At 40.4% G+C, this 117,550-nt stretch overlaps 4 protein-coding genes across 11 annotated transcripts; 3 read left to right on the plus strand and 1 right to left on the minus strand.

Annotated features, from left to right (window-relative positions):
- Positions 1-11,314: 11,314 nt before the first annotated feature.
- LOC111252126 (F-box only protein 42-like) lies at positions 11,315-12,499 on the plus strand. Its single transcript, XM_022809602.2, has one exon. The coding sequence runs from the start codon at positions 11,315-11,317 to the stop codon at positions 12,497-12,499; it is 1,185 nt and encodes a 394-aa protein (XP_022665337.1).
- A 1,661-nt stretch (positions 12,500-14,160) lies between these two features.
- On the plus strand, positions 14,161-17,950 carry LOC111244130 (uncharacterized). Of its 4 annotated transcripts, none has more exons than XM_022790856.2 (3): positions 14,161-14,889; positions 15,801-16,516; positions 16,884-17,950. In XM_022790856.2, exons 1-3 carry the CDS (start codon positions 14,757-14,759, stop codon positions 17,145-17,147), a joined length of 1,113 nt encoding a protein of 370 aa, XP_022646591.1. In that variant the 5' UTR covers positions 14,161-14,756; the 3' UTR covers positions 17,148-17,950. The 4 variants fall into 4 exon arrangements, with proteins under 4 accessions (XP_022646591.1, XP_022646583.1, XP_022646598.1 ...); XM_022790848.2 differs by having other exon boundaries at positions 14,165-14,889; positions 15,798-16,516; XM_022790863.2 differs by lacking the exon at positions 14,161-14,889 and adding an exon at positions 14,901-15,138 and having other exon boundaries at positions 15,798-16,516.
- A 1,266-nt stretch (positions 17,951-19,216) lies between these two features.
- On the minus strand, positions 19,217-26,993 carry LOC111244109 (engulfment and cell motility protein 1-like). Of its 4 annotated transcripts, none has more exons than XM_022790804.2 (11): positions 26,840-26,993; positions 24,677-24,814; positions 24,215-24,421; positions 23,612-23,869; positions 23,123-23,344; positions 22,559-22,723; positions 22,037-22,254; positions 21,525-21,814; positions 20,674-20,991; positions 20,106-20,284; positions 19,217-19,712 (listed from the first exon to the last, which is right to left on the minus strand). In XM_022790804.2, the coding sequence occupies exons 2-11, from the start codon at positions 24,776-24,778 to the stop codon at positions 19,482-19,484; spliced, it is 2,190 nt and encodes a 729-aa protein (XP_022646539.1). In that variant the 5' UTR covers positions 24,779-24,814; positions 26,840-26,993; the 3' UTR covers positions 19,217-19,481. The 4 variants fall into 4 exon arrangements, with proteins under 4 accessions (XP_022646539.1, XP_022646511.1, XP_022646521.1 ...); XM_022790776.2 differs by having other exon boundaries at positions 26,804-26,993; XM_022790786.2 differs by lacking the exon at positions 26,840-26,993 and adding an exon at positions 26,500-26,693.
- Positions 26,994-27,146: 153 nt separating this feature from the next.
- Positions 27,147-110,267, plus strand: Wdr37 (WD repeat domain 37). Of its 2 annotated transcripts, none has more exons than XM_022790813.2 (11): positions 27,147-28,933; positions 63,169-63,679; positions 79,857-79,927; positions 85,922-86,107; positions 92,753-92,950; positions 98,247-98,437; positions 101,948-102,103; positions 102,537-102,751; positions 103,021-103,093; positions 103,323-103,499; positions 103,965-110,267. In XM_022790813.2, exons 2-11 carry the CDS (start codon positions 63,258-63,260, stop codon positions 104,154-104,156), a joined length of 1,881 nt encoding a protein of 626 aa, XP_022646548.1. In that variant the 5' UTR covers positions 27,147-28,933; positions 63,169-63,257; the 3' UTR covers positions 104,157-110,267. The 2 variants fall into 2 exon arrangements, with proteins under 2 accessions (XP_022646548.1, XP_022646558.1); XM_022790823.2 differs by having other exon boundaries at positions 27,147-28,908.
- Positions 110,268-117,550: the final 7,283 nt, after the last annotated feature.

The raw sequence follows: 117,550 nt of genomic DNA on the forward strand, positions 1-117,550 counted from the left end.
AGTAATAGGCAAGTTTAATTATTTTATCGTCTATGAATCACGTACCCTTCTAAATTCGTTGTTTGTTGTAAGGATAACAGAGAAAAAAACACGTCACCTAGCAACGACAAATAAAAACGAATGGTTTATCTCCTAGAGAGCAATTCTATTTACCCTAACATTGTGACTTGAATATTTACATAGATATCCGTAAATAAATGTGGTTTGTTATTAAAAATCGAACAAAAAATGTACAGTATTTATGTTGTACCTACACACTGAACTGAATAGACACTTGCTAGTACATTAATGGGGATGGACTATAAAATGGACAACCATATGCAAGGGGCTAGGTATGGTATTGATAAGAGATACTATAAAATTAATATATATATATATATATCTTAATTAAATATAGTGTGAAAAGGCCCTTACACACCCTCAGTTGAAGCCTATGTAGAAGATGAACTTGAATACTCTCCAAATAAAGTAACAAGGCGTATTTAATTATACTTCTCATATGAGTTACTATTATACGTGTGTATGCTGTAAACCAGGAGCGATAAACTCTGTCATCTGTTCATCATCTAACTTTAACAACACTTCCCTTCATTGGACAACGTATGTTTTAGGTCGTACTTACCGCTATTGATAATCTAACCCTAACACACGTTCGATTAAATTATATATATATATGTGTATATATAGTATGGTGAGACCTTACAATTTAGAGCCAGCCACGCCGCTAGGCATCGGCCCAGATTTCTACATACTACATTGTTTTCACTAGGACGATTTTATCTAACAATAAGATTTCATCCCAAAACAGCATAAAACCGCATTGAAGTTTTACTTAGCTAGGTGAGCAATTTCTTGGCTTATTTCGGAGATTTGGGTGTCAGAAAAGAAGCAGCTAAATCTTTAGGTGAGCTTTAATTTAAGTTTCTTACAGGAGATTTTAGCTATTTAGCCGTACTACTGTAGCGTCTCTGTCGCATGATTTTCTCCCATAGTCTTCACCCGTAGATACCCGAGGACCAGCCTCTCCAGTCAGTCCCTCTCCAGATGAAACGATCCGCGTTAACTGAATACAACTAGTGTATTTTACGTATTGAACATTGTTCGTTTCATGGACGCCTTCATCCTATCCGAATCTGAATGAGAAATTACTATTAAATAAAAAATTACATTTTTTAAAAAGATACAGGGCCACTTAAGTTGTGTGACGGAATCGCACAAAAGTAGCTAGACAAATCGTTAAGCGGTCAGAATACTCTAGTTGGACTTTGATACGTCCAGCTTCAATTAGTGCCGTCAGTTAAATGCGCGTAGATTTTATGTCACAGTTGCATGTTTAGTGAGCGCAATGAAATGAGTTGATTGTCGCGTACCTTGTCCCTAAAAAATGCATAATGACTCTGCAAGCTCTTAATCTCGATTCGAATCTCTGTTGTGAACATAAAAAGCCCTTTAGGCTGAAAACGTTTGAAAGGGCACGATGCGAGACCAGAGACCTCTGGTGTGCGTACGAAGCTCCTCAAAAGTAGTGACCTCTTGCGACGAGGCTCAGTTCTAGGACGAAGCTCACCCGCCCTGCGCGTCTGTTTCCTTCAGCATCAGTACGACATTTTCAGGCTGACCAACAGTTTAGTGATATTGATCTATTCATAAGTAATATCTATAACTGACAAACAATTAACAATAGCTACAATAGCAAAAAGCGACAAATTGGCGCGTAACTTGAATTAGTGGCAGTTGGCTCTTCAATTCTACATAACAAAAAAATATTAGGAGACATGTTGAAAACTTAGTCGCTTTATGATACGCTCACATAGTGTAGTACGGCTCAGTTTTTTTCTATTGGCCTTGAGCGCCTTTTATCTATGAGTCGACAGCTCAACTTATAACACACTATTTGCGCTAAGAATTAGATAAGCTACAGTAGGAATGGCTTTCTTACCTACGACTCTGACTGACGAGCAGTCAAGTAGGCTTGTCACATATCTGACAAGTGGTCATGTATACCTTTATAGGGTACGTCTGTACTTGCATTCGCTACATACAAACGGAAATAGACCAAAAGTGACATTATACGGCACAGCCCACTATTACGAGTGGTAACAGCAGTAACAAATCGACATTGTTGTAACTTGTTGTAGCAGTCAACGGATTGGCCCGTGGCTGGTGGAGGTCGTTGACGCGACGCAAAGGAGATAGAATATTTAATCCTATTAAAAATATCTTTCTAAAGGTTTCAGGAAGCACCAAATGATCTCGCAAATACGTGATTGGCTCACTGTTCAGTTAGAGTGTATAAATCGTTGGCAGATTTGATGATAATAATCATATCACTAACATCACACACATCGCATCTTTATGACATGGGGATTCTATCGTAGTGCACCTGTATCTTCGCCGTTAGCGGTGTCGGTGGCAGTTATTTAAGAATAACAGGGATCGTCCTGTAGCTCGGTGAGGGACAATATAAACGCTTGCATATCTCTCACAATCACTGACGATTCTGTTTCGAAAAAGAATAAAACGAGCATCAAAGGCGCCCCGAGCAAGGTGAAGAGTTTTCCTGGGTCAATGCTTTCAACAGTCTCGTGGCTGCTCCTCTCGTCACGATGTGTTCGAGCTTCCATATTCAAAATTAACTGGGAGCTAGGTTCAAAGGACACATCCCTGTAACCACGTTTACTATAGAAGGCGAACTTCGAAGGGTACGCATGTGAGCATCATAAAAATGAATTGAGGCTAACGGCTCATAATGTAAATAGTTCCAGACAACCGGTGCTGCTATTCGAACATTTTCCATGCATCTGTATATTGACAAAGATGCATGGAAATTGATTGATCTAACAAGTAAAAATTCCTTCGGGCTATTCAGATACTCTCAGATCAGCTGACTTGAACAGTTGGCCGCTTCTTTGAATCAAGCTGCTTTTAGCTCCAACTGTTAATGCTTTTGCAGGAAAAATCATTTGTGCCTACCAACTAACTGCTTTTTTATAATCGAAGCGCGATGGCTGGTCCTCATTTCGTTCGAGCAGTTTCTTCGTCTGACACCCTGTGACTTTTTATAGGTCGATTCAATCGGGGCAAAACGTCCATATATGTCCTTAGAGAAGTTACACCAGTTATACTAAGGCTCGTCTGTTCCTCATTTGGAGTACAGCTAAATTTAGAAAATTATTAAAACAGGCGGATGTAACCTTCACAGTTCAGGGATGGCACAAATCGGATCAAATTAAATGTATTTTTTTTCTAGTTTTACATATTATCTGTAGTTTGTAGAAAAGTACAACAATGATTAGTGTAAGCAACTGCCATAATTTTTTGTTGCTGACGATGCTCGAAAAAAAGCTTGTGCCTTTAGCCAGATATTAAAGTTTCCGCAAAGGTTTTTTTTAATGTTAAAGAAGCCTATGTTATTTTTGGTCAGAAATTTATTAAAAAAAAAAAAAAAATTTTCTTTTAGGTATTGGACAACATGAAAGTTCGGTAGCCTCCTATTGTGCCACGTAATTTTGTGCTTACTGTATAAATCGTTTTCGATATGCAAGTTATTTCTTGTAAAATCGCAATGTAGGACTTCTATCAGAAGCAACTCAAATACCTGCACGCTTGCAATAGTTGCATGTCATGAATATCAACTAGTGAGCGGTGACTTTGATTCTTTTCGTCAGAAGCTGAAATGGCTTAGGCAAAAGCACGGTTGATTTATTTTAAAAAAACATACATAAAAAACCCCGGGCACCGACCGCGCTGTTCAAACACTTCTAACCCAACGTTATTCTGTCGAAATATCTACCACGAATAAATAATTTAGCCCAAAAAGACTACTAGCCAACTAAGAGGTATCCTCAAGTATTTTGAGTGATTTTAATGTCCGAATATGTGATTTTGTCAAGTATCCTAAAATCTATTAAAACTAGAGCTTGAGCGTCCTTTATTTAAAATAAAGCCTTTTAATATTTTCCAAAAAAAAAAAAGGTGTTTTTCACTGATACCGAATTTCAGAGAAAAGAATCACAAAAGTAATTTACGAAGAGGGACAGATGAACGTACGTTTTCTTAGATAAGTTTACATTCATTCTAAGTAATGTAATTAATATAAAAATAATCGTTTTTAAACTCATCTCAAAAGTATAGCTATCAGCTCAAAATCTATTTAAAAATATCGCTTAATTGCTGTCATATTGAATGAATTAATACACTGAGTCACATTTCTTGCTGTCACTTGGTGTATGATAAGCATCAGTACGCTTAATTCGTGTATACTTTAAGGACCCTACTCAATAACTACTACTTGAATACTTCTAAGCCTAATGCGAAAACGGTAAAAATCAAACGAGGTTTGCAAAAATTCAACCGAAAGCTCGTAGAGCACCAGAATAAATAGTATGAGCTCTTCAGGAGCTGCAAGTTTTCTAACCCCCGGCTGATGTACAAGTGACAACAGCCATACGACACAGCTTTGTTCGTTTATAACTATACGTAATAGTCGTCATTGTACTCAACAATCTCAGCGTCAAGTGTTGCTACTGTTAGAGGCTTTGTACCAACCACAGCGTCTGTCTCAACTGCGGCCAATTTACTTTTTGCTTTTGAGTTGCCTCTAAGAGGGCAAAGTACCAAAACGGAGATTAACTGACTGAGCAAACTATTTGTTCTTCGAATATCAGCATACATCATTGCTCAACCTCAGCAGCCGGTGCCCAATAAAATAATAGACTCAAACAAGCCCATAATAAAATAGTCAGGTCAGTTGCCAAGTCCTACGGCGAGATGGTTTCGAATAATTTTTCGGTTTCTAAAAGTGTTCTTTGAGGTGACTGTTCAAATGTGGCGCGATATAAATAACAGGCTTGCCGTATCTCAGCATTCGCACGCGTAATATTCTACGAGTCACACTTCGTGCTGGTATACCGTACTATGCACGGCCGGCGCGTCAGGATAACGCTACTGTTGTTATCGCTGAACAGCTAGATAGAGATGTTTGAGTGATCTCGATTTGTTTAGACGTTGTCTGGTGATTTTGCATGTTTTCCTAGGTAAAATATTGAACTGGGCAGAGAAACAGATGTCCCGGATGATTTGTGTCTGACAAGTCTGAGCACTATATTTCGTCCGGTTTGATCTTAAGGAGCTGACACGGGAAAACACAATACAATGATGTCTAAGCGTATGTCAGGAACATAGGTAAGATATTATTTAAGGAAATCTTCAAACCATTCACCATCAACGGATTCGCACCCAACTGACTTGTTTTTTAGAGTTAGGCATTAAAACAAATATTAAACAGTGTTTTTGTTTACATAATACTTCTTCCTCCTAAATTTATGAACTATTCATAAGATAATCTGATAATTCATACACCGATACAAACGTGAGGGCTCACTGCCAAGTTTGCGCAAGCGCAAGATGCATCCAGAGCGGTTAAAAGCAGCTGGCTTTAAGCCTATTCTCAGTTTGCTGTTAGAAACTGCTCTCGATCAGCTCACACATATTGTAAAAATAAATATTGTTACTCAACTAATCAAGAACAAAAAGCTATCTGACAGTGTAATAGCATTATTATTTTCATCTATTTACGTTCATAAGTGATTTTGCCGAATTCCCGTTGACATTTACTATGTAATTTCGCCGAGACGGGGGGATGTCATGACATCGTATGGTAAGATGATCCTGCAGATCAACTTCAGAAGCCCCGAGTAGCTGCATGCGTTATCTGTACCAACGTGGCTGGGAAGGCTGGTATGTTTCCAGCTAGAAACGACTTTTTCGGCCTTGTAAAGAAATTATAACAACGTGTGTGGCTAGCAAGTTATACTTTGGAACGGTGAATTGAAAAGCCACAGATTAATGGGCAATTTGCCTGGAAGGGTGGCAGTAAGAGGATGGATTAGATGATCACACGTCTTCTTTATTATTCTATGGTAACGTATGTAGTTCAGCTCGATGGTAACGTTTCGCCCAACTATTCCTTCACAGGAGTGGGCCCATATCATGATGATGGTCACTATTCGGATCATTATTAGTGCTAGTATTATTGCTGCGGCAATGAGCCAATAACTCGTTGCTGATACTGCTTAAATGTCTTTTACGTATTTGGCCGTCATAGACGCACAGCCACGAGAATCGATCTATATATATATATATATACGTGCGTATGTTTGAATGCCCGTGCCACATGTCCGGTCATATTCAGTCACTTGAAGGACTTCAATATGCGACATATGCATGTCACGGGGTAGTCGGTGATGACGACCTCTACCATATGAATATGATCAGACTTGGCGAAATCCTTAATTGTTGATTCGAAGCACTCGCCCTGATTTCGCATTATGTGCAAAACAAAGCATATAGCCATTTAAATCTTAGTTATATATCCGTGCATATGGTCCATTTATATGAAATGATCAACTGCGATCAGAAGAAGATAAATCTTATGTAACTTTGGGATATCATTGCTTGTTTTAAGAATGCCTTCATTTTATAGACAACGAAACCGGGCCAACAGGACGTAGTAGGATACTAGTAAAGCTGTCCTCACCAGTAAATGCGCATAACTTTATGAGGGTAAATGGCTACCATCAATCGATTTTTTCGTGCTGCAGCAAGACAAGCAATAGGTGAACGAGTTCGTTGGAAAATTAAAGTTTTATGAGTAATTAAAGGACAAATTGTGGTAAGATTCGTATTAATTCTATGATGGTCATGGCTATATGCTGCACTACAGATTTTGTCTACTCTTTGTTACTTTCCATTTTAATATTAGTATTATATATATGGGAATATAATCATGTTGCGATCTAAAATTCAAGGATATTCAAGAGATCAGGGAAATAAACTATAGTTCTGTAAAGAAAAAATTCACAAGAAATTGGCGTGGGAAACATTAAACTCTAGCTAGAGTCGTAGCGATTTTTTTTTTTTAGGCTTAGATATCCTTTTAAAACGAGAAGCAACGCCTGCTATCTACATGATTCTTGCTATAATTTTGCTATTAAATATTATTAACTGATACAAATTTACTTCCATAGACATAGAATTATAGATGAGGGTATGAAGGCTCTGTATTAATGAAACTTAAGCGTATTAAGAGATAACCATACTTGAATAAGTAGAAGTTCGGCGCAGGGTTGGTTGGCCTTACGCACTTCTGGCGTAAATATCTTTATCAGTATCAAATTGTATGAACCTAAAAGGCTGTTTAAGTTAGAACCAAACAAAGTGTGCATACATGTAGAAAGCACCAAAGTTCGGGCAACATCCCCATAGACAACACGAATTGTACTGTACTTATTCAGTTGAATCTTTTATTATAACATACACACATCGTCCAGAACGCTACCGAAATGGTAAACGAGCACTCGTTGGGTAAGCCTATCTAATTCTAGAACACAGAAAAATAAACATAACAAAATATGAGTGTTCTCACATAATGGGTTGGGCGTACGAATGCTCACGTAATGCGGAGCTAACACTAGAGTGTTAGAAAGGTCGCTGGTTTTTTTTTTGTAAACTAATACTCATATCGTTTGCTTTTTCATTTACCAGATTTATACTCTTCCATAATTATATTAGACTCAGGTGTCGTTTTTTGTAGCTGCTGTTTATTATGTAGTTGGGATTAAGCTAGAGGTCACTGGTTCCACATAATATACTACACAACCAGTGCGAAAAAACCAAGAAATAAAGTTAGAAACAAGCAAACTAGGCGTATATGATGATACGTATTTTATTTTTAAACGTATCGTTATCGACGTATTTAGATGCTGTTCCTTTTTTCGGACAATTGAAAAATCTACATTAAAGGACTCTGTTGCACGCAGTGGCAAAAAAGGTAAGTCGTTATAAGAGATCGCTACTTGACATAAGTTCAAAAGTTCAATGTATCTCCGAATGTATTTTTGATGTCTTTTTCTGAATGATAGTGAAGCTTCTTGAGCTTCACTGAACGTGCCGGAATCGCCCTAGAAAGAACTTTTAGGTGTACCTTCGACTTAATTTTTTAATGCGAAAATAAACAATAATACCTGTTAATATCTGTTATTAGTAAGCATTTCTCTCACATAAAATCCAATAACCATTTTAATTAATCTATAAATCACTAGGTTGTATTCACTTACTGGTATTTTAGCCATAGTTTTTGGAAAAAAACTAAATGTTCAACTTCGAACACAACCTGTACTTCGCTACTTATTGTATAAACTACTCTATTCCATTTCCCTTTCTCGCGCCTTTAATTTACAGCAACGTAGTCTGAAAAGTTTCTAGCCTCAACGAAAAGATGGTCTTACTCGTCGAAAATATTTCCGTAGTATAACTGTGCATTCATTAAGAAATATTTATAAAAATTTCAGTCACGTTGGATGCTCAGTGGTTGTTTAATAGCTGTTTGTATCACTCGATATACCTGTAAACATAGAAAAATTATATGCCGAGCCCCCCTTTTTGAAAATTAACGCGCCTATATGAACTGAACTGGGATGGGCACGAGAAATGCAGGCAGCTAAATTTAGACCTGGCTTAACGAGCATGCTTAATGATGCGTATGTGGAACGACCAAAAACTGCAACAAAATAGCAAAAGTTTCTGAACAAGGCTAAAGAGATAGCGGCGGCAGTAAACATCTCATGTCTGTCATGTATTAACTGAAGGTTTAAGCATTAGCAATCTACCTGCGTATTGAGCGTCGCGTTTGTCCGCAGCAGTAATTGCCACGAAAAAAATCCACGAATCGGGGTTTGGGTGGGTTGGTTGTTCATCCGCCGTATTCACCAGATATGGCCACCAGCGACTTTCTTCTGTTCTGCTTCGCTTGGAGAACAGCGATTGTCGTCAAACGTGTTCCTTACAAACCAACCACGTCTTAACTACTATTTGGACAATAAATTAAAGAGATGGGGGCGTCGCTGAGAACACAGAGAGAAAATAAAACGGTTTTTGCCACAAAGGGTACTTTTTTCTGTGATAAACTAGACACTTCTCAGTCAGCCTATGTACAGCTTTTCAATCATTTTACGATGAGATATGCACGCGTCTCGTTGCTTGCCAAAAAAGTAATTAAGGTACCACTCATTTTTTCAAAACATATCAAAATAGCTTTACTACGAAAAAATTGCACTCACATACGAAAGTTAAATCTTAAAAAGCAACAGACTTAAAGCCTTATAGATTTCTTGTGAAACATGTGCTCTTTTTATTTCTCTAGAAGCATATACAGTAGTTTTTCCGGCCTGTTTTTCTGGTTTCAAGCCAACTACTAAAGCTTGAAAAACACTTACTTGACCATGTATGGCCTGAAATTCAATGCATTTCAAGTATTTTTTGGTACTTTGCCTACCCCTTTCCTTAACGTCGCCCTCAAGACAAATAGACGAATTATAAAGAAGCCTCATAAGATTGGGGCATTTCGTACCCAGTTGCCGATAGGTACTCCCATGGGGATCTGCGGCACACAGCGGCTAAAGGGCATAGCAGAAAGGGTGCATGCCGACACGACTCGCAAATAGCAAGACCCCATCAATTAGCATCTAGTTTTATAACACTGAGTTGATCTTAACGGACAATTTACAGGGCATCGAATCTGTAAAATTATTGGCGTTTTTCAGGACTAAAGAGATATGCTTATAGTGATGCACGTAAGGATAAGTATACTCGCATCTGAGTTAAATAATCCATTATTTTTTTGAGTGCGATGTTTACAAAAACCAGTAAGGAACGAGTTTGGTATTCTTTTTGATTTTTTTAAAATTTTGATTTTTACTTTTAAATCGTTAGTGTTCAGTGAGAAGTGTTTTAACTTTGCGAGTAACGGGAGGACAGCTTTTCGTTAATCTATCTATTAAATTGATGACGCTTCATCCTAGCGATGCTATTTAGCTTGTAAATGCAAGAACCCTTGAAAAATGCCTTCGACGAGGCTTTCAGCAATTCACGAGCACCTGTCAATAATGTCCGCTAGACTTACCTCGTGAAATCTTGCAGAGAGATATGACACAATATCTGGCTACAATACCATTGTTACAGGTTAGCACAGTTCTTGACTGCGTTTGGATACTGAAGTTAATACATAATAATTTATAGGAACAGGTTTTTTCATTATACCTTGAATTTAGATTATCTCTACAGCTCTCAAATATTACTAGTACATAACTGAACATGCTAGGAACATATGTACCGCAACGCTAGTATCGAACAGATGAAATTCCATGCTGGCTGGCTTTCTTTCAAAACGACCGAAACCTTTATCTTCAACGGCTAATTAATAATCAAGAAAGCGATAAGTCATCCCAGACAGGGCCGGAACAATTCTACGTTGATCATTGTATTAGACTAGTTCAAAATACTGCTAGATAGTGTGGTAAGGAACATTATATCGACGATTCGAGGAGAAAAATGTGTTTATCAGTAGTAACATTTTCGATTTTCTAAATAACGCGGTCACTAAAATTGGACTTCACGTTTATCGCATCTCTCATAAGGGAATCGCTTCGGCTCGTTTGCCACGTCCACATGCTAAGTGCCCCCTCTCACACGTGAACTGAAAATCTGGACGAGACTACTATATTGGCAGTTTATCGTTGCTTACTAGCAAAGAGACTTCTCAGCCGCTAATACTACTTTGTTGCATGCTATACTGAAGTTAGTGTAACATAGATCTGATTCGACCTCACCACAGATGCGAACATCCGATTGACAAAGCTGCTGATACATTGAGAATTCAGTTCACTTCAGTCGTCTTATTATACTTGACCGTTTACTGTCTTCTGAATAGCAAGCTAGCTGCTGGCAAGGGTCAGGCCACAGCCCACGTACATTTTGGCCGACTCGGTGACTCCAGTCATCGCTATTGGGCCATCGGCCACAGTGAGAATCGGACCAGTCGGAGATAAAGTTCGTACACATCGAAGTGGCTACAACTACACTGGCTGTGCCAGCTATGTTGGAGTAGAAAAAAATCCAATAAGGCTGCGTCGTCGTCGTTGTTCCAGTTCAATGTTCATATCGACATAACGTCACTCGATGCTCACTATGCTTCGCTCGAAACACAGGTCGTTCGTATACTTGACGTGAACGTACGGTCTTCGACAAGAATAGAGAACATTCTAACATCGAATTGAACTCTACCGTAGCGAAGCACCTGTGGCAAGATAATCAGGCGCTAGAGCTTAACCAGTGCCACACTGCTGTGTGAATTTTTTGTGTATGTAGGCTACACAAAGTGAAGGCATTGGTGCGAAAAGAAAGTCTCTTCTTTCCAAAGCACGAAACACAAATAACTGAGTAGTTTGTGCAAAAATCTGTATTTAGTGGATAAGCCATGGATAAGCTGCCGCTGGAAATTATTGAGAAAATTCTTTTCTACTTGAATCCTTATGAGGACTATCCTCATACAATTTATGTTTCTAAAAAGTTCTGCCAAGCTACCCGTAATATAATCAAGTACAGAAGTCGCAATTTCGAGGTTTCATTTCGCAATGATCGCATCAATTTTTGGAAATATAGGCGATTTTCAGAGCAACTTGTCCCACCGAGCTGTGCGCATCATCGAGGAGCAATCTGTGGCCAACGAATGTTCATCGTATCAAATCAAATTTTCTGGAGCTTTGACCTCGTCGAGCGCAAATGGACAAAACTGTCGTTCGCGCCCCAGGAGCTTTACGCAAAGGCGCTCTTCAAGTTCGAAAACAAAATTGTTGTCTTTCTTGGACCTAGTTGGGACCATGAAAGTGATCAGGATCAAGACAAATCAGACAGCTCCGTGTTACTTTATGATACAGAGAAAAACCAGGTGACATGCATCACCGAGAAAGCGAAACCACCGTGCAGATTCCTCACAAATCCTACAGTAATGGGGACCCAGGCAGTTCTCGTCCACTACAATCCGAAGAAGTCATCGTCGGGTATGTCTGATATCCATTGCCTCGACCTTGAGTCTTTGACATGGACTTCGGAAACTGCTATCTGCCGAGATCAACCGATTGAACTCGAAACACTGTGCCAGATTAAGATCTCGGAAAATCAACTTGTTTACATTGGGGCGACCTGGCATGGAGAAGAAGCCTGGCTTCTGGAGATAGGTGTTTTCTTTAAATGGACCCGGCTTTCGGTGTTCAACGAGGAACATGCGCCAAAAAAAGCTGAACATTTATCAAAACTCGTTAGAATGGGCAGGCTTGCAGTATGCCTGGCACCAGCGGAAAATGCTTCCTGTCAGGTTGGAAACCGTTGTTGCCGTCACAGAGATGGCCGCAAGAAATTTTCAAGCCTCCATATGCTTGATCTTAGCCAAGCGGTTGATCATAGGCAACTGACATGGCTAAGGCCAAGCCGTGCCTGTGCGATTCGTGGCGTTCTCACTGGATACACTCTCCTAGCAACTCCGTACGAAATACTTGTTTTCGGAGGACTTCGTGAAGATTCCAAGGGACGGAAAACAGAAAGTAATTCCCTGTACACAACTTACATGGCAACCGACGATACTTCCTCAGCAAAGTCAATATAAAGCACACACAGCTCAACACATGAAAGCTACGTGACTCGACAGCTAATGGTAAATCGGCCTCTAAGGACGAAAATCAGAAAGCGCGAACTAAATAGTTCGAGTTCGTAAACAGTGAGATTGATTTTTTTATGTACATAGCTAATGTAACAAAATTGCACTAAGTTATTCAATTCTGCATCGAAAAAAGAGAACTCTATCTGATCAGAGTGCGTTGATGGGGCGACCATGCCGAAAGTCGAGCTTTAAAGCACGTGCTGTTACACCAAAATAATTTTATAACTAAAGGGACCATGGTAGATTCAAAGAAAACTTTTCTAATGTAGTATCAACTGAAATGTGTTCTCGAAATGTGGTAAATTAAAAAATAACAGTACGCAAAAGTCAACCAAAATCTACGGCGATTGTATACTAGTAGTTGGATAGCGACCTCCCTGAAGCTGTTAAACAGTAAGTAGGATAAAAACAAGTTATCATGTTGGGAACATGATGCTTTACTGTTTTAAAGAAAATAATGAACTAATTTTAAATTAAAACCGACGCCTTAGCAAATGTTTACTTTGAAGCCTCTACTAAAAAATCAACTGAGGGTTAATAGTTAAAAGCACTTCTTATCTACAGTGTTCTTCGACAATAAGTGAGTTTTATTATTATACACACACATATATTATATATATATATATATATATATGTGTGTGTGTGTACGTGTATAACCATGTGAACCCCAGCCAACTATTGTGCGTAAGTGCAAAATGAGACCATATAGAAATTATATGAAAAATCTCACTTGTGTAAAAGAGAAAAGTATCTCAGGTAGCATAACCGCAGAAACACTTTCCACCTCGTATCTTAAAGCGTTGTTGACCTAAAGCGTTGCTGACTCTGCGTGAGAACTAAATGTTGTCCATACCGAAAGAAATTGATGTTGTTTCAGCATGAAAAGTATCTATTGTATGAATATTCTAATCTCAAGTGGATTTAATTAAGAGTAAATATTGGCATGCACTAATTTTATCTTTGATAATATGTAGCACTTGGGTGTGTTACCTATGTAATAAAAAAAAAACGATTGTTGATTGTAATACATAAAAACTCATCATTTCACAGCATTAAATAATAGCCCACGTTATATCATTAGCCTAACATGTTATACGACTAAGCAACTAAAAACTAAAGTGATTAACTAAGCATATCCACAAGTGAAACCCGATAATAAAACACGAATTCCCCGCCTCCGGGACGTTGGTTGCAGCATTTGCCCCACCCAAAGAGAAGTATATATGTATTTTTGTTCCACAGTACTCTCACTCCGCAGACTAAATCTCTTACTCGATGGAAGGGTAGATGCAGACTTTCATCAAGCGGGGACAAACACAGATGCAACGTGCCAAGCGTCTGCTCAACATCAGCTGAAAATAAACATTAGGAAGTACGTCTAGCAGCTCGATGGCCATCAAATGGCTCATTTAGTCTCTGTGCGATTTTTGCTGTGAATCCTTACTATAGCCGACGGACATAGACACGCACATACAGTTGAACAAGTGAACAGGTATATACAAACAGGCTATTTTTAGACACCGTAACTGAGACACAATAGACAGCAGGCGGGCAATGCAGATATATACAAAAATACAGTGAGCGCAAGGGACTGACGTCATTTGTCTATATTGTGTTCTACTGCGATGTGAGTTCGACGGCCGCTCCCCATCCCGAAAAACGTTCTGTCATTGCGCTGCTTTTAACGTATTTTACCGTATGTCCGCTTGCCTGCTACATCTACGACTTGGTCTGCCCAGTGAATGACTGTAGCGCTGCCGAATCTATTTAAAAAGACATCATTACTATCATTGATGGATGATAGCGGAAACATACCGAGCTTAGATGTGCACTTTCGATCTCGCTAAGAACGACTAATTTGTTAGTGAAGCAATGTTCCTAAAGTGAAGTGTACATCGAATCGTGGCTACAGAAGGAGGGAATGTTATATTAAATGTTTTAATTCGGTGCGGAACACAAGGAAACGACGGCAGCAAGATGGATTCTTATTCAAAATTACTCAACTAACGAAAGATTAAGGAGCTGCATCTTTCCGTTAAACAAGCTCAAACAATTCTTTCTGCGGTACGAACCCTGAATTGTGATCTGGCGACGGCCATATCTCGTATTTGGTCAATACTTATTGAGTTAGCTGCTGACATTGCAGCATTATATTACTGATATTAAAGGCTGCACTATTACTATTCGTTTAGTTGTATTGTTTATGGTGCAAGCGCAAAATCATAAGCTGCCACCAACGCCGATGGCTGACGAAGCGGCAAGACGGCGCGAACTGCGCCGCCAACGAATTCTCGCCAATTCAGAGAGTCGTCTCCAGCTTATACTCAGTAATGGAGGTGAGTGATCAGAAGAACAACGCGAACCGGCGAAGTATCGTACAATATGTCTCACAAAACTATCGCGGGTATCTTATAGTTTGTTTCGCCAGTGTCCACTAGTCGTTTAGAACACTTCACTTCGCGTTTCGATCATCTCTGATCGCGCCGAACAACTCCATTCAGAGCTATCATAAACTACCAGCAGCATATATGAAGTATGCACATGCGATTTAGGTTAAAACCGGATGAACATGTGGCATGTGAATGGTATGTGTAGCACGAGATATTTATAGACTGAGTTATGTTCAATTGAAACGGCTTTATTTTAAACAACTAAGTAATGTAAAGATCCTTTAATTCAAAAAATCCAAAGCCTACAAGCTCTGTTATGTTAGTAAATTTTGCTAGTTTACATTAGGTTGTGGCACCTCCGTTAAGGTTATCGAGTAACTCTCGCTGTTGGATTTACAGTGGAAGCAAATTTCAGCACTGTGAGAGCAAGCATTGAACATTAAATATTAAACCTGGTTATTTCCGGACATGTAAAAATCAAAGATCGTCGTATATACTGGCATTTCGGCAATCGAGACTCACAAGGCTTGTAATGAATCGATACTAGAAGACCGTTTGGAATACAAAGTCTTAACAGACTTTATATAAATTGCCGCGTGCTCTTAGGATATAGTTTATACTATCCAGTGTTTCTTTTAAGGCTGTGATATCATAATCTAAATTCAGTTTGCGGATTTTAGCAAAAAAGCAAGAGCAATTCTATTGGTTTAGATGGCCGAGGGGCGTTCTCTGTCGTCTTGTTCGTCGCAACGCGCTCTGTGTCGCGTGATGCGTAGAGCAAACATATCGTATACAAACGCTTACCTTTACAGGATGAATAACGTCCTTACTTTTTTTGTACGCTTGAATTCTAGAAGATCGGGTTTCCCATGACAAACCTTTTCTGGCGCCAGATCAACCTGAACAGCCTCCAATCGCGATTGTTGCGAATGTTACATCTACCGATGCCGACAATCTACTAAACCCACAGTTGAACGCTATTAGTCGAAAGTCGTCTAACACCATTGAGACCTCCGAAGTCAGTCCTGGGCATAACGGAAGAATTTATCAACTGCCAGGAAAAACAATCGAACAAACTTTGATTATCGGTTCTCCCCCAGCCAACGATCGCGTCGATCGTGTTCAGTCAAATTACAGTCCGATCACGAACATGGACTTTACAGACATACCGTCAGACGAGCGACAACTATTTGGAGGAGATATCTACGGAACAGCAGACATTCTAGCTGCGGAACAGGTTCAAACAGGTGCAAATTTCAGATTACCACCGGATGGAGAATTTGAAAATACTCCTTTAGCACAACTACTTTCTAATCTGACGGATAACGATGAGGCTCCTCTCGTTACGTTAGCGAACCTAGCGGGTCGGTTGGGTCTTCCAGAAGCCGATCAAAATATGAACAGGGCTATAGGGGGTCGTGGTACAGCAACAGATCGACAGAGTGCCGGTGAGATTGCTCGCAGACGTTATCAAGTTCTGTGGGATCCTTGCCATCTTCGTAGGACTTTGTTCATTTCAGTTTTGGCTGTTCTGGCAAGATTCGTGTTACCTGTTTTACCAGCAGACTATGCGGTAAGTATCTTGATTGTAGCGGAAAACATCCCCGCGCAACAGGGATGTCAGTTAACAAAATCGTTGTTTTTAAAAGAATACATTCGTGGGCTAAAAGATACAACAGGTGTGGCATTCATGACTAAAGAAATTCGATGATGGTGAAGGTGGTGTAATATTCTAGCTGGTAAAATTTTGACAAAACTTCAAGTTCGAAAAATCTATAGAAATCAGATGTTGAGTATAGTTAATAAACAAGAGTAGGTTAAAACAAAATCTTGTCGTGTGTAAGGGAGGAACCAGCTTGAGGTTCATAAATTGTGTGTAGTAATATATTGTCGGGCAGCAGTAGCATTAATAAGAAAATTTGTCCGTTTTGCTTTTACAGATCATGTTTGCACCTCTCTACCTTTTGGAACTTCTGTCGATTTCATTGTGTATTTTTTATTCTGTGCCGCTTAACAGGTCCCGAATGTCAATTGCTTTTAGTATTCTTTTATTCATGGGCGCATCACGGAAATCAGTGCAGTTTGGTCAAACATTAACAGCATGTTTCGAGATCTTCTTACGTGATCTGTCCATTTATACGTTTAGTTTCTTTATGGCTCACGCCTTCTGTCAGCATGCGGACTTACTAGCAGTTACGACTTAATAATTCTCGCAACGTCGCTCAGTTTCAATACAGCTGCAACGGCTGTAAAGAAAACATACTTACGGATGGAGTGAGATTAAACCATTGCAATTTAAGACTGCCACGGGAAAGGCTCGACCGTAGCGAATGGACCAGTAATCAATGCATCATAATAACATTTGTTAAGTCCAAATGCATCAGTAGTATTACATTGGGGAAACGTGGAGAATAAGCCGAGAAAAGTACTTGCACTAGGCATGACAGGGTGGAAAACAATTGTTGTTAATATAGAAGAGACAAATCGATGCCTCTTGGAAAGCAGTTTTATTAATAAAATTTAAGCAACACATCTATGAAGTTCCCATCTTTTTGGAATGCTGTTGTGTGTCGTAGGCAAGAGGGCCTCATAATGATACGCTTTGTTACTAGGTATCCTTAACGTTGTAATAGGGGGAACGACTCGCGTACTGTTGTACAACAAGCGGCCACTTTGTTGTGTATAATCAGTATATAGGCTATACAGCCGCATAGCTAATAAAATATGTTTGCAAATTCTTGCATCCATCTATGTAAATGTGCAGCACACACCTACCAAGGGAAAAACTGCAATATAATTATCAAAATAGTAATGATACTTAAAAGACAAATCATCTACCATGCAACACTCCAGTTGTTTAGTGCCCTAACAACTGATTCAAAAGTCGATCAGCAAATTAAATTGCAAATTGGCTACTTCCCTGTTATGAAAGCAGTTGAAAGTAGTTATATATACTCAAAAGGTAGCAGGAGAGTCTCGCAATAAATAACTGTTTTTGTTGTTCGCATTTTCGTGTTATATTTTTTATTTTCTGTTGGAATAAATAATAGCAATACTAGCATGTTGGCTTAGCGAAGCGATTCTTTGTTTTACTTATAAATAAAAATATATAATACTGTTGACAAAAGGTGACGTACATGCCCAGCATATGTCAAGCTCACTATAGCTTAAATATATTTTTTAAGATATCCATTTTCGTTATATGTCAACATCGGCTCCTATGTAAGCGAATTAGCTCCTCCGATAAGCTAGGTAATCTGATCAATTGGGTGTCTACTTAAACCTCGACAGTAAACAAAATATGTGTCTTCATATATAAGGACAAGATAATGATATAAATTGATATTATTACGACTGGCCTTCATAAAATTTTCTCAAAATGTATAATTAAAGTTTTATACAAGCATCTGCTTCACTGATAAAATCACTGAATGCCTAAACACCTATGTGCAAATAAATGAAATAACTTTCGTAATTTAAAATAAACACATATGTAATTTCTTCATGTTATTTGAACTAAATTGAACGGTGAGCATCAATATATTTACCTCCAGCTAAAACGCTAGAATCGATCATTCTTGAAATTTCTCGTAGATTTTGGCGTGTTTTTTTCTTATTTGAAGCTTTAGACCCTGGGGTAGTGTTACATAGCTATTTACTCTGCAGTAGTTTTGCGTCTGCGTTCGTTTTGTAGGCCTCAACAAAAAAACCTAGTACATTGCCTTAAAAATCTCAATCGTATATACATAACTGCCAGCAACCATGCATCCATGTGAACCACTTTACCGTGTAAACGCCCATCCAATATGGTTGCCTTAAGCTAACTCACCGTTATAAGCTACAATATGGTTTGATCTCGATCGCGCAATGGAAATAAGCCGCGTGGAAAATAAATCTAACGAATGGGTATTGTTTACTGTCTGGCGTCCAAATAATGTCCACTTCACAAGAACCTTACTTGCATATGGATCTAGTAAATTTATTTAAATTGTATTCGCCTTGTTATAATTTGGTATCACTAGCCAACACAGACTTATAATGTTAAAGGCTTTTTTACTTAGTTCTACCACACCGAACTTGTACACCCATAAAGTGTAATTTTTGTGTTGTTTTATATTGTGATTTTGTTCATTGGTTTAAACCTAACTAATAACTAAATCAGGTCAATTCCTTTCCTACTCCTTCCTAACGGCCTGTTGAACACAGATTGATAACCTAAATTATGTTGTGAACACCACGAAATGCATAGATTAGGAAATCACTTAACGCAGGATAACTATTCTGTTCTATATTTGGAAAATATTTTTAGTAACAAAATCTAAATAATTATATATTTGATAATTGATCATAATATAATTCTTGGCAGAAGCCTGTTTTGTCAAATGGTTCTTACAAGTTGCCTGCTTTCGCTTTATCGGCAGTAGAAGACGGCACAATTCACTGTGGCGTCTGTTCTAGCACGACTGTTCATTCTCCCAGGCGCAACCCTTTGGTCGTGATTAGCACTCAGTGATAGAAAACGTGGCGTCCGACAGTTACTACAACTGCCACTTGGGTTGGGTTTGGTAAATAATGGGCGCGTTAAAATCATAATTGGGAGGATCTACTGGCAGCGGCGGTGGCTTGTCAGGAATCTGAACGCCCTCCGTGTCTAACAGATGAAGTTTCATTTCGACGTGGAGAAGCATTTCGAGGTCCTGCACACTTTCGCGAGAGGTCATGCTTTCACCTAATAATGCGAGGATACCGTCCGTCCAGTAGTGAAACAGCTGTACGGTGACACATGGAAGGAATATAATTGAAAATGTTTACCACGTTAGAACGCGTCCTTAGCCAGCGCGTTAATTAACGCTGTAAAACTCAAGTTCAAACGTTTATTTAGTAATTTACAATCCGCCTAAGGTTTCATATAAATTAATGAGAGAAATGAGAAAATCCTTAAGGAAGATAACCTACAAAAGCAAAAAAACTACTGACGAATAACTATGACACGAAGACTTCACGAATGTACAATGAGACAGGGTTATTATTCTTACTCTATTTACTGTTTCTTCTCATGCAATATTTGCGTGTGTGTTCTTTAATCGCTGTACTCCTAAATCGATAGTTTGTTAAGACATATTGATATCGAACAAGCTATTATTGGCATAAGTTATTTTCACCTTTTCTGTAGGCGCAACGAAATTGAGCGACTCTTGTTCGGTCTGTTGGGGGACAAGTGAAAAGGCCAGTGGTGCAGCAGTTTTTGTTTTGCGAGAGTCCTTCATGTGCGGACAATCTCGACCGGTCTTCAAGCATCCGATATCAGCGACCAGCAATTTGTGGGGTAGCTCATCCACACCTGACAAACATCGCAAAGGTAGTAATTTTGTTGATATACCTCGCTCAATTGAACGCACGAATTTTTCACCTTAGAAACTTACAGGACTACTTATTAATCGTATTACCCATGAAATAATGACAATCACAACCTGTCAATGTAAGTAAGGGGCACTGATTCGCACTGGAATAAGACGTTCCAATAATGTCCAAAAAAGAATACTCCGATTTACATTCCTAGGTACGGTGTAAGAATACCCTTTCCAACAATGATAAAAAAGTTTTTAATATCTGTGGGTAAGAAAAACTAACTTCTTATAGACGTACCTTTATGGACAAAAGAAAACATAATATTAATATTGGGTTAAATCCAATCCATAATTTGATTTGTGTTAGCTTGGATCTACTCACTTGGCGGTGCAGACTTTTCATCCCAGTCGCCATAATGAAATACTTTGAAATTTGGCGAGAGTCGACAATACCAGAACTTGTCCTTAATGCGTTGCCCTTTGGCAGCATATTTGGTGAACAAAGTCCCGTCTGTAAGCTGTTGTAGTCGGTGTTGCTGAATTAGGCTAACCAACTCCGGAATAAGCATCTCCCGAAGCTGCACTATTGGAATCGCTTTAGTTTCACATTCTTCTTTGTTACTCCTTTCTTCGTTCCATATATTCATTATTTCCGAGTAGGGAAGTGTTGCTAGTTTTGATTTTAATTTCTCAAAATCATCTGTAACAAAAAAGGCAAATATACACAGCCATAGCCATACAATGTGATTAGTTTGGGCCGTATATGAAACAAAAACGGGAACTTCCCCTAAAGATTCTTTCATTGGGCTTGCTTGGTTTGGAGTTCTGTAACGTGAAGTTCAACAATATAGGAAGAAGCACGGTTTCAATCCTATATCTTATTATATATATATATATATATATATATATATATATATATATATATATATATCGTTGATTAAAATCAAGACCGATTCATATAGTAAATGTCCAGTGCAGCTTTCCGCAGCCAAAAGTGACGCTGGAACGTTTGCTCAAAACGGACTACACAAGAATCCGTTCAGTATTTACCGATGGTAATAGAAACCACTATAGAGAAGCAGCTATTTATGAAGCTGGCCCGTCCTTCACCAAATGTTTTCTCCATAGATCAGACGGGTTCGGGAATATCACTTATAGTCATTTTGGGGGATAAAACTTTGTTGTATTAAGGATTTTAAGTGAATACTGATCAAGTGTGTCACTAATACTAACTTGGTGTCGTGCCATCTGGTGCCTCCATCGCGCGTTCGATTTGATCTTGAACCACTTGCATCACTTTGGCAAAATCTTCAGCTGTAGCTCGCATCTCCTTCCACGTTTTGTTCAGCAGCTGAATACAGACACAGAAAAATTCCTCAAACGCATGGGCGTGCGAGAAGAACATGGCATGAAAAGAGCCTCCTTGATCTCGAGGCGGATCACCTATGTGTAATATGTCGTCGGCCAAAAGTCTCACGAGCCGCACCGATGCGCGAGCGAATGGGACTTCATGTTCATCGCCTCTGCTCAAACAAGAACAATAGACTATTAAGATATATGAAAGATTGATGCATGAATAGGCAGGGAACATTCGTAGCCCTAATGAAAACGCACATATCCCGCGAACTCAAAATATATGTGTAAAATATTATGCATAACGGCGATTTAGGAAACAGACTGTTTTTTGCTAAATGTACCATAGAGAACCTTCAAATTAAAGAGCAGTATCGGGTACCGACTCTTACCTGATTGAATTTTCAAGGACAAACTTTATATACTGATCGGTGTGGTACTTAGCGAAGTAAACCATGTTGTCGAGCGCAAGCGCTCCCGGTGCCGGTAATAGATCTTCGATAGGATTCGATGCTGATTGAAATCCTAACTTTCGGAAGCATTTGGCAGCTGAGCTCTTGTTAGATCCGGAGCCTTCCGTGGGGCCGAATGCAATTCGGCGGAGCTCCTCCTGCAAGGATAAACAAGCATGGTAGCAAAATGAAACTAACAGTTCTATTTGCGAACTGCTCAAACTAAAGATTTAATTCTTCATATTGACTCAAAATATTGAAGACGACACAAAATTAGTGTGTCTTACAACACTATTTTGGCTCACCTCAATGGAGAAGACCGTTTAGATCAGCAACAAATTACCAAAAGTGGACCGAACACGGAAATCATTTTGTCAAAAACCATCCGTCAAATTTTATGATTTTATTATTTAAAAACCTTTGGACTGCCTTATTTCATTGAACCTTCGATAAAATATTTACCAATTTTAGTCTGGCGTCAGAGTCGTTTGGGTCTAGGTCGTGCCTCTTCCGCTCGTCCTGAGTATTGAACAACAACGTTTGTAGAACATAGAGCTGATGAACCATCTCACGACCTTCCTTGCTGATCACATGCTGTCCTTTCGATAGAATATTTGCTTGGATCACCTGGGGAACGTAAAGCAATGATATCGCAAAAATGCTAAGAAATACTATAGTTCATAATAACAATGAATTAATTTCATGGAATATGATCTGTTCTGTTTTGACAAAACGATTATTACTTTTGTAGTTGTACACAATAGCTAAAGATAAAAGCTGAAAATAATTAATACTGTAACTAATATAGGAGCACGATAAAGGTTAGAAGAAACGGTAGCAGAATATCGATAGACCGTGCTTATTTTATGTACCTTATGGGGACTTGGGAGATACTACTCTTTTTTCTTGAAGCGATCATATGAGTTTAACACATCAACTATACAATTAGCATAGGTAATCTAATGATGATCATAAAATCCGATTTTCACATATTCAGTTTCTTCACTAGGGAACATTTCAGCTTACCTTTCGTATTTGCTTCGAGGCAAGGGTTGCATGCAGAGCTTTTCGTTTGGAAAACTCGGCTTTTAGGCAGAGCGCGTTAATGAATGCGATTGCACTTTGTTGTATACCGCTGCTGCCGCTTTGGATGTGTACTATTAGATGTGGTATTGTCACCTGTTGATCTACCAAATGATAGCGCGATGACGAGTTCAAAACAACGGATTCTAGAATCGAGAGAGAGGCCTAAACAAGCCCCAGATCGTAATGATGATCAAGATAATTCAAGTGTTAATTCTAGTTAAACTGACTTGATTTGTGGAAGGAATTCAAGAAGCTCACAAAAACATAAAAAAATTAAGCATGAGAATTATCTTCCACTGTACTATAAACATTTGGAAAGTGACTTCACGTTACTTTAGTTACTTTAGATAGGTTGTAACTATTAGAAGCGTACGGCTTTAATCATGCAAATTTATTTCCCAGCCATGGCAAACATTTTGTGAAACAAACCTGAAGGATGCGAAAATCTATGGCAGACGTTTGATTAACGTTGTTAGCCACGCGTCCAATAAATTTGGGTTCGACAACATCCCACGAGACAATATTATGATCCATGAGCTCCACGAAGCTCAACAGGACATACGCTAGGCGTTCACCAGTGTAGACACCATCCTGTACGCTGCGCAAAAGGGTCTGGTGGCCTTGACGGTTGATGAATTCTAGCGCGAACGTCTTGTCTAGGGACAATCTGTGAAGTTCCTTGAGAACCTAAAACAAGCAGACCAGCCAGCAAAAGAAGAAATATACATTTATTAACTAACTAGAATAACACATTGCATTCAAACGTATTGCCACTATGCACAATAATTGATATATATGTATATATATATATATATATATATATATATATATATATATATTACACAAAGATCTGTTGAAGATATTAGGGGATATAGCTATAACTCAGTGTCCCAAGCTTTTTCTATACAAGTTGATATAATTTGTAGATCCCGTTAAGTCAATATCTTCTATACTTAATTATATAAAGATAATAAAACTCGGATGTAACTTATCGGGTAAATCTAGTCACATGGAGCTGTGCATCTGTAATACCTCAACAGGGCAATTATTGCCATTTGTAGTTAAGTTATCGAGTATGCGCTGAGTTCTTCTTGCAGGGCTGGCAGTCAACTTGAGAAAGTATCCATTTTTAATATTGCCACGATTTTTTTCGGTAATGTATGAGGGCTCTGCAGGTTCAGAGAACTCGAGCGCATAGCTGTCCCCTGGGTCGTTCAAGCACCATATTCCGCATAGTTCCTATTTGTAGGAAAGGCCAAGATAATGATAATTATTAATACATAAACTGTAGATTGTCACATTTAGGATAAACACAGCGAGCATGGATATTAGATAGACTTCATAGAAATGTATTGCTTCTACATAATTATTAACTATTATATAAATCGCTCCTGACTTTTAGTGACTAAGTGGCATACTACATTAAACAATCCTATTGTTTTTTATAATTATTTTCGTAAATGAACTTTAATAGTAAAGATCACGAACACGCACCTGTATAATACACTCGAGGGGTCTAGTTTGATCCAGTTCGATGAGTTGTGTTGGCTTATCTTTCATCTCCACCGCGACTTTTACCACATCCTTCTTACCCATCTTTGCGACTTCGAACACGTATACTATTAATTCTTACTATTCATTCGAAAAAATAAATAGATGCCTTCGTTACCATAAGCTTCCATAGAATGGTACATACGATTATTATATATTGTCATTGATAATAAAGGCTATTATCATGCGAAATCGCGTAGAGCATGAAAGGAATTTACATTGCATCATTTGCGCCTATTAACTTATACCCTAGCGATGTTCAAAGATTGTAACTGTTAAACATTGTGATACTATGAGAAAAAGTACGGTCAAAGTGAATAAGGCACAAAGCGGACGCGTTTAATTTTTATGCAACCTATTTCAATTATAGTTTATATATAATGAGGGTAGCTCATTGGGAGCTCCTTTTATGATACAATAAAACTTGAAGCTTGCTTATAGATTTCGAAGAACTAAATTTGTTGGTTTTCAGAGGGGTCAATTTCATTAAAATTAAAATCTTATTTCTCTGGCATTTATCTAGACTGTTAGAATGGAAGGCTCAAAATTATATAGATGAAAACCTTTCTTCCAACTAAAAACCTCAAATAATTCTTTTAAGTTTTATATGGATAATGAATAAATGAAAAAATATAGGAAGAACGGAACAGGAATATTGGATAGAACTTGCAATCGTGCTTAAATTTGATAAATAAGAAATAAAACACTTCGACAACTCGTCTTATTAAATGTATAAATTAGTTTAAACAGTCGGATGATTCGTTTAAAACATAGTGGAATACGTTTGTATCTTTCATGTGCTTGTCATCGATAAGTGTGACAAATCCGTTACAGAGTAGCAAATGGTAGGGGCAAATCTAAATCGTTTTTAATTCTAAAGTACATCACACGTCGTAAGCTCGCTTGATTATACAGAGTTTTTATTTTAAAGAACCATGACGATGTGCCATATGTGAAAAGGAAGCTGCAAAGATCTTACTTAAAACATCTAGGATTCTAATATTGCTTATTTTTGCGAAATAAACATGACTATACTGCAGCGGAATCTAAAATGTACTTGTTCATCTCGATCATTAATGTGTCGAATCTTAGCCTAAAGGCTGGAGACAAGATCAGCAATATTGGTTACTTTCCTTTGTCATTGCTTTTATCACCTATCATAGGAATGTTTTTATGATGGCCACCGTTAATGGACATTATCCAAGTTTTTCGCAAAGCAGCCATCAAATTGTTCAACGTGATTTACACTTTCCAAAAAAATTACGTCGTCACTGTGTTACACATACAAAACTGTAAACTATTAGAGCGCCCTATTCAATATCTGGGGCAAATTACTCTCGTTCATTACTTCTAGTGGCACTCGTCTCCTGCGTAGTAAATGTCTGTCTGTAAAACCAAAAATTGGTTCAATAAGCTTACCTTCTAAAAGAAGTTACTCCCCTACCTCTTCGAAGATTTCGGACAAATGTACAAGCGAGTGCCACTCACTTGTACTAGCTAGCACGCACTATTCTCCGTTTGAATAAAGCGACAGATATCAACGGACCTCACGACGCATCGTTTAAGTGTTGATTATTATTGTGAGCCTTATAAATTTAAAACTTCAGTTTGCTGTACAGGCCTACGTTATACAGTACAGGCCACTTACTATGCGCGCTCACACTATAAACTCATTGAAAAGATTCAATAATTTGTTTTCCAATGTAGTTATAAATAAGGATATTTCAATTCTAGCCAATCTATTTATTAAAAGGCTTATTACGCACCTGCACGCACTTATATAAACATAACTTAATTCGTATAAGTTGATTTATTCCAACCCAAATAGCGATGTTCAACTTTCATAGAACATCTTCCTGTGTCTACTGGGCTGATCTCATTGACAGCTTCTTGAGTAGCGAGGGCGCCATCTGAGAGGGTCATAGACCGATAGTGTTGGCAGCCGCCACTGTTCTCATAAGATTTACTTTTTTATATATCGTCGTTCAATTGGATGCATCAACATACAGCAGACATCCCCAACTCGTCATCCTTACGAGCATTATGTTACTTAACATATAAACTACTTACCAAGTAACAGCATGTTGGCTGCATGAGACAACTTACATGCAGTCTTTCCAGCAGGCGTTAATCACGGTTCCGGCCTGGTCTTTTCTGTCTCGAATATACCGTGTATATACACAAACACGCTCTGAACACCTAATATAAACATAGCACACTCATTCACAATATCGCTGTTTTTCGTCTGCTCTCGACCAGCACACCAAATATTTACATTGAACCTGGCGCTTAGTTTCACATGGTTGTTACATGTTGTCGTCGTTGTTTGAGTGGTGATGGTGGCAGATTTTTGTAAATCTTAGCAGTGAGCATCAGCTGTGGCTGCCGTGTCGACACGCACGAGACACTTTGGCTTCTAGCTAGTACGCCGGGTTTCTCCCTGATGGACGGAAACAGAGCCGCTCCCCTCCTCATTGAATGTTGCAGCAGCGGGTAATTCCATCGGCAACCGCGACCGCCTGCCCACCCTGTCTGGTCTAGTCGGATTCTCTCTGTAGTTACACTACAGTAGTGTGTGAGTCGGTGGGCCAGCAATGAGTGTTCACGAGCTCTTTCCTTGACAGGGTTGCTCCTCTGTATGAAAAGTGAGTCTCTGGAGACCCTATTAGCAGGACGGTGTAATATGTAGTGAATGAAAAGTGTAAAATATTTGTTCCTTTGTTGTTTAATTTGTTGACGCCGATGATGAATTGAGGAGGAGTTCACGACGCGGCAAAATTAGCTACGTAACGAAATTGAGCTAGGAAACAGAGTACATTTGATGAAACGATACAGCTGAGATTATACAATCTTGGTGAACGGCAAAAAAACATTGAAAACACTGCAGTGAATAAAATAACTGCTTCGATTTTGGATGGATCGATGTCACTGTAGGAATGTAGACGACATTTAACTGGCGACTACGACCTCGTGCGGCTTTGGAACATAGTTTCGTTGCTAAGGTTCGGTGCAGTCGAATGGTCCACCCCCCTTCTAGGAATCGTGGTTACTAACAGACGGAGCGGTCCGTAAAGGAGCGCTATGCAATTTGCTGCCTTATTGAGCCGGTGTCCGCCGCCATTCTCAAGGCGATAACAAAATGACAAGGAAAACAGTATACTGAAGCGTTACTTACACCGACGATATCGATCCAGTCGAAAAAACGGTATCAGAGAGGAGCCCGGGAAAGATGTATACAAACATTGATACGATGAAATGGTAAGGGCCAAACAGATTGAAACTATATAACAAGTACGTCGGAAGAATGGTTATTTACGCGGGCGTCGGTGACTCCAAGGCTTCGCGTTGGCTGCCAGAGATATCACACCCTGTCGTTTGCCGGCTGACCAACTTTTGAGCTGTTCCTTCATGAGGCTATTGACGCATGGCCAGTTATAGAGAGACATATTTAACCCAGTGAGAGGGGTATTCTGTGCTGTGCGTGCTAGAAGAGTGTTCAGTCATAGAGCGATTATGTTTCATGGAGAGGCAATTCTGTAATGTAGACAGCGGCTGCTCTGGGTTCGGACGCAGTTGTGTGAACACACGGAAAAAGGAAGCACGAAGTCTTTGTCCGCCGAAAAGAGAAAACACAATGGGAAGATTCGGTATTGATAACTGAGAGAAAAACGAAAGACGACGGCTTGGTAATGATATAATAAATCTATCCTTCAGTATTTTTAACAAGCCCACCGGCCGTCAATGGTCCGTCACTTCGAGTGGGTTCAGCTTCCCAGTAGCATCTTTTAGATGGAAAAAGCTGGACTGGTGTCGTCAGCCGTTACACAACAACGACCTGTTGGATAATCATTATTTAGTGCTCCCGTTATTCCCAAGCGCGCTATCTGTGAATCGCGCCACCGAATAGATGTACAGTTGTAAAGAAAGAACGTGAGGCAAAAAGTTTCGTAGGAAGAACAACGATAAGAAGTCCTCGCCTAATTTGTGATTTTGTGTGGAAGTTTACGTACTGTATTTTTTATGAACGTTGTTCGATGAATTGAATTATAATGACGCATCTAGCTACAATTGTTAGTCATTAGCCCGGTGAATAGAATAGCTTCGCCAGTTGTCATACATACGTTACCTCGACATCAACACCCCCTGCAGCCGCGATCGAGAAGACGAGACAAAAGGTCCGTGAAATCTTTCCATTTTAAAGTAAGTTTTCGTTTATATTTAATGTATCATAAAACTATTACGATGTCTATTTAGTAGCAGAACAATGCTTCATGCAGACCAACATGAAAGCAGGGTGCTCAACCTTGCAACAAAAAACTATTTTACAAATTATACATTGTTTGTAATACGGAGCTGTCTCTGTGTGTAAGTGTGCACTGATCGCACAGCGAGAGGAGACGCACAGGTTGGCGATTTTGAAACACCGTTTGAGTACAGCATTCACACAAAGCGTAAAATTGCGTACACCGAAATCGCCCGTGTAAGCAAAGGTAGTGTATATGTATACGATCTGATGTACAGTCACTTGCAATTCTGCCAGCACGAAAGCGCAGATTGCTTGAACGTCGTTAATATATAATTAGTATCTAATCTTCATAAGCCAACAGAGTGAACTTTTTCTCGTTTTTGAACGTGCTAGCCAGAGCCTTAGAAAGATATTTGGGGTTTGGTAGAACCTTTGATTGGACTGCGGCCATATCTTCGTGCCGTTGCGCGAGTTGCGTATTGCTAGCAAGATCGGTCGGTCATTTCGTCATAGCAGGAGCCCATGCGTGTGCACTAGGGATACCAGTTACTGTATGACTATGCAAAGCCTTTACTAAGTTTCATGTTTGGGCTTCATGAGGGGTTAGATTTTTCTACAGGCGTAATGTTCCGTAGTGGTTTTTTCTTTTGCCCCGCACGTTACTCTTTTGCTGCTGGCAAATTAAGATTTCGAAAAACAACGTAGTTATACGACAATGCTACGACTTCCCCATAAGGCTCAATCTTATGGAGAAGATCAGCTTCAATAAGACACGGGTTTAGTCGTAAAATTAACCGTGGGACCAATTCACCATACGCGGCCTGAAGGAGGACTCAACATTTATATCGTTTTCTATTTTGACACTACACAGATAAATGTGTGGTTTACGCCCAACAATATTGGGACAAGAGTTTTAATAGCTTACAGGGGTTAGTACAAGGCGAGCGAGCGGACCTTCATGTTCTTCATTGTTTTTACTGCTTGCGCACCACTGTTGATGGATAATTCAGTGGATAGTAAAGTAATGCTTCGACGTTGCAGAAAAGAAGTCAGATATATAACTGAATGAATCGGGCCATATTATAATTTATAATGTTATATTATTATAAGATCTTTATAATCTCGAAAGACTGACCGTGATTTAGAATTGAACGAAGCTCGGCACACTTTTTTTAGCAGTCATTTCCATTTTCTGTTTGGTGCAAGTAGACTGCTGTTATTGATTCTCGAACATATTTTGGAGTTTTCTCTGTATTTGCTGTCGCTAAAGACTGTTTTTCTCTATACAAAAAAAAATAAAAAATTCTATACGCAGAAGACTTTTCTATATATTCCCCTGTGTTGAAATAAATTCGTTTCTGTTATTATACTAGCTATTAGGTGGCTATAGAACGAGTGCTATGTTGCTTAATCCGTTAGCCCCTTGAAGCGTTTCGTCTCCAAACAAAGCAGACAACAAAGGCGGAATTGCTTTCCACATATAATTAGATAAGTTTATGTTGGTATTCGTTCAAAACAAAATCAGACTTACACTGCGTAATTCTAATTAGTAACTGAAAGTTGGAAAAAAAAGCTGACGATTCTGGCATAAAAACTAGCGACTTCGAATCCAGTTAATTAGCTCAGATTGCGTTCCTCATTTCTGTCGATTTGGCTAGTATATATATATATATGTTAGTGTCAGGCAAAAGGAAATCGTCTCGAGCGCTGTCGTTAAAGGGTTTCATTTATAAGGGGCAAAATTCGCGGACGCTTACTGATGCCGCTGCAGCAGCTTGAAAATTGAAAGCATCTGTGGTAGATCTGTGTGCAGAAGCGGCTCTCTTTCGAAAAATTGAATATCTGTCGAACAATTAACAAACGCTGTGATCTGTAAACGAACTGTTAAGAGACGCATCTTCATGTTCAATCCTGGCGAAAATAAAACAGTATTCGTTGGATGTCTACTTGCCTCTGTTTTTTTTGTCACAATAGCTAATATCTAAGTTGGCAACATGTCTGGTAATGTAGGATAGAGAATTAATAAAATTATACTCCTCGAAGAAACCGCCTTAACTTGGAATTCGCTTTGCCAGTAAATGGACGAAGTGAACATTTTGCCTTAAAGTCGTTCTTACGGGTTATGTATTTATCTGTATATGTAATTCAGATCGGCCTTTATATCTGTTCTTTTTCTTTTTTTGGCTGCTATTCATGTTCTACCAGGAATAGTATAACTTTCAAATATTATCCATGCCAAAGGTTTCGTAAAGAAAACAGCATCTGTTTAAGTGAGGTCACAGAGCCGATATACCTACAGTTTTCGAAATGTAGAAATCCAATATATTGTACAGTAATTATAATCATTGTTCAATAACAGCATGTTCTCTTTCTAAGTGATGTTTATCTTATTAAGCTAGAACCAGCGTCCGCGTTACAAGCGCGCACCTACAAAAGTTTGTCATATATATATACATATATAGATAAGTTAAATAGTAAAATAATAATAAATAAAAAAGTAGATATGTTAGGATCTGGAACCACGTAAAATTTGGAGTATGTGTCGATAAGTTGTAATTTTGATTTAGACACATGAGTATAGAACTTCAATCTAGCACGAAATAAATTAGCCTGTGCGGTTGCCTATTCTAGCTTCAATGTAAACAGCTCCAAGTGTATTTTGGTACGCCCAACGTTATTAGACCACGAGGTGATGCGTTGAATCTAAGTTCTGCTCGAACACAGCTGGTTGGTCTAGCAAACAATGTCACCGTCATTTGCTAATTCGGAGCTAAAATCAACTGACGTCTTCGCTAGAGGTAGATATAGACATTATCGATGTCTACGTCGACGCAAGATGTATTTTTCTGCGTGCGTCTCGTATCTGACACTAGGTACTACCGGGATAACCAACCTATCGACAACTTGTCGGCTGTGAATAGGTATGTGATATAGAATATGTGGTATGCTTATATAAACTTCATCATGTTCGCATTCATCGTGAGGTACGATTTATATTTGGTATTCATAAGTTGTGGACGTACACATAAATGGAACGTGTAAATTGACACGTTTTGATTGATTGTTTCTCATCATAAAAGCCACGTTTCTCAAGAATAGCCCCACGGAGACAAGAGATGTAATTTCGGAACAAGAGGAAGGATTACAATGCCCTCACGCCGGAATAATCCTACCGAGATTATAAACTTATAAAACCGGTGCGCTTATTGGTGATTGAAAAAGAATGAAGTAAAAGCTGATGCACTAAACTGGGATCCACGATGGGATCAGATTGAAGGAACTTCATGCAGAAATTTAACACATTCGGTCACTACGTCCGCTACAACGTTCAATCCCTTTTCGACTTATTGTGCCTTCTTGCATGTGCTAGGATCTTTGCATTTTGAAGACTTTTACCTTTATGTCATCCTAAAGTTCAAATTTACTAGATTTGGTCTTTCTGTACGTGGTATGCCTTAGCGAGGTCTCCTTGAGTTACGACGTACTAGCATCGCGCTACCCACAGCCATGATTCAGAAATTTGCTTTGAAAGCGGTCTGTGAGATACTTAGGCCTCGATTCAAAATTGTGATTAAAGTGAAGAGTCGTACCATATTGAATATAACTATTTGTTAAAGATCATGCAAACGTAATCCTTCATTTATTTACAGCTCATAAACATACATATATCCTAGAGGCCCCGGAATTCCTTTTTTCAGATGCAAAGTAGAGCTCTTTGAAGATGAGTGAAATTTGTGCATAATTCGCTATATTTAACCATATTATTACGGTAAAGGCACAAATGATGTTCTAAGTCATAAAAAAGTGTGACATTTATGATCAGGATAAAGCATCAGAAGAGACGGCTCAATAATGGTTCCGTCGCTATCGTTCTGGAAATTCTCATATAGGAAGCACTTCTCATAGTAATCGGTTAATTTGAATCAGACTTGATGAAAGTGATTGCAAAGATTGAGGAACACCGTCACGTGAGCAGTTGTGATATTGCCAAGGAAATAGACCACCACCACTAAAGAGCTCTGAAACATTTAAAGGAAGCTGGTTATAGAAAAAAAAAAAAGTTCGACGTTTAGATGCCACACGAATTGTGAAAAAGAATTAGTTTGGTTTCATTTTTACCAACAAAACTGCGCAAAAATTTCTATTCCCATTTCTAAAGCAGTTGATTGGAGGTAACGAAAATGGGTTGCATACAACGATAATGTGCAAATAAAAAAAAAGAAAGATGTGCTCCTCAATCAACAAGGTGATGAAATCGAAAAGGAATTATTGACTGTGAGCTGCTGCTACCTGGCAGAACAGTTGGTTTGGATCTCTACTGTCAACAGATAACAAGATTACAACGAGTCATTGAAGAAAATCGAACGAAACTCATGAATAAAAGACGACGCCATCTTCCACCACGATAACCTAGTTAGTCACATACTCAGCAAAAATTTAGAACTTAGATTATTTGTTTTCAAAAAATATTAACACCGTGAGATGTCTCCCATACACATTCATCGACTGCTAAATGATCTCGGTAGGAGGGCGTGGTTTATGTATATAAACAGAATTTTTTCAAAAATTTTAATTGGCTAGTTTATTTTTGTCTATTAGTTTTAAATAAGCAATCGGGTCATCAGGAGTAATTTTAATTAGGTGTTATATAAGCATGAGTAGCTTTAGTATTGTCATTGTATGTCAGTTTGTTATAATTGTGTATCGGTCAAATAAAGACCGAATAAACGCTGTTTGTACTGCAAACTGACCAAAAAATTGAACTTTGCTTCAATAAAGTATACTCAAATTTAGTTTATTTTACCAATGCAAAGTATAGTTGGGAATCAAACTTTGTATTAATTAGCCCTATTCATATAATTCATTTAATCTATATGGCTCGCTACGAATGTTAAAGCGTAAATTAGGAGTCATAATTTTATTTGATAGGCCGATATCAGCGTTCTCTAGGGCAACGCATATTGGAGCTGACTGTAGCTGCATTTGAGCTTAAACAACAGAGTCGACTGAGTGTTTAGCTATTGCCAAACGACATACGGGAAACGTTTGCCATAAGTTCAAGTGTGTGTCGCCCTGATCAAGGGAAACAATTGGGGACAGCTATTTATATATTTTCGCAATCGAGGTCTTGTCGCGGTAACGTAGTGAGTCGGTGTCACTGAAATGTCTACACACCGTAAGAATACTACGTAACCCAACGCAGTGTTGCGTATCAAATGAATGACATGCGATAGTAAGCCTCTCTATTCAGTGCCACGTTTGTCAATGTAAAAAAGCTCAAGATAGCGTCATCAACAGCAGTGAAGCCCTGTACGCCTACGATATTAAGTAGCTTGAAATAGTTCTCTCTACGAACAACCTTCTCTTCCCTATTCGATCTCTGACTGGCTCTCGAGTGCGCGTAAAAATACAAGATCTCCTCTGACCATCTTCTGATTTTCGAAGTCAGTGTAGCTTGGGTAGGTTCACGTTTCCGTTCGTCGTCTAAAACAGGACCGACCTTTCTATTTCCGAGACCTTTTTGTTGCCTTATCTTTGTACGTATGAAATAGAAAAATTTTATTTAAAAGTAGCACGTACTTGCTCCACAACCGTTGGTTCAGTACTGCGAGCTCGTTTGCACGTCGTGCCAATGTCAATTATACAGTGACATTATTATACCGTGAGCAAGTGACGAACAAATGGACAGATTCATCCAGGGAACATACAAGTGGTCTCAAATAGACGCGTAGGAGGCGTTTGTTTCAGATAAGCCCTTTCGCGCAAAGCTTCGCTTCAGTACCATCGTCGTCTGCAACTAGCCAGCGTGGTGCTTCTTGTATAGAAGTGTTAGCTGAGCATTTACATAGGCGGTCTCGCATGCCCAGGCGCATGCCGCTTCCTGCGGGCCAGAGCTTATCCATAACATCAATTTCGGATAGGGGCCAGTGTGAAAAACTGCAGTAGCATGGGCCTTTGCAGGGGGGAAGGTACTGCGAACGAAAACGCACACATTACGAAGTCCATTATTAGTAAAGCATGAAGTGGCTGAGTTCTTCCGAATCTGGGTCTGGATCCAGGGCAAGCTTCTGATGTAGAAGCACCCTCAAGGAAATTTCAGACATGCAAATTACTTGAAGGAGTTTTGAGGACAAGGAGGCGGAGGCAGAGGATCTCACACAGCCACCAGGTTTCCTCTTTCTCTATCTACTCCGTTGTTAAACTAGACTTGAACCACCGGAGTCTCTAAGCTATTCACTTACTTGCTATCTACCAGTCCGCTGCTGCAACCACGGTCGCTAAAGATGGGACGAATGTTTCGTCTTTTGAACACACTGTAGCAAGCAATCTAGAAAGCGTCAACCAAGCCTGCATAGAGTTGCTGGCGTGGTTTGCTTTTGCATTCTATGCTAGGGGAGAAGGACACGTGAAAGAACTATTAGAGGCAGAGCGTTGATAAGAGAAAAAAGTTCTGCCACAGGCGGTGCTGCGATCTTCTGTCATGGCCAAAGCAACATCACCCTGAAAATTTCTCCCCGTTTAGCCTTAACTACTGTTTTCTCCACCGTCTCATAGTATTATAGTTTACCATGTATGGTGCAAACAGAGATGAAGGAGTGAAAAAAGGCATAGTATTATTAGGACTTCTGAAGGTGCATTGTTGTTGACACTGTCGCCGCTGCAGCTGGATCATCGTTTAGTTAGAACGGCTGCCATCGTTTTAGCTACTGACAGCGGTTCCTCTATTGTGTGGTTCGTCGACTGTGTATTCAGTGTGATTGGAGAAAAGGCACCATAACTCTGTACCTATGAAGTCGTTTATGCTGCGATAATGATTGCGAACGGCCCTCGGATGCCGAGTCGTTATATTATTTTAGTCTCGTTGATGAGGTTCCACATAAGTGACACTACTCTTGAGGTCTGATACCGCTGTTTGCATTCGTTCTTCGTATATTAGAATCCAATATCAACAAAAAGCAAGCTAACTGCCGAGATTTAGATATCGAAAGGGACTCAAGTCAAACGGTGCCGACATTTAACCTATGACATGTTTCTTCGCTTTATGTCGTTTTGGTAAACCCGCTCGTGAATAAACAAGATCTTACTTCGGTGTGACACGAAGTCATGATCCTTGCTCTAACAAACATGCTTAATAAAATGTCTCTAGAGGTGCGGTTATTCTTAGTATTCATATTCGACTCAAATCGCAACTCGCCTTGTCGGATATATTCCGCGGTTTTATCCTTATTGCGCCCTTCTCGATCCAGGGCAAAGGGCGAACTCATTTGCACCTGGATTTAAACACGGGAACCTGGCTTTAGTGTTGCACTTTTCAAGTAGGGGAGTAAGTTAACCTAGTGGATAACAGACATCTAACCATGCCTATGTTTTCTCTCATCAAAAGTTGTACGCATTGACCTTTTTTAGCTTTTACAACTTAAATAGCTGTGGACACGCTTCCACTTGGAAGTAATGAATGACTGAATATTAGTTATCCACGTCAATGAAGATGCAGTTCGTACGGGAAACTATTTTTTTTTCGAAATGACTTGCAAAAGATTCAAGACTTACCATATCTTTTAAATGCAGCAGAGTTCACACATGTCAGCAATGTTGCGTGTTCTGATTTAAAATATCTGCTTTGTCCTCTCGATTCTATTGCTTTTTAAGTCACTCACAGACTACCGTTTGTATTCCTGTGATTTTATATCAAGTCTGGGTTTGGGATGCCGTCTCAAAGCTGTACCCTCGTTTCATTTCGCTCTGCCGCAATCTGATGGCTACGGTTCCACCGCAAAACGGTTGTGACAGAGTGACGCTATGCTTTTGCAACACAGCGCACCTTTCGTTCAAAGCGTGGTAACGCCTCAAACTCTCTGAAACACATTTCTATATAATGCCAGGCGGAGATTATTATCAATTTTGTATGAATAATCGAGGCAACTAAATAAATAGGCAGTAGCTGGAGGCATCATACGTTCTAATGGTTTCCATTGGTGAATTGCTTTAGCGGACTGATGTCGCCAATCTGAAAGTGTGGTTACCTATGCGACCTATTTGATACATCGATAGTGACAAGTGCCTTTTACGTAGTGACGAGATCACCTAAGTTAAAATAGCAGATTTGGGCAATGTCAAATATACGGGGATCTGTTAAAATTTTGAAAGCTATTCATACACAGCCGCCAAGTTCACGTTTACTTTTGACCGATTGTGGAAAAACGATCGGCTTGATGGTGGATAGACGGTCGACGGGTGAGGTACAAGGGATTTCGGGAAAGAAAATTTGGTGACATGCACAGGTCCGTTTTTCCTTTTGCGTACACATCGCTTTTCATTACTTTTCAATTTACCGACCCTTATGAAAAAAAGCTTAGGCTTTCTTGATCGATACGTAAATGTAGTATTGCTGTAGTGGCAGACCAACAAGAGTTGTTCCAGAGATTTATCAACGTGATTAATAAAAGGGAACATGACCATAGATTTAGTTCAGCGTAACGCCGGTCTTTATGTTATGCGTCGTACTTTTTAGGCTGGAAGTGAATGTAAAATGGACAAGATTGTGAAAACAAGAGGTGTAATTGACTTCTCGTTAGACTTTCATACTCTGCCTTGATCTGGACAGGAAATGATCCGATAAATGCCCAGTCGGCTTTCGCAAAAGCATCTTCTTGGTGTAACTAAAGGTGGTGGAACTTTGTTGGGTAATGACCAAACAACAAAATAAAAATAAATTGGCCAGAATAAGCTCTTAGCAGGAGCATTTTTAGTCCCTTTTCTAAGTTGAGATGTGAGCGGCTTTATAATAGAAAAAAGTGGAAGTTTAAGGGCCAACATGTTTTTCTGCGCCATTCGAAGATGTTAACTTTGGACTGTTTTTATACATCCAGCGTAAAACAGGGGAAACAAACAGCTGCTGAGTTCTTGGAGCAGCAGCAGCAGCGGTAATCCGTCTTCGTCCTCGGTGTGAGTTTCCTCTGAACATGGCATCTCCAAATCCTGCCATGGAGCACAAGGTTGTCCCATTTCAAGGGCCAATGGATTTTCTCGATTACGTTATCGGATGACACCAGCTGATTTGCTGGAGAGAGCGAAAAAAAAAATAAACAATCGAAATTATTTATGGTTGGCTCGAACACCCACTGACCCCATTTGCCCTGCAGTGTTCGACGAGGTTTACTCCATTGGCAGCACAGTCGTTGTCTTTATTGTCGCCGAAAGCAAAAGTACAAATTGTCGTTAACTGCGTCGAAATACTGAGCGTAAGAGGAGGGAGGCATCTGAAGTAAAGGACCGCTTTCCAGAAGTAAAAGAAGGGAGCTACTATACAATGGGCGCTATAATTCTTACGTCTATCCAATTGTTAGATGGCGCGTCGTTGGTACTTTATTTACGTATGATCTGTAAACGATGCGCGATCTTTATTAGTCTGTAGCATTTAACGAAATGGTAAACCTTACATACTCGTTTTACAGATTGTGATCATGTAGGTTTTGTTTTATACGACATGAGTTAGAATACGTAGATATTAAGCGAATGTTCAGTGATGCTACTTCTGAATTAACTAAATTGTAGATTAGAATGACGTCTAATCGTATAATCAGGAAAAGAGGCAATCTCAATAGAATAATATTCTTTTAACAGCATAAAGATACGGAAATAGAAGGTTGAGGTTGTCGTCTCCACCATGCTGCAGCATTCATCCATCAGATCACATAATTCGCTCATAAACGAAAGTGTCGAGTGCCGTACTCCTATGATAAATCTGGTATTCCTGTTATCTCAATGAACTAGACGTATACGTACGTAAGTTTACCGTTTCAAATTACGTTTGAAGTGAATTAATGTACTTAAGCCTAACCACAAATTCACCTTTAATGTTATCATCTGCTTTTATTTGCTACTTAGTCACATGGGTCGACAGCCTGTTGGGGCATCCCAGTCTACAGGATATGACTTCCCTGTTCCACAATTTCTATTTAGGCATGGCTCCCTTATACCATATGCCTGTGTCTTGCTCGTCCTATTCCTTCGTCTTTGCTCGTTCCATTCCTCTAGCTATAAGTTGCTGCCACATACAGTAGGACGCGCTTTGGTCCTATTATCCTTCGCGTCCCTGGCAGCTCTGCGTTTTCCAAAGGCTATCGCAGCACCAGGATCGCCATGGTCAATGGTATTCGTTCTTTCATGTATCGACGTGGCAGGAACGTCAGCATTAGCACCGAGCCTGTGCGCTCGTCTGCTTGAATGTAATTACACTTTCTGTAGCTGTGTTCTCCCGTTTGTGCTCCGCTAGCCAACAATGAGATATATAGAACCAACATTTGTGTTGTACCAGCAACGGCAGTCGATATCTGGGATCAAGCTCCGGCCATATGTTTCTGGCCAGTTGGGTTCGAGACCGCAGCTGTCCTGTATTACCAGTTCATATAACACCTCTACATGCAGGTAATAGCTGAGTTGCGTAGGCTACTTTCGGCATTGTCCGCAACAGTAGATACGTTAGCCGTTGTATTCGGATCAATAGCTACGATCTATTTGAGGTTACGAGAATTCGTACTCGCATCTACCGTTTGCCGTTGCCACTAGTTCCAAGTATCAGTTGGCGAGACGTGACCGCGGCGTTCATGTGTTGCGGTCAGCTAAAGCTTAACAATAGCCCATATTGACGCGCGTGAAAAGTATATAGTGCATGAAAAAGGATTGGCATTGTGTTCAGTAGCCTACTACTCCGCCAACCATTAACAGACAGACAAAATATATGTTCATTTATTGTCCCCTTCGAACATCGCCTGCAATCCGAAGAGCTTTTGACGCCTCGGTACGTTTGCATCAGGACGGACGCCGACCGCAAATGATCTGTGTTGTGTATCTGACTATCGAAACTTCTGCTTTCGTCGTTCTAGCCGTTGTGGTAGCGGAAGCAGAAGCGTCCGTTCTGTAGCTGTAATGCGCGAACAGGGAATAGGTCCGGGAAGAAATTATAGTCGGGTGTAGGGCGATGCTACTATTAGGAATATGCGCGATGCAAAGCTTACCCGCGTTTAAAGTCACCTTCCCTTCATTTCCCGCCATTGCCGTGCAGGGCCGCGCTGCATGCCGCTGATAGCGTCCGTTTGGAGCTAATGACAGCAGAAGCAGCGACCAGAAAGAACCAACAATATACAACGAATTTGCGCACGAGGACGTTGTCCAAGACGCACTTCAAGGCGTCATTGGACTTGTTTGGAACAATGCGACGAGTAAATATATGCAGACGGAGATATTGGTATTGTAGGCAATAGAATACCCATAGTACACGTTTGTGTTTGTAAGCGTAAATAAAATGTGTCGGTTGTTAGTTTTGTTAAACTTTTTTTTTCAGCTTTAGTAAACGATACGCCACATCTAACTAGTTGATAGATAGTCAGTTTTAGTTGAAAGTCATCGACGGGTAAAGAGCACTGTTGGTAGAACAGAGATTTTTAAAGTACCTTAGTTTTCTCCTTTAGTCATACCTAGTAGCTGAATTTTTGTGTTCGACCGAAATAAATATCTGTTTATTAAAACTGATGCGTCACGGAAGATTCAGCAATAGATACCAGTCCAATAGGCCTATATGCAGTGTACTTGGCATATCTAAAATTATTGTTGTCATTATTTATTTCGTCATGTATTACGCACCTAATACTCCTAAATGTCTAAAACAAACTTAATACTGCTGCTTCCACATTTTCATCCACGAATCATATATGTGGCAGACTGGACTGGGTCGCTTTCAGGGCACTTGATTCGGCTTCCTCCGACACTTCGGCGATATTTGTGGCTCAGTTCAATCCATGGCCGGCTAATTCTCACAATGGTTTGGGGACAGCGCTGATGTGCCTCTAGAAGAAATTGCAGGAATCTGCGAAGGAACGCTGGCGGTTGCTGCAAAACCCAATTTCTAGAAACTGCAAATCATAAGCCCAATTCAAATCGTAAACCTGTCTGATGATCTCTTTGTCACATATCTCAAAAACTCGAATGACCTTTATGGAAGCAGTAAGGCAACCCTACCTAAAGAACGGATCTACAAGGAAAGATGTTAAATTGCTGAGCAGTGCACACCGCACTTGAATCACACAAAAGCCTTCTATATGAAGCCACATTGTTCGAAGTAGTTGAAGAACAGGTCGTATCAGGTGCCAGGACAAACACTAGGTATTTCGTTAGCTATCACCACAGCATGAGTCGTTCTCGGGCTTCTACATCGTTGGCGGCCATTTTACTGTTCCTTGACTTTTCCATAGTTAGTAGAAAATACTTACGTCAGAGATGCTTTGTCTTTTTGCTTACGCACATAAAACGCAACCCCGTTGCATGTTGCCCGTTTTCATTGAACCTTCATTCTGCAGTGTTGCCTGCAACAGTGAAATCTTCAAGTCGTCCCCCTGAAGGAATCGTATTCCTTGAAGCCTTTACGCTTCGTTTCTTTGCTTCCGCTAAAGGTTTGACCGGGCAAGGCATGGTTTAAAGGAATACAGAGCGAAACTCCTTCGTATCCGAAGCAACATATTCATAGCCACACTCGCGCTTTTCTCTCCTTCTGCAGACTAATCGCAATTCCTCACGCGCTCGCTTAGGAAATAATCAACAAAAATATTACGCGCTTACAACGTCACTGTTCAAATGGCACCGTCGCCATCTCTCTCGCGACGCTTAGTTTGTCTTGTGTCCGTATGTACGTAACCCTATTTGTACCAACGCCTGGTTCAGAAAGCGGTGAAGCCTGCAGGCCCGCAGTCATCAAATACGGAGAGTAGACATTTAAATGAAAGCAGCACCGTTCCTGCCCTCGCTAGAACTGTCTGTTCTTTTGTTTTTTCTTTATTTTTTTGTTGTGCTCGCTTTATTGGCCTCTACCGGAACTTTCCGTGCGATGAAGTTCTAACTGGACAACACATATAAGGATGTACCTGTAATTAGAATCGAAGCCAGTCACTATGGCTGCATGTTACGTACTGGCTGTCGATAGTTGCTTATGTGTAAACAGATTGTCGTCGATCTCTGTTTGTCGACATTTTGCGGCGATGTCGAGAGCAGGGAATGTAAGAATCTGGGTTAGGCAATAGACGGGGGAACGTGCAGTACAGACTCTTTGACGGTCTCAGAACAATCGGGGAGTTCGAAAGTTGATAGAGGTAAACAAAGTGATGGAAAAGCGAGAAGCAACAGCTATTATGATCAAATTAAGAGAGAATTAGGACGTATTGGATTGAGAGGTTTCTCGTACTGTCCTATAGCAAGATGATAGCCCAAAGGGGGAAATAACGCTGGCGATTTTTTGAGAGTTGTAGCAGCAATAGCCAGTATAAAAAATCGAAGAAAGATTTACGATTTTATTTAACTAGCGCGTCATATCATTCAACACCTGTTTTTTTATTGCCCGAATAATGCATGTAAGTTAACTCAGCCAAGTTATTACGCACACCCATGGGTGCAGACAGCTTTTCTTTTGAAATTATCTAGTCCTATATTTTGTGTTTCTATAACAAACAAATGTCAAATGTAGGTATTAATTATGTATGTCGCTATGTTGACTGATCGAGGATGGCTTAGATGTTTAGGATGTCATTGCTTTGGGTGCTTGTATGTGGCAATCTTTGTTGGCTCGTCAAATATGGGAACCTAAACATCAATGTTCGATTGCTTGGACATGATAAAACTATTCGAATATTAATTATCAAACGCAATAGTTCTGGTTGATAGGCTTTAGGGACGCTGGTTTTAAATAATAAATAAATGACGAATAACATAAAATAAGGATAAATGACGGGGCGCGTTGTTTACGCGAAAGTCGACGATGAGTTTTATAATGGAAAGTTTTAAGTCAAAAGTTAAGTAGCTCAGCGGAGTTGTATCCACCTGTTGTTCAACGCCATTTTGGCGCTTTTCGACGCCGTTCGCACAATTGCCCTCAGTAAGCAGGTGACGTTGGCTTTTGATTTTCGCGAATTGGATGAATAGGAGTGGATGCAAAAGATGCTATCGAAGTCTATAATCCCTACTCCACGTTACTCTACAGGACCGCAACTTCACGGCCAAGTAGGCCAGTTCCTACTCACGTGTAAGCGGAACATACTCTTTTTAACCCCTCTGGGCCTGGCCTAACTGTGGTCACAACGGATGGCAGATGCTTAAGTGTATGATTCAAAATCTAGCCGCATAAAATAGCGGTGATCGCATCTTACGTATTAATAGCAGATACCTTTTCCAATATCTGTATAGGGAAAGAAGCATGGTGCAGTATGGCTGATCGATTTGATAGGGTAAACTTATTTAAGTATAAGTTAATAGGTTCTACTGTTTTATTTTGTTTAATTTTGCCTTCTGACGGTGCTGTAACTTAGTTACTTATTTGTCGTATAGTTTGTAGAGTACGCTGGCGAACAGAGCGAAACAACGAAACCGTTCACTAAGGAAACAATGCGGCTTTGTGAGGAGCCAACCTGAAATTTATGAGGTTGAGTATTGACTTACGCTTTAGCTATGTTTCTGAGCCGGTCACAAGGAAAGATCTTCACCAGCAAACAATCATTGGAACTGAAAAAAAGCGGCGTCAGGCCCATAAGTTCTTAACACCTCTCCTCAAGACCGAGTCGGCGTTAGGCAGTAGACGGAATCAGTTGAAGTTAAAATTCTGGTGGGACTAGGGCTAGAAATCGCTACTTATGTGGGTCTATAGGCTATATCGGCTAACCGAACTCAATGGCGGAACGAAGGACCGAAAGTAGCGGAGTGACGACTGCCAGTGAGCTGGGGTCGAAAAGCATTTCAGCGCTTTGAAGTAGAACAGTATTGCCGTAATAGAACCGAATTGGGCTTCGCCCGAACGAAACCGCTAGCGACAAAACAAGGGCATCAAAATGACAAAGACATTGTTGACAAACAACTAACAGTAAACTGCCCTTTCTGCAAAACTTTGCGTATTAACCCACGTTGATCGTACTCAGCAGCGATGTTACGCACTTATATTGTCGTATTAGTTACATTTATCGTACGATAAATGCTATATAGATCGCTTTGCATGAGAAACTATCGTGTATTCGACATGATCGTAAAGCAGGGAACGTTAAAAAAGAGGCGTTAATGTACTGCCATTTTTCTTTGCACAATTCAAGCGTATTTTCAGAGCCCTTTGCAATCATTTGCATTACAAGGTAGCACTGTTTTTTGGTTTGGTCGGCTGTATTATTGTTATTGGATTTGAAGCCGCGTAAAGCTGGGGAGTGCGACGTTGTTTCCGATGTGCTTCTCGAGGTCTTCAAGGACCTGTAATGCGGTACCCGTGTACACCGCCGTTTGTAACTTACTCCGTATAACTGCTGCTTATGTTTAAGGCAAGAATGTCAATTGCATACTTAACTTGTCTTTCGTATGCTTTCACGCAGAGTTAACGTGCCTTCGTTGAGTCTGTGTTGTACTGCCATATCGCAATCTGAAGTGGTGCTTACAATAAGGTCATTGAGAGCTTGCACGTTGCTGAAAATGAGGATACATGGGCTGTTGTTTTCTAGCCTCCATTGGTCAACATCAACGTCCAAGAGAACGTGCTTTTTTAAGTTTGAGGCTTAAGAATAGCATTTGTAACTGATTTTCACCTGTACACGGCTTACTTCCGTAGTTCAGTATAAGAGATTGAGTTGAGGGGATTTCGTTCGTCTGCCCCTGTACTTTATAAAAAAATACCTTTGTTTTAAGTCTCCGCGGTTATCTGTCCCTTTTTTGCTACGAAACGAATTAAAGCGCGATTGGTTGTACTTGTACAAATATCGCTGCTGAAATGATTGAATTTTTTCGTGCTGAGGCACACGGCGGGGCTAAAATATGCTTACAATCTATAAAGATTTATGCAAGTTAAGAAAAAAGAAAAATGCCGGAAAGCTATATTCGCCCAAATCAGAAGCTTTCTTTTTTTTCTATTTTTAGAGTCACACGCTACAATTCTATAAGGTTATTCTTTGTTCCACCCTGTACATATTTGAATCCATAAGTTAACATTTTTAGTTCCAGCAATGACTCGGAGCTTATTATATGGGGACTGGCGATTTTGACTAATTTTGCAGGCAAAGTAATTTACCTGCGCGCACGCAATTATGGACAGATAGGTTCGATATATTTGATGCGTTACATAATTAGCCGATTGAGCCTCCCGTACGCGCTGGACTCTTGAGATGACATGACCTAGTTACTAAAGAGGTCCTGGCGCTGTAGTATTTATTGTATTAAGGGAGTTGTATTAGGCTACCTTGAAATCGTCTGTTTAATAAGTGGCATTACGATAGAACGGGTTACCGTTACCACTTACCACGTTGTCAAATGCCTCATAGATGAAAACAAGGAGAAGCTGACTTCCTGAAAAATAGATCTGCACAAACAAAACTCTTGGATGTCGTAAATAATTTCACATTATATATACGACAGTTGATTATGACGCATTTCGATTGCTTCGGATTCGTGTGTTTGGAAGCACGGTGATGACAGTACTACGCAGGTGTGCAGTATAATCTGGTTCCTCCAAGAACGTATTACTCTAAAGGGCTGGGTGACCCATGCTATACGGGTAAGCATGTTATCTAAGTCTAACTATAAACTTCGTAGCAACACGACACGCGTAGCTGCATTGAGAAATGATTTCCATTTTCTCCAACTACCCACCGATCGACGTGAAACGGATAAAATTAATTTTATTATAAAATACTTCACAAAATAAACCTGAGCAGGGGAAGATATCGACTTATTTCCAGGCTGTAATTTCCCGGCAGACTTTGAATTCTAAATGTTCATATACAGGCATTGGTCGATCAGATAGAACTACTCAGAAATTGGTTACTATGTCGAGCCTAATACCCTCTAAGCTCCGTACCCGAATCAAGTATTGGCATGCGGTTTTTGACACGTAAAAGCTACCTCTGCTTTTTAACAATAGCACATGTAACTATACTGCCGCTGAAAACGCCTGCGGTGACAAAAGTCCACTTGAGATTAGTATTTGATCAGCTCACTCCCAGCGACGATTATTGCTGCACATCGGATTCGCGTGCCTCTGCACAGCACCTCCGTCACGCACGGGTACCGGTTCGTGAGTTGTGTCTTCTATCTAATCCCTGATTCGCCCTTGGACATAGTGCCGCACGTTTTCAATCATGGCAGAACTTTCAACACCTTAAAGTGATTTTGCTATATGACTTGTCATGCATGATCGTATAGTTTCCATGTTTATATCGAAGGCAACATTCTTCGTCTGAAGTACTCTACTGCATTGTTGTTTTTCATAACGAAGTTGACGAAATGTAAAGCTCCTGTACCGTAGAGAGAAATTGCAGCCATTACTATGTTTGACCGGTTCGATTGCGTAGGACGTCGAAAATCTGCTGCCGGAAGCCTAAATATGTGTTGAGGCTTACAGCCCAAAATGCGATTTATGTGAAAAATAGACCCGTTTCCATTCATAAAATATCCAACTTTGGAATTGTTTAGCGCACTCAAAACGCGTATACTTCTGTGCGCGGTTTTGCCAAACCATTTTGGCTCATCGCAATACGGTGTCGTAGGGTTCTCATAGACACGACGATTCAATACTTTGACCCAGCTGAAAATCGTTACAAACGAGTCTTATTATGGCGCCGCTTGACGGGTCGTGTCTCGTAGCCGCATTACGTATCGTCTTTGTTTTTGGGTTCCTCCTTTTTGTTAGGGTACCTTTTCCTTTATCTTCTATTATTATTTACTACACTACACGTTATTAACTACACGCTTCGATTCCTTCAGTAGTGACTGCTTCGGTTGTGTGGGCCTGGCTATCTGGGCAGCTAGGTATTTCGTAGTTTCATTGTAAGTTTAGGTATTGTCAAGGAGGTCATTGAAATGCAATTCAGAATTTTCATCCATTGCCATCGAACGGATGAGGGCTGGGTGAATTATTTATTTTATTCTGTGTTTGGAAGAAGATGAAGTGCATAGCTGAATTGACCGCAATGGTTCGGGTGTGCGGCAGCGTTTATATCGAAGAGCCCGCACACAGGTATTTAGTACGGACGCAAAAAGTATAACTCGACAATGTTTAAAATCTTTAGGTGGCCTTATTTGATTGGACAGTAACTACAGAATTGGACGTACTAGCACTTCACTCTTCGTATAAAGCTATTAGCAGTGGCAGAAATTTCTGGCAGAAACGCGAAATATTTTGTTCAGTTTCATCATGATCTAATACATGTGATCTGATAAAAGCTATTTGAAAGGTACGAATTGAGTTGGTTCTATAAAAAAAAGGACAAACAGATGTTGAGACAGAACGCAAGCACAGTGAACCTGGTCGAAACGTCACAGATCGAGCAAAAATCACGATTAGAGAAGGAAGGCTCCATCGCGTCATCAGATTTTCAAGTAAATAAGATCTATTCATCAGATGCAGCCAACAACTGCGACGACAAAAAACTATTCTGCGATATAAGAATATCGAGGATCACATTCAAGCCATTGGGATGGGTACCGCTCAAAGTGACGCTCTCCATGACCACTCGAACGCTTCCAAGGCATCATCAAGGTCAAGCTGATCTACTTAAACATATAAAAAATAGATGAACACGCACAGTTCATCGCCATAACATATAAATAATGCTTTTCAATCCGTCATGTTTTTACGAGGCACGGTCCGCTTGGTGGCTATCTTGTGGCTGGCACAGATTTTCTGCGCGTTAATTAGATTATATTAGACGTTAGAGTTTTTGCTGTCTCTCAACGTACACAAAGGACAAAGGCAGAAACGTTTCACGATATTTTCTCGTGCGTTTTAGCACGGATCAGATGGTCGACAGTCGCCGATTTTTTACAAAATAATTGACATTAACTTTTGTTGTTCTGTTGTAGCGTTGCTGATATTGGCCGTATAGTTATTATTATTATTATTATTACTACTATTATTATTATTAAAGTGACGTAGCATCGGGCGCTAGAAGCGTTATTATGTGTGCCAATGCAGACTGAAATATATTTTGTGACTATTCGGAGATACAAACACGGCAGCTTCCCTTCAACGATTCATTATGCAGGAGACCTTGCAAGCAGCGAGAGCCGTTCTCTGCGTACGATTTCCATGCAGTTAGACTTCATCGCTGTGATTCATCACAGAGACAACGATGACCTGATGCTGCCGCAGAACCAGAAATAGAAACGGTGACACCAGTCACCAGAGGCAGCCCATTCCCATTGTTATTCTCTGAGCTCGGAGGTAATCGTTCACCCATATGAAACCACCCGTAAAACATTCGATAGGCGTCTAAATAACAGCTATTCTAATAATTACGTTTGCTTTGTTTTTACGACGTCGTCGTCATCATCATCATCATCATCTCAAACACACATACTCCCACTTCCCGAATTATGTTTTCCAGTATCTTCCCAACCATATTAATCCCTTGGACTGATTTTAATGTTTAACAGACAAAAGATCCCAAGGAGTTAACACACGTTTAGGTTAGAATAAGCCGAATAAGTTGAGCTGATCCGATGTCTGCGATCTAATACCTTCTGCCCCAGTCGACCGATCACCTTAAGTAGGATATCATGAAGTGGCCAAATTGGCTCTGTTGAACGTCGCTACTTCTTCGTATGGTAATATTGTTACCACTAATTTTTCTCTAAATTTAACCCAGTTGTCAATAGCCTAGCTTCCTTTATCAAAAACTAACGGGCAAACCAAATAAGTTAATTTGTATGTAGGCTTTTTAGGTGCCGTTCGTAGTCTCTGGGGGAGCTTTTTGCTTTGCAGTTTCGTGAATCTTATTTCGGAGACACTGTTTAACCGAAGCTAGATGTAGCGTGAATGTTGCCAACGAAGAAATGAATAAGGATTGACAATAATCAACGCGAAAAAGTACATCCCGTTGGTTTTCTTTTAGAAAAGATTCAATTAACGAAAAAAACACGGGCTCTAATGAACAGCTTGCTATGTAAGGTCACCATCAGTCTTTCGGTCGTTGCATAACTTATTTACGTAATTGCGTATTAATTATAAATACAACTAATGTAAAACTAACGTGAATGAAATCTACGGTAAGCTTACAGAACGTGTCACAAAAGAGTTATGCTAAATTTTGCCTCGTCGGTTCCTACTGCCGAGTATGTCGTAAGTTGATGTCGTTTTGCAATTTAACAGGCTGAATGAATTCCGGTACAAAAGAATGTGGTTTTACACATATATGTCTGAATAAATTTAACTTAATGATCTTCTCCTGCGTACACACCCTCAGCTATTTCTGATACCCTTCGACGAGCGTTTTGCGAAGTTTTCTGATCTCAAAAAGGCAACGATAGTCCGCTCCAACTTACAATCATTCGGGCCTGAATAGGGTGCTCCACGGCCTGCGTCTCGTCTGATTGGCTTGATATCCTTCACAAACTCCGACGGCCTCCTAGCTACCGCTTTCACACTCAGTTTTACTCAAAACAGTTTAATAACTACGGATGGTGCGCAAGCTTCGTAAGTAGTCCTAGATAGAAGAAGATCCCGCATAGAATGAACTTTTCAACTTTGGCATGGTATACAAACAATACGCGCACTTGGTGATGGCAAAAGTAAGTTAAGAGGTTAGCTATATACGTATATGCGGATGTTGAAACTGAGAAATTTTAGAAAATCCGTAGCTAACGTCTTTGGTGTTAGGCTAAAAGATAGTAAGTATATGCGTGCTTAAATAGTTTTCACACTTAAGCGAACATTGACGTGATTCTGTAATGGACATTGAATATAGGTAATGAAGCGTTATACACGTATCTCGAGTGAACTACTTATACACTACAGCAGTACCTATTTGCTGCATCTAATTTTAGCTTCTATCAAGTAAATAAACTTCACAAGTTCTTTTTCTAAAGTTATGTAGGTTAATCTCAGAGGTGTCGACGTGCTGTTTTTTCATTTGTTCCTCCAACTCCCTTATCCTATTTCTGCCATCAGGGTTCTTCTATACAGGTGTATTTACACGTAAGACCTCGGGATTCGACTCTGCTGCTCGTGACAGCTGAAATTGATTAACACATTGCGATAATATGTGACTTTTGAATTATGAAATGAAATTAGATGTGAAACACTGCTCTTAGAGACCGCGGCCCAAAGCTCGCTTGTATGTCCAACGTCTTTGATTCGTCTCTTTTCTGACTTCTTCGCGACGCTAATCAATCCCGGCGCTCTTGCTTTGAGGCCGGGCCTGCTTCATTGCTTCCTTTGCTTGTTGCATATATATATATATATATATATATATATGTATATATGTATATATGCGATATAAGAAGATCGACCAAAAAGGGGCATACGCAGTTGTTTACGGTGGCCTTTAACAGGGGAAACATTGATCAGGTACCTCAGGCCTGATTTTTCTTTCCGAATTGGGCTCCATCATATTAAGCCAACCAACCATCTGGCAGTCTGTTTGGGCAGACTCGTTGGAACCTTAGGGCCCCGAGGAGGGGGAGTAGCAACACGGGCAGTTTGCTTTCTTCAGCTTTTGTGCCTCTGTCCTCGCTCTGTTGCTACGATGGATGGCATCCTGGCGAGGTGTCCATTATGGGCAAAAAGAGCGGAAGGCGACGCCCCAATATGAAAACGACCGATAAGGACAGGGAGATAAATAGACGGGAAAAGGAGAGAGAAAGAGAAAGGAATATAGCATGGAGTACGACGACACAGAGTCACAGAGAGAGTCGACGAGGGCTCTTAAAGGAAACGCGCGCTGCTGCTCCCATACCTTGGCGCACGTTGTGCATAGAATACAGAACAGTGCGAGGCCTTTGGCTGCCTTAAGTCTAGCAGGAAAGAAGGCCAGAAGTAAGAACTCACCTAACTAGATGCAAAAGGACATAGTGTCGAGTATAAATTAAAAAGGTAGCGGGTGAAGATCCAATGTCTACCTGCGTGCTATGTCAACAGTACTTAGCTTGACTTGAAGCTCGGACTTGAAGCTCGGACTTGAGCGTAGAGATGAAAGCTATTCGACAACTTTCTTGGTGCTCTGTTTCCCGTTTGAAATGAGTGTTGACTCCTTATCGTCGTCCTTGTCATTTATTGTTCTCGTTATTGATGTTGTTGCCGCCAATGGTTTCGTCGTCGTCGTCGTCGTCGTCGTCGTCGTCGTCGTCGACGATCTCCCGTTTGGAGCTGTCGAGTCTCAGATGGGTCGCCCGCTCTCTCATTCGTGTCGTCCTTGTGTCCTCCAGAGGGCGGGCCCAAGCAGGATGCGGTCACCATACAGCGGCAGCACTAGTGCCTCTGGTACAATGGATGATATACTGCTACCATCAGCGTAATGCAGCTCTGTTATTGGAGCTATTGCTGTAACTACTATGCAGGGGAAAATCAAACGATTGCTAAACGAAGCTCACTTTACGCGTTGAGCGGTAGGAGCAGCGCGTGAACTAGTGCAACGTGCACTGTGCCTCTATGGTCAGGAACATTTTTACCTCTATTACTCAATTCAACAATGCGACGACATTGCGTGTCCATGCTGTTACCCGACCACTCAGCTCTCACTCATCCCGCACCTTAGACCCATACCTCATTCCCAACAACAAACATTAGCCCGACAACGGTATTCTTCTATTGAGCTCTTGTTCCCCGTCCTCTCTTCGTTCGATATCGTCCCGCGGCGCTGCATCAACAGCACCTATATTAGTATCAGTCACCACGTAGCATTTTTGGTCTATTTTACTTCTATAGACCTTTCTTCGTATTTATCGCAGAGGTCATCAATACATCATGTCGATCAGCATACCATCGTTGTAATATGCTACTATAACGTGCGTGAAAAAGAAAAGTTGACGCCTTAAGATAATATTGGTGTTTTGTTGGGTGTTAGCGCATGTAACGTGGCGCTAATGTCGCTATGGCTAGTCGCTTCCAGCTGGGACTACGGAAGCAGCAGCAGTGGCGTCTGCGTGCAATGTAGGCGTTCCCTTTTTGCTTTCTAGCCTTCACTGTTTACGACTAACGAGAGTGTACCTATGCGTGATGATGGAATCGTATAGCTACCTAACAGTTACAAGGTTTCGCTGTTGAGGGCAAAAACATGTCAGTCGTTATAGACTGTTAAATCTAGCCCTGATCGTGTCTGCCAGCATTTATGTGGGGCAACGCAGCTTGGCGGGGAAAGGGGTACGTGAGTACTGCGCGCGAAGTCGGGTCAATCGAAATTTCGTAGCCTCCTACGAAATTTAGAAATAGCCAAGGGTGCCGGTGTCTTTGGCCGTTGTCCGCTGGTTTAAAAATTGTTTAGTCATTTAAGACTTAATAACGAATATCTGGAACGCCAAACTGCGACTGTCTGGTTGCTGATTAGGATGGTATTAGGCGTGCGCAATTAGTTAATACGCACCATTTTTGTTACTTGATTATTGTACTTATATATATATATATATATATATATATATATATATATATACAGGGGAGGTGTTGATGCCTAATGCTGATCGGGATTTTATTTTTAATTGGGGATTATTCATTATCTGCTATGGGCTCTGTATTAATGTTGAGATTATAATCTAGAATATTTTAAAATATAAGAACGTGGTATCTACTTTAATTCATAACAATCCCCTTCATATTGTCTATTGACGGGACTACGAGGCGTCTTAACAAAGTATTGGAAGCTTTAACTCTAATCTGATTATCCTGACAGTTGAGCGATGCATAAAATGACCACCAGATTAATTATAGCAGTGAATCTGCCTTCAAATTGCACAAAAATATATACAATTGCTTGCAAATATAGAGTATTGTCCGAGCAGTTATACAGCGCCGCACCTCGCATAGTATTGACGTGACCGTCTTACATGCATATACACTGGCAAATTTATCTAAAATTCGTTCATGTTTTTTTATAGCAGACGAAGACATGCACTAATAAGAATTATTTTTAAATAAAAATAATATTTTTAAAGCAGCCTAAATTATATGGATTAATCTGCCATAATAATAACAGCTGAATTATCTGAATTTGTCAGCCGCCAAGAGCGGATCTTTACACGGCGAGTGCTTAATAAATGTATGCCTTCCGTAAAACGCAAAGCACGTATGAGTAAGGCCTGGTTGTTATACTGGTTGTGGTTAAGGGCGAGCACACGGTAACTGTGCTTTCTGCGTGCGTGTGCCACAAGATTTATAACTTCTAGCAGAGTGATGTTAAGTTGAGTGAACTTTACATATATTGTTCGTCCAACGACTCGAGCTGTCTTCTCGAATGTAATTCTCACACAGATCACCCGATGAACCAGTAGATGAATGGAGTTGTTGTCATGTGCTGTTTCTTTGAGCCGTATGTATTGAAAAAATGGGTAAGGCCATGCCGGCGATGAAATTTAAACATCAACACTTACATATTAGTCTACTAAGAAGACTAATTTTTTTCTGTTATATATATAATTAAATAATAACAATATTATTTTTCTGAAATCTCATCATAGGATCGAATATCTATTAAACTTGGCGGAAGCATTGATGTCGTTATGATTAGTTCTGCTATAAACTAGATCCTGTCCGAACAGCTTTGAAATAGCAACAATTGCTAAGTTAAACTTAGCTGATTAATACTGTTCGTGTCATTTTTGTGAGAATTAAGGCAATCTGCTTATGAATACCCTAGAGAGCTCGTGAAAAAGAAAGCTTTAGAAAATCAACAGAGGGTACAACTGCACCGTTCAGGTGGACTTTGTTAGAGGGACAGCGGAAACGTTTGAACTATAGAGAAACACATCGTATAAGAAATAGTACGAGATAGCGAATAACGATATAAATCATTAGTTTTTCAATACTTTCTGTCCCAAAACGGACGGAGCGGTTTTCGCTGCCTACGTCACGGTCTGACGTGATCGACTTTGTTCTGTGATAAGTGGCGTAACTCGTACGCTTAGCGAAAAGAAAAACATTCACTATTTAGCGGTACGTTTTAACGACAACCGTTTATATGGTAAACGTTTGAACATCTGGCGCAGAATTAATGGTTATTTGCTGCCGTGTTCCTTTAAAAATGAGCACAGTGTACGTATTATAATTAAAATTCTTTATTAATCGTAGAATGATCCAATAAAAATATTCTCATTAAATTTTAACTGAAGTCAGCCATAATCAAGTTTACTATAAGAACTTTCTCTCTGCTATAAGTTCTTTGGCGCGTTTGGTTTTGAACTTTTTCTAACCGTACGTTTTGATGTTTGCCTTGCTCTAGTTGCTATGCTGATCAGGCTAAAATGAAATCGGATGTAAATTTTTCCATTGTGTCATTACGGCGTACGTTCGATAGTGATTTGCTTTAAATTAACAGTAATTTTTTTAAGTTTACCATTAGTTTTTTTCAGTACAGTTTACACAAGTATTGTATGACAGGACCGGTGCGTTGTATGTATATCGTAGTACTGTGTGGGTGGGGGAAGAAGCAAAGGATTGTCAACAGATTTGGTATTTTTGGCCTGCGATTTTATGCTTGTATATTGCCTTGGATCGAACAGCGATATATTCGTCGCGATGTTCTTTAGGTTACGGAGTGAAGCCACACAATGGACTTTAACTACCTGTGACATATCCACCTGAAGTTGAACAAAATGAAATTTATCAAGGAGTAGTATTTTGTTAGATTGAATGTCTGAAAGGCCTTCTGGTCACTTAGTACGAATATATTAACAATTCATGAGTAATACAATGACTTTTGGTGGTGCATAGTTTTTGTTACGGGCTAGCTTTTGGGGAATCAAGACGCTTCAAAGCAGGTTTTCCTCCCCATTGATTTGACACCAGCCAAATCATAACTTTGCGACCCAATTGGCACAGCTTCTTTTAGCCCACTGAGCTGAATGTAGGATGACACAGCAACCCAACGGTGATCTCGTACCTGCTTTGTTGACACCGTTTGTGGGCACAACTCATCTGGTGATTGCTAACAAAAAAATTTAGTCGCCAAAAGCATATGGCAAACATAAAGGAGTTTATCTGTTCATACTTATGTATATTCCGTTTCGAAATTCTGATCTTTGCGCTCCGCATACGATTTTTCTTCCTCTATATACTAACTATTCAGCTAGGAAAAATCATTTTTTTCGAAATACAGAACAGTAGCTTTAGTCGAACTACCATACGCTCGTATTCCGCTGTCTACTTGGTCTGTTTTGCTCTAGCCATTTCCGCTTGGTCGCCGTCTTTGGTATGCTCGAAACTCTATGTATAGGTTGAAACGCTATAGTCTGTAGATAGCGATCTCGCAAGTGGCCCACACTCACCCGGATGTATTTGTTTAACAATAGCGGGTTCACTGTTAACAAGTGACAGTAATTGGTATTATAACCAGTAGAGTCGTCATAGTTTGTAGAGACAGAGCATGCATATATCCATACATGTTCGCGCCAATGTACGCGTGTCAACTACGTGTCCACACGGCGCGTATAAGTCTACTATATAGCTACTCGATATATGGAATATATGCGCATTTTGGATCTACTATGTCGCCGTTACTCCGCACCCAAAGGTGGTAACGAATCGTTAGACCTATAGCGACGTCGTAGAACAAACCGCCACTTACCAGACCTTGGTCGTCGATACAAGCAACGTTCCCCTGTCCGGTCTTCATTCGACTCGTTTGGTTAACAAAAAAAGTTCGCCTACTAGACATCAGCCGTAGGAATTGGCTATGCGAGTTATCTAAAATCTCGTTCGCCTAAACTTCACTCGTTAGAGTGTCTGGGCGATAACAGGGATGTCGGCAACAAATGCGCATCGACAACTTCTGATTCTTTGCCGATATTTACGTAATAACATATAGTGGATAGATGAAGTAGTCGGCTCCACAATGTCGTAATGTTTTTAATAGATAGTGACCACAGCAGAAAGAACGGATGTGAACAGACAGGCCTAGCAACGCTGTAATAATAGGTAGTCAGGCCCAGGCGATCCGAGATGAGTGCACTACTAAACCATGGTGTGCTTTACGGGGTCGTGTTTGTCCGTGCCAAGATATTAGTTCTAATTCTTATGCAGACGGCTGGTCTGCTTCTTCCATTGTCAGCTTGCCCTTCCCATTTGTGCTTCTTACCCGGTTCGGCCTCTTGTGCGTGTGTTCCATTCTCGCATGTCGTATACAACTGCAATAGTCCTTTTTCTGAGGGCAGAGTACAGTTTCGCCCCCAATCTAGCTTATAGCATCTTGTCAGTGTTTCACTGCTGAAAGACGCCAACATGAAGGACGTGTTTCGAATAATTGTTGTTTCGGGTTGTCTTCGCTTTTCTCGGGTCGCTTGTTAGTAGGTTGGGGACAAACACGGATGGACGAAAAGGAAAACCGAAATAGGCAATTCTACGGGTAATGAACAGGTGGAGAACAAAAATAGGAAAACAAGTGCAGCAAAGTACACGAAGAAAGCATAGCCAATTTTGATTAAAAAAGTAGTCATGCTAATCTAACCAGCAAGAAGTTAATATCCTGATTAAAAAACTAAGAGGCGGGGGTAAGCCATCGAGCCAAGGGGGTAAGATGTGTATCAAAAAGGAAGGTGGAAGGGACGAAGCCAAGTAACGTCGGAGAAGAAGAAAGCAAAATGTCAGGCAACAAATAGGGAAGTAACATAAATAGCTTTGTTACATAATTCAAATAAATTTAGAATAAAATTAAACTCTATTGTGAAAGGGTTGTTTGAATTTTTATTTGAACTACTGTGAACTAAAAATGATGGCCGAGTAAAGCGATTTGAAAGATCTATTGAACACTAACTGGAAAAAGTCATTCAGGGTTAGTTTAGTGAAGCTTGTAACGTTTCCAGTAGCTGGCTATCAGACGAGCCATCTACGATAGACCGTGGCATCAAAGGCTTTTCAACGCAACGAGCATAATATAGAGAGGAACGAGTAATACTTCATCCTGAAAAAATCTGCTAGAAAAATCGTTGCTTCATTCACTACTCTATGCATTGTCGAGATTTTACTACAGGGGGTAAAATCTGCCTGCGTTTTTATTTGAACTTGGCCGATCTCCTCTACTGCTGCATCATTATGGAGATATATCTTACTAGACTGTTACGCTCATAACTACCCTCTATTCCTTACGGCTATTCGCGGCACTGCGAATTCTACGGTCGAAAAGTTCATCAGATAGAAATGCCAGTCTGTGCATGCGAAATTGGCACGTGCAGCCTACTTCAACATAGATTATAGATGCGTTTAGACACAATCGATCCCAAATGCATGCCATTGACCACGATGCTATCTATCTAAACGTCGCTCGTCTTTTATTATTTGTATTCCATAGCGGATGGCAGTTTCATAGTTTTCTCGCAGAACAAAGCCGGGTTAAGAGCTTTAGCACTTCACCGTAAATACTTACTTGCCTACGACATGATGACGACAACGATACGTTCGCAAAAAGGAAGCTCTACATTTGTTTTGTATTTTATTTCGATGGAAATTGTTGAAACGCAGAGCTGCTGTCTGCGATCCCATGCTAAATCTCAGCCAAAGCGAAAAGCTCGTCTTGCTCGAAATTCTCTTCTGACGTATTCAGTCTGCTTTTAAAAAACTCTGCTTCTGCCAGTTAAGCGACAATCAGTACGTATAGCGAAAGAGGACAAATAACAGCGGACTTTTAAGGAAGCTTTTCTCTACTCATACATTCGTACATGGAGCGCGCAGAAATCTACCCAGACGGCTGCCGCCCTCTATTTCTCTCTTACTTGAGCCTCCTTTCCTATGTAAATATGTATGTAGATATATATATGCATATGCTTGCTTATCAATGCAGTTACACAGCACATTTGTGTTGTGAGAAAAGATGTTATGTTTATGCAGGGTCTGGATAGCCAACCAGTCAGCCTATTGCTTGATCTGTAGAATTTGGCTGCAAGCGCCTTCAAGGATGGCACGATCACCACCGACGTCGTTGTCCAGTTCACGGCTTGTGTAGCAACGGAGCAGTACAAAATGCTGTCTGCTTCGCCATGCAACGCGTGGAGTACGAGTACTCTCTGGTGACCAGGCAGTATAAAATAGATGAAAGGCACTCTACAGCTGGGAGCCCTCAAGAAACTTGCCGTTACTGCTACTGCGGCTGCTGCAGGGGCCACTTCCAAGGTTCTGTCCAACGAAACTTCGTGATATAAATGCGTCGGACGGCCATAGCATTGGCATAACACAACTTCAAAAGATGAGCGAAAGGACACGAATCACTGCAACGAAAAATTCACGGCTTAGGAGAGATGAGATTAAATCAAAACGATAACAGAGTGTGAAGCATAAGCGTAAGTGCTCCTGCAGCAAGAACAAGGCCCGATTCGTGATGAACAAAGAAGCTGTTCGCTATATTTCCACCGAGTGTTTAATGCGCACGGCGTCTGCTGCGACGCGGTGTCGTGGGGACAATTTAGAAACTATACATGTATATAAACAGAAAAAAAAAAAAGAGGGAAAGATGAAAGCGGCGGCTACATTAGTCGGCAAGGTAAAGAGAATGCTAAACTGACTCGGCGTTCATTTTATTCAACAGCAGAGGGTGTACATAGGCTTTAGGTGTAACTATCGTATCATCGTTACGGATTGGTACAATCGATCTTTTTTGGTACGAGCCACGATGGGCGCAATGCATCATTGCCTTCCGTACAGGCATAACTGATGAATCAGTATAACATGTGGATATTAACGGATATAAAATAACCATTGTTTAACTCTAACATTAGGCTAGAGCGTTGTTATATGAAATATCCGTCAATGATAGCATTAACTCATCTTGTTTATGCTGTATCGCGTGTGGAATATATAACAATTTCATATTGGCTTGCAAAAAATATATACAGTTTTTAAGCCGAAATTAAAGAAAATATTTATTTTTTTTTAAATGATATTATTAAAGTGAATGTGCGCCGTTTTGATCGATGACGTCTTTAGTTGTAGCACTCATGTGGACGAAGGCTGCGATAAGTTTACCTCCGTTAAAACTAAATTAACACCATTAACAGAACTATACAGACCGAAATACATAATTGTCTGATGATACAAAATCCTGAAAATTTTTGTTGACTACCTAAAAATGCATATGTTCTGGCACTGTCACAGTGGAAGGTGAGGCTTGTTCTGTCCGCTAAGTGCGGCTGATTTTTTTCAGTGGCTTGCTGTAACCTTGTTGACAGTAAGAGACAATTGTTTTGCTAGACCCATAGTGCACGATTCCTTTCTAATATCGTCAAACAAATGGCACCACCTCCTTTGACGTCGGTCTGAGCAATACCACAGATAGGTAAGGTGTATTTTTTCAATGATTTTTTTTTATTCGCACATATACTATTGTGTGTGATCCACCTGCATCATCCATGATCAACTGATCACAAAATGACTTGGTTTTCTTGCGTTTCTATAGAATTTTGCAGTCGAGTAAGTTTTTTATTGCGTTAATTCGTGTGGCATTCTAACATCAATTTTTTTTCTAATCTGTGTGCTGATAGATGCTTATTCCCCTAGCAATACTGCGGCTACTCGCGTATTGGTCTTGCTCAGCTTTCGTAATGATCTCACTAACCTTTACCTGGTCGACCATTGTCACGGGAGGTATCTTTAACTTTAACACCGAACTTCTCGGAATGACACAACTATTCTCGACGGCTTTTTACAATAAGTATTCTGATAACTGATCTACGCGCCTAGACAAGTCATTTGGTTTTTTTATCGTAATAAAACATAGCGAATTTTTGCAGGAATTTAAAATAAATGCATTTTACGTTAGCAATTTTCACACAATTATTACTATTTTCCTAACTTTCAAGTGACATCAACATCGACGCAACTCTTACCATCATATATACTGACTGGAAGTTACATACCTAACTTTGAAGTTATTCGATTAGAAAAATGCTTAGCACTTTTTTTTTAACCACACAGTATATAATTAAAGTGGATTTTTTTTTGTTATTTTATAATTTATTTTTGATGATGTCGGTGAAATTAAGAATGGATAATAAGTATTTTTTTTTGGCAATATAGTGGAGATGCGGGGGACCGCCCAGAACTTCTGTGATGAATATGTTTCTGAGGGGTAACATTTTTGACTAGCTAGTACTATTTTGACGAGTGCAACAAATCAGTACGTATTTATCATTTGCATATATAACAACAGATAATGGTCTTCTTTTAAAAGGGATTATTTTGGGCTGGGATGCGACATATATCTTGCATCTACAGACGGGCTTGCAGCCATTTTTATATTCAAATAATTAGATACAACTCACAGTGGAGAAACGTACCTAGATTCATTGTATGAGTCAAAAACCTTGTCAGTTTTAACTGTCCGCATAGGATGAGACCATTGCCGTATGATAATCAGACTCGTAAGTTACATTTGCCTTTGAACGGACGCAAGTTAATCATTTTACTTTCACAGCCAGGTGTGAGAAGAAAAATAATTCACACAATGAGAGCTTAGTTACCCAGCCAATCAAAGAGTTTGACTGTCAGTCTAATGGTATTATTGAGATGTAAGTCTCATCTGTATAAATATGACTATGACAAATAATTTTCGTTGGAGGATTGCTTGTTCGTTTTCCTAAAAAATCTCAGTTGGGGTGTTGACCATTTTTCATTTACGAAAACAAATTGAAGGCTACCCCAAGTTTCTTCAAGTTAGTGCAAAATGTACGCCAAATAATTAGGCGCCAGTCAAAAAGTAAGCTTGCATAGATGTCAAAACATATGAACCAATGGACGCTGGCCAGAAAATATATTTATATTGTAATGCGAATTTATTTTTAAACTATATGTAGAATATTTAGAAGCTGCATTTTGGAGGTATCTAACAAAAACTCAGACCCATAAAGCTTACAACGCGGGTAAATAGAACTGCTCTATAACTATAACTGTAAATAGGATCCAACCAACTGTCTATTTTCTAATTGGTTTTATTGAACCTACCGTCTACTGGAACGCCCAGATGCACCTCCAGATAAGTAGTATCAAATAGGAAAGGTCTGGCCTCCAAAGCTGGTTGATTATCCCAACTGGGAACGTAAAGGAAAGGCCAATGTTGAATAGTGTGACCTAGTATAGAAAAAGATAAGGCGGTCAAATACCCTTTAGGCATATTCGGCAACGCGTCACTCCTGGATCCTGACTTATTCAAGTTATTCGCTAGACTGCGCGCTATTGAATACATTAGTGGATTACAATTAGTAGGACATCAAAGATACAAACCGTAACACATAAGTAAGAGTCTATGAATTTACTAAAAGCGTTCTATCGCCCCTTTTTTAAGTCAGCTCGAAGCGTCTATGGACCGCCTAAGCCGGAAAGGTTGCCTACAGTCTCAAGAGTCATTTAGTCTACGGGCACAATCTTACGCATTATAACGAATACTACATAATACAGTACGTACGTCACCTGCAACGAGATCAATAGGATCGAACAGTTAGTTGCAGAAGTGCCCAAAAAAATCCATTTTATAACTAGCTTTAACTCTTGTGAAACTAGTGCGAGAAAATGCGACTTAGGAGCGAGATTTCGAACTCGAAGGCAGCCTTGACGAGAAAAACGACGGGCTGTTTGTTCGGAATACCATGTTTATGCTGCGACCGAGCGGGAACTTTACTAGTAAAATTATAGTTGTCGTTATTAATAGAACTAATTAAAAAAAAAAAAACTATATTCACGTACCTATCGCTTTTGTTGGCTAAATGTTTTTGTAGTATAATGGAGATATATTCATGTTTACTTAGCTCTTGAAAATTCTGGTTCTTAGCAGATGGTTTCTTTTAAACGAACCGCTTCGTCGAGAAGGGGTGTGCCTAGAACTACGTGTGGATCCCCTAAGCCAACGAAGCCATAAATAGGAACCTTTAAATAACTTAGGCTTTACAATATTTGGTAATAGAAAACTTCGGCCCCTTAGGTCGAACTTTACCGAGCCATTTTCGTAGCAAGAATGCCCCGGTTGCCAATGTACAAAGTGACTACTTTATCTATAGGGCTGCTGAATGTCTACTACGAGGCAGAATCTCCGTGATATAATAAATACGTAATGCGTAGATTGCTTGCATCAGCTGATTTGTTCAAAATGCGTAGCCGCATCAGAACAATGTTTAGGCAATTAAATATCTTGTTGAATAGGTGGCGGGGACAGCTGTCGTATTTATGGATTGAGTTCCTAAAACTAACCTCACTTTAACTCACACATCTGGATGTTACGTGCGAACATAAAGAAGGACGGCTTGTAAGTATGGGGCTATTAGAGCTGAGCAATATGAAGCCATACATTTCAGGCCTCTTACCTGGGACTAAGACGATGCCACAGTGTTAGGACAAAGAGGCACAGTATACGTTTTCACCTGGGATTTGTTACCTCTGTTAGGCGGCCGAAATTGGATTTAACTGAGTGACTATTTAAATCGGTAAGCATACTGAAGCACATGTTAATTTTGTGCACTAACCCACACTGCCTCGACTTGTGGGTCCTAGCGAACCGCATGTGTTTACGGAGCGGAACAGGCCACAATGGACTGGCCACAATGGATACTTTCAGACCCCCCACACCCCCCCCCGATGATCATAAAAAGACTACTGTGCGAAACTATCCGCTAACAGTTTGTTTAGAATAAGCACTAGGATGATTTCACATTTATAGCTTTGATATAATTTTTATCAGAAAAGAAATTCTTATATTTAGAATACTATTTTTCAAGCAGCTACGGTTAAGATTCTTTGTAATTCCAAGTTGATCACTTGCGATTTTTACTAACACATAATATTTAGTGTGTGACGACTTCTTCGTCCTATAAACATTTTGGATCTGGCAGTGTTTAAGGTAAATTATTTTCTTGAAGAAACAATTTATGGAATTATTCAAGAATTCATAAAGAAATAGAAAAACGTATATAAAAAGCACATATTTTACCAGATTAACTTCGTCTCTATTAAAAAAAAAAAAAACTTAAAAGCTATCGAAAACAATGATCGTTGTACAGTCTGCAATAGTATGCCAAATAATACAATTACCGTCCAAATGATCAAGGTTCAATCAAAATAATGTCTCTTCAATAGATTATTCGGGTCCATACAATTTGAGCATCTGCTGAATGATCCAATTCTGTAGGTGTCGCTTCTGGTCATTAGTCCCTTAATGCCAGTTATCTGAACGACCCTCTAACTAATAAGATCTTGTCTTTCTTCGATTTGTTTCCCGTAATCCAGAGTCTGAGGAAGAAGTTGTGTATGCTGGACATTGGAGGGTTCTGAGCGTGTGTCCTAGGTGACGTGACGTTACGCCACGGCGCGTCACGATGCCTGTGGTGGCTTCTTCAACCGAATTCCGTGATCGTCCAGCGTCTTCTGGCCTGCTACGCTCATGGGGCCGTACTTTAAGCGACAAAGATAGCAATGCTACCACCGAAAACAATTCAACTGTGGGATACTCGACTCCAGCGGGCTCGTTATCAGGCCCCGCAGCCACGCCAACAGGTGCAGGCCAGCCGAGCCTCGTACTTGCTCGAACAGCTAGCGGAATGCATGATAGCAGTAAAGAGGTTGGCGTGGTCAAGGAGCTTGCTTCTGCCAAAGCGTCGCTTGAAGGCCACCGTCAGCCTCTGACAGCCGTCACGAGTGTGGGCAGCGCCGTGGCAACAAGTAGTCACAGATTAGCGGACGTTGATCGGGAATCGCGGGAACTATATGGAGAAAACAATATTCTCCCACCAAAAGCAAGGTAAGTCGGCATATACAGTACCAATCAATAAATGGCCACACCGCGCCATCGTCTGCTACGAAACGGTCGGGAATAGTGTCCATTTAGTCGTATTTGCACTATCCAGTATTTACAGTGTTTTCCCATATTCTTATTATTATAGTTGTGGTTAGATTTTTTCATATCTATAGATAATGAAGAGCCAACAGTAAGTCCGTATACAAAAATAGGTAGATAATTTTTAACGACACTGGATTCTTAACATAAAGGGATTGCAAATTTATCAGAAATGATTTTATATTTAGTGAAATTCCTCGTTAATCATAGCTTTCCCCAAAAAGATCGTGAATCTGATTGTGGGGCAGTCCAACGTTGACTTTGCAGAAAGTCAGCGTTCCAGGGGCGCACCCCGGGGGCGACCAAAGGGCGCACTTCGCATCGTTCATAGCATACAATTTAACTGGCCATATGGATATAGTTTACAATAAAACGCGTTATAATTGTCTGCTTATAGGATTCTAAGAGCATAAGAGGCCTAAACTGTTTGCAGAATAGGGTTCGCTATATGTGTTGCACTTAATTGTATAGTCTATAGAATGCACACCCGATTCAGCTGGCTAATTCGCCGATGAAAACCACTTTGAATCGGATAGCAACCGTAACGAACTACGTCGTTTTGTCGGCTGTCATAACATCGACAGTGAGCCTTGTACAGGAACATGTTCTCCGTGGGGGGTCATGTAAGGTCTTGCTTTCGAGGAAGAATGAGCTGGTAGGTTTCGTTTTATACTGGCGTGCGTAAGAGGTGACAGAACATCAAGCTGAAGATTTGTATCTGGCTAGCGTTTCGGAGCGTTACATGTGGTGTTGCGGACAATTGCTTCAGACGACAATATATGACTAGTTAATGACGTTGGATCGGCTTTATCTTCTGAGGAAACCTGCGTAGGAGCTATTTTATTCAACTTTATGAGAATGCAGTCTACAGCTAGTAATGATACGCGCTGTGATTTCATTGTTAACTAACATATTTAATTAGCAAAGATTAATTGGGTCAAACGAAAAAACCATTTGTCTCTTGTAATATTTAAAATGGCTGTGGATAACCTAGGTGTGTTACGATAAAGTCCTTCAGCGTGCGGAATAGGTTCATCCGTGTTTGGCCTATGGCAACGTGTATACTGATTCATATATAAAAATGCATGTTTGATGAACAGTTTTTAGCTAAGCGTGAATGAATTGCTGGCTATTCAAAAGCATGCTTGCATAGTTCAGACAAATCAAACGAATAAGCCAAGTTTCTACTTAGCTGTCAAGTTGTCATACCGCCGTCTATGCTCGTGAACGCTACCGGTCGTACAATCAAGCTATGCCTGTTTTTTTATCTAGTAAAAATGAGACCCTATAATGTATAGGTAATCGTGTATTATCTATAACAAATGGACATAGGGGCTACCTGCCCCTAGAGAGTCCTCTGCAAAAAATTGCTGTTTTGCTAAGAATTACGGCAGTGTCCGATTTTCGTGTGTTAATAGATTTCGCATTCAAGGAAGCCTGTCTGCAGCGTAGTCAGGGCATAGAGTTATGAAACTTCAAAGCGCCACAAATACGAAGATTAACGTTGTGTCACTTTTATTTATGCCCCTTTTGATTTTTTTTATTCTGGGGAGAGATCGGGCTGTTCTCTGCGCAACTGTGACCGTGATCTCTCGGAGATTTTTGTGGCAAGGCGGATACGTTAAGAGGATCCTACAAATTGTCTGTTGTTCTATGTACGTACAATGCCACTATTGAGGTTTAGATTTGCGCACAAGCATCCATGCACACTATACATACATTTCACGTAGTTGCTGTCCAACGAACAACAAAGAGGGAGCAGAAAGCCAAGAGCTACAGAATGATGGAGTGTCATTTCACGGCCCCCTCCAGAAAACCGACGTTATTTGTCCATGGTTAGTATCAGTAGCCGAATTTACTCAAATAGTCGATTCCATCTATCGGTCGACAAAGAAACTTCAGTTTTGGGTGCTGCTGCTGCTGACGGACGGACTCAATGAATGATGCTAATGCTCCTCAGAAGCCGTCAATATTGGCGGTTGTTCATTTAAGACGAATGCTGGCAAATGCTTTCGGCCATGACGGGGCTAAGCAGCCGAATGGAAGATTCTTTCAGGAAATCTTAGTGCATCTGCTATTCATCATGCGACCGAGACCGCGTCATGGAGGAGTACACTTGAGAAAGTAAACACGAGTAAGGGATCACAGTTGGAAATGGGGCAAGGTCGAAAAGTGACACAAAGGATCGATGTAGAGCGAACAGCTCCGGTTCGCAGAGCGTTTTCTTTTTTTGTATCCTGCTGCTTTCATCCCAGCGATTGGCCGGCTAACTCGACCAGTTGATTATAAATTTGTCTTTTCTATATCTTCGATTTTGTGCACGTTATCCTATTAAGTGGTGGCTGGCAAGGGCAATCATTCAGGGCCCGAGACCAGTTGCTGAAAGGCGAAGTGGCGTTTGAGTTTCGGGTCCCTAACACTTAGGCTTTTTATCATCTTGGTGCCCCACGTCCCCCTGCTTCGAAAACGAAAAACGAGAATCAGCAATTTGATCGCCCCGAGGGGATTGTTATTTAAGTCATTTGCAATTTACAACACAAGCGGTCCCCGCTGCGCCACAGCGGCGCCGAACTTTGGCTATCTAACACGTTAATAAGACTTCCACGCGGCAGGCACGAAGAACACGGAAGGCACGATCAAGCAGAACAGGGCATGTGGTCCGTTTTCTATAAAAAAAAAAAAAAAAATAGGTAAGGATCGAGTGATAATCCTGGGCTGATTGCTGATCGTTGTTATTAGATTAGAGCCAGTAGATTGTAGTTTATCAAAAAAAAAAAAAAGTTTTTCACGTTAATTGATGCGGTCTCATTTGTGACGTAAACGTGCAGGTGTCTTGGTACCTGTAGATCAAGTTCTGTTCCCAACTGAAGACGAGCTTGTTAGTGCAAAGTGCGGAGTTATCATGGTATATTAATACTATCATACTGAAACAAAAAGTACCAGATAACTTTTGGATACACGTGAATCCCTATCAATAACTGGTCAGCAGACAAATATCAAACGAGTAAAGGTTAAAGGGAAAAAAAATCAAATCGTAGTCGAAAAGCAATATATGTTTGTACTTGCATTGTCTTCATTACTAGAGAGTCACAACATCCCGCCCCTGTGTTAATATATGAAATTCGTATCGTCTTTAAAAAACTTTCAAAGTCCTCTAACGTAACAGTCGTTATGCGTAATACTATGGGGGTTTTGGGTTGAGAAAGCGGTTGTCGTAAATTAGAAAAGAAAAAGTTGTTTCCCAAAAAAAAAAAAAAAACAGAGACTTATTTGTGTACCAGTATTCTTTATACGGTGTCCCTATGGTAGCCATCTACGTAACGTAAAGTTTCAAACGGTATCTCACATGCCTTCACCCAGCTATTAATGAATCGAGACTGACTGAACTCAAATGGATTTCTACCAATCGTTATGTCTGCAATATATACGATAAACGTCATTATGTAAAATGTTTTTAATTTAACCTTTAGCTTGCGGCTGAATCTGGCGCCCTGACGCTATCAACATGTGTTGCGGGTCGCAGCGATACTAAACCCTTAGGAGATAATATATTGTACGGGTTTCGGCTTGATCGCTCTCGTTTAGCGCATACGGGCTAACCACACACCAGTTTCAAAATGATCAAGACGGGATACGGTGGTTTCCTATGATCATACTGAAATTAACATTTTCAACCGTCTAACTCAGTTTCGTATCCTATACTGCTGTATTACCAAGGGCGGACACTCTGCAACTTCTGCTGTAACTCTGGTTTCTGCTGTGACATTGATTCACCGTTACAGCCGCCGGTGATTTTAATTTTCCTGGGGGTGTACAACTACAGAAAACTCATCTAGGGATTGCGATCTGGTCTCATTCACTATCCTGATCCTATCCTTGATCTGTTGTTTGTCACTTATCCCGAAAGCATCATTGTTAATCCTGCACATATATATGGTATCAAATCATAGCGACAATTGTTTACATTACTTTTAGTACCGCCAGCTGAATGTTCCAACCGATAAATTCCACTGTATGAGAATGGATTGTACAAGACTAACTTAACAGCTGGATACAACTGACTGGCCACTCTCTTCCTTCAGTATGTACAAATGAAGTGTGGATGAAGTCTGTGAAGTGTTGTTTAGTGTTAATAGTTACCTGAGCTTTGTACGTCTGCCCAGCTAGGGAACACAAAATTAGCTTGCAGGACTCAATTCACCAACCACACAAAGACAAGTAGAAATAGTAAAACTAGCAAATAATAAGCTTACTTACTAAGTCTAATCTAGACTTCGAGTTCATTTTTCTTTACGGGAACATTTGACTAAAAGGCTAGAAGTTCTTTTTCGTCTTTATATTTTCTTAATCTTCTAAATTGGGCGAAGTTGACGTATTAACGGATGGGTTGGCATGATTCAGCTAACTAATGCACATTTCTTACGCGTATGAAGTATGGTCATCAATAATACAAATTTCGATATTTACCATGGTAATTCTTACCATCCCATTTCATAACTCTGATAAGTCCAGCAAGAACCACAAACTAAATAGTAAACAACCGATCGAGAGAAACCTATCGTATCTCACGTCACGGCTGATACTTTGTAATGTGAATTTTCCCTTCGCGCGGTTCGGCGGAGATTGAGGTTGATCCACTTATGCTGTAACGTCTTCCCTGGACAATTCCCGCGGTAATACCTCACAGCTTAGACCCAGGGTGATTCATTATACAAGGCCTAAAAAAACTGGAAACCAGGAGTGGGTCTGAAAAAAATGAAAAAGCAGGTAATCTGTTCCGACAGCCGAACGATATTGGCGTCAACAAATGACCTACCCCTACCTATAATCATTCTGTTCCCATACGCTTCTGGAATTTTCAGAATCGACGATAATTAGCCGTATAGGATTAAAACCCAGGGGTAATTTTGTAACCCCTGCGCATATTTATTTATTGGTAGTCGTTTCGCCAATACTCAATACGTTTTACTTTTTTTAAAAAGAATGATGTACTAGATTACAAATACCAAATCAGTTTTATTGGCTGTGCCGTTGGATTTGTAAGTGAATGCTGAACTGTTTTAACTGTTTTTGTATAATTATGTCCACAAGCGTACACGTAGACGCAATTCTTAGGTGTTTTACTATAAAGGAATTAAAATTCGAACCCATATGTTGTATATTATTATGTAACTTACACAAGTTACATACTGTTCTATGCAGACGAAAACAAAAAAAATGTAATGGTAGAAAATATATGTTTGCAAACACCTCGATGGTGCTGATTCCTAGAATCTAATGCTGAATGGCCTCGTATCCATTAGATAAATAACATAATTATATGAGGGTTCTCGAACTCCAGTTTTATCGACAATACCTCAGATAGCAGTGGAGCACGCAGATCTATTCGTATGGCCCTCCGAATTCCTTACATCATATACAAATTTATTATCTTTTAAATAATAAATGGTTTTATATAAAAACCAGAAACTCTTCTAATAGGTTATGTAATACAAAGTTGACTTAGATCAAATAAAACATTATTCTACTCTATAATTCTATTTCCATTAGCATGATTTATTATATTATCACTACATTTGAAACACAGTAGATTTATTATTTTTTACACGGATACTTGACGTGAAGTTGTGCGCGGATGACTTGTGTCGGATTCCATCCCAAACTTACGTGTTGCCAAGGGATCATTCATAGCACGGGGGTAATCTGATGACACAGACAATGTTCACATAAAGTTGTGCTCCGATACCGTTTCTCATTGTGCCGGCTGGATCGGAGATCTGTACGGAACAACAAACTGCTGAGAGAGGCGGATGTTCCACGCGGGAAACAACAACAAGTGTCGGATCAAGACTTCGACCATATATTGAAACGGGTCGACTTTCCTAAATGTCGTCCTATCCACGTCCTGCTAGGACGTTAGGATTTGTATTTGCATATTACCGAAATCGCAGCTATTCACATTATGAGTAGAGTCGGTCAGTATTAGGGGAGTATATGGTTAAGTAATGGCCTATTTTACTGCTGTTTTCAAAACATGTATGTCCATTGAGATGTGGTTCTTGCAAACCTTCTGCGATTCGAAGCATAAATAGACAGAAGAACGCTGACGCCAGCACCAGAACATTATCGATAACTATGATGAAATATCGAAAATCGAATTTCGAACATTTGCATGGATGACATTTTGTGTCATTTAATAATCACAAGATTGTCTGTGATCCGTATACCTACACTGAGTATTTCGTCGCGATTAAGAAGATACATTTTGGCTCATATCGCTCTATGCTTCCACCAATAGGTAACCTAACGCGTACTAGTTTCACGTACGTATGAGTGCCATGAAGGTGAAGGTTATAGTCGATAGTAAGGCTGGCATCGTAGGTGAATTTGGTATGGGTGACGTGTTCCAACTTGGAGATTACCGTAAAAGGTGTTTTAAGGACAGTCTTTCTAAAAGGTTTCGTATTTGCACGGCAAAGCTGGTGGCTAATAATAAAATTGGAACAAGAAAAAAGAACTGTCTGCAATTGCTACCATGGCGTTATTACTATTAATATTACATTTATTATTATTCATAGATTGCTAAAGGCCTAATTTAGAGAAAAGAAAAAATGTTTTCTAGGAAACTAAAAAATAAATAAATAAACAGTTTTGCACGAAAGCATGAAAGTTGCGTCGCAATGAGGTTCAGCACACAACTCACGGTTTACCTAACAGTGAAGTCCAAAGGGCTCCAACTATGAGGCATTCTAGGCCGAGTTCGACCGAGCAGCCTAAGCTTATTCAAGCTGAGCTCCTATATGTGCATAAAAAACATCGTTTTTCTGTAGCAAAAATATTAACATCTATAACTTGCGTCTAGGTAATTGTTGAATGTACCGATTAATAGTTGCTTACGACGTTTGTCACCAGTAGAACGAAACGTCGCATAAAACTCGTGGCCACTTTCGTGTTGAGTGCTGTCCAGCTATCATCGCTTCCACTGTTCCCAGGCCATTTTTATGGTAACTTTCAGCGTTTCCGTTCTTTTTGAAGTAAAATCAAATTCGAACCCGTACCCTTAGGCAATTCACACCACATTGTGCAAGGACAACAAACAAAACCTCTACACAGCAAATTGACTATGATGCCACTATACTTATATCTCCCGTGGCCGGCAGCCGTTCATTTTGGGCTCCAGTCGAGCAGCTTCAGGGAACTGTATCGAGGTAACAAGTTGCGGCTATGATGGCGGTAGCAGCAGCAGTTATTAAGTTACGTGAAAAACTACCTTCCACGTCACCATAACAATACAGGGTGCCGAATACGTCGGAGGACTGATGAGTGCGTCATGTTCGCTATAAACTGAGCGACAAACACGAAATTTAGGCATTTTAAGGGAGCTAGAGAAGTGGCCAAGGCCCTTTTTGAGACGCTTTTTGTTCGCTTTCGAGGCGCTGGTTAGAATTCGCATCGTTATTGTTGCTCTTGGGAGTGGGAGCCATGTGTTCTTGGTGTGAATTTTCAACTGACACGTAAGTTCGTAACTTTGTTGGACAATGTACGTATCCATTGAACTTTGTTAGCTGAATTAATAATCCTTTTATAATTACGCCACAATAAGTACACTGTGATGGGCATGATAACCATTGTTCAATTTTATTATAATTTATTATGAAATGAACAGTTTCATACGCCTAACAGCTTGCTCGTGAACTATTCCTATAACCCTAATTTGACCCAGAATCGACGATGACCATTGAAATGAAGTAAACTTTAGTTGTTTATAACAGGTAATAAATAATGGGGCGACTGTAAAAGGTTTGGTAAGTTGTTATTATCATTAGCGAACACAATATATCTATCTAATATCGCAAACAGTACCTACTCGAACTGGATCTCATTTTGCTCTGGGGTTCGTACATTTCAAATTGCATTCGGAGGCCATTTTCGACCTCTTATACTGCGCTATAAATGATGCCATCATCGCCGAATAGGCAAAACTGCCGGGTGATGGTGAAATTTCTATCCTAAATCCCTGGATGAACGTGTTCTGGCATTGATGATATTAACGTTTCTGTTTCGGCTTGGTAGTTTACCTATGCAAAACTATTCAGGAATCAAGTTCTTTTGTTGCTGATGGGCGAACAGAGCTCGGATAAACAGCAAAAATCGCCATAGAGGGATTTATTTGCTGTGAAAGATGGCGCTGTCCAGCGGAAGCCTCAGCCGACTTTGTCGCCCGCAAGCATAGATACACGTTTATGAAGTCCCCTCAATTTTGCTTCATTTGTCATACATTTACGAATTGTTGCGATGCATAAGTGCGATCTAATGCCATTAGAAATGCACACGCAGCTCTTCGTGCTTTTTTTATGAGATCAGAAGACCTCCTATGTCTTTCTCATAGTATTGGATACGGTGGATCGTTTACCTGTAAAGTTCGAATCCACACCGTAGATTCGTTACGTATTTCTTGTGCATGGACATCATAACTTCAGAACAAGCTTAACAGACTTCTTATTCGTAACTCACTTGCTTCTAAACGACTTCAACGAGAATAATCTTTTCACGAAAATTTCGAAATAGTTCTAGGCACATCTTCGCAGTAAATAATAAGATCGCTTGATTCATCTGCATATCTGGTATCCAGGGCAGCATGTTCGGTAAACGGCATATTGCAATAGAAGTACGGCACAACATTAAAAATAGTAAAATATCTTGTGAGTAACGATTATTTCATCTGTCTCTCCTCTATATAGGGTACATTACGGCTGCGTTGATCACGTATTCGTTAACGAATTATTCATTCTGTATGGTCGGCTGGGAAGCTTCATCTTGTTCAGCTTGTCGCGGGCCCTGTGACGGTTTGGATAGCAAGAAGCACCAGTTTTCAGGCAGAAAAATCACGCTCCAACGAATATCAATTGTAAATGGGCATTTCATTTATAAGCTATAGAGCTCCTTTTTTCGAGTTCAATTTATGAGCCCATGTTGCGCACTGTGCTATGTTGTCACATAGGGCCTTTTGATTACGAAGAACCCGTTGAAACATTGTAATTTGGTCGTTATCAGTAAGGATGGAGGGGTGGTTTTTATGGGAGCGACTGCTGTTCCTTCTTCAAGGAAACTAAGCCGTGACCCAGATATTAAGGCGAGGTAAAACCACTAGTTTTCCAAGGGGCAACGACAAGACACCATTAATGAATGCTTAAACGACAAAAACAAGTACTATACCTTCTCTACTGCGTTTGCTATTGTAATACAGTGGAGGCATTTCTCGGAAGCCAGAAATGAGGCAGCATAGGATTCCAAACCCACACACACACATATGTATGCACATATATCATAAACGATCAGTCAGGTTCTTGTTTGTCGGGTACCGAATTTAGTGTAATGCTCTGGCCTAGTGCTGAGTATAGTCGAACGAGCACGACAAGCGCCTGAAAAATAGGACATTAGAATAAGCACGTAATTTTTCATCTAAGATTAAGCGCAATAAGTGTTATATTATTAACTGGATATCATTTAGTAACAGGTGTTTTTATACACTATACTTATTAGCCATTCATCTTGTCTGTATCATTCGATGAAATAGGTACAAATCGCTGTCTAATCTCATCTCAATAACAATAACATGTTAAAGGTGATAGATCCTAGTTGAAGTGATTTATCGTTGTTTTTTAAAAAAATAAATTATTGAAAGTCACGAAAATTGATCTTATATGATAAAAATAAGTATATTCCGAACGAGTTGTTTGCTGCATTGGAGATCATGCGAGTGAGAAGTGGCTTGTCAACGATAAAAAATGACAGTGACCAACTTCTGATGTGTGAGGTGTTATTATCGACAGGAAGTTTATTCGATAAATCTCACTCTCATATATACGGGTAAGGAAAAAAATAATAAACATTATACACAGTATCAGTTTCCGGCTAACGGGCTGACAAATGCAATAAACTGAGCCAGTAGTTTGTTTGTAAGTTCGCTTATTGTTATTCGTTTGTTAAAAGCAGACGTATATATTTTGTCATTTATAACTTATTCGAGGTTTAGTAAGACGAGGTCTTGTTTACGCTTGCTTTGGCGATCTTCTATTTGCCCATCAACGGCATAATAGGATCGTGATATTTTATAGTAAGGTGTCGCCCATGGTAGGTCAATTGCGACGGATTGGATCATGTATGGGATATTGTCACAGACGGTCGAGTGAATAGTCTGCGCGTCTCATTATACATACAAAGGTACGCGTTATTATACAACAAGCGTGTCTACCATTTAACGTTGTTACGGGATGTCGATAACGTTTCTTTCCCATTCAACACAGTCTTCCCTCGCACAGAGATGCCTATTATTCCGATATGTAGGACACGATATGCAGGCAAAAAAAAAAAAAGCTTATAAACTCAAGTGGAAGCGCATAATCCAAACGACACATAATGGTACCATATGTATCCTGATCTTGTGATATTGGTTTGTCAACCAACTGTTTAACTGCTACTACCATAGATCAATAAATTAAATTGCATATCATATAGAGTAAACTGTAAGGTCGAGGGCTTCTTATGTGGTCATCAAAGCCTCTATTGAATACCTTCGTAAAAAGCTGCTCTAATATAATATTTCTATTATATATATTTTATATTTATATATAAATCAATAATTTTATGAGTGTTTACTCATATCTAAAGACATTCACTTTTACGCATAGAAGAGTAGAAGTCTCGGCATCTGGCGTTCACCGTACTACGAAATAAAAACTTCGTATAAATCTTGTATACAATCTAACTTACATGAGTACGCTGATATTGACTCTATGCTCTGCGTGGCTGTTTTTCTGATCGTAATGCTATTGCTGTTGTATTGCCTGTTACACGTGTCACGTTTTCCTCCGACCGCTAAACCCGCGCTGTCGCTTCTGCTTCCTTTCGAACGTACTGAATCCTAAGCTTTTTCTGGGAGTTTTCTTGGTTCTTTGTTTCACCGAGGCTTTTATTTGTCCTTACATTTGGCCGTATGAACAAAGCGCCCGTGCCGTGTATTAGTTCGTCTCTAGTTAGGCCTTAGCTCTAACCAGTTTTGATCTATGTTAGTTTCGCTGGCCATTCAACTACAAGTAAGCAGGACAAGTCTACCGGTAGACTCACTCACGCAGATCTTGACGCTAAGAAAGGCGTTCATGTGACTCGATTCGCATGTCAGCAGCAGCAGGAACACAAACCTACTTTAGAAAGGTCTAGGTGGCCCAGACTAGACTGCCGGAAAGCGACTGCTTCTTGCGCTACGATACACTGGCATCTTGGAGGTCGGTCGACCTGTCTTGCTTACATAATAGAGCACCGCAAGCTTACAGAAAATGGTATTGACGGCAACTATCCGAAATGATAGAAATTGCAAGGAGAAAGAAGCCAGCTCGGCGGCATAGAGAGCTATAATCTCGGGTCTGATACAGTTTGAAAATCTTCAGTTTTTGTCTGATACTTCGGCTCCTGTTGAGGCTGTCTGCACGGGAAAACTCGCAGAAAGTAGAAGGTTCTTTATTGGACAGCCGTTACTTCATTGTTGTTCGGTCAGCTCGGATTCGAAATCGTAGGCAACTAACCATTTGTTACATATCTTAAAGCGTCTTACTAGAAAAAAAGCTCTGACTTAATCAACTACGCATCGAGTTCGTCTGATCAAATGAAATCGGTGTTTTTCCCTTGCGTTCAGTTACCTTCTAGGTTTACTTCAGAAGCTCATAGGAGCCCATATGATTTCGAAGTTGCACAACAGCTTCGATAGGGAAATTTTCTCGTCGTATCGAAGGCACTGAGGACAGACTTCAAAGAAAAGCGCTACGAGGAACACTGGCTCATTAATAGCGCTAATGGCTACCGAGGCTTACTGATACTATACAGCCCTTTTACTGCTGTTAGTTGCAGCTGAGTTTGTTTTTTAAAAGACACAAGACAAACTTTCGTGATATTGTGAGAATAAACTTATTATGATATGACAGATTTTCGTAATATTGTCTGAGCTTATTAATTGCCACTTTGCCATAGATCCAAACGGCCTTTACAAATAAGACATTTGTAGTGCTACCACCCGAAATTATATTTTCTATTCAGATTCTAACTTTACGGTTCTAGCTTCTGTCGAAAATATCATTGAAATTCTTCCATAGACGTTGTGCAAAACTGATATCAGCTCCAAAGTTAAACACCATGTACATACAGGACAGAAGCGCTCAAAAAACGTGTAATTTTTCAGCTCTTCCTATACGTTTATCTTATTGACTCTCGACTCATCTTTTCCTTTGGACTAATAATTTACTACCTAAAAAACAATTTTTCCTGTTTAAGCACTAAGTAGAAGTAAACGTTTGTGTACCTGCCGTACTTTATTGATACTGACGCTATACCACTGCCTCGTAACCCGGGCATGGAGAGCGAGATCCGTTCGAACAACGAATAAGGTCTCATTAATGGCTAACATGGGGTTATGATGCATAGTGGCGGGTGACAGGCAAACGTGGACGAACGTGCGAGTCCTGCTGGTTGGCCGATGCATCCCTCTGGCTACCAGACACAATGTATATATTGGACGCCCGCGAGCACTAGCAGCAGCGTAGTTCTGCACGAACGAGTCTAACGAAAAGATAGTGATCTCGGACATTTACCTCCATGGGTTAGATTCGGGAGGTCTCTTATCGCTAGTTTCCGGTTCTCGGTCTTTTAGGTATATGCTCCTGGAGGCAGCTCAGTCTGCTCGTCACTGTCAACTGCTATCTGGATGAAGAGCGCCTTTGAGAGAGATGAAGACGTCACCTCTACTCCTACCCCACCTGAATCGAAAGATTCCCAGATTCGATGGCCATACATTGCCATTTGCGTTGCCAATCTAGGCACCTTTCATTCCAATCTGTTCGCTCTCCCTCTTTCTCTTTCTGAGTAACTCAGACGATGAACGTACATGCGTACTGGGCTGTTCTTACGCATCCCCATTGTACGTGGCTGAAAACTGCAGCCAAATGCCTGATTACACCTAGCTTTCTTGCCATGCCTAACAGAACCGGGACTAAATATGGATCCGTCGTGGGACGGCAAGGGTGGATTTGTTTGTTCGTATATAGAACGGGAAACAATAGAGCAACGATGTTGTAGACCAGCATTATTAACACTTCCATTTACAGTAACAAAATATGTTGATAAAATAACAAAGCGATCAGTGCAGATCAGCTGATGTCGAAGGGTCTGTATGAGATTGCTAGTGAGTCGGGATGTCAAAGTGGCCGTCTTTCGGGGAATCACTAATGGAATGTATCGGTCTGAGGAAGTTTCATGACAAACTTAATCTGGCCTTTCAATGTAACCCCAGTTACCACAGTCGTATGGGTTGGATGGAGCACCGTTTCGTTGATTCAAAGTCTAAAATTTGTATTGGAGAAGGGTCTGGTCACGTATCTATCCATTCCCAAGGGCGTGATGGAGCTAGGACACTCCCTGACTGTATTTAGAATGAGAAAAAGAGTCTAGAAAGAACTCGTTGGATTGTGGGCCTACCTATACCAGACGCGATGCGCTTTAGGTATAAAGTAGCAGCCCCTAGAGTCCCATACTGCTGGATCGACTGAGAGGAAAAAGATTGTTATGATGTTTATGCTAGATTCGTTGTGGGACTATAAAAGTCTGCTGCTGGATTTCGGCTTCTTTAGATATAAGATGATGAGCTTATAAGAGCCATATAAGACGAGGAGCTTTATGCACATATATCTATATGTGCATATAAAAGTACACGCACGTCCTACCTGGAGAAATGACGACGGCCTAACTACACGGTGCAGCGTTCAGCAACAAGCAAGTTCTACGCGTGACTATCACAAATTAAGACTAGTTCACGAGCTGATTGCTTGCCAATGGCTTGCGCTTATTCCTCTATGTGTTTGATGATAAAATCAGCAGTACTGGCAAAATGAAGTGCCAATAAGGCTACTAACGCTAATGTGTCTGCTGCAGCTTAACTTCTCTGAATCTGTGCCCTTGTCGCTGACTAAATTGAGTGGAAGATAGCGTTAGTTGCAATATAGATCATATACTGTCATTTTCTTATTTTGCATTCTGGTGGATTTGACTAGTCCGAAAAACTCTGCCAGACACCATCCACTCTTTTCAAAAAAACTCAAACAGATAACACGCATGATAGACGTCGAAAGGCGACTTCCAATTAGAATGAACTTTGAAGATTAATAGACTTGTGGTTCGTCTACTTAGAAGGTTGATTTTTGGCTCAAACAATTGCTCAAACTTGTTCCTAATAGGGTACAATTTTTTGTTCTACAATAGGTGCAGGTTGACGTTTTTAGCAGCACCTAAACGTCTTCAGTTATATCTGACAATGGCTACAAATTTGATGAAAACAGGCGACATGCAAGTAGCAACCGATTTATTTAAAGAGAAACTTGCTTTTACAATTAGAGAATGCAAGAACTTTGCCTGAAGCGTTGTTTTATTTTTTTGTGTTATATTATACGTTTGTGTTCCCAGCATCGCATGAAATTATTTACTTTTTTGTTAATATTAGCTAGCTCTGATTACTGACAAGATAAAACATTTGTGTCATTTATCTGTTTTGTACTGATGGATTCTAAATTGCCATAGCCTATAGAGCTTATAGAAATTCTTAGATCTAAGTAGCTGCAGCTGTTTGGCTCCGAGTTCGTAGAACGAACCGCAACGCATACGACTATATTTCCTTACTACCGGGCCTAGGTAATTTTTTTGTCGACCCATTTGTGGCTACTGCGTCTAGCCAGAGCAAGCGTATGCACACTTAATAAATGCACAGCCCATGATTTATATTTCTTTTGACTTGATGTTACTACGCACCCATTTTGCCGATATACGACGACGTCACTTCAAACTGAGACAATATTGCCTTAAAAATCAATTTGTTGAATTCTATAGCAGTTAGTGAGCTGCTATACCGCTTGCCTGTCAGCGGTGTTAGGGCACGCCATACTCCCGTGTCTCACTGTCGGCTGTCGCTCGAGTTTGCCGCCGTCTAGCCGTCAGGGAGGCTCTAACTGAACGTTGATTGAAACGAATGTAAGCCTCAGTACCTGGGTTATTATACCTGCTATACCCTGTCCTCGGCCCTGCGCTATCAGGACCGCTTGTGACGTCGGTGCTATCGGGCACGCACGTCACGACATGGTGCTCTACTTACAACAACGTGTGGCCTGGCGTAGGTTTAGCAGGGTTAGGGCAGGCAAACAAGCAGGAATGAGGGACGCGCGCTACGATGGATGATGCCGTTAAGCGTGCTACGGTGGCTCGTCTGCGACTGCGCCGTCAAAAGAACCCTTCGTGGCGGACGTGAGCCTGCCGGCGGAATGACATACAGCGGAGCCAATAGTAGATAAGGTCTAGGCGAAAAACCTACTAACCGTTTGGCTTTACATACCAATGGAGGTGGGGAGAATGGCAGTCCGCCATTGATGGCTCTCACGTGTGCAAGGGTCGTCGCTCTAAATCGGGCCTCGGTACCGACGACAAGGACGACGTGCTTTCGAAAACACAAGGATTACAGTACTGTTTTTGTTGTAGCGGCAACAGTAGTATTAACAGTGGGAGCCTATCGTCTACTATAGAAGAAAACATGTCGAAACTTTTGCCTAGATGGTTTTTCCCGACATCCAGAGTGCCGTAACGCTAGCGTTAGAGGGCAGTATTGAATGGGGTGCCCCATGCATTACGAGCTTCCTGAGTGGTGGGTTCGTAGCCTCCCGGGGTTATCGACTGGAAGCTAATGCTAATGGTGGAGGATGGTTTCTAAAGAACACACATGGAAGCCGAGTCATTAAAAAAAGGACAACGGAGAAAATACCACAATGCGGCGGTCGAGGTTGTCGTGGTGATAATGATGGAAGCGGGGGCGGCTGAAGAAACTACTTGGTCTCGTGCGCAAACCACAGTTCCTAGGAACGATCGATGTATTTTCAGAAGTTTGTCCTTCTCTATCTCTCTCGCTTTCTCTATACCATTCTCTCTTTACCTGTTTTATCTTTTTTGCATTTAGATGCCCCTGGTAACACGTTCGTTCCGTCTTTTTCTTTTTCAGACGGCGACTTTACGAATTGTTCGGCTCGATTGAGAAAGAGTTCGAAAATCTGTGTGTGGAGAACGTAGCGTGTAAGTAACATCATATATGTTTCCTTATAGGTCTTTATAAACCCTTCGCAAACATTGGAATTTGCTTTATTACATTATGTATAATTATTTTTGTCTGATAAGTATATAATGTTACTGGATGTAAAAATGACTCGCTGTGGCCGCAGCGGTCGGTACAGCAGTATAATTGCCCTTTAATTCCCGTCCTGTGAGATCATCATTCCAGATTTTGCACTACCTCTGTGTTACCATCGATGACCTATGTGCAGCTATAAGTTGGAATCATCAGATGGCAAACTTGCTTCGTGTTGGAAAAGTTTGATGCAGCAATTATATTTTTATTCAGTACTTCTAGTTCTCGTGAACAAGTTTTCGAAATCCCTTCCTTTCAAGTATCGCCCCAAGAACTTAACTTTGTTAGGAGTATAGCCGGGGTGAGTTGCGTAAGACGTATCATGCGATTTTTACCAGATATCTGAAACGGCGTGCCAACGATACAAGCGATTGTTGAATCTCCTTGATTTCTTATGATTTTTTATATCCTCTGTTCCCGACTCTTAATTAATTACTGCTAATAATTCTTGCGAACGTTGAGATTTGAACTAGCGTGGCGGCACGTTTTTCAGTTACGATTATGACGATGACCGCGCACTCAGAGATGCGCATCAGTTTTTCAGACTACGCCATTTTAAACTAGCTAATGAAGTACCGAATGTAAAACACTTAAGGTATGACGCAGCGCGGTGTTATGATGTACTTTAGTGGCATAAAGATGGATATTTGTAAGGCAATTTTAAAGTACTGTTTTTTTTTCTTTTCTTGTTCCGTCCCTTTGTTCATTCTGATTTTAAATGACTCACAATCGCGTGCGGACTCACAAAGGTTCATTGCTACTTGTTTACGCTCACTCCTGGCCGTCGGAGCAAGCGGAGCTCTTCCTTTGCCAGCCATAATTGTTTCCATCGGCAAAACCCAAATCGTCTTTGGAAAATGATTGCGAATTATCTATATAATTGAGGTGGCCGTCGTCGTCCTTATGGGACATTTATGCAGTAGTGACGTGAAAATGGTACATTTTTCCCATAAATTTCTTCACGTTTTATAATATATCCAATGATCCGAATATCCATTATCAGATGTTCTATAGATAGAAATATTGCTAGCTACAGGTGCCAGTTGATATCTAAAAAAGTGTGTAGACTATTGGCAGAACTGATCATTTGTAGAGTATGGCGAAATTCACAGAATATTGCACGTAAAGTCTGCAACAAATGGGGTACACTGTTCGTTCGTTGCAATATTTTTCTTCAGAATTTTCAAGAATGGGTTGTTTTTTAATACCCGGCTTTGTGAAAATTGTGAGAAGCATTTCGGTGATTATCGAATAAATTAGAGCTTACAAAAATTATATATATATATATATATATATTGTTATTACTTATGACGGCCGTCTGGAGCTGATTTTTATTTGATGTTGCATCGTTTGCTTATTAGCGCACAAAGAAATTATAAAAACAACGAATATTTGTCATCATAGTGAGTTTGCCCTTCAATTACAATGAGAACTGGCTTTTTTTTTTTAGTATCAAATAATACTATATGTACTCACTACAACCGCCTTTGCTTGAAGTTGAATGGCAGACCGCGTAATGTTTCGTATCGTTGTTTTTCCCTGTCAAAGTCGGTCACTGATTTGTCCGTGCCGGCTTACACGAAGTCGCCAGTTTGCCGCTAGCTTTCTTGCCATACAATGAGTGTGGCTCAATAGTGAGCTATAGCTGCGATGGTTTATGGACGATGAGGTACAGTGGCACTAGCTACCTCCGTATGAAAGGCTAACTATTATTTAGTAATTCCGTTTTCTTTTACCCCAATGAATATTGGTACTATTCATTGGTATCGGAAGGAGGAGGGCGCATTTAGAGAGGGCTTGTTTTTTACACTAGAACTCTTGTGACTTTTATTTAGAGCTTTGTGTCAATGACGAACCGACTCCATAAATCTGTGTGAACAATAATGGGGAAAAAATTACCGTTGTGATGACCTGGGTTGCTTAGTCTAATTAAATCAAGCATGTCTTTCTATTTCGATTGTTTGGCTAGTTTCAACTTTGTCTTAAAGTGAGCGTACCAGAGGCAACGCACGCATCAATTGAAGGATTACAAGAATGTAGAACATTGTTTTTGGTTCAAGAGCATGCAAAAGCAGACCGTCTCCCAAAGATATAAAAAAGACGCTGTTGTTGGGTACGTCTACATGTCAGAGCTTGTCTCCCCACGGTAAATAATAAGAGAAGACCCAGGGAGCTTAATCACTTTAAGAACTACAACTGAGTAACTACCTGCTGTTATTTAGGTGTGTACTCTATTTTTTTGATCGTCCCTTCCAACGGCTGAATTAACTCTTTATAAAAAGTTACCTCGAAACGATTAGAAGTCCGCAATCATTTCTAGCGATTTCCAACCTGCAGTATAAACTGACTTGGCCATTCCAGGTCAGGATAGAAGCATTTGTAGTAATCCTCATTGCAAAAACTTCATGGAGTTACCGGACGTATTTAAATGTCGAAAACTTCTCCTCCGCGTGGCAGCTCACAGGTGTCATCCAACCTAACGTTGTATGTCCTGAAGTTGTCAAACCGAACTCTCGAAAATCCGACGTAATGCACATGTCTACATATTACCATACTACACGGATCAACATTTCTGTCGGCCCGGATAGAGGCCCGGTTAACAGAGATACAAGAAGGCTATTTGCTGCCTTAATATTACTTAATGACTAAGTGAATAAAGGATCCTTTTTTCCGTCGCAGAGGAGCCTTGAGGACCCTGTGGTTTCAAAATCATTAAAGCGAAACACACTGTTAAAACCTTTGTAGAGAGGATCCCGTTCCGCGCTACACAGGGCGACTTCCAAGCAGGGCACTGTGACCGTCACAAGAGAGCTTAGAAAGGCACCAGTGGTCCTGTGTTTTCCCCGTACTCCTTTCGTCGGATGGAAAAATTTGATGGGAGTGGGGAAAAAATCTAAAATGGGGGTGAACGAGACACGTACCCAAAGTAACAAGTCCAGCCCGTACTTACGGGGATGGCAGAATGGCTGACGCGTTAAACAGGATCTTTTAAAGCATTTGAACCGAAAACGGTACCTAAACAAAAAGAAATAAAGCATAGAACTTTATTTAATTTTTTATTAAACTCTGAAACTTTTCGACGTGAGATCTGTATTATTTAAAAGTATTAACTGTTTTTCAGCTAAAAATTGAAGTACATATTTTTTTATGATCGAAATCAAAATTAGCTTTTATAAGAAATTTTGAAGAGATTGAAACAGATAGTAGTCTGATAGTGGGAGGATACATTCAAATTTCCCATTGAACTCCGTCAATTTTTGCCGTTTAACTAAAGATGTGTACGGCCCGATATTGTTATGGTGGAAAACGACGCCTTCTTTTTTTACTAGTTTCGGTAAATTTTTTTCAATGGCCTGTTCTAATATTGTGTTAGTTATCAATTAAGCATTTCCACGATCCCTTCCTGCCTCCCCCGAGCCCCTCCCTAAACATATAGCGTGAGCTTTTTGGGCGTCAATCTGGCCTTAGCCTCACATTGCACTTTTTTTTTATTCTTTTTTAATTTACTTTCTATCAGTCGCTTCAGAAACAGCTCAACTTCGTGGTGTTTCTGTGAAGCTTTGCAGATGCAAATACAATCAAATAAGTTATCTTGCGTCAATTCGTATAACACCCAAAAATTTGCTTTTTTTTTTTTTTTTTTTAGCCAGCTTTCTTCAAATGGTTTAAAACTAGAGGTGCGTGTTTAGGATTATTTTTGGCGAAATGACGGCTACTCACGTGTTTCTTTTACTTAAATTTCGTTATAACTTCACTAACTTTTTTTTTCATCATTGGTCCATCACCCCAAGGAATATATTTCTAAGTTAGGTTATTAGGTAATTTGTTTCATATGAAAATTCAGTAAGCGAACTATCTTTTAGTCGTCCCTTTCGGTAACCCATTTTCAGCATAAAGAGCATTACTCTTTTCATGGACCCGGTCAGCACTTACGAGTTTAAGCCTTAATAAACGGATCACCTATTATTATATTATACACGTTGTTATTGATATAACGAATGTTACACGATGTTAATTATTTAATGCGTGCCTCTCTGTCTTTGGTTGCGTTGTTGAAATGTATCCGTGCTTAAATTATGACTAGACCGGCTTGTTATAGATACGGGATGGGGAAATCCTGTGGTTATGACTGTCCTGCAGTGTGCAGACAATGCAGACTAGAAACAACCATATTGATATAGACACATTTTTCTGGTATATATTCATAAATAGTAATAATTTCGTGCTGAGCGTTATGGTTATGAAGAGGTTTACTAGCAGGTCTATTTGTTTTCTATCCATTTTAAATTTATATACGGCATATAGCGCATCTGCCTTCTTCGAACCGTTAAAACCCATAGCTCGGTGTTGTTGCACACGCTATGGGCTTTGATCCTTGACGAGGAGCATAAAGCTCGGATCCCACGCATTGATATCGTAGAGCAGCGCAGTCAGATGTAACTACGGTAACTGGTCTGGGCAGGAAGGCAAAGTTCTGATCGTGAATGGTACAAGAGTGTGAAGAACCAAAATATTGGGAACCATTTTGATCGACGTACGATTTACACGAGTGCACAGATAAAAGTCTGTTGGTCGGGACAATGGCTTATCAAAGCCTTATTTGCTCTACAATATCTTTCTAGTTCCGGTTGCCATACGGCGAACCTTACGTAATTCGGAGATCGATCCATTTTCCATGAAGGTCTAGAGCAATTCTCGATTTTTCGAGAGTATTTCATAGACAGAAATCTCGTTTCTGTTTGCTAGTGGCAGAAGTCGAGTTCTGTCTGCTAGAATGTCTGCGTAGAAACTGTGCGACTACCTAAGTATTTGGGATCATGACGAGGTTCTTCAGGATGTCGAGGCCAGTCGCGCATTGACACACGGGAACACCCTTGGAGGGAAATCCCGCGTATAGAATTAGCGTCGTTCGCAAACCAACCTAATTCTAAGTCGCAGCTTTAGGGCTATCTTATAAGAGTATGATGACAACTGGTTTCAAGACAAGACGATGTTAGGAAATCGATTATAATACAACAGCTGATTCATTGCGCGACGATGTTTCCATCTGATCAAAAAAATGAGGAACGTTATGAACCTATTATTTTATACAGGGGTGGTTGCCTTCAATGATAAGTGTTGAGGGGCCACAGTTGGCTAAGCTGTATTGGAATTGGATAGCGTGACGTAGCGTGGCTTCACGCTGGGCCAACACAAAATCAACGGGCTCAACCTCCCAGAGTCGATCATCGGCAGGAGGGGGTGGTTTTCGATTAGACATTGTATTGGCATTAGTAACAAGCTAAATATCGGATAGGTATCAGTGCGCTTGACAAGATGTAATAAACTATCTCAGGCCTTGTGGACAGCAACACAGTACATCTAATGATCAGTTAGCCTAACGGTAAAATTTGTTTATTATTGAATCTGTTATACGGTCAGCTTTCAAAGGACGTACGTTAGAATTAGAGAAGAACATTACCCGGACGAACCTAGATTGCTGCGCGGCTCACTATTGAACACGCATATACAGCGGTGAACCTCAGCTGATTTTGGCCTGAACATGAAACTGTTGCTGATGTTAAAAAAATGAGTGACGTAATGACCCAGTCGTACCGTTTCGTGCTTCCCAGCCCTCGAAAAACTTTGCATCGTAAAATCAACCGAGTTTCTTTTGTGTTCTCGCAGTGCAGTAATGTCCAGCTCTTTGCGTGTTCCTTAGCGTGCAACCATGTTAGTAGACTCACAATGAGCAATTTATGCTCCTATAAAAAGAGTATTTGTGGCAAGTACCTCTATTTGCTAACCTCTTCTATATAACGTATATATGCTAACGTATTCTCATTATGCTATGTGCGGTTCCTGCCTCTGTTGTGGGCTGTGGGCTTATCTCTGCGTTATAGTACGAGACAAGGTGGAAATGTTAAGCGAGCAGCTGTTGATGGAACGTGGAGGTCCTTTATCAGGGCCGGCAAGTAGTGCAGATCGTCATCTGCGGTCGTTACAGCAACTTGCCCAGGACTCCGTCGAAACCGTTGATGGCCAGACCCAGTCAACAAAAGGCAGCAGCAATAGCAAAACCAAGCAAGGTGAGTTCTAAATGTATTCCATTTTCTGTATACATTCTAAGCTCTTGTGCTGTACCTTAGGTTGAAAATGATCTCCCGCGCGATATCCTCGACTTGTTCCTAATGGAAAAACATAGAAATGATGTTAGACCGGAAACTGCGTTCAATGTTTGCGGAAATTTTGGAAAACGTTTACTTATTAATAGGACAATTGTACAACGAATGCCAAAAAGGGCATCAGCTAACAATTCTGCCAAGTTCGCATCGAGTAAGTTGCTTTTTTTTTAGATAGGTCATATTTAGGACAGGGCAGGGTGAGCAGGGTTAAGGAATATAAAAAAGAAAAGTTTTACTTTTCTGGGATTGCAGATCTTGTAATTCCATAGCCATATTCTCTGTTCGATATACTTTGTAGCAGCGCACTGAACTCAGCACAAACGAAGAAACCAATGTGCCAGCGTATGCTTGGATTAATATTGAAAATAACAAAAAATTATACATATATTCATCAAATTAGCAATAGGACCGCAAACGTCCGGTTGATTAAAAGTTTACCCTGCGGCAGGCCTTGCAATATGGTTAGCGATAGGAGAAGATAAATAAAGGCATTAAACAACATCTTCTTCATAACTGTTTAATATATGAAGTGAAAATGCTATTAATGAGCCTCACCATTCCTGTATTACAAGCAGCACCTATATTGTTTTGTTTATTTCATGTTAACTGTGATATGGCAATCTCTCGTAGTTACTAAGAAGCTCTGTTTAAAGCAAAAAAAAACAACATTGTTCAAATATTTATCTTGTTTTGCATTTAGTTTACTCCAGGCATTGTATAGTTGCATTTACACACAATTGCAAGACTGAAAACGCCGAGTTAAGCATCGATGTGTCTAATGTTAATGAAGCCTTTGCTTTGAAGACAGTATCTACTTTAGAAAATATCTAGTTCTTTTAATTGAGTTTGGCTGGACCTCAGTGGATATGATTAAATGTATCTCATGCGATAATGAGTAGTGCCAGCGTGGATTACAATGAAATATGCTGCCTTTAACAGGTTAGGTTGCCCTGTATCAAGTATTTATAAAATTGCAGTACTTCAAAAGGGTCTACTTGATCTGCCTGTTCCGCCTTTGTTAACCTTCAGCAAAGATGCACCTTTGCACCGCATCAGCTATTATAGACACACAAATAGCGGTTCGTTCTTGTTGTGCATCATGAAGTCTTCCACCTTTGTCCAGATTAGGTAAAGACCTCTTATACAGTTAATCTCATAATCACTGGTCAGCTCCCAGTGATAAGATTAGGGACTTGTTATCGACTACAGCTTCACTGGTTCATCGTAGTCGGCCTGTTATGGTCTTCTTGGCTGGTCGAACAGGAGCAAAATATCTGTAGTTAAACCCCAATCTGACGTAAACGCCAGCGGCGAAAGTGGAAGATATCGATTCTGGTGGCAGTAGCAGCAGTTGTCGTTATCGTAGCTTGTCGTGTCCTATGTACCTGACTCTTGTCATTGAAGAAGGCGCGACGACCCCGACCTTTCTGTATATTAGAAGTTTAGTTACTATAAATGGTTGGCTAATCCGGCGGCGACGGCGGTGGTAAAAGCGGCGTTTGCGACGGCACTGTTTGCCCTCGCCTAGCTATGGAAAACCAGAGAATCCTGGTTGTTTCTGCGACGTAATACACGGCGTCGGTCTGTGGTTAATGTCTTAGGGGTTTCGGCAGTAGGTGCAGCTGCGGTTATTTGGTGAAACTAGCTGTGGATTGCGCCATAACACAGAACATCGCCAGGAAAGGACCGCTCTGTAAGTTTCGCCTGGTTGATTCTGACCAACTATTCACTAAAGTTACAGCGGGCCGTAGGTGAGCATGCAGCCGGTCGACGGGGCAACGAGGGGCTGTGGATTCCGGTCTGGGATGAACCCCCTGAGGGAAGGGTGAGGAAGTCGTCTGCAAAATAGTGGCTGTATCAGTGGAAGGTTTAACCAACATCATTGCCGCTACTGGATAGCGAAACGTAGCTGATAGGACAAACGTAACATTAATCTTTTTCTGCTTTTATCTTGCCTTCGTATGGACGACTGCTACAACCTGCACGCCTCGTTTCGTTGGCGTTCGTTACCATTCGTTATCGTAAACATACTGCTAATAAATGCATCCATCGTACGGAAGCTATGATACATTCCCAATAGAAACAGCGCACCAGGACGAAGGACTACCCAGATAGCTATTTACCTATTCTAGCAAGTGCGGATTGTTGTGCTGCCTTGTGCCATTGTTAGTTTTGCTGTTGCTGTTGATTCTTCTCGGCTTCGAAACCGCCGTTATTGACTTAACCTTAAATCCGTCTTGTCTCACCGTCCCTACTGGTAGAGGTGCTTGGCTCAGTGGATGAAAATGCGAATGTTTTCTCGCAACCCATGACAAAAGATTCTTTGTATCAAAGCAGGCAGCACTCAGGCTGGTGGCAAATTGCTGGCGGTCGGCATGGGCCTCCAGCGTAGCAGAGCGTAATTAAGACAACCATTATTGTCCTATTCGCCTACACATTCGAACATAAACTGAGGTGCAGACTGGAAATAAAGGGGCGGGGGGGGGGGGGGTGAGGCGCAGAAGGGGCACGTAAGAAAATAAATGCTAGCTACTTTTGGGGTAGGTAAGATGGCGTAGTAGACTGACTTAAAAGGGTTCTTTTCTTGGCTTTGTTTAGCGACCCTGTTCCTATAAGGTTCTACAAAAAGGACGTCCCTTGACTTCTGTTCGCCATTATTCCTTTCCTTCCAGTGACGCATAATTTCTCATTCGAGCACAACTTGCTTGTTTATGAATAGAAAAAGGATACCGCCTGAGTGCCATAAAACTGTTCATTGATACGACTAGCGGATCTTTAACAAACCACGTATCAGTAGACGCGTTAAACGATAAATGCGGCCAACGGAAAAATTATCTCGAGCATGTGTGGTGGCATATGTCAATGTTCGTAGTCTAAATCAGCGTGTATTTCCAGACAATACTGATCGGATTATCATACTTCGTGGCTCTATAGGCTTGAAGGTTACGTATAAAGAAATGAGGCAACGATTTTCAGCGTTCACCATGTACGTGCCAACGAAGTGTCGATCTCTGTTAAGTGATGTCGCTTCTTCATGAGCATACATATCTACCGTAAATGAGAACTGAGACTTAGATTATACATTTTTTTTATGTAATGACAGAAGCCTCCTTCATTTACGCGTTCGCTCGATGAAACTGCAACTCGCTTTAATGGTGATCCATCCTCCAACTCTTTGCACCACTCGCAAACCATAAGTTTTCTAAGTTTACAGTTAATTTTAGTGAATGATGTGTGAAATAACGCTAGTAATTCTTTGGGAACTCTCGTCGGTACAGCCCTTTACAACTGCACAAACATTCCGGGATTAATGGAAACTACCTTTTGCAGTTACTTCGAGCTTTTTGCCTTTTCAGTTTAATCTCTATTATGTATTTTCCATATCAGCGTATGGAATTTCTTCCGCCGGAAACTCCGCCGATGGCCGATGGTCGTCGATTTCACCAGCTTATGGTATTGATTAGGACGCGCCTAGCAAGGATAGCATAAAATAGAATGAAATAAAGGATAGCATGCCAAAATCTCACCAATTTAAATCGGCCGGCTGTACAGGGCAAAGTGAACCCAATTATGGGCGAAGCTCCTCTGGGTTGACGGACGGGTTGGGTATGTCATTGGAAGATTATTTTTTAGACGAAGAATAACAAGTGACGACTAACTTTTATAAAGTGGTCCCACATGTTCTACATCGAGATGTGTGTGCATCGATTATCGACATAGAAAAAGCACATAGATATAAAAAAAATACACTTGAAAGCTTTCGCTGTTTAAGCTACTGAGCTTGTCACCGAAAATATAAGTTCTACCTTGCGTTGTCAATAGAGCTTTTGTTACGTGTTATGGATTCACAACAGAGGGTCCCAGGGGCTTAGGGCACTGAGACAAAGTGTTCGGGATGTACAGCTAGCGGCACACCTTGCCTTCAGGTTACCAGAATTTTCTTCTGACCCGAATTTTGCTAAACCCAACGGAAATCAACGGAAGGGATTAAACACCATGTCAACTTTTTTCATCACTGTTACTTGGAGTTGATTAAAGTCCGACAATGATTGCTAATCGTAGTTCGAGCCGCCCGAACATTCCTAATAGGGTCACAGATAGTTCGATTTAGTTTCACGTAACATTTTTCAAAACGTGTCTTTTCAACACTCACTACCTCACAAGCTCCGCGACATTTTAATGTGCGCGTGCCGCGCTTGACCTCGGCTGCTCACGGATGATTATGAGGACATTCTGTGTTGAACGTTCTCAGAGCTCATATGTGTAATAGGACCTAGATATAGGAGTAAAAAGGCATACGGAACGAAAAGAAGCCACTACTTTCTCACTTGTGCTGGGTCGTACTTGAAACCAGTTGGGCCGAGGGCTAGGAATAATGGTTACAGTCGGTGGCTGTCATATATCCGCTGTGACTTAGCTTACGAAAAAGGATCGTGGCACTGGCCAAATGCCAGACACTTCGCGTAACTTCCTTCTAGTGATAGATATAGCTTGAACTATAAAACTGCAAGACGCGAATAGCGTAAACGATACGGGTGGATAACCGTGCCTGAACAAGCAGCTAGAAACATGAATTACGCGTATATAGATACGACGGTATACAGTGGGCTATTTTCTTTCTTGGGATACGGGTTTCTCAGTGAAACAACAACACATCGTCTTGGATCTGTAATGGAAACTATCAATAGTGGAAGTTAATATAGACGGTCAAGTTAGTGAAAGCAACAAGCGTTGTATGAAGTTTCATTTTAGTGCGTAGAAGGACAAGTTTCTATATGAAATGCTCGTCAAAAAGACTTTCAGTATGTGCATAGTCTTTTGTTAAGTCTTCCTTTTTACAAGGCTTATTGTTTAGTTGAAGCAGGTTGTTAGGTTAACGGTGGGCCTTAAGGAGGAGCCCACTTATATGTCTTGGCGTTGAATTTCTTGAATGCCAGCGTTTCCCGAATGATATCGCGTTAGTTTATCGAGGCTCGTTCTGGCTACCTGTCGTACATCGACTACACGATGCACCCACAGTATAAAATAGCAGGCAAGCGGATGTAATTAGTAGTCACCCTCTTAGGAGAATCAATCACATTAGAATAAGGCCATCCTTCAAAATATTATAATTCGAAGTATAATATTGTAGTTCCATGTTACATAGAGCGAGGCATACGGATTCGTCCTTAACATCATCCTTAACTTACGTTAAACGTACTTTATGAAAATACTTAAACAACGGTAAAGCAACTTATTTCCTCAATGCTGGTCAGGAAAAACAGTTACTGATTGTGATTTCCTGTGAAGCCTCGTAAATTTTGTAAGCTTTGGCTTTCAGCCATACTAAAAGCAAAATTTATAAACTGATTATCTGGTTGGACACAGGGATATACACTCGCGATGTGTATAATTAGGGAACTCCATTGTTTTTCTTAACTAATTTGTTACGTGACACGGATATTATCACACTGGCGGCGATATGAGCCACAATCTGATTTTGTACCTTAGCCGATTGCAACTGCTTGCCGTTGGTAATCTGCACTATATCTTAGTCTTGTAGTCTACTGGACGCCTCTTCAAACAATAGCAAAAGAAAAATTATGCTTTTCGTTAGCCGGAAGGGACGAGATAAAATCGTAACGTTATACAGTTATACAGATAAACACAGATTTTCAATAAAATAATGAAAATCGTAAAGAATTCGCTTGAGATTAACTGTCGATTCATGATTAATAATAGGATATCATTAGGCCAGCTAGTGGACCTTTCTAGCTGAGAGGCCTACCAGTCTAGAGGCAACAAAATTGTTTGAGGTTTTCAATGTCTGTGCAATTAATGATCACGACTTTGCATCGAGAAACATTGCTCGGGTCACCTAGTCCCAACGAAACGATAGCATAATGAATAGTATTTGGCTTCTTTTGTTATGGTATTCCGCTAGGTTAGATCTAGAATTAAAATGACCAACTGTATTAAGTAAAGGAAACATTTAAGCCTAACCTATTAAACATCGAAGTGGTCAATATTCATCATCGATAGACTAGATTTTCATCGAATCTACGATTGCTACATACTGTTTAATAGCTATCTCGTGTAAAACTACAGTTCGGCTTTAAGTATCGAAAGCGTAAAGAAATTGAACGCAGCATAGCTTTGAAAGTTTCGATATGATGTCCAAAGTGAGTATTTTGAAAGTCTAATAAGCGTAGATGATGACTATTGGTAAACGTTGGACTCACATTCATGAATCGGCGGCAACTTTAATTCCAAACAGAAAAATGATAGCCAGATGGGGGTTTGGCTTGATGTAACGCGCAGCCCGCGACGTAACCTTGGAGGGAGCGGCTGTAGCAAGCTAACTCTGTAGATCTATTGATTCAATTAGTCGCTATTGTACATGCTGTCTATCTCGTGAATGTAACTCATCGTTATTGCGTCACTTTTTTATGTGTCGTCCGGTAACAGTACGTATGTAGATGTCACGTTTTTCTTACGATTAGCTAATCTGATTCTAATACAACATATGTCTGTTCTCGTTCCTACCTATCGTTGTTCGGTCTTATTCAGGAGGCGGATCTCACCTAAGCCAGAAGATCAAGACAACGTACAAGCTGAAAGCTTCTACATCCCGGATCGTGTCCTCTTTCAAGACGTCCGCGCTGACATGCGCCCCTATTGCGTGCTATTCAGGCCATCGGGATGGGGTTTGGGAGGTCAGCGCACCACCTAATTCAACCGTGCCTGTTGTCGCAACAGCCAGTGCTGGTATGCTTGTTTACACTTGACTCTTTCAGGGTTCGAACTAAAACTTGCTCCACCGCGATAGCCCCCGTGTAGTCTAATGTCGATTATGTAAAATCATTCTATAGTTTTGTAAACATAGTAAGCAAACGGCAGTGAATAGCTAGATAAGTTACTTGAACGTTTCTTAGTTATTGTAACATTTTGGTTGGCAGCTCAATTTCATTTTCTGCTATCTCTCATTAGGACATTTATGCTGAGATGATCGAATGATTCCAATTCCTTGAGTTGTTCAAAAGGTCCTTATAAGTGAACTCTCCAAAAATAAAATAAAAAGCCTGATTTTTTCCGCATTGTCGACGCCCTGACGATTTTGCACTTGGCAGTCGCAATTCAGGGCAACGACCACATTCAGTGCCACTGTGAAATATTGAGTATATCAGGTATATACAGATATATAGAAATAGAAGAAAAAAAGATATATAGAAGTAGAACAAAAGTTACATTTAAGCGTAATTCGAAAAGAAATAGAGGTATCTTTAGAGCGGAGCGTCTAATTCAACCATTCTCAGAATCCTTTCATCCCAAATATAAAAAAAAAAACCACCGCAGGGACCGATCGCAGAGCGCAGGCATTCGCAACAGCGGTAGGAGTGGCAATAAAAGCAAATATAGTACCATGCGAACTATTTTGCAAATCTAAAGTATGTCTCGGTCCTATGTTTCTGTGAAGGACTTCAGGGAGGAGAGGGCTTCGATGTAGAATTCGAATATTGAAATCTAGCCAAAGACCGGCAATGTTCGAATCGTTCCGTGTTCGGCCTTTTTCTACTTCGGATTTGTATTAATCCCAAGCTGAAACAGTGTTCCTATTTACGCTCACACACTCGTTGCATACTTGTTACTCATTCGCCGCTCGAACTGTTACGTGTTGAAAGAACTGAAGGTCACATCAATACGTTTTCCAACGACAGATTGCTGTGTATCTATAGGCCATGGTCTACGGGCAGGACTATCCATGAAGGCGTAGGTAGGGTACAACCAGTGTCCGTACAAATGGAAGTTGTTTAGAATGACGAAGATATCGACATATGTGAATACCTTAGTCTTTTTTGCATTAATATGCGCTTCCAGTTTTGGATATCCGGAAAGAAACTTAAAAATTTTCAAACTGCTTTTTCGGTATGTATATTGCCACTTGATCGCCGCCGAAGTATCGTTGATGCATCGCTAAAAAAACCAACGTTCGTGGCTTTAGAATGCTCCTTTAATTAAGTGCACGAGTCAAGTAAGCCTATTGGACTGTTTGTTCATTACCGGAACACGAAGAGTATTAAGTTAGAAAGTTCCGACACTTGAAAACCATTTACCCTTACTTATGATATACGGTTTTTTCTGCTTTATCAACGTTATATAACGGTACTGTACTGTAAAGTATTGATGTTCGACGTAGAAAAAAAGGAACTTTCAACATCTTATGTATTATTCAGTTCATCGAGCTCAAAACACTGCCAAACCAGCCCAGAACATTTGCCTTGGATAGAGGGTAGCAATGCTGTCGCTAGAAAGACTATTTAAGAGAGAGTGGCTTACCGAGTTCGACAACGGTATTTGAAACTTCCCGCTTTGGCTAACCGTCTGAATTTGAAGCCAACCATCGAAAGGAAGACAATAGCTAGACAACTTGTAAATTGGCCTAAAACATGGACTGCAGCCATACGAGCATGATTAGCCGTTTCATGCCTCCGGGTTTATACAAAAACTTGGATATTAGGCACCTCATGAACTCTCTACCAGCAAGGAGTTACAGCTTTACGCTACATCTCAACATCTGGTTTGGTATTGAGCATCACGCGGTTACGATCTTTGCATCGAATTGTCGTTGGCGATGAGACATAGCCTCTATACGTCTACCTAAATTATAGATGGAAATGATTGACTCCAGGAAAAAAGCCAAAGTCGTGGGGTCAAGTAGGTTTTCATCCAAAAAAGTTTATGCTTTCCGTTTGGTGGGACTATGTAGGAAAAATGTCGTCAAAGCTGTCCTTCTGGACTTGGCACAGAAGGTCTTCTTACACCCTTCTTCATGCTCTTCAAATCCTGCGCCGACGGCTTTTCACCTTTTCCACGTCTTCACGTCTTACCTTCGACAAGGATCGAGAATCCAAGACATAATTAAAAAGCTATTTTAAGACGAAACCTGCTATATTATAACAAAACGGCATATATCATTCGATGAAAAAATTCTGAACAATGACAGGAGAATACAAAATACTATCATTTGTTGTCACAGAAATAAAAAAACAGTATTTTTTATTCAGAAAATAAAAAGCACGAAAGCTTTTCGTTCAGTTCAAGGCCCTGTGGGTTAAAACATGACTTTAATTAAGAAAAAAAAACAATCAACTTGCGTAATCTTGACGTTATTGTGGTTCCTTTGTGTAAGGCACAACTTTAAGGAAAACAAGATAAGCAAATTCATGCCGTATGGTTGCTATACGAAAAAAGGTCTTCAATATTTAGTTGCTGTGGTGTTAATGGATTCTTCTAAAGTTTTGCCTATATATATATATATATATATATATATATATAGTGCTATAGCATATATAGCACCAGGTGAGCTAAAAAGTGTGCACTTACTCGCTTTTTCGGTAAATTTAAACAGGTGTGAAACATTCATCAGCTGTAAAAAGTAGCTTAATCTACGTGTATACATTTACGTAGATTATGTACATAACTCTAAGCTACCGAAATACGGTTATAGTACCTTTTTTTTTTATTGATTCGTCTGTATATATACGCACAGGTTAGATATATATATATAATATGCAGAACATCAAAGATTCATTATAATACTCCAACGTGATTCAACTTGTAGAGACTTCTGCTTTTTCTTGGAACTAGTTACAGATTGAAGAAAAACAGCCCTTATAAAAAGAACGAAGATAGAGCATAGTTTGACGAGTATGCGGAACGAACCGCGAGGCCTTACATACGGTTTTAGTGACACTGTTCTTTGCCACTGAGCGTAGTTTCCCCGCAGTTGGAAGGGGTGCGACGCTTTGTACCGACAGGTATTATTTACATAAAACCATCACCGGACAAAGCGGCTTGGTTCATAGTAGTTCCTTGGCTTGATACGTTCTATTTTCATCTCTGTGCCACGTACTACCTACTGAAATGCTCGCACATGTTGATTTAATCAGTGTGCGCCGTCCGTCGTTGCTGGCCGGTCTTCTATGTTATGGTCGTTGTCATTGTGCCCCTTCTATGCAAAGCGTTTCGAGCTTTCGACCTGGCTAGTAAGCCACGAACCTAGTTCTGCTTGTTAACGCGTAAGCGTACAGACAGAGGCAAACGCTACCGGCCGTGAGAGCTTTCACCAAGGATCTGTTTCTGAATGATAAAAACAAAAAATCAAAAAGTACCTTATCGTTGTAAAACGATAATTGCTTCTCGACATCGTTTGCGACGTTGTGCTTGCATGTGAGTGGCGCGGAAGAGACCACTAATAATCAACGTAGCATCATTACTTTGAAACTATATGGAACATGCGAGCATTACATTGTTTAGAAAAGATATCTTGAGACGGTTCGAGCTTCGTTAGCGGTTTCGGTTTGCCAACCTAAGCTCTAATGCTAAATAATTCACAATGTTCATTGATGGTATTTCTAACGGTCTCCTACTGAGTACGGAAATTCTGATTCTTTGAAATCGTGGCCTTCATTTCAATTCTATGAGCCACAATATCCAAACAGGAAAACTGGATTTTGTAAATGGAAGCAATCGTCTTTTAAAGAATATTACGTTTAAGGATGTCTCAGACGGTGAGAGGGGCCGCTTCCTATAATCGCTCAATGAGTCGCCGTATCTGTTCTCTTCGCCGATTTGGAATTTTTTTCTGATAAATTTTTGCTCTTTAAGGCCCTTTACCGAAAAGTAGGTTTCATATGATCAAAAGATGATATTTTCTTTCTTTTAATAACACGCCTCGAGAAGGGCAGTGGAAAATGGAGGATGTGGAATTTTCCCAATTAACGTTTTTGCTTGAGTTTGTCTTGTACTAGCTGCCTGCACGTTCAAAATACAACATGTCAATTTACAAACCTATTACACCTTCAGATTAGGCTAAAGGCAGCCTACAAATACACTGGCCTAGAACATAACATAGCTACACCAATATCTGCAATGGGCCAATATTCAGTTATACCGTAGAAGTAGCAAAAAGACAGATCAGTTATAGACGAGAAAGGGTACGGGCTACATGCGTCAACATTTGTCTAACAACACCGTTGAAAGCAAGCGATCAACAACAGACAAATATTTTCCTATTATGTGACCGAAGTGAGAAAAACGTTTTGACGAAATGTCCTTTGAGAGCACCTATATCGTTGCCCCGTATGGCCAATAAGGCTAGAAAAAAAAACCTTTTTCTCAGGAAACGATGTTTTATAATCAAGCTAGGTAAGGCAAAGATTAGGATCTATATGAAGTTCCATTACGCAGTATGAAGCGGACGCACTGACGTCTGTAAAACTGGCGTACTTCATAGTAGATCTTTATGGTTACTTCTTATTCATGATGCGGCTAGTGTCCCGCAATATGGTACATATGGCACCGACAATATTGTACTGTGCAATGATGTGTTAAGTCACACGTTTTTAACAACAGCCAATGCGAAACAACGTTGCTTAAGTTACTTACAGACGCCTTCCTATTAAGTTGAATTCAATATTGTTTCGTTTTTGATCTTGCTATAAAATCAGCATCGCTTACTCACGAAATACAAACACAGGGCTAAAAAATCTCACAGAATAATCAACTTCTACCCAGCATTCTTCTCTGAAAATGCAGCTTTGAGTCGAGTAAAAAAAAAAACGTACAAAATCAAGGTAGTTATTTTGCTTCGTTATCGTTCGCTGTTTCGTATAGCCCAATTTTTTTAAATTTCAGATTATTAATTAAAAATGGGACAGTGCGTGTTGGACTAAGTTTCTGACTGATGTGCATCTGAAAAAATACTGAAAATTTGAATCAATTTGGTAGAAATAATAGGATGTTACACATAGTCTTTGTCCCATGTGATTCCAGCTGCTCCTATATATAAGCGACGATCTCATTTAACGTACTCACCTTTGCTCCAGTATCCTATATGATACACTTATAATTGTAGCAGTGAAGCGGCAAAGGCCGTCAAAGACGAGTGTGAGCGTTAGATGTTATGAAAGATACTTCTAGGATCAACCCTTTACCCTAAAACGCCTGAGGATCTGTCCTAGCTTTGTTGTTTCTCTTTTTCAACCATTGTCATCAATTATAGACCACACGGCGCGCTTGTGGGACGCAGAGTCTGGTGTGTGCGTCCTGCAGTATTCAGGCCATTCCGGTAGCGTTAACTCAGTGCGATTTCACCCTTCGCAGCAGCTGATGCTTACGGCATCCGGTGATAAAACAGTTCACATCTGGCGGACGAATCCGCTCGCCAGCGTCGCCGTCTTCGAACTGCAACCGGTATGAATTATAAATAAATATAATTTTATATAAAGTATTAATAAATAGTACTAAGTATGACCTCTAGTAACGCTAACAGAACAGCCAAGTAATATATTACCAAGAGATGACATTTGTTTCGAGCAATTACATATTCCACTTGGTGGATATTTTCTTTTTCATGCTGGCTGCTAGGTGCAAGACTAGGAAAGCTCACCTCAGATCGATTTGTCATGGCACGAGCCACCGTTTACTATTAGATATTTGTCTGTCTACCGCCATTCATAATCTCAATTAAATGTCGGGAACAGTTCAGGTCTGGGATTAAACAGGGATCTGTTGTTATCTTCTTCTAGCCACTGATCTATCAGTAGCTAGAAGAAGGCGACTGCTAATACCATTACAAAAACACATTTTTCGTTGCTGAACAATTGCTACGGAGGAGAGGTCCTGACAAACGAACTACGACTACCGTTGCTTCGGGCTGTTCTGTAACAACGTTATCCAAAATATAATCAGTCGATGACTAAGGGTTAGTGGTTATGCATCAAGGCTCGTGACATGTTGCGAATTGGACCCTATATGGTTAACGATTCATTGACCACAGCCGTTGTAGAAGTCAGCCGCTTCCGATGAAGCCAACGTCCGCCATCGTTAACTGAGCTCGTTTCGATGGCCACCTCTTCCTCACCCACCAAAAATCTACTAATCCGTCCAACATAAGATCTGACATATGTGTTATGTTCTTCTAGGTTGGTGATGTCTGTACCTGAAAGAAGTCTGTCGACTAAAAACTTAGATCGACGTACATCTACTCAGGCGTCGTCCCGACCAACTCAAATCAAAAAAAAAAAAGAGACTAGTTGATCTTAACTTTCTAGAGCTAACCGATGCTGCTCGCCTACCTGTACGTTATTGGTCTTTGGCCAATTTCCGGCACTAAAGTCTCCTTGGAGAGATTTACTACTACAAGAAAAGCCGCACAGCGTGCGCGCTGGGCCTCGTAGCCACTAAACCTCCATCCCTGTACCCCTCGACCATCTTGGCACAGGGTAGCTTTCTGTCATAAAAGACGCAACAGTAGCTTCTCCGTCACTTTCTGTTGTCCCATGTTATCAAACTCTGTTGTAAGAAAAATTTCTTACGTCTTTTTCAGCCACAAAAACCATATATCTAGCTTATATAAGTGTTTGTTTTTGTAAACAACAACTCAATAAAACTATAACGTATATATATATATATATATATATATATATATATATGGTGTTCGATTTGTTCTGTTGAAATCTATAGAGAGTTATCTTTGTACGTTGTATCTCTAGAGTGGCTCAGACATACGATGTATTTACCTAATGAATAGCTTGGTGCACATAATCATTGCAAAACGTGTCCTTTTTTGATGGTTCAATTGGATGCTTCAGTTCACTAACCTTATGTAGTTATTCGAGGAATAGAGGTACGATTTTTCTGCTTTTAACAGAGCCTAATTTTAATATTCCAGCATGAATAGAGATTCCTTTCGGTTCTAATATAGACTATTTATGTATTCATATGGATATTCAGAATGTAGTTTCCTTTGTGCAACAGTTACGATCAACAGACGCACCTATAATAATAGGTGTGCCCGTTAATGGCTACGTCTGTTATTGAATTCATTCTCATAGCTACCTATGCTCTGTCCTGTGTCCTATGGTATGCTCGTGTGACCGTTGAGCTTTATCCCTGTTACATTACACTGCGTTTTTATTGCTATGCTTCACTTCACTCATGCGTAAACATTTATCATAACGTTTGAGCGACTGGAAACATGATATATAAGGCAAATTACCGTTTCTTGTTGTTGAACGATTACAATACCCCCTACTGGCTAGTTGGGGGGCATACGGTAAGAAGAGGAGCATACAACTTATATCTTGCTAGCGGACCACTAGGAAGTAGCTATAGCAGCAGAATTTATAAGGTTTCTGTATTTTCCTTCGACCTCTACTTCGTTTTCTGCTTCGGTTCGTTTGTCTTTCGCCGTCTGCTCGGATGCATTCGGCAGTTTTATAGTCCTCTCCGTTCTTGGCGACCAGAAGTATCCGGGAGCATGGGAAGCAGTTCATGTTCGACGAAGCCTACCGTAATCCGGCCTTCTGGAAGGCCTTTAAGCATACAGTCAGAGGAGAAGGGTAGTATAGTGCAAGTGTTTCCATTTCCATCGGTTCGGCGATCGGTCACCGAATGCTAGTCACTGGCAATTCTCTTCTGCACCATTTCGGCTGCGGAGTTTGTTTCAGGAACTAGGGAACGAGTCCGGTAGAAATGAAGGCGGAGTTTTGAGAAAGATTTGAATGGACGGGGCCGTCTGAATAAGCGGGCGCAGGGACGTATGAGAGGAAGCACTGCGGAAGGCTCGCTCGAGTTATGGAGTCGGTATGTAGCCCTTGGTGGTGAAAAAATGGAGGCTTATTGGACGCAATGTCCGGGTATGACCAGGATGCGAACGGATTGGTATATTATTACTGCTGCTGCCGTACCTGTGTAAGAGTGAGTCATTCAGGCAAAGCGATTCAATGAAGAGAATTAAGAGTAAGGTCTACCACGTCTTTCTATTGCTTCTTTCTGTTATTGTCTGTCTAAATGATGTAAGTTAATGGCAGTACCATACGCGGGCAAAGCATAGGTGACACATATGCGGCCGTTTTGGCCCCTTTTTATGCCATTTTCCCTAGCGCTGTGCTGTGCCCCAATCTTCCGCGTTATCAGCCGCTGATTGACAACTGAAAAGATCGCAGCAAAAGAAAACAACGAGAAGAAAATAAAGGAGAAAAAACAAAAAAATAGTGAAGGTCACCATTAGGAGACTCGACATACGAGCAAATTATGTCAAGCAGGGAGGCAGGCGCTAGCCTCATCCGTGAGATTTAGAAAACTCGTCTCGGCCTCTGGTTTCTAATGGGCGTTAACAAGCTTTGGTAGAGTGACGAGTTACACGGGGAAAGGAAAAGTAGCTTTTGATAATGGGAAGCATAGATCTGCCCAGAAATCTAGAAATAACAATTCCACAAATTTGCATACGCGGGAAAATCTGAGAAAAGGCTAAAAAAAGACGAGGGCAACTGTATACAGACAAAGCGTTCAGCACTATCCAATGGGAAAAAGGTCGCCTAAGGTTCACGTCAGTTGTATTTTATATAACAGTGGTGGCAATGATGTGTTATCGCTTCGGTTAAAGAGCGACGCAAATATTCTACTTAGAAGTATCTCTACATCTGTCTTTTCCTATCTCACATAAATAACAGGTTGACGTGAACACTATAAGGGGGCAAGTGCGCGGAGAGCAACAAGGAGCAACTAAAACAGATATACGCTTTCAGGCCGGTTCATCCCAATGATTAACTTCAGTGATGGTTTTTGTTCGGCAACAGCGAAGTATCCGCTGCCCTTCCTTCGCTACTATTTAAGTAGTAGATATCATTTCTCGGTTCTGTAAGTGAATGCCTCTCATATATATATATACATATATGTTAATGTTGGTGCCGCTTTTAGAAGGGGCAGTCATCAGAGGACGAGGTCGATAGCGGTGAGCGGGACGAAAACGATGCGGGTCTCGCCGAGGCATCTGTGCTCCGTGTGCCAGTTTTACAGTTGACTGGTCATCAAGGAGCTGTCGTAGCTGCAGACTGGCTTATAAACAGTGATCAGGTGGGTTGTTCTATCTAACCAGTCGGTTAACAAACTAGATATAGTCACCTTGGCGACATGGTCCCAAGGTGACAATATCTAGTTTGTTACAAGAAAAAATAAATGTTCATTTTCCAGTCGGTTTCGTTATCAATCGATATCAGTTCTGACGTAGCGATCACTCAAAGCATAAAGATAGTGATAAGCAAGCAACATCGAGCTATCCGAGGTGCTTTGTCTCGTAGAGTGATACGCCTAGTAGCTCAGAAAGTCGAACTGCGTTCTCCTACGGCAATCATGGGCTTTTAGTTGCAGGAAACGTTTCAAGACAGAAATCAGAGGAAGAAAGTTGTCTAAATGTACACATTTTTAGTTATGTCTTTCACAATAGAGATCCGTCCCTATTTACTCGTTGATTTTATGTTATCGCTGTCGCAATGCATTGACTGGCCAGGTTATCACCGCCTCGTGGGATCGCATAGCGAATGTCTACGACGTAAATACAGGTGAATTAGTGACACAGTTAATAGGTCACGATCTCGAACTTACCAATCTTGCTGCCCATCCGTCACAACGACTTGTGGTCACCTCATCTAAGGACACGACTTTCCGCTTATGGGACTTTCGAGAGGCCATCCATTCGGTTTCGGTCTTCCAAGGACATACAGAGTGAGTGATGTGACCTGTGAGAAGGCGTTTACCTTATGGCCTATCTATTTTCTACTTGTCACACGTATATCGGCAATAGGCTCTCAAAGGAAAGATAAGCTCAAGACAAAGCACACAAGAAAGCTTAGCGTGGCGTATATATGCCTAATAAAAGTCGTACAAAAGTAAAAAAAAATTTAATAAGGCTGAGGCAGTATCTAGTTGTTTCCTACGCTTAGAGACATCAATAAACAGGATACTAATGTTACTTGACGCGTCCGCCATTTTAGGTCTGTAAGTTCAGTCGCTTTCACGGCGGCAGGTGATCGAGTTGTCTCAGGCAGCGACGACCGCACAGTAAAGGTTTGTGTACTTGCTCGATACTAGCGTTCCGTATCACTGATGTCCTCCGCAAAACAGTTGCCTTCTGGAAACTTTCAAATAGTTGCTCTCTCAAAAGCGACACTTTAGTTGAGTGACGCTCTGTTGCTAAAAATTTCCATGCATACAACCTCTCCGATGATAGAAAGTAATAATGCACGATGCCCTCACGACGGAACAAATGATTTATCGTGCTGGTGATGAAAAGCAGGTGTGGGAGCTCCGCAATATGCGAAGTCCATTGAGTGCGGTACGTCTCGATTCGCCCGTTAATCGACTCTCATTGTCATCCTCGAACGTGATCGCCATTCCTCACGACAATCGGCACGTTCGACTCTACGACCTCAACGGCCAAAGACTAGCCAGATTGCCGCGAAACAACCGCATCGTAAGTAAAGGCTCGCGTAAACCAGATAGAAGGCACAGTAAGGCTTGCTATTTGCGTCTTATTGTCCGGATACAACATACTTTCATTTCACAGGTAAAGGTCGATTCATCAGCGAAAGGCTACCGAAAGTTCCGTAGCCGGAATTAAACGCAATACTGATTTCCTTTGTCATAGCGGTTTCTTTTTACCGACCTTTCGACAAGCACCCGATTTTTCGGAGGATGGTAATATGTGCGGGCAGCACTGAAAGCTCTTTGTGTGCATAGCTAGATAACAGGTGCTTACTAAGATTATTTAATATCATTGCAGCTATGAACGTAAGATTCTAACATGTATAAAGTAGGAATAGATATGTGATTATCTAATTACATGTACCGCTTTATTATCCTACCCTTAATAAAAACAATAATAATTGAAATGACAACATTTGTGTGCGTTGGCGTGTTTATGTCTGTACTGCTATAGGGTCACCGACGGATGGTTTGCGCCACGGCCTGGCTGCCGGAGGACTGCAAGTCTAAAGTGAACCTCGTGACCTGTGGCTTCGACAAAATGTGTATAGGCTGGTCAGTCACTCCGTCAAAAGAGCCTAAGGAATCGAAGGACAAAGACAAGGACAAAGAAGGCAGCCTGATCAAAAACAAAGATCGCGAATAGACGATAATCAAGACCGCTGCCGCCACCACGACATTAATATCTACAACGATCAGACGTAGCGTCGTCGTTAACTGGCAAATATATAAATACCTATATTGGACAAAAGGACGATACAGGCACTAGCACGTACATCACAGTCGCCTCGTATGCTAAAGCGCTCGCGTATAGCACTTACCGCTGACAGCTTGTATCGTCTGAAAGACCTTTAATGTCTACTTACGACAGGTCGTAATATTGCGGCAATAATCCTCACATCAAATATGGGGCGCGCCATGCTCTCCGTATAGTCTAGCTGAATTTGAGCCTGCAATTTCAGATAGATCGGCTATGAATTGCTACTTTGATCTGTTTGCTTCAATTTCGATCCCACTCACATACGAACCAAGGAAGAAGCCCATCTGGCCGCTAGCCAGGCTTTCTTCTGGAAACTCCGATGTATAGTTTGTAGCATACCTCGAAACAATCACCTTCTATGCGTGCTCGAACAGTACGCCAATCCAGCACTACGTGCCGGGCTTGCGTGTGATGGGCATGTGCGAAGACGATTAAACGAAAATCGTCAAAAAAACAAAGCTTTTTTCGCGTTCAGGCAAGTACCGGCTGCAGCCGCACCCCATATATGACGATAACGGAGATGAAAATAAGCCAGCTGCTTAAACTTCAATCCAACAACTTAATGGAACGAATGCCACATCATAACTATTCGTCATATGCCATAACACCTACCCCTATTATCATTGGCCAGGATGTGGGTCTACGAACGATATCTTTCAACGGAACGACCATGCCGTGACTCTTTTCTGTTTCAAGGTCGTGGGACGAGATCCACCTTTTTTTTTCGCAAGTAATGAACGAGCTTCTTGAAAACATAAGGAAACGACGTGTCCCGCGATGATTATTGCTACGGTGAAAACACTTGAAAGGTATCAAACGTGGCAATCTAATCGGTGATCGGTACACATGTCGAACATATAGCTAACAAAGTCAGAAGGGAGAGGAAGACGGAGAAAAACAAATTTCTCTAATAGTATATGCTAGGATTTAGTGCGCATTCCCTCATGAAATAGCGACCAATCCATGACATGTGCCCACCGATAGAACATCAATGATAACCATAATAACAGTCCGCTTCCCGCAACTACTACGAGTGCTGCACCCGGAAATAGCTTCGATAATTCGGACGGAAGGAAACATTTGTAGAATAGAATACAAACATTTCGATTAATATTTGTCTACACGATGCGGCAGAATGCATCCCAACAGATAAAAACAAAACCGCCCAATCGATTCAAATACAAGTGGAAAAGAAAATCATGGGCGTCATTGCTGTGATGATACTTTTAGTTTGACTACATTATTCAAATATATATATATATATATATATATATATATATATATATATGTAGACACACACATAGTGTCATGCAGGACGACAGGAAATGGTGGTGATTGTAATAAATATAATTAGACAGTGCTACGAGCAACCATAGTTACGTCCCCTCCTTTCAATTCCTCAAGTTCCCGGTGTTCTATAGTACAACAGGTGACACTAGTGCTTGCATTCGACAGTCGACATGACGAATACTTATTGGGGTATGTAACGATAAAGGCCCCGTTCCCTGGATAATTTCCACAACACAGAAGCAAAACGGAGAGAGGTCAGTTGACGATGTGGAGTTACAGTCGTAGACATTTGCAGCCCTGCATAGAACAATGGAAGTCTCAATGGGACCTTGTCGTATAGAGAGGCAATTATTGAATTCTCAAGGTAGTAAAAAGGAAATACTTGTTTACTGCATAGCAGGATATGCTGAGCTCCCGAATGTGCGAGGGCCGTGTCCTACGAGTTGAATAAAACAAAAGAATAACACCCGGATTAGCAGTGGTGGCCCTGCTTATACTTGCTGCTCACGATTGTAATGATATATACATATATATATACTAGTTAAAAGACATTATTAAGGTTCTGAATGCCATACGACTCTTCTGATTAACTATTTGATTGTAGAGAAAATCACGATCATCTACCAGGCCACAGAATCAATCTGGCAAAATCATGCGCACCTCCTGGCGGACAGCCATGTTTGCGCGTCGCCGCACGTACGTGCCGCAACAACGTTAAACGAACAATTATCAGGGTCTCTATAAGTCACTGACATTGAGGTACGCTATCTACGTTACGTTATACCAAGGTTTAGGTATCGAAAAAGATGTAGAAAGCAAGGACTATTTAGTAGGCCTACGTCGCAATTCCTTTTTTTACGTATCGCTCACGATACGTTACGGCGACAGTAAAAAATAACAGCAGAGAAAAAGGATATTCATATATAAACAATATATACTCTTTATATGGTATACATTGTCGACAGGCTTTAACATATCGATACCTCATTGAGCAGTCTCTAGCAAACCGTTGTTCGCCACAAAGCTGTTTGCCATTGTATCTAAACTGGCAGGACAAAAACCGGTCAAGCCGACAGGTCTGTTTTCAGTAAAGATAACGCGATGTGACTATTTTGTTTTCAAATGGCCGTTCGCAAAGCTGAACTGATTTTTCCCCTAGCCATATTTCTCAAACCAAAAGAAAGCTTACGCTCTTTAATTCTAGCCAGGCCCAATCGAGCCTCAAAACGGAATTTAGATCTAGCGAACGAACCTTACATATGCAGAATATATTAAGCATTATTATTATTGCGAAGCCGCAAGACCTTACGTGGAAATGCGTACCCGACTTCATCTCAAATCGCACTGAAGGACATTTGGTGAAGGTAATCTGGAGATAGGTTATTCGCGCAGCAGTAGTCTGTCATTAAAAAGGGTTAGTATGTTACGTGTAGCATTGGATAGGTACCCTGAAAAGTGTAAACGAACGAAGGCGTACAAGCATGTATCCGAAGTTGGAAGCGTCTTATGATCACTTCCACATGTTCGACGTTCCCACTTGCTTCTTATTTTGTCGGCCACTTTATTGTCCATAGAGGATTATTATTTCTAATGGGATTATAGGCTCGCTGTTTCTACCTGTTTCGCTCGTTCTCAACCGGTCAGCATAAAAGAGGCTTTCCACTCTGCGAACTGGGAAAACGCCATGGCCTCCTACGATGCATTGGCTGATGGATTTCACATGACACACCAGTCGATTTTAACAGGTCAGGTAATGACATAATTACGTAATTCATATGCCGCCGAGGCTTTTATCAAAGGCTGCTAGCAAGGTTAGGTTTGCCCCTTTGTGTAAAATTGACCGCATTGACTTTATTACTAAATACTACTATTCGATGTATAAACGTTAAGCTATAATAGCAAACAATAATACTCTTTCAGTACTGTTATTTTCGTACGCTTTTAGCACTCCAGCGGTTTCCTATTGTGGTGATGCCCAAGTGTACACGCTCAAACATGTTTGCCCATTTTCCCAGTGCTTCAAACTACTCATAAAATCGTTATTTTTTTAACTTACTTTAATATAGTGCGTGGCATAACAAGTGGCCACGACGGCTGTATGTAATGCGCCTAGAAGTTGTGAAGGGATTAGAATCAGAACCTTATATACCTATGCATTGCACGATTATGTTGCTATTGTGGATTTCGTACCGAGACGTTTACTTCAGTTTTTTTCTCACGAGTATAGCCGCTATTTTCCGTTTAGTTTACAATTTTTTTAAAACGAAATAGACCTTTGTAACAAAATATCCATTTAGTGGCAGACATTTCTAAAATGCAGATTTGATCAATTTCTGCTACGGAGCCGCTGGAAATATTAACGGTACAGCCTACGCTCCGACACTATTTATTTGGAAAACCCTAGTGTAATTCGGAACAAACAGTGGATGATGCCTAATCTAAGGATAGGACAAATAATTAACTCAACTCCTCAATTTTGTGCCTACATTCGGTAAAATATAACGTTGACTCACACCGATAAAGCCAAAGACTGAAGAGCAATAATAAATACTTTCTAATTCAGCGTTCTGTTACTTTAAAACGAGTGCGTTTACTTACGAGATCGAAAGATCGTTCCAACATACAGCCAATAGCTACATAGTACTAACAATGATAACTACAAGAGTTTTATGCCGCTTGTCGCGCACTGAAAACAGTGATCTTCTAAAGGCGAGATTGTTGGTACGGACACTTGCCCAGATGCTCAATTTCAGCATCGTTGTATCGGCAAGGTACTCGCGTACGTAGGCTTTTAATGATTCCTAAGCTTGTGCCTACGAAGTACCATGTCGACCAAATATGCCACAGGTAATTTTGTCCTATTTGGACCTGCTCAGCAATGATGCACAATGATGAAAGCGTCATACTCTTGCCATGGGATGAGAAAACCAGTTGAGGACAACATTCGAGACAGACATCGGTTCTAACAACATGGCAGCCACTGGTGCAGGTTGGAGGTCTGTTATATCAAAACTTTACTTTGACGACACAGGAAAAAGGGGTCATCGTACCGAACAATTGTAAACTTGTCTTGGCTAATTTACACGTCCGTTGTGCTAATTAGCATTGACCCTTAGGGGCAGGTAGCGAAAACACCATATATAGTGCATCTGTATACAAACAACGATCAACAGTGAATAGAAAACTTGTAATGAATGAAAAGAAAAAATGAATTCGAAAGACCACTTTGGTGTCCAATAAAAATGAATATTACTGTCTCTGAATGAATACTAAATACAAGTAGCCTCTACTTTATGTTCTAGAGGGAACACCAAGTCGAGCAGGGCTCTAGGCTCTGTTCCCTGGCTATTTATTTGCTGGCCATCGGACGATGCTCAATTGAATTAGGCCAACAAAAAACAATCAACAAGTTTCAATACAATAACAACATTAAGGCATGTAGCAGATTAAAGGAAAACACTGCCGAGCAATTATAATAATAAGATAATCAGGCGGTTTTGAATCGTACAAATCTAGCTAGGACCCGTGTTCTGGTAATTGTAAACTTTGCATAAATTTCAGCGATCAGGTACGCAAACCGAAACTAATATCACCAATGAGGACGGCCATACAACTACGATAGATCAATTTCTACCGTATACGACACTTACGTACATAATATATTCTAGGTAAGTGTTTGTAGAATGTGCAAGGTGTTGCTTCGTTTAGTATTATTGGTGTTGTCCTACGTTTTTATTTTCTATGGAGAATGGCATCAAAAAATGGTGATATGTGCAGGCAGTAGGAGGTCGTAGGGGGACTCGGAAAATCACACACACACACACTCAATCGAAATCTGTGAGAACGTCTAGAATCTAAGCGGAAGCTATATAGATATATATATATATAGGTAAGGATGATGAAAATAAGTGACGGCACAGCAAGAATTCTAGTAATACGAATAGGGTAACAATAAGGCAACAAAAACTATATATATATATATATACATACATGATCGAATAGCAGTAACAAGCGTAAAAATAATGATTATACAATGGATTATAATAAGAACAATAATGACGACGATGTGGTAATAATGATGACAAAATGACTAATAAAAAAATACAATAATATAATATTATGGGTTTTAGTATTTATTGTTTTCCGCAAAACAAATATTGCCTCTGTTCATAATCGATAGTTTATCGGTACTATGAAAAGCTAAAATGGAAATACACTTAAAAATTAATTAGCAAGCATGATTTTTTCCTATTTCTATTTATTAAATGGCGTGTGTCATAAATAAAACAGATTTCTTAAAAATTACCGACAGTTTCGTTGTTCTAACGAAACAATAAAAGTCTAAAATATAATAACAGATCTAAGAGGCAAGCCAGCTAATATGCCCCCGACAGGTCAACATGCACACTTACGCAAATACAGACGACAGCTTTTGTCCGCTCCATGCCCCTTTGAGAGCAGAAACACGCCATTTTGAAGATATGTAATGTTATGCAACGTTATTTTTTGAACATTATTTGGGCTGAATTGGAACTCGCTGATAATTAATTGTCCTCTGTAAATTTTATGTAAACAAATCAAATTACACAAACCAAATATATAATGTATTAAAAGGCTTTCGTCATATTCAGTATGACGATAGGCTTTTTGACATAATACAGTTGATGAAACAGTAATGAATAATAAAAATCAAAAAACATAACGAGAGATATGCCCCAGTTGTTATTTGCATAGAAAGTTATATTAAATAATGTGCTCAATTTATTATATTTGTCATATATACGTTTTTATTATCTAGAAAGTGTTATTTTTTTGCGAGCGATGACATAATTCGCTCGTCAATACGTCCGGCCAAGCCTTGTCCTTCGTATTTTTTGGGTGCTAACTAAAAATGCGCAAGTTTTTCGGCCAGCCTGACCAGCGGTCATGGCTAGCCAAGGCGCAGGAAGTTTTTTCTATTTTTTTTTTTTGAAAGAAAGAAGGGATTATTCGTTCTATAAAACGAGAGACCCGTGCAATACGCCGTGCTGCTATGAATTAAAGTATGTAATACAATGTCTAAGAAATAAATACACGTCGACTGTACAAGTCACGGTCTTCTTTGTTAACTATAAAGCGTCACGAGTCGGTGCTACTTGACATTGTGAAAATTATAGGATGGCAAATGGTGTAGATGAAATCGTCATGGGGGTGTTCAAACGTTTAGCTGGTTAGAGGTCAATTGCCCTGGGCGGAGGCCGATGGAGGGACGCCTAAGAAATACGAGCGCTCTGCATACCGCTGCCGCGTCGACATCTGGAAGAAACAGACACGGGTCTGATTCGATCTGGAAATCGGACGGGAACCCTTAAGGTGAGTCTGTGCAAATGTTTTCCGTGCGGGAAAACCAGTTTGCTAGAGGAATCTCCTCTTCTGCTAAAGGAGGCTGACGAAACGCTCAGCGAACCCGTCAGGGTCAAGCCATGACTGCTAGTCAAGCTGAGCGTAAAACTTGCGTTTAAAGGATTTCTAGTTAGCACCCAAAAAATACAAAGAAAATCGCTGTTTATTACCCATTTTCTCACCGCGATGAAGGCAGTTTCTTACCCGGAGTTGACTTGAATTTTTCTAGGCTATATTCCCAAAAAGCCTATCTATCTATAGTCACTGCAGACGGCGCGTCCCACGAGAGACGACTATTGACTGCTACAAGGGCAGTGGAAGGTATAGCGGCATGTGTCTGCAAGTACGATCTGCCGACGTTAAAACCACGCAAGGAATGCCAGCGCGGGTTTTATTGATAGTATTCGATTTAAAGACATAAATGCGGCCCAAAATAGTTAGCTAAGCTACTCAATCGCCATGAACCTCTGCGACTAGGCCGGCTTCACGGCGCATCAAATGACAAGCCATCGGTGATTTCTCACATAGGAAAAGCATTTTCCATCCATCCGGCCTAAAAAAGTCGTGACCTGTTATTTCTGCAGACAGCTGAGGCATTATCCTTTTCGGCCTGTAATCGGGACCAGCCAATAAGAGAGAAAACCATTTGTCGCCTTATAGCATAGTATTCTTTGGACAGCGGGATTTGAGCTCGAGCTCAGAAATATACCTCCAGCTATAAAGTATATCAGCAAAGAAAGCACAGCAACGAAGTGCTATGCTTGATGCGGACGCTCAAAGATTTGCCTATTTAGCAAACAGGCAAAATAAGGCCCGCCCAACTTCCCAAATTGGTGTTGAAGGCACACAAACAAAATCCAAGAGCTGTCCATAAATTGCGCTGAAAATGGATACCACTACATCCTCCAATTGATTTTTTCCACGACGCCTGCGCCCACAAATCCAAACACTGTCTCGACCCAGGTCTGCGAACAATAGATCAGTCTAAAATACAGGTGGCGAATTCTATTCGACCCACAGGGCGTAAAAAACCCAGTGAGCGAATAGAAGCGCTTAGCCTAGTAATATGATAAAATGCTATGAGCCGAAATACAATTCGCGCTTACATAAAACTGGAGAGGCCAACTGGAAAAGCACCCATTTCGACCTTCCAACCCCAGAACTCGGTGTGCTTCAGCACACAAGCGCACCGTTAAAAAAGGTAATACCACTATTTACAACTGTGATAACATCACATATTAAAAATACTCACACACCCTAAGAAAGTTACTGAACCTGCGCCAAGGATAAAAGTCCTATCTATACTGCAGCCATCATAGACAAATGAAGACAGAATTGAATCCTGTTATCCATACATCCAAAACACTGCACTACCAAGGAAGAGTGAAAAGAATTGTCATTAAGCATAATGTTAAAGAACCAAAACGACAAAGGACTGATTAATTTCAGGGGACCTGAATGCGGACATCGTACGCAGAAACACTCATTCATTCATCAATACCCGTAACAAAAGAGCTTTTTTGTATCGTAAGGGAGATATATTCGCATTTTTGATAAGTTATCAATAAACAGTAATAACTAAAAGTTTAACAAAGATAAAAAAAGTATTCCTATGATGAAAAAAAAATTATTCAATTACTGTTCTTCTGCTTGTCTGGGACTAGGCCACCTTTGCTCTCGCTCTGCGACCCATTTGTTATTGGGTAGTCCTATTGTTTGCCTTATCTTTTTAAAATTCCGTCTCGAACATAACAGCTTGAGGGTTCTATACAACAAACGGCGCAGGCTTATATTCTACGCTTTGTCGTCTTTAACGCAAGATGCCATTATAATTCCATAAATGATCAATGTCTCCAGAGAAGTATTCCGATGTCACGCAAATATATACAACGAGAAAAACACGAACCATTTTTCCATATGGAATCATCCGAACATATAGCTGCATAAAAAATATTGCTTGGCCTAGCTGTCTAGCTGTTTCTAGCAACTTGTCGTTTTCAGTATGAATAGTTCGTTCTAAACTTACTTAACTGTTGAAGCGCATCAAGTGTATAGTTACCTGTATCAAAATCCACTTTAAGGTAAGTCTGCACGTAAAAGTGCGGAGATCTATGCTCGCCTTTGATCGTACAACGACACGATAGAAGCTTGAAATTTTGTACAAATATACTAGAAGGCTGAAAAAGTGTTGACGCTTTTTAAACCGGAATGAAGGCAAATATTTTTCTAAATAATATTATTCTCCATTTTGATAGGTGATTCTCCTCCATTTTTCAAGTAATAATCCCATGATTGTAGAACTTTTATGGTTCCTGAGTGGAAGATCGTGATAAATGATTTTTGTATCCCTGCATTGAACCTTATGGCGCAAGATTCAGGCTATACGGTGGATGCATCGAAATTTCGTATAATTTCTCCTAGGTATTCTTGGTTATCTGTAGACGTATGTAGTTATGGTGGAAGACGACACATTGACCCTAAATAGCACAAATCTGGTATGGACCTGGGCAAGAATTGTACCTTTATCGCAATGGACTTATAGAGATATTTTGTTTTTCTCATCTTCCTAATTTTTTTCTCAATAAAGGCATTCCGACCCTTCAATAGTTTACCTTCTACTGTTAAATTTCGGTTGTCAAACGACACCTATGTAGATGTCACTTCTACTATCTAAAATAGGTAACTTTAAGAATATCTAACAGGAAAAATTGTAAATACTTTTCGGATTGCACAATTTCTATTAAGTTTTCCAACGAGTTACTCTTCTAAACCAACAGAGTCCCGCTTTACACTACGAAAATATATATCGGTTTATCAGATATGGGAAATTCCCAAACTACGATATGTCAGATATTTCAAGGGCCTAAGGGAACAGGTTTGCTTTGTTCAGAGCTATGTTCCCGAATGGTTACTGTCAAAATGAAGTAGCACCTAACTCATCGACGCGGTGCGAAGACTAAAAGTTTTCCTTCTCTGAACGATTTGAAGACTCATAAAAAGCGAGGCAAGACAAGAGTCGTATTATCGTTGTACCTGAAAAAAAAAAACGAAGATACTAGGCAGCTTTTCGTCCGTGTTCTTTTGCTATTCCAGTGTCTTAAAAAAAAGTCCTAGACTATGAGCTAAAAGACACTCCCCTGTCAGGGAACGCGCACTTCGGTTCGTGCTGGGATGGGCCTACAACCTACAACCATGCTAAATAGCTGTAGGATTGGATCTAAAAACGATATATCAGGTTTATCGGCAACCTTAGAGCTAAGTCGTATTATACACGATGAGATAGTTATACGAGTAAGGTTAATTCTAAAAGCAAGAGTATGCCGAAACGTTTTCTGTCGAAAGATCTGAATTCCCTACTTTCGACGATCCTGCACAGTCTTCTTCTGAAGCAGGCAGTCTCGTTAAAAGCTCATTTACTCCCGTAAGTAGGACAATTACTCCCGCTAACAGACTTGATGGTAGCGCTTAGTATTTAGTTTTACGTTCTAATGAATCCTTAAGTGAATTGATATTATAAATGCTTCAAATCAGCATCTGTTAATAGCTGCCGAAAATTCACTGATTACTGATCTCCGAGTACAAACTTCGTATCGGTGCGTAGGCTCCTTTTGGCCGCTAGTAACGTGTTTTTCGTGGTAAAAAATGATGCCGAAAATATATATAATTTTGAATATATATATTTTTCGACGACACGATGAGCAGGTTTACATCTAAAAAAGCAGAAACAATCACCGGATTGTAGAATACATCAATAAAAATCATCTCGAAGATTAAAAACGATGAAAAAATGTAAAAAAAAAAACTGTTTTCTTAGAGGGGCCATAAGTGTTCTTATAGGGGCGGTAAAATTTGTCTGTGTGGAACGATGACGTGGAGAATAAGCGGAAGCGATAAGCACTGTAAATCAAAAGTGATCTGATTAAAATCGCACGTAACATTTGAGATAATTCAGGACTCCACTAAATTCTTATCAGGTAAAACTATTTGACGAAGATTCTTGCGTACACCTTTCGTCTAGTTTCACATAAGGCATTGTGGCGATTGCGTGAATTGGGACTTCACTCCTGATATTGACAACACTTTAAGCCAACACGATGTGGCAAGTATGAAGGTGCAGCCCTGAAGGCCACTGTCAAATACAGATTTCTGCTAAATCTTTCTATCATTGATCCGATTCCCAAGGGAGCAATTCCCATATCATTGCAATGGTACGCTCTGTAACTCGAGCCATCGAGGAGTTGTATAGTCGTTGCGGCCCCTACGATCGGTCGACCACGGCAAACAACCTTCGAAGCTCCTCCCCCGCGCGCGTTTCGACGGGTAAAGATGGCCGCAGTTAGCGGGTCGCATTCGAAACCCGCTCCTCTTTCACGGACATGATTTGCTTTGGACGTTTTCCCATATATGCTGATGTAAGCCGACCGTTTCTCCGACATATCGTTCATCAATGATCAGTGAGCGCTCGGTCGCTTCCTTAGGCGATATGAAACTTCAAATTGATTCTCTTTTCGTCATCGTCATTTTACCCTCAGAAAGAATATATTTTTACTAAATAAACAATAACTAAATCAGTAAATCTTTTGCTTGGCGTTAGGCAATTTCTAATTAAATTTGACTTCAGTAGAACCGTCACATCTTGTGAGAACTACTCGTTCGTGTGTAATAGATTATTGGTTAAATCACAGTGGCAAAAAACGTTTTCTTGCCAAGTATTTCTCTAAGCTTTTCGATTGAATTACACAAATAATATCTTTGCCTTCAGCGAGCAAGATTGCGTACCAACTATACATTCATACTCCTCTGATTTTCCCATTTCTATTCGCTGAATTGAAGCCTAGGGAGATCGCACAGTGGTGAAGAAAAATCGATCATCGTCCTTCAGGGAGTCGTTGTCTGCTATCTCTCGATGCGTAAGAAAGCTCTTTTTTTTGCTTTCCATTATTCGCAGCTTGAAACATCTCTATGTTTTCGATGCTGTCTCGTCGCCCGTTTCTATTGGCTGAGTAGCAGCAGTCTTCCTTTCCTAAGATGACCCAACAATGTAGAGCCCACAGAAAAGGCGATCGCTGTATCTGATAGCTACGCGGGGTAGTCGACAAGCCCCGCCATAGCCGATTATATCACCCCCACAAGCCCTAGTCTTCCCTTCACGATATCATTATGGCTGCAGTCGAGATTCTGCTGATGTTGCTCATCTAGATCGCGCGCAAAAGTCTAACGACAAACTACAACGAGTAAGCGACCATGATAAAAAGGATTTCGACAATTAACCTCTGTAGGCATTCAGCTGAGAGAAAGAAAGGGGGCACTGGATCGTCAAAAGCAAGTACATAAATAACAAAGAAACAGCAGACTGGAAAGACGTGTTTGTTTCGTTCCGTAATTGCATGACAATAATGCTGATGCTGGAGCGTTCATGATGTCGCACATCACTTAAGGCTCGGTGGTCTGGGAAGAAGGAGTTAAGATTGAGCATCGCTTGCTTTCTGTATGTAGAGATAAACGACCTTTTTACCTAATGTTGTTCCCATAAGGTTACGAGAGGTTGGTATTAAGTAATATTCTATTTCAACGTAAAAACTAAAAGTATTCAAGGTGGCGGACGAGAGCGACCTTGCATCATTGTATACCGTTAGCTAAAAGTAAGTGCTCTTCTTAAACATTCTATCAAGCTTACTATGAAAATAATTAGTAAAAGGATGCTCAGCTCCGTGTCAGTCTATCCATGATTTGTTTATTTCGAAGGTAACATATAAGCAGTTAATTTTTATGATAATAAAAGAAATAATAATGAAAATTGCCATTTGAAAACTGAAACTAGTAACGCAGATAGGGGTCAAATGTCCATCATTACACGATATATAGATCGATAGATATACAGAATCGGAAGGTTGCCACTTTTTTAAAGACTGTTATTCGTAGGGAGCGCAATGATCCCGCCTGTTCTATTATATAGCCTTCTTCAGCGTTAAATCGCTTTGAGCAGTTTTTTGTTGGCTTGAAATAGCCCAATTTAGTAGCATACGGTTGAAACTCTAGCACAAAAAAAGAAATTCTTCGCTAGTACTTGCCCTCACACTTGCTGTTCCTATCGCTGTCGTATATTAACGTGCAAAGGTTATTAACGGCTGTAATTTTAGAATGAAGATGGGAGAGAAAATTCAGAACGACTTTTTACGAGGCAGCAAACGATGCCCACCGTCAGTCAGCATCTCTAGCTCTAAAAGCTACCAAATCATTGACGTCAGCATCCACGATGGTTGCGAGTGCCAATTACCTTTGAAAATTCAAATCATATTTGCTGAAATGGGCTTCTGCAGCCCTTGTGAAGTTCTAACCTACGTTGCTGGCCAAGATGGCTTCGAAAGAAGGTATGAACTTGATGTTCTTTGCCTAGAAAATAGAACGACCATTTTCGTTCGCTGGGATGCACTTGACAGACCTGGATAAGGTAATGATATTGAAGCGGCAGTTTATCATCTTACAAAATGGCGAGCCGTAAAAAAATCCCGTCTTTGATTATTTACGAGCCACCATCGTTGTCTGCGGAAAATTTTAGGACGTTTTTGTGCGAGTATTATTCGGTAATGAAGTAACTGGTTAGTTCT

Source organism: Varroa destructor, unplaced genomic scaffold, assembly GCF_002443255.2.
Source record: "Varroa destructor unplaced genomic scaffold, Vdes_3.0 BEIS01000001.1, whole genome shotgun sequence".
NCBI lineage: Eukaryota > Metazoa > Arthropoda > Arachnida > Mesostigmata > Varroidae > Varroa > Varroa destructor.

What these genes read in the sequence shown, in the direction of transcription:
- LOC111252126 (XM_022809602.2), top strand. Translation starts at nt 11,315, where the DNA reads ATGGATAAGCTGCCGCTGGAAATTATTGAGAAAATTCTTTTCTACTTG.
- LOC111244130 (XM_022790848.2), top strand. Translation starts at nt 14,757, where the DNA reads ATGGTGCAAGCGCAAAATCATAAGCTGCCACCAACGCCGATGGCTGAC. An exon ending in GCTTATACTCAGTAATGGAG is followed by an intron (nt 14,890 to 15,797) that starts GTGAGTGATCAG and finishes CTTGAATTCTAG; the next exon opens with AAGATCGGGTTTCCCATGAC. An exon ending in TTTTACCAGCAGACTATGCG is followed by an intron (nt 16,517 to 16,883) that starts GTAAGTATCTTG and finishes TTGCTTTTACAG; the next exon opens with ATCATGTTTGCACCTCTCTA.
- LOC111244109 (XM_022790804.2), bottom strand. Translation starts at nt 24,778, where the DNA reads ATGGGTAAGAAGGATGTGGTAAAAGTCGCGGTGGAGATGAAAGATAAG. An exon ending in GCAATAATTGCCCTGTTGAG is followed by an intron (nt 23,870 to 24,214) that starts GTATTACAGATG and finishes TGCTTGTTTTAG; the next exon opens with GTTCTCAAGGAACTTCACAG. An exon ending in GTCCTTGAAAATTCAATCAG is followed by an intron (nt 21,815 to 22,036) that starts GTAAGAGTCGGT and finishes TTGTTTGAGCAG; the next exon opens with AGGCGATGAACATGAAGTCC.
- Wdr37 (XM_022790813.2), top strand. Translation starts at nt 63,258, where the DNA reads ATGCCTGTGGTGGCTTCTTCAACCGAATTCCGTGATCGTCCAGCGTCT. An exon ending in ATTCTCCCACCAAAAGCAAG is followed by an intron (nt 63,680 to 79,856) that starts GTAAGTCGGCAT and finishes TTTCTTTTTCAG; the next exon opens with ACGGCGACTTTACGAATTGT. An exon ending in TGTCGCAACAGCCAGTGCTG is followed by an intron (nt 92,951 to 98,246) that starts GTATGCTTGTTT and finishes CATCAATTATAG; the next exon opens with ACCACACGGCGCGCTTGTGG.